This window comes from Amphibalanus amphitrite, unplaced genomic scaffold (assembly GCF_019059575.1).
Source record: "Amphibalanus amphitrite isolate SeventyFive unplaced genomic scaffold, NRLGWU_Aamphi_draft 001448F_arrow, whole genome shotgun sequence".
In the NCBI taxonomy this organism is placed as follows: Eukaryota; Metazoa; Arthropoda; class Thecostraca; order Balanomorpha; family Balanidae; genus Amphibalanus; species Amphibalanus amphitrite.
The window spans coordinates 25,772-167,087 of NW_024882941.1; the positions used below are offsets into that span (position 1 = coordinate 25,772).

The 141,316-nt window shown below is 49.0% G+C and overlaps 5 protein-coding genes and 1 long non-coding RNA gene across 18 annotated transcripts in view; 2 read left to right on the forward strand and 4 right to left on the reverse strand.

Annotated features, from left to right (window-relative positions):
- Positions 1–17,233, reverse strand: part of LOC122373129 (sorting nexin-32-like) — a 19,279-nt gene extending 2,046 nt beyond the window's left edge. The window contains exons 1-10 of one of the 8 annotated variants that reach the window (XM_043350920.1): positions 17,042–17,233; positions 14,565–14,646; positions 13,812–13,922; positions 13,445–13,555; positions 13,003–13,124; positions 12,538–12,661; positions 12,087–12,291; positions 11,606–11,721; positions 8,041–8,223; positions 344–407 (exon numbers count right to left, since the gene is read on the reverse strand). In XM_043350920.1, the coding sequence (XP_043206855.1) occupies positions 344–407; positions 8,041–8,223; positions 11,606–11,721; positions 12,087–12,291; positions 12,538–12,661; positions 13,003–13,124; positions 13,445–13,555; positions 13,812–13,922; positions 14,565–14,621 (1,093 nt within the window). In that variant the 5' untranslated portion in view covers positions 14,622–14,646; positions 17,042–17,233. Of the gene's footprint in view, positions 1–343; positions 408–8,040; positions 8,224–11,605; positions 11,722–12,086; positions 12,292–12,537; positions 12,662–13,002; positions 13,125–13,444; positions 13,556–13,811; positions 13,923–14,564; positions 14,647–16,476; positions 16,728–17,041 lie in introns of those variants that run through there. The other 7 variants (XM_043350925.1, XM_043350924.1, XM_043350922.1 and 4 more) reach the window with 7 other exon arrangements.
- A 44-nt stretch (positions 17,234–17,277) lies between these two features.
- On the forward strand, positions 17,278–19,442 carry LOC122373131. Its single transcript, XR_006254983.1, has 2 exons — positions 17,278–17,577; positions 18,503–19,442. It is a non-coding gene; the product is annotated as an uncharacterized LOC122373131 (long non-coding RNA).
- A 13,265-nt stretch (positions 19,443–32,707) lies between these two features.
- On the reverse strand, positions 32,708–75,596 carry LOC122373126 (protein amalgam-like). Of its 2 annotated transcripts, none has more exons than XM_043350913.1 (11): positions 75,291–75,596; positions 55,702–55,806; positions 53,961–54,161; positions 47,943–48,064; positions 47,549–47,699; positions 46,623–46,720; positions 45,536–45,722; positions 42,258–42,385; positions 37,480–37,693; positions 34,906–35,004; positions 32,708–34,184 (listed from the first exon to the last, which is right to left on the reverse strand). In XM_043350913.1, the coding sequence occupies exons 1-11, from the start codon at positions 75,409–75,411 to the stop codon at positions 34,168–34,170; spliced, it is 1,443 nt and encodes a 480-aa protein (XP_043206848.1). In that variant the 5' UTR covers positions 75,412–75,596; the 3' UTR covers positions 32,708–34,167. The 2 variants fall into 2 exon arrangements, with proteins under 2 accessions (XP_043206848.1, XP_043206847.1); XM_043350912.1 differs by having other exon boundaries at positions 37,480–37,696.
- Positions 75,597–81,734: 6,138 nt separating this feature from the next.
- On the forward strand, positions 81,735–105,536 carry LOC122373127 (proteasome activator complex subunit 4-like). Of its 4 annotated transcripts, none has more exons than XM_043350915.1 (35): positions 81,735–82,045; positions 87,223–87,532; positions 87,793–87,939; positions 88,196–88,309; positions 88,704–88,748; positions 89,337–89,550; positions 89,873–90,064; positions 90,475–90,623; positions 90,900–91,022; positions 91,311–91,394; positions 91,628–91,886; positions 92,171–92,488; positions 92,757–92,888; positions 93,178–93,393; positions 93,666–93,823; positions 94,180–94,272; positions 94,447–94,615; positions 94,959–95,098; positions 95,386–95,500; positions 97,755–97,880; positions 98,234–98,422; positions 98,721–98,911; positions 99,261–99,390; positions 99,742–100,218; positions 100,450–100,564; positions 100,861–101,003; positions 101,298–101,408; positions 101,736–101,848; positions 102,153–102,277; positions 102,528–102,614; positions 102,864–102,997; positions 103,353–103,535; positions 103,863–103,988; positions 104,211–104,423; positions 104,679–105,536. In XM_043350915.1, the coding sequence occupies exons 1-35, from the start codon at positions 82,024–82,026 to the stop codon at positions 104,811–104,813; spliced, it is 5,598 nt and encodes a 1,865-aa protein (XP_043206850.1). In that variant the 5' UTR covers positions 81,735–82,023; the 3' UTR covers positions 104,814–105,536. The 4 variants fall into 4 exon arrangements, with proteins under 4 accessions (XP_043206850.1, XP_043206852.1, XP_043206853.1 ...); XM_043350917.1 differs by having other exon boundaries at positions 82,000–82,191; XM_043350918.1 differs by lacking the exon at positions 81,735–82,045 and adding an exon at positions 82,293–82,461.
- A 70-nt stretch (positions 105,537–105,606) lies between these two features.
- LOC122373125 (ADP-dependent glucokinase-like) lies at positions 105,607–120,386 on the reverse strand. 2 transcript variants are annotated; one of them, XM_043350910.1, is made up of 8 exons: positions 119,999–120,386; positions 117,081–117,465; positions 116,382–116,663; positions 115,912–116,048; positions 110,755–111,025; positions 109,115–109,295; positions 108,518–108,643; positions 105,607–108,276 (listed from the first exon to the last, which is right to left on the reverse strand). In XM_043350910.1, the coding sequence occupies exons 2-8, from the start codon at positions 117,413–117,415 to the stop codon at positions 108,175–108,177; spliced, it is 1,434 nt and encodes a 477-aa protein (XP_043206845.1). In that variant the 5' UTR covers positions 117,416–117,465; positions 119,999–120,386; the 3' UTR covers positions 105,607–108,174. The 2 variants fall into 2 exon arrangements, with proteins under 2 accessions (XP_043206845.1, XP_043206846.1); XM_043350911.1 differs by having other exon boundaries at positions 117,081–117,462; positions 119,999–120,372.
- Positions 120,387–138,454: 18,068 nt separating this feature from the next.
- LOC122373132 lies at positions 138,455–139,958 on the reverse strand (the record flags this gene model as incomplete). Its single annotated transcript, XM_043350928.1, has 2 exons — positions 138,455–138,475; positions 138,609–139,958. Coding segments are annotated over 2 exons (1,371 nt in total), but the record flags the coding sequence as incomplete, so codon positions are not given.
- Between the last annotated feature and the right edge of the window lie 1,358 nt (positions 139,959–141,316).

Genomic DNA, 141,316 nt, shown 5'->3' on the forward strand with positions numbered 1-141,316 from the left:
TGATATAGCATCCTGTAATTATTCGTTGATTATTCATCGATAATAAGATTATCGAAAATTCCTAGATTTACGATATACGTCCCAGCGCTAACCATACCATAAGAAGTCGCAGCATATTCGTTTTAAGAATATGGTACATACATGATACATTTGTCCATAGAATCATGCTTGCTTCATTGCGTTCCCTTGCTGCTATTATGAGTTGCGAGAATACAGCAAGCCTCAGACATAAAAACACCAATGATATCGAGCAGTTATAACCTTTTGCGTGAAGACAGGCTTTTCAAGCTGATTGGTGCTGACATTGTTTCGAGAACAAATCATTTTAGATTAATGCACTTACCCTCCTTCGCCTTCGTGGAGATTTGCTCAAAGCGTTCACAGGCTGCCTGTTGTGCCAGTTCGGCCTGTGAAAAGTCGCGCACGTAGAATCGTGCGTACCGTCGAGTCAATATCAATACAGAGGGAGCTGCTCTCTATCGATAATCACTCTTTGAAGACTATCTTTTATTGAGAAACAAATCGCAAAATGACGTGTGTGGTGGATGACGCACGCTGAGCCAAATAAAGTCACAAGCAAAAACAAACCCCACGGTAATAAGATCAGCAAATTGTTTACCACAGCAGCCCGACTGGTGACTATAAATGTGGAACTGATGGCCCCAGGGAATGTTGAATGACGCCAATGTGGACACCAATCATGAAATACACGGGACATACCCCAACAGACTATATCTATGTACACTACATCAAACATAAGCGTTATTAATCTAATAAAATAGGCAGCTAACAGACAATGTCATTTGTCTAAATAATTGCAAATAATACAGAATAGTCGTATCCGGGTTTCCACAAATAGCATACAATCAGCGACCGCTCGCCGCCAAGCAATGCCAGTTCAAGTGACATTTCGGTCACGTCTGCTGTTGGATTCTGCACCTGAATGTTTACTCAAGAGAAGCGTTAATGTTAAAGCCTCTGGTCAATGAAACATACGTCAGGAGCCTTAACCCTCGCCGGCACAGGCCATTTTGAGTCCTTCGACGGCACAAGGGGGGGGGGGGTTGGTACGACCCCCCCCCTCGCGTTTGGCCCCTGATCGAGCTAGAGCTTCGCGGAAAAAACGAGCGTGTTGCCCGTCACGAGACAAAGCCGATGATACCTAATTTTAAGGTCCTAGGTCATCGGGTGACCTTCCAGGTCAGGTCAATGACCCGAAAACCGGGAAAATCGGGACCTGTTAGAAAGTCGTAAAGTGTGGCTGCTATGTGGTTTTCCGGGGTGCTGATCACGAATATCGTGTTAGTTTTGATCAGAGATGATGTCTTTAAGCATTTAGACCAGGTCGGGTCAGGTCAGGTCAGGTCAACCGGTAGGGGTTGTGACGGGTATTCGTAATACGTGTCAACCGCCTCGGACAGCTTCGTAACATGTTACGAAGGCACCAAAACTACTTCGTAAATGTTCAAATGGTTGCTAAATTCGAATTCAGCTCCAAAAACTAGCCTAGAAACATGTAAAACTCGAAAAAGTGAACCGAGGTCACCGAGATCACGGAGGCTGATCAGGTTGCCACCCCCCCCCCCCCCCCCCCCCCAGGTAGTCTTTCTGCTCTGCACTCAACATTGTCTGATTTTTGGTATAGCTGCTCCTTTATCCTTTCTTGATGCAATGTCCCAAAATTTGTCGATTTGGGTGGGAAACAACATCCAAATGATGACAATTTTCCACTCTCATTTCAAATCTTTGAGAGCGATTTTCCACTCCCAACATCAAAAACGAGGAGGGTAGTAAACATCATAATGATTCATGTAATATGCAAGCTACATTCTACCTCATGTGTGTGGTGATGTATGCTATCAATCCATCTCCCCTCCATGCTTACCACTCCCACCTGTTTTTAGCTATATCTGACCGGTAATTTTCCACTCTCATCTCCCTGGCAACTGAATAATTTACCCCTCTGACACCCAAACCAAAATATAATTCTGGAACACTGTCTTGATGTCCCCTGAAAATTTCAAGTTTCTGTGGTTTTTGGTTTCGGAGATATGACCTTATTTTTCAGGTCATGTCATGACCCGAATGACCAATTCTCAACATCTTGCGTTGGCTATGGGCCTTGTGAGCTTTTGACACCTTGATTTCGGCCTTTTTTGCCAGTCTTACCTCCCACCTGTCATGGAACATGTTGTTCGACGATGTACAGATGTCAAGGTCAGGGTCTAGGTCAACCCAGGTCATCTAAAGTAATTGCGTTTTAGGCAAGCGTAATTTACTTTTCGTGAAGTTTTTTGACTGCATTTTTGGTAAAAGCTTCTCAGGTCATGATTTCATGTAATATGGACACATAAACAATCGGTGCACACATCAGTATACACACAGACACACACAGACATACAAACACATATCATTGACCTTGACCTAACTTGACCTGGAATGACCTCAGCAGCAAAAATCTGGTCGGGTAATGTTACAAAGAGGTTCTAGCTGGCTTTGCGCCAGAAAACGGCATCGTCATCGGTATATGCTAAGCAGCGCACTTGATATCCAACGGTGACCCAAAACAGCAACATTTTTTTAGTTTGACCTGACCTGGAAGGTCAATGACTGACCTGAGAAGGTAAAACTGGGTATCATTGGATTCGTCTCTTCCAAAAGAATCTTTTTGGTCTTTACCGCGAAGCTCTATCTCTAACAGGAACGAAATGGCGCGCGGGGGGTGGCAACCCCCCCCCCCCCATGTGCGTTCTAGGATGGTAAAATGGCATGTGCGGGCGAGGGTTAATGCAGTTGTAAGAGAACTTCCAGCGAATCCCACAGAGCACTGGGCAAAAAGGAACCGCATATTAAGTTCGGGCTGCATGCTGATCAGAGCACAGAAATTAAAATCCGTAGCTTACAGACCTGAAGTTACCTAAATCGCTATCCTTCAATGAATGATATTAGAAATCCGAATTCAGGAGTGTGTAGTACCTAGCAGGGCTGCGGAGTCGGAGTCGGAGTCGGAGTCGGAGTCGGTCGGAGTCGACAGTTGTGACCGGAGTCGGAGTCGGAGTCGATTTTAGAAACCCGAGCCGGAGTCGGAGTCGGAGTCACCGAAAATCTGTCGACTCCGCAGCCCTGCTAGGTCTGCGGAGTCGGAGTCGGGAGTTGGAGTCGGTCGGAGTCGACAATTCTGCCCGGAGTCGGAGTCGGAGTCGGAGCTAGTTTTTGAAAGCCGGAGTCGGAGTCGGAGTCGGAGTCGCCGAAAATCCATCGACTCCGCAGCCCTGGTACCTAGTTACTCGTATTTTGCGGTTCATACATGCAGAGTGCAAAAAAAGTAAAAAATGTGGGGCATTTTCTTATAAAATAAAGCCAACCTCTGATGAGTACTAATATCTTCGCTATCAGCCAAGGCACATTTACCTAATTCCATCAGTACCTAAAGGTTATCCCGCGCCGGGCCGGTGCTCTGAGATTCCGCGCCGGGCCGGGGGGGGGGGGTGTCTGAACACCCCCCCCCTTCTAACTCGGCTCCTGGGCCACGTAGCGACACGCGGTAAGCGGCAATAGAAAGAACGTCCAAAATAAGGACGAAAACACTTCGGTCATTTTTTGGGTCAGGTCAAAGGTCAGGTCACCAGAGGTCACCAAAGGTCAAATGTCCACTATTTCAACATTTTGGAAACTGCCAACGGCTATCTCGGGAACCGATAGAGCTACAGCGCCGCGGAAAAGCGCATTCGATAGCCCTTTTACAGACCTTTCTGAGTAATGTTCTCAGATTTCACCTCAGGTCAACGGTTTAGCCTCCAGAGGGCAAAAACTCCAATAGCCGTTTTTACGAAAAACGTTTTTTCGGCAATATCTTTTGACTCAAAAGAGCCACGACATTACGTTTGCCACCATCGTGTTCCTCTCGTCGAGACGCGTCGAATGAACTATAATTTGACCTTGAAAGGTCAACTTGAAAATTTGACCTCAGGTCAAGGTCATGACCTGACCGGAAAAGGTCATGTTGCATATCAGTCGATCCGCAACGTCGAGCCGAACACATCTAAGGCTTTTTCAGCGCTCTAGCACGTCTCTATCAGAAGTTATTAGCGAAAAACTATTAGATTCTGTCCATGACCTGAGATGACCTCGGGGACATAACGAGGGGTCACAGTTGCCATTTTCCGGTTCAGTGTGTCCATTTTACCTACATCTCGATGTTTGAGAGTGTCTAGAATAGCGTTCGTGCAAAACAGACGCTTTTCAATTTTCTCCCATCCCATTTCATCCCATTGAATGGAGACGTCGCAAAATTAACCTGACCTTAGGTCACCGATATCAAAATTCCGAGATATACATTTTATAGATAATGTTGCTCTAATCAATCGCTGAAAGTTTCAAGGCAATCGATCAATCGGTGTAGCTATGACGAGCATTCTTATTTTTTTCTGAGGTGAGGTCACTTGGCGTGACCTGGTGACCTGACCTAAGGTGACATGGGTCTGAAATTTCTACAACATGTGCGGAAAAGATGCACGAACAGATGTGCCAAAAACGGCGGCGGGAGCGCGCCGCCGTTTTTGAGATATCTGCGAAAAACCGCAGGGGGGGGTGTTCAAACACCCCCCGGCCCGGCGCGGGTTATTGTTCAAAATCGTTACCCATATTTTACTATTTTACCCAAGACATTCCAATAACAAACGTTCTTAACTAGACATGATCGCCCCAAATCAATTTTAAATGATGTTTGGAAGCGTTTTTTTTTACAAATTATAACAAGAAAATGCAATAACAAGGCCGCAATCTCATAATACGGAATATAACAAAATAACACAAAAATAACGTCGATTCCGTTCGTTCATTGGGGTTTACGGGCATGCCGTTCTTTTAACATATTTATCACGTTAAAAGGCCAGGGTTTCATTCCTGTACCCGTGAACGCGCGTCGACTCTGCAATGACATTCTATACCGACAGCAACGCTCAATGGCTACAATAAACATCCACTACAATTAGGGCTTCAGTACAGGCTGCGGCCGCTGAGAAACGTAGCAATGCAGTTTAAATCAGAGGCGTGTCCGGGCAGGATCACTCGGATATAGCGCCACAGAATGGCCACATTGCTCGCAATTCCTTTATAGCCACGACGCCCCAACAGCATATATAGGTAATCGGTTTAACATGTTCGCTCCACATAAATCTGAGGACCATGATAGGAAGTGATGAATCTGAAAATGAATGAGTCTGAATCTGAATCTGGCGATCTAGGAATGATGAGAGGCTTCCTCGTGAAACACGATGGACGTATGCTCACGCATCACTTATTATAAAAGCCTTGTTTTCTATCCTCTCAGATATTGATAACCCGCAAGGTATGCACATCTTTTCAGGCCTTACCGCAAATGCAAAAGCATTAGCTAAATGAACTGATGGGGTTCGTCGCCCCAAGTGATCTATCATACAGTGGTTTCGCATATCAATTATGATAATCAATTACGATAAAAACCACATACTGCTAGCTAGAATACCAAAACGTGCCGCATGCATTAGAAAGTATACGTGGAACCTTACCTCTACAACTTCCACAGCCTAAGCAAGCAGTAACAGAGTCTGCGATGTAAATGTAGTACATAGTTTTCCACAAAAAGAACGATCGAGGTACACAGCTGATAGCATCATCATCCCATGAGCACAAGGATAAAGCAATCACCCACACCATCAGCATAGCAGAGATATATAATTTGTCGTTAGACATGTTCCTGAAAACGAGAAAGGGAGGGAGAGAGAGCGAGAGAGAGAGAGAGAGAGAGAGAGAGAGAGAGAGAGAGAGAGAGAGAGAGAGAGAGAGAGAGAGAGAGAGAGAGAGAGAGATAGAGAGAAAGAGAAAGAGAAAGAGAAAGAGAAAGAGAAAGAGAAAGAGAAAGAGAAAGAGAAAGAGAAAGAGAAAGAGAAAGAGAAAGAGAAAGAGAAAGAGAAAGAGAAAGAGAAAGAGAAAGAGAAAGAGAAAGAGAAAGAGAAAGAGAAAGAGAAAGAGAAAGAGAAAGAGAAAGAGAAAGAGAAAGAGAAAGAGAAAGAGAAAGAGAAAGAGAAAGAGAAAGAGAAAGAGAAAGAGAAAGAGAAAGAGAAAGAGAAAGAGAAAGAGAAAGAGAAAGAGAAAGAGAGAAGAGAGAGAGAGAGAGAGAGAGAGAGAGAGAGAGAGAGAGAGAGAGAGAGAGAGAGAGAGAGAGAGAAAGAGAGAAAGAGAGAAAGAGAGGGATGAAGGAGAGGAGGGGGAGGGACAGAGATAAAAAGAGACATCCTATCCTTTGTTGAGCAGCATTTTGTGTTGACTGTCCCAGTGCGGGCGGGTCAGCAGAGATGTCGGGTAATTATGAACAGGGGTGGGTGGCCGTTTAGGATACAGGTTTTCCGGAGGAGCATCCGGCATTGTCCCGCTATAAGTGAATGAGGTGTGGGGCGTCAGCTCAAAATATACACGACGTTACTGCGAGTCAGATTGACGCCGACACATAACACCGGGACTTTTGCAGTGTCCAATGCAAAACCTCGCCAAAAACTAGCGATGAGCTAAACTGGAAGATTCGACCCTGACGCAGGCTCACAAATGATTCATGATATAGAGCTTTTAGTCGTGAGGGCAAATGCCTGAGTTCCTCACTTAAATGACAAAGGTACTGGGGCGGATACACAAGTCCTCTAATGCCAATGAAGATCTGCAGTGATGGTGCCGTCGGTGAATTGTCAACGGTACTTTGCAGCTCAATCGACTGCTCAGTGGAGGGGACATTGAGCAAAGAACGCATAAAGCGACCATGTTCACAGTACATTGACAGCCTCGGCTGGCGGTGAGGCGGATGCGAGCTTTATTAAATTGACCAGATCATCATTTGGTCCTTTCCATTCGATGAAATAATTCAATCGGTATAAATGAATGATAGGAAAATGTAAGGATAACAATTCAGAAAGCTATGAGCCCTCAGAGTGGAGGTAGAAGCGTAAAGAGAAACACCTTGCGAAGTAACATTTCACCACTTTAAACAGCCCTACGCTGGTCTTCTACCAAACATCCCACCAAACAATCACCCACCCAAGCAAATAGGAAAAAATCACCCTCCCAAATACAAACAATCGCTGCCCAAACACAAACCATCACCTGACCGGACACAAACCACCCGGGCCAGTCGTCAGTCGGCACGCTGCACGCTGCAGGTCACACTCCACAAGTCACAGCAGTCAGCCGCACACATAACCGCCAAGCAAACGACCAAACTACACCTCACCGGCCGAGCACTCGGCAAATCACAACCCATTAGCGCCAGCACTCCATACACCGAACCAATCCAAGACTGAGCACACCACGAGGCACGACATAGCAGACGTCACCAGTCCAGCCCCATCAGCACACCACATGTCACCCATACAGATAGCTTATCACGGCTCAGCAGCCAAGCAGCCGGAAAATCACAAATCATAACTCGCTATCCCATCGAACCACGCCATGCCACAACCCCTGGACATCAGTTACGCCACACCATCACCAGACGCCCACACAGTCCCAGCCCGGTGCGGGCGCGCCCTCACGCGGCGTGTGACGGCGACTGGAGCGCGCCACCGTCGCCGCAGTGGCGCCACCCACTGGAGAAAGCAGCGCGAGCCGCCGTAACCGAGGCTGCGGAGCGGCCGCTGCAGCTGCCTCCGACACCGGCCAGCGTGGTTAGAGGCGGGATGGATGGGGTTCCAGACGCGAGTTATGGGTAGTGTGACGTGGTGCTGCCCAGAATTACAATTTACATGGACATCACATGGACTTTGACCGTTGACGGGATATTGTCGCGGCATGGTGGGCGGGCGGACAGATAGTTTACAACGTCCATGATATCCACCTAGTGATAAGTAACTCAGACATTTGTCAGAGGGGGCTACGTAAAACATGTTCCTTATCCACTCCCTCTCACATGAGGCCAGGTTAGTATGGCACTTAACGAACCACTAGTCTAGTACGACACCCCCGATCACTGCACGTCCGCTCCACCCCTCTGAGGTCCTCCCATCCCTCACTCACCGCGTGTACCTCTCGGTTGCGGGAGCGCGCCTTCTCCAGTGACTTGTTAGCCTGCTCGTAGTCGGAGAGCAGCCTCAGTCTGCGGTAGAGCAGCGCCTTAACGGCCGTGGCGTCCCGCTGGTAGTACCGCAGCAGGTCGGACAGCTTCAGGTCCTCGTCAGAGGCCACGCGGTTCTCGGCTTTCTGAGGGCGGAGACAGATTAAGGAGTGAGGATCTATGTAGTAGCAAGGCGAGACGCTAACGAGTCCATAGAGGTCACCATAATGATCGCCTTCATATTTAGGAACGTCTACGACTCTACATGCTTAATAGGGTGTGTCACTAATCGCAATGCAAGGTGCTCCATCGATTTTATTGTGCTCTACTCATGTGGAAAGGGCGTGGCATTGTTAATTTCCCGCAAATTTTAACCCCCAGGCGGCGCCGAGCGAGAGAAGTTTGCCTTATCTCACAACATAGGCGACCCTAGCGCCCCTGGCGGCTGTTTGCGAAACTAACAGGCCGTTGCCTGTATGGGCTTATCCCTGCTCTCTGTAAGCGCGTCTAGGGACAAATAATAGTATGGGCAGATTGCAGAGAGTGCAAGCTAATGACGAATACCTATAATGAATACAATATATTATCACAGGGGCCCAGGAACATTCTTCAAGTTGGGGTGCAAGCCCAAAATACCTGACATGACGCATATGAAATAGTAGCGTAGTCAGGGGGTCCCAGGAGGCACGTGCCATCTAGTCCCCCCCCCCCCTATCGCATTCAGAGGACCCCTCGGGTCGGAGGGGCTCTGTGGCACCGGTTTACCGCTCAGGGTCTATGCTGGCCATATTTCGATTCAGAAAGAATAGGGCTCGTAACAGCACCTCGTGAGTCCAAAGAAGCCTCACTAAATTGTCCATGAGGGTTACACGCCGGCTTCTGAAGGCTACTGGCGGCCTCTGAGGGCCCTTTACCGGCCTCTTATGGCCGCTAGCGTGCCTCTGAGAGTCCTTGCCGGCCCAAGAGGGGCCATATCTAGAGCCTTACGCCAACCTGTAATCAGTAATGGCCTCACACCAATGTCTCTGACGGCCCCATTACGACGATTGTGAGACTGAGGGCCCTCACTGGTGCTTCTGAGAGCCCACCCGGCCATAAAGACCCCTGAGGTACCAACTGACCTCTGAGGGTCCACGCTGACTATATTTCAGCTGAGAAAGACCTCACAGGTCTCGTAAGAGCACCTCATGAGCCCCTAAGTAGCCACACTAAGATCTCCGTCAGGGTCTACGCCGGCTTCTGAGGATCCCATAACGGAGACCGTGAGGGCCCTCAGCAGGGCCTCTGAGGGTTCACAACCAGCACCGTGGTTCTAAGGGCCCATAAGGACACCACTGAGGGTCCCCCAAGCCAGTGCCACACTATTTATACAACCCTATATTGGTGGCTCTGAGGTAACCACACCTGCGCCTGTGAGGGTTCGGCAAAAGCATATCTGACGGCCACCTACCTGCAACTCTGAGGGCCCTACACCAGAGACTGAGGGCCGCACTGGCGTCTCAGAGTACCTTGTCGGTATCTAAGGACCCCACAGCGCTTCTGAAAATGCCGCCGGCCTCTGTGGGCCCCTTGCCGGTCTGAGGTCCCCCTCCCCGGTCGTTGAGGGCCCCCTGCCGACTTTTAAAGGGTTCGCACCAGCAGCTCTAAGGGCCACACACCCACATGTAACGGACCCACACCAGTGTCTCTGAGGGTCCACAACGGCGTCTGTATTCTGTGAGGACCCTCACCGGCGCTTATGAGGGATTCACACTAGCACCTCTGAGGGGCCACACGGGCGTCTGTGAGGACCCCACACCAGTGCCTCTAAAGGCCCCTAATTGGAGGCTCTGAAGGCCCTGCATCGGTGATACTGAGGGTCCTACCAAAGGCACAACACAAGCCATTAGTCTCCTTCTGAGTCCCACACGCCGCCCTCCCACCATAAGCGGCGGAACGGGGAGGGCACCGGGGCACCGTGCCCCCTCTGATTTGGGCATTTTAACATTAGCCCTATGGGCGTTGCATGGAAAGAATGGGACCAAAAGTCGGCAGTGCCCCCCCCCCCCCCCTCCACTTAATTGAAGGTGTTCCGCCGCTACTGCCTCCCACCGGAGCGAGTAAACCTGTATCAATCAACGACTTTACCACCGTTGTACGTCATAATGTTCTCATCACGCCAAATCAAATACCATCTGGAACCAAAATGGTCCAGTATAAAATCTGGGGGTCTATGCAGTGAACGACGCTACAAAAAAAAAACGTGACACCTAATAGCAGGCACTATAAACATGCGCTCGTACGTATCCCGTCAGACCAGGACGGGGATCGGGGGTAGTACTATGCAATATACATTAACACAGAACTATTTCGTGCTTTAAGATGCATAACATCACATTTTCACCAACATTCTGAGTGCCAGACAAGCCAGCAGCAAGGCGTCATTTCGGTAAAATGCATTTAATGATGATCGTAAGCTCCCAAAGCATAGCGAGCGTGTTAGTTCAAAACATTGCCGCTAGGGGCGCTGAGGTCGCTAATGCTGAGAGATAGGCCAAAGTGTCGGCGGTCGGCGCCGCATGGGTGTTAATATTTGGGGGAAATAAAAAATGTCACACGGTTTCTACGTGTCTGGGGCACGATAAAATCAGTGGAGCACCATGTTTTGCGAAAAAAGTGCCCAAAATGACACACCCTAAGCTTAACATTACCATTATGCGTCTTATGCCAGTGATAATGATACTAAGAACTTAAGAGCGCTCGAACTCCATCGATGTTCGTCGCTCATGCATCATGTCAAGTTCAATATTACTCCAAAGATCTAAGTACGGCTACTCTGTTCGCCGTTCTATGGAAATCTCTTAGCTAGCACCAATCTTCCTCACTGAACGATTCCCGAGAGTACAGGAGCCCAGGTGTCGTTTACTAGTACGGTACAATGTCCCGACCGGGGGCTACAGCGTCGCACTGACAGCCAGATGGCTGGCGATTGGAATCGGGACCGAAGAGACCTCAACAGGTGGCGGTGCCCAGTTGCACGAATATCATTCCGTTCAGTCACGTCTAGTGTGCTGCGCAGAGGTGGGCGAGCAAAATCGTATCTGGAGAGATCTGTGCAGTGGAACGTGAAGCCGACAACAAATGATGAGGTTTTTAATATTAAGTCAAGGCAGCTTTAGTTTCAATTTAGATAATATGATTAATGTTATCTATGGTTTCAAATATCAAGATGTCCAGAGCAATGAGGCAAATTTCGTTATCTTCCAATTAAAACATGCAATCCTTTGTAAAAAGTAGCCGAAAACGCTCGTTGGTTCAGAAATAACTGGCATTTAATTCGACAGCTAGAACATTAGAGAAAGGATAACGACTAGTTGGAATTGTCACGAACTATACAACTGCCCACTCGCTGAACTGCTGTAACCACCACGGAATTGATTCACCCCTTCCACGACTCATTCTGACAATGAGGCCACAACTCACCGTGACTCTCTCAAACAGCTGGCCACGACTCACCCTGACTCTCTCGAACAGCTGGCCATGACTCACCCTGACTCGCTCGAACAGCTCTGCCACGCTGTGCAGGAACCGGTCCAGTCGCTGCGACTCGATGGTACCCAGCTGTGAGGCGGCATCCGATACTTTGATGTAAGAGTCGGCCACGCCTGTGATATAAAGGACATTCGGTGAGAACAGCCATCGGGATTGGCGGCGTGGGGATACAAAGGCATCCATGTTCCTAACAGTACCTACTGTCACTATTACACTGTAGTCATATCATGACAGGTTTACACTTTCTGCCATCGGTCAGAGCAGATAATGAAAGTAAGTAAGAAAAGGTTAAGAAAATAGGAGATATCTCATATGCTTGCAACAACTCAAGCTCAAGCTTCAACTGTAACTCGTTCCTAAAGCAGAATATCGCAGCCAAGTGGCATAATTCACATTTATCATTCCTAACACCAAACCTAGCCAGCCTATCACAACGCCCATATAAGGGAGCCTCAAAGTCTCTGAAGCGACTCCTCACTTTTTCTGGCGCGCGTCATGCGGTCGGCGCGGTGGGTGGCCTCTTTGATCTGCTCGTGGTATACGAGCACGAAACTCCTCTCGTGCTCGAAGAAGTCATCCACGTCGCGCTGGGTGGCCTGCAGCAACAGCTCGTCCGTGGTCTTGGAGAGCGACTTCATCAGACCCTCCAGACGCTCCTTACGGTTCTTACCGCGGACAGACAGCTGGAAAGGGCATGGCAATTATCGTTAATAAGTATAAAAAATCGTAGTTACTGAGCAACATACGCACAGTCATTCCAAACCTAGGTCTACGTTCAACTTCAGTCGTAGCTTCAAAAGTCAGCCAATGTAGTTCTAACGAAATAATATAAAAAAGGCGTCATCCCGACTTCCGCTGACATTGAACACCGCCATAAACTACACTTCCGATCCAACTGAGCCCTGATCGGCACAGGGCAGTGCACTCACGTCTTGGTCGTACTCCAGAAACACTCTGAAGTTGTGATCGTGGCGGAACACCGGGTGTGCAGCCAGCCGCGTCAAAAACGTCTCGTGCATCGCCACCGTCTTCTTGAATGTGGCCAAGTATTCCCTGGAAATGAAAGGAAAGTGTAAGGAACATCACGAAGTGTTAGTAGTATTAGTACTTAGTATGTAAGCTTGAAAGGATACACGAAGCAGTGTCTACATACCTACATCAATGCGAAACACCCATGAGTTCAGAAGAATGATAGCAGACTTAGAATGTTCGGTCTCGGGAAGTCAACATCGCACGATTTAGGGTAGGTATAGCAGTGAGCAGAGAGCAAGAATATTGTCTGCCGTATGAATACAGCAAACTGATGCAAATGATTAATTAGCACAGTAATAAGTATTTTAAGACCATTTTGAGCGTGTGAGCTGCGTGTGAGCATGCCATTACTGTAAACTGACTGTTCGAGTTCCTGCTTCATCTTGTTGAACTCCTCCTTGGTCATGTTGCCCTCGCTGTCGCCCAGTTTCTGCAGCTTCTCTCGGGAGGCGTCAAAGTCGGGCCGGGGCGGCGCAGGAGGAATCTGCACAGTGCACAAGGGACAAGTCAGTACATGCCGGTCACAGGCATAGCCAGTGACAGCGTGTATCAACGATAAATCGAGTGAAATAGCAACATTTATGGTTGAATACAAAGTATGCATACAATTTATCATCGACAAGTCTCGACAAATGCAAAATAAGTTGAAGCCATATTGCACAAAATAATGTGTCTAAGAGGAATAAAACGGAAAAGGCTAAGCCAGTGAGCCTCATTTCCGAAGGTGAGAGTGATTCTGAATAACTGATGCAGAAGTGCCGCTACACCAGTCAGGACTGGACCCGGTGGCGAGCCGGCACTCACGATAAAGCCGCAGTAGTCTGCGTTCTCCTCGAGTGCACTGTGCAGCCATCGGAACTCCTCGTGCTGTCGGACCACGGAAAACTCCGGCTTGGCGAAACACGTCAGCGTCGTCTGCGCGATACACGACACAGAAAACATACGTCATCGATGTCTAGTAAGGCACACTGGGATCTACCTGAATACAGTCATTATGAATGGTTTTCACAACGATGCCTCTAGTCAACTCGATCACCAAACAGCTTAAAAAACGATCCTGTTTGTTAGGGTTAATGGTGCGTTTACGGCGGAGTCATCACGTGCCCATAAAACTGCCGTCGTTACGACAAAACACTAGAGTAGACCCTAATGCGATACTTGGCTGACCTACCTTGGTGTGTACGGTGAATTTGACCTTCTCGCGTTCACTGAGGGCGTCCGAGATGTCGACCACCAGCTGACTGGCGGCCGCGTCCCCGTCCGGCTCCTCCGGCCTGCCCGGCTGCGGCAGAGGGGGACATGGTCACAGACTGCACGGTGGCACCAGACAGCACAGACACGCAGATCCAGCCCTTGTGTAAATTATTGCCCATAGGCCATAATGTAAATAATGTCAGGCAGGTCTTGGTCAGACATGTGCACTGAACATTTGATAATGACAATGCTAGGCATGCATAGCCTTTGAGCTTTACCATCCAATAACAAAAGCCATCATCAGTGGGAAATTGTCGAAGGCTGATAAAATGCAAAATTGAGCCCATAATTGTAGACAATTTTTATGATGTATTGAATTTGAGAGTAATCAGAACTTATTCTTGTCTGTCAAAACCAATAATATAAACACAAAATGAACAGATTTGTAAACAGCATTGCTGCATGAACTGCTCCACTGAAGTAAAATTGCTGCCCAGTGGCACAAAAATTTATTGAGAGGATATAAAATCCAAACACACGAAGAAAATGGATCACTAATTTTTGGGGAAAAATTGTCAAAGCATGTTGTGGTAGTAGGCAGTGGACTGATATTATACAACTCAAAAGCCTGTTACCATTTATAGGTACTGAATATCATAATAGGCACAAGAAAAAATGTAGGTAAGGTTATAACAGCACAAAATGTCCATTCTGCATGGAACATGGTTACCTTCAATGGAACCTCCTTCATTACATCAGGATCCTCAATGCCTGGTTCCTCCAACATCTTGACTCACAATACTTGACTTGTCCTGTGTAAAAAAAAGTAATAGAATAAAACACAATGTCAATACCAAGCAGCAATATGACTACACAACAGATCAGCTAATTGAACAGTGACTAGCAAGAAAAGGTAGGTACACAAAGCACGCAAAAGCTAGCAAGTAGCACTAGTCAGAGGCATGTCACTCATAATGTAAGGAACTTGATGTCAATCCAATCGGAATGCCTAACTCCGAAATGAAATGTCCCACTGCTTGTAATTTAGCATGGGTGTATTGCCTGTGCATAACATTTTAAAAAATTTCCATCTTGAAAATGTGTAGAGAAGGGCGTTCTCTTAGCACACAGAGCCAAACCATGATATCATTTTGTGGCCTCTCACTCAGCAAGCAACACATTGCTTAGCAAAAGTCCAGTTCAACAGCTGTCCCATGCCTTAGACCCTGAGGCTGAGCTCAATTTAAATATCCAAATTAAAAGTGAACTATGTTATAAATGAAATAAGCTTTCAAAAACATTTTATGACCTTATGAAAATACAGGGTGGGGCAGAAAGATTTACCTGTTTGTTTTTAGCCCATAACTCAAAAAGTTTTGGACGGATTTTAGTAAGATTTTGCATGCGGCTTCCCAACTGACTCGTGTATTATTGTTCTGATCGGTTTTAATTCTGTCGTGGTTGTTGATGAGCTACGGCGGAGTTTACAAAAAGAGCCCAAATTGCGGCGCCGATGCAGGCTGGCCACAGCGTCCGAAGCGTTCCAAAACAGCTCGGTGTTGCCATGAAAACTGTTAACAATCTAATGAAATGCCTTAAAAGGACAGGTACAGTGTCGACGAAGCCCATCCCAGGCAGAACAAGACATGTCCGCACCAAAAAGCTGGTTGATATCGTACACAAGATGGTGTCTCGAAATCCTTGGCGAAACATGCGCAAACTGGCAAAGGACCTCGATTTTTGGCCCAAAACGATCAAAAGAATCATAAACGACGTTTTGAGCCTTAGTCGTACACGATGCAACGTCGACACCTAATTTCGGCGGCATCCAAGGAGAGGCGGCTTCACAGGGCCCAAAAGATATTGGAGGAAATCAGAAGCGCCGGTAGCAAGGTCTTCCTCTGATCTGATAAAAAAGATTTCCACGGTTCAGCCCCAGATGAACTCTCAATGCGACATAATCTTGGTAGATGGTACATGCAGCATTAATCCTGCTATCCAGGCCAGTTTTGGTCACCACAACCCTGCTGGTGTCATGATTTGAGCTGCCGTCGCATCCGACGGCTCAAAAGGACCCTTGATCTTCATCGAGGCGGGTGTGAAAGTCAGTTCACACGTTTATGTCCATCTGCTAGAGGAACATGCTCTGCCTTGGATCGCTGTCGTTCCGAGACGGATACGTCGTCGTCCAGGACGTTGCGTCGTCTCATACTGATACGGCCAACTTCACTCAACAGTTGTGCAAGACCCAAATGCCTGGATTCTGGGACAAGGACATGTGGCCACCATCAAGTCCAGACCTGAACCCGATGGACTTCACCACCTGGGCCATCCTGGAGAGCGAGATGTGCGCAACACCACACAGCAGCATCGCCGCTCTGAAGCTGGCCCTCGCGACGGCATGGTCGAATTTCGACGAGGACATCGTGCGGCACTCGCGCCTCTCCGCAGGGGGAGGTTTCGGGGCAGGGGTGAAGACCAAAGGTGGCCATATTGGTTCATAGTGCCGTTGCTGAGATGTGTACATGCTACTGAATACGTGTACCAAAAATCATTTGAATATCTTAGTTCTGGATCGAAATATTTTCAAAAATCAAGAGGTAAATCTTTCTGCCCCACCCTGTAGAAGATAGATAACTAACTATAAACCTAGTGCAAGCAAGGCAGGTGCCCACAGGCCATTCCAGATGTCATCTCAAATCTGCCTGGTTATTTTAACGAAGGGAGATTTTAAGATAGTCTGAACTCTGAAACCACCTGTAGGCACCCGCTTTTACTGTCCAGTACACTTAGAAATATTGGATGCCAAAACATGGTGGGTGAATTATGATCAAACTTCAAGCAAATTGAATGGAATGGAATCTGTAAGAAACTTAAGGCCTGGCTACACTATGCATTTTCAGCTTGCGTGTTTTGCGGTTATGCGTGTTTTGCATAATATTGTTCTAGAAAAAGAAACGACATAATGTTTTTGTGATGTTTAACATTAAATTTTAGTTAATATAAGACTTTGATTAACTTTTGTATATAAATAATCCACAACTGATGCAAAAATTATATTATTTATAAATTTTCTCTAGAACGATATTACGCAAAAAACGCACGCGGAAAATGCATAGCGTAGCTAGGCCTTTAAGCTCTATATCTGACAGTGACCACGGCCATATAAGTTACAGTGACACAATAAGCAGCATACCTAGTACCTACTTTATATTGTACTAACTACTAAGAGAAGTGAGAACTGGTAAAAGGCATAAGGTGTATATCTGAAACTGGGTTACAGAAATGCATTCATGGCGCAGGTGCGCCAATACCAGTAAAAGCAGACTAGAATTAAAATGGTTTATTGGATTGAGTCACGGAACAAAAAACGAGGAATATGGCAAAAACGCGTGCTACACAACATATGCAATGCGAAAAAATAACAAATGACACGGGTGCGGTTATTTTTTCTCATCTTAGTTTGCTATTTTGGCGCGATTTTGACAATTTCTGGCGCATTCCACTTATTTACTTTAGCGGCCATAGGGCAATGGTTTACTAACGGGAGATGTGATAAATTGTAGCAGCAATACTTGAAATATAAGGAAGAAGTGAAGCAATTATGATACCTATTATTTTTTATAATGACAGAAGGAACGTGGAAGAAAAACATTTTGTGCAGCATGTGAAAACAAGGAAATAGAATGAAAGAAGGCTGCTACTTTTCATGCTCCCGAAACCAGCCATCTCATCATAGCATGGTAATGATAGTTAAAGTTTATGTTAAAAAAGAATAGAAGGAGCTGCTGCAAAGGTCTTTGTGATGCCTCAAATCTGTTAAGTCAAGTCAGGCATGCTCTTACAGACTGAACGTTCAAGTTACGAGACCCCATCATACTCCAGTGGCTGCATGGTGCTTGAGCTTGTCAAATACTTAAATGTTTTGCTCAGAAATTGTTTGCTTTATTGGTTTCTTGAGTTTCACCAGATAAAGATACAAGGTTGGCTGATTTGGTGTTAGTTATCCATATTAAAGTGCACTGTTTGTGACAAGATTATGGAAATTGTAACCTCAATAATGAAATTTCATGCTGATGCTGTCAAAGCTATGATATGTTGCCTTGTGTTTGAAATCAGGCAAACATGAATTGAAGCTGTTTTCTAAAAAAAAACTGCTTTTTAGTAACTTTCACCCCATAATTTGTATTTATTCAATCTCAGAATGGGAGCAAGGCTGAATGACAATTATCTTTTGGGAAATGCTCTACAAAACTGCATTGCTTTTGTTTCTGTGGCATAATTTTGTACCTAATTCAAAGACTTTCTCTGGTGTAGTTTGTAAGATTGTTTGAACTTCTACTTTCTGACCTGTTTGGTGCCAATAAATCCTGCAACCTATTTGGCTTATTTACCCATCTCTCTTGCCATTCCTACATATTTCATGTCAGTCTATTGCATAAATATTGTGTAGTTAACATACTTCATGATATACAAATGAATGGTACCTATAGAAGCTCGATGTGGGTAAATGAGAACCAATGAACCTATGTTTTTTTACAATGGCATAAAGTCCTCTTGTCACGGCCATAGATATCACAGAAGATTTTGCTGAACTGCGCAAGAGAATCCTGTGCAAGGAAATGTTTTGCATGATTTAGCTTAACAGCATAAATTTTATTTTCCCAGTTGCATTGGAGCTCTGCTGGAGTTTGCTGATGACAGGATGCTGAAGGGCTGAAGCTGGTAGCTCTGGCAGGAGTACAAGTGTCCACCAGCTCAAGATCCGACGCCGCCGCGTCGCCGCCGTTAGGCACTCCGCGGAGACGGGGACGGCAGTCATGGTTGAAGACACCGCATTTCCCGCCTGGACTGTCCGGTCGCAGACTGGTAATCCCTCCGGTGAGCCGCACACCGTGGAGCTACTGCACCGCGCGTGTCCACCCGCAGCGCAGTGCCAGCAACGGTGCCGTGAGTGCGACATCTGCGTGCATATGACGCAGTGCGACTGTCACGACTCGCGGCTCAGTGTTCTGTCTGTGACAGTGCGGCTCGCGCTCGTTTTAGCGTGGTGCTCTGTTGTATATAACCACCTTGATGGAGACCTATGTGCTGCCGCTTGAGTTTCAATGTACAGTTTTATGCATCAAGCTAGCGTAAGTAAATGGCTGTCAGAGGCCAATTTGAAGCGCAATTAGTACCCATAACCCAGCTGGGTTGAGCGAGTCATGTGACTAGTCCCGATGAACGTACTGTTTCGATGTCGTCAGTCGTAGACTTTTGTAAACCATTCGTTTCGGAGCTCTGTGTTGTGTTGTTCGGGACCAGTTGTTTGAGCAGTTTGCTTTATGCTTCGTGCGCTGACAGAACGCTGGTCGTACACAAGTCATGTGTTTCCTTTCGCCCCTAATGTGTTACTGCGGTACCTATGCAGTTGTAATGTGTCTCGAGACACTAACTGGTCACACTTGGTTGTGAAAATGACACTAGCTGGTCGCACTTGGTTTCAAACTGCGCTTGGAAATCGTGCAATTTACTGACGAATTGATGGGCCGCGTTTGTGTTCCTGTTAAGAAACGGATCTCAATATAAGGTGATTCAGAGGTAGGAACCTGAATGCATTCGTTCAGACTTTTCATTTTATAGGGATGCTGCTTCTTGAGCAAGAACGAGCTGGTTGAGCGAAGCGCAATCGATATTTGTTATCGTGGTTGTAGACTGTGGCCATTACATCACTATTCAACTCCACGCACCAGCATTACTTAAACTGCTTGAACCTATACTTCATTTCGCTAAATTTCGGGGTCGTCAACCTACGGTCGGTGGCCGCGTTACGTTTGGCCAATAACTAGATTTTATACATATTAACTGGTTCATATAATCACAGCATGATGCCCCGGACAATTTTTATTTGATTCACTGATAATAAATGTGTCCCATTACCGCACAAACTGAGACTGAAACTGGACAGCTCGCTTTTCGAGGTTCAAGTTCATTATCTTCAGATGTTATGGTATGGTAAGCATTTAATGATCGAAGAAAATGGTCAGCGTTAGCAGTGCTAATCGGATATTATGGGCTTTCAGTTATTTCAATATTTGTTTAGGCTATTATTCTTGTGGTATCTCCTGTCAATTTCACGTGGAACATATAGTATTATCTAATACAATCGCGGTAACTACATATTTTCTGTCGGTTACTGTTAGTGTTATTATCATTGATTCGTAATATTTCGCTACGAGCGTGGCTCGATTCACATTGTTATTATATTGGCATTCAAGATTTAAGAATAAAAATCTTTCAATGCATTCCAATTCCATCAAAATGATAATATGCAAAAAAAGGCACGGTGACTATAAATAAAAAAAGGTATAAAAATTGCAGCAGTTTTGTGAATCAAAAATAGCTGTAAAATAGGCCTGTATAACTTCAACAACAGTGCGCCAAGAAACGTCTAAAAACGCGTAAACAAAAACTAAGATGTAAAAAAATAACTGCACCCCGGTAACCCTGAATGACACGTATAACACGAGAAACTCGCGCCCCGCACCCGACATTACACCAGTCGTCAAGGTCTAATCGGTCTAATGTAAACACTAAAAACTAAAGCTCAGAATCTTAGGTGGCTAAAACCGCTAAAACAATGCCCTATTTCTTCGCAAAGATCCTGGAGATTTCAAAAGTAAATTTGAAAAATCATGTTGCAGCAATCTTGATTCATTTCGGTTTTGTATGACGATTAACACTTGCCGTCAAACCGTCAAGCTTTCATATACATTTGATCTGAGAAGGCAATTTAGGCATAGGTAAACAATTCGTCTCGATTTGCCTTGATCTGAATTGGTGCCGTATCAGGTAGCGATAGGCGTTATCACAAGTGTATTCGCGGCCATTGGGGCGACGTAAGAAAAGAAGAAAACAACTGGCCCCAAGAACTTTAAATTATCAGTTAGTATGCACCTTTTCCTTGATATGTAGAGAATTTACCATTAATTGTTAGAGAAAATTGCATTTAAAATCTTCCATTTATGCTTTTTTTCATCGTTTGCACAGTATGTTCTTTTACTAAGCTAGAAACACTAATTAGAAATAGTTCCCGCATCATCAAGAACAATAGGGAAGGCTTGAAGTGAATACAATAATCTAAACGGTTTTTTAATCCATGTGAAGACACTTCTAAAATTGCCTGTGGAAATATTAAAGGCAAAAGTTCAACTTTTTCACAAGACGGATGGCTATAAACCTATTCAACGTGTGACAACTCAGCCGGTATTTCGTCGCCTACAGCCCAGCTTTCCCTAGTGACCGATAGAGGCGCTGCTATCGATGTCCGCCCGTGCCGCCTAACGGGTAGGTATCAATATTTTGCTGCGATTGCTATCCTCAAAATAAACCATATTGCTACCCGGTTAGTGGTTCGCATGTTATTACGGCTGATAACGGTAAAGCACCTAAATTAGACGAGGCTCCTCCCAAAATAGCTTTAACTTACTGACACCTCGTAAAAAATTGACTAACCATATTTAGGTAGCATTAGATGTGCAGACGCCGAGTGCATCTCAAGAAGATACCAGAAACACATACCTACTCATACCTACCGTAGTATACACTGGCGCGTGTTGGCGTTCCAGTTCTGTGAGATCCGGCAGTGTCCCTCGATATTGCGCACCAATAAGGGATCGGAAGGCCATATGGGAAATCGGTCTGTCGGCCGCTGGGGTGTGCTGTCGGCCGGGGCAGAATTGTTGGTCCAGCCCGCCTCCCTGCGATAGCCGCCGTCTGGGTCCCATTTCACTCCGATAAATAGCGATGACCGACCTAATCTGTCGCTGTTTGTCTATTGAGCGCAGGCAATCGCCGAAACACGCCTTAAACGGCGAGGTAATACGCGTGGGACTGCTGGAGTGAGTGGTCAATGAAACCGTATAGAAATGGGGCGAGGTGTCCCGAGACTGAGAGTTGCTGATTAATTTGTCCGGGTTAGCCAGAATTTGACTTGCTGACTTAGATTATGACAATCACATTTTAGTCTCTCCGAAAGAGATAGAAATGCTAGAATGTGTTTTGGTAGAATGGCGTTCCAGATGCATTATTAATTTGTGGCCGTGCGCTCGCGCTCTGCTCTGAGTTCTGTTCTGGGCTCTACCCCGGTCTTGTTTAGTTCTGGTCTAAGCTCTGCCTTTGAGCTCTGCTCCGATGTCTGCTTTGAGTTATATTTAGTTCTTGAATCTGGTTTGAGCTCTGTTCTAAGCTCCGTTTATCTTTGCATCGTCTGATCTCTGTTCTGAGCTCTGTTTAGCTCTACTCTGAGGTCTGCTGCTCTGAGTCCCGTTCTGAGCGCTTTGCTCCAAGTTCCGTTCAGTTCCGCTCTAAGCTCTGCCGTCACTCTGACCCCGTTACGTTCGAGGCGGGGTGACAGAGACGTGACCGGCCGGCGTGAACCGACGCCACCGCTGTCACAGGGGCCGCTGCTCTGACGGGGCACCGACGGGACGTCGACGCGGGAGGCTGACGGGACGCTGGCAGGAGGCCGACGGGTCGCTGACGGGAGGCTGATGGGGCGCCGACGAGAGGTTGACGTTGTGTCACCGGACAGCGACAGATCTCTGACGGATATTCCGCTGCAGCGTCTCCGGGATGGTGACGGTGACCTGCTCACTAATCGGGGTAATTAATTGTTTTACATGCAAACGTTCCAGCAGGACCTTTTCGGACCCAACTGGAACAAATCCGCATCAAAAAGTCGCCGGAAAACCAGTCATGAGGTCGAGCTCCTTACATACCTAGTACCTACCCACTGCCTCAGAGATTTGAAACAGTGAAAAGTGGAACTTCTGCAGCCGCCGCCGGCCTGCTGGTCTTGTAACCTGGGAGGTAGGCTGTGCCGCCGCACACTAGTGTGATGCGGTACAGTCTACATAGTCACCCACGCAAATACAGACCCTTGAGTAGCTCGCAGAGAAATGCGAGCCAAAAGTAATTACCTAAACATTTTTAACCCCTCCGATACTTGGTCGTTAGCAGTTGAGATTGCTGCACACCGTTGACAGGCTCACTGTCTAATGGGACACCTCCATGCGGTTTAGTAAGCCTGGCGGGTTAAACGGACGGGAATGCATTGTTTTCTTCCGTTTGCAATGCACAATATCGTTATCTGCCCAGAGGCGGATCCAGCTCAGAGTTTGGGGAGGGAGCAAACCATAACAATTTATCGATTCTTTCCATGCCTCGTCCATAGGCGTAATGTTATAATTATGCCGTTTGGGAGGGGCAAATGCCCATTTTGCCCCCCCCCCCCTGGATCCGCCACTGTATCTGCCTGGTGTCGCTTTATTTTGTTTTCATCCGACGAAGTTTACTGTCGTGTCAATTTCCATTTGTTTCCAATATTGCATAGATTAAATCTTATTAAAACGTTTTATCTTTCTTCCTCATCTTCGCAATTTCACTGATTCCGTTCTCCCCATGCCTCAATATCATCTGTCATTAGGCTGCTATATTTGCCAAATACATCGCGCTAATGCAAAAACTCATCTCTAATACCGGCTATGACAGCCTCATCAGCTGTTTGTTTCTTCCAACCGGATCATGACAGTGCGGTTCGTTCGTATCGTTTGGGTCAGACTGCCCATGCAGTGCTGCTCGGTTTCGTGTTGTCTCGGCTACAGACAGCCCACGCCGCTGTCATCGGCTCCCATTAGCCGGCGCTCTGGTTCGAACGGCTTGCATTTGCCTTCCATGATGGGCCTTGCCGTCTCGTAAACTGGGCCGGCCCTGCTCATAAATTGATGCTGGGAAACCAATTTAGTTGTGACATATGGCGCTGTGGCCATTTCCCGAGTAATTTCCGGGCAGCGAGGGTCACTGCAGGCAGAGCCGGATCGACACACAACGAGAGCGGTCAGCCCGGATCAAAACACACTCCCCCACAGACACAAACATCCCACACACAGACACACACCGCCACGAGGCCTCTGGACAGTGGCGACACACCCCACCATGGTGGAGCTACGGCGGATGGATGTGGAACTGACCGAAATCGTGACATCATGGAATTACTGCATCGTGCAGTTTAATTTCTTTGTTAGCGATAGGTGGAATGGTAGGAATCGTTTTTTATTCTTAATTCACATATAGTACCATAACAATTTCGGAATAGGACCGTCTATGTTCGTTACAATGAAAATAAATTGAACTTAACAGTTCATGAGAGTCTCTCTGTTTCAACTGAATTTCTGCGGGTCAGCACGATTCGTATTGTTGCGCACTAGTTGGGACGTTGAAGATGTTGGGATTAAATCAGTGAATGGAACAGGCCGTTTCAAATCCTTCGACTAAATTCAGGTTTCAGCATTCGATTCTAAATCCTGCGAGCTTCTGGACTATAACATATAGACAGGGCTGGCTAGACCACTTAAATCGGGAATACACTCTTCTATGGCTCCTGCTATTCTCGTCACACATATTGATTCAGGCGTTATCAGTTTCGATTCTCAAATTTAGCTTTTCGTTATACATAGCGAAACAATGCATGGTTGAATTTGAAGGCAATTTGAAAGTTGAAACTCCGACGAGAAAACGGTCTATGCATGTTGATCATCTATTACAAGAAAGTGCGGCCTGCAAGCTAGCATATGTAGGTCGTTAGATGAAAAAATCGTCTCATTTTTAAGATGGAAGAATGACTCGTTAATGCCCTTAATGGATCTTACTATGGAGTTTCGGGATGATAATGGTCCGGCTTATCTCCTTTATTGCTCTAAAAATAGCAACCGATTTCTTATACCGCGGGAGGCTGCGGGAAAAGAATTTCATCAAAGGCCAAACAAAGCCGGCTGAAGTCTGTTGGTCATGAATGACTTATTCTAATTTTAGTTTATTTTTACCAACCCATAGAGATGGTTCATCAGAATATTGCTGTAGAAACAAAGCAAAGAATCATTTGCTATTCAAAAACATAACCCATTACTTGCACGAAAGCAGTCCAAAAATGCGTTTCGCGGTATGGAAATTTGGTCCTCAACCTTTTTTGTTGGCAAGGGCTTAGCCTGAAACTATTTTTAGTGCTATGAGATGAGAGAGACGGTCACGGACAGCAGCTGATGGGCTGCGCCGAACACCGAACACCGAGCAGTGCGCCGCAGTGGCCGAACCCATCCCGCTGGGACGGCAGCGTCCCGTCGGGACAGCCCAGGGACAGCCCACCCAGCTGCCCTGTCACCACGGAGGGTAACCCGTATTGGAGCGGGTCCTCCAGCTCGGCTGACCGTCTGCAGATGGGAACCCAAATAGCTGACCCTCCCCACACGAGGAAGTGGTCATGTCGCGACAATATTTATGCTTTTCCAGCATATTTGTCACATTGAAAACGACGCCCATAAATCCACCGAAAACTTAGCTGTTACTCCCGCTCAGTATTGGATACTGGCCGGTCTCGGCGGGCCCCATGATTTCCGTATCTCCGGCATTCGAACTCGGAGGGGCTTTAACCTCATTTTGTTGAGCCAGCCGCGGCCGTAGACGGGGCTGCTGCCTGAAAGACGGCGTCATTCGCTGCAGAACAATCCATACGTTCAGCCTCCCGGAATTCATGCTGGTGCTAGATTTGGTCGGAACTTACTGTGTGTAATCACACATTGTTGCAGCGTATGGACTATGGAGGACGGTCAAATAGAGGAGATCCGCCCTGCAGTGGAGCAGACACAAAGCATGGTCGTAAGAACAACAAATAATTGCCATAGTTTCAGAAAATAGCACGATGTGCATCTTCTTCGTTTCTTTTTTAGGTTTCTTGCCGTTGAAATTTCATATTGTTAATTGTAACGAATCCATGACAGATGTAAAATGACGATGATAACTCAAGTTTATTGTACAAGACAAAGCTTTCGATACATAAAGTATCTTGATCACTGTCAATGAGATGTAGAATATTTGAAAATTCACAAATAACAAAAACCGACGCAAGTCGTTGCATTTCTTTCTTGGTTCCTAACATGTGACATTCACCCTATGACACTTTCACTGCTAATTTTGCTGCTATGCTAGACCATGTAATAAACCCGTTTCTTGTGTTGAACGTATTTCTTGACATGATATGAGCCGCTTCGAGACATTTTCGTTTTCGTTTCTTCATATTTCGTTCCAATATTTTGGTATCGTCCCACTTCGGCAGGTGCTGGCATTCATCTATGTGTAGTACGATCGCATTGGAAGTCCGGTGAAATTTGACATCGCTCTTATGTTCCTGTAATCGCGTTTTTAATCCCCTTCCTGTCTCGCCTACGTAAGTCTTATAACACCCCGAACAAGGCACTTCGTAAACAATGCTCTTCTCGGAGCCTTCGTTTTTCTCTTTTCTTTCTAATATGTTCTTGATTTTCTGTCCTGAGTTCGTAGCAATCCGCACACCTATGCTCTCTAGTTGTTTTGAGATGGCATTCGCTTCTCTTGAATAGGGAATCGTTATCCATCTATCAGGCTTGTCTGTACGCTTCTTCATTTGTCCTCTCTTCTTTTTCTTGACGATTTCTTCTGCTTTTTTCCTCTGCTGTATCAGAAAACCCTTTGGGTACTTCAATCTTTCAAAGGTCTTGTATATGTGCTGAAGCTGATTGGAGAAAGAACAGGACGCCCAGCTGTCATTTTTAGACACTTCCATCTTGAGGACGGACAGCAACTTCAAATTTAAAGTTTTCAGAAAGCCTACCAATAAGGAAGATTACGTGCATTTTTATTCGGCTCATGCAGACAGGGTGAAAAGTGGTATAGTTATTGGCTTTTTTCTTAGAGCGTTTAGGATTTGTGATGATGACTACTTACAAGAAGAACTTCAGCACATATACAAGACCTTTGAAAGATTGAAGTACCCAAAGGGTTTTCTGATACAGCAGAGGAAAAAAGCAGAAGAAATCGTCAAGAAAAAGAAGAGAGGACAAATGAAGAAGCGTACAGACAAGCCTGATAGATGGATAACGATTCCCTATTCAAGAGAAGCGAATGCCATCTCAAAACAACTAGAGAGCATAGGTGTGCGGATTGCTACGAACTCAGGACAGAAAATCAAGAACATATTAGAAAGAAAAGAGAAAAACGAAGGCTCCGAGAAGAGCATTGTTTACGAAGTGCCTTGTTCGGGGTGTTATAAGACTTACGTAGGCGAGACAGGAAGGGGATTAAAAACGCGATTACAGGAACATAAGAGCGATGTCAAATTTCACCGGACTTCCAATGCGATCGTACTACACATAGATGAATGCCAGCACCTGCCGAAGTGGGACGATACCAAAATATTGGAACGAAATATGAAGAAACGAAACCGAAAATGTCTCGAAGCGGCTCATATCATGTCAAGAAATACGTTCAACACAAGAAACGGGTTTATTACATGGTCTAGCATAGCAGCAAAATTAGCAGTGAAAGTGTCATAGGGTGAATGTCACATGTTAGGAACCAAGAAAGAAATGCAACGACTTGCGTCGGTTTTTGTTATTTGTGAATTTTCAAATATTCTATATCTCATTGACAGTGATCAAGATACTTTATGTATCGAAAGCTTTGTCTTGTACAATAAACTTGAGTTATTATCGTCATCATATTGTTAACTTTGCACGCCCCACTTTTATTTTTACATCCAGACTTTTTCATTGAGGGATGCGCACTGACTGTAAAAAAAAACGTGGATTTCCTTGTCTATTATTCATGTTATGAGCATACCGTGTTTACATAAGTCGCTATCTAAAAAAAAAATCCGCAAGTCGTTCCTTTGATCTGGCGGTGCACAGCAACGACTGCCATGGTGATGGCTATTCTGGAACATTCCCTCGCACTATTGCTAATTGCCCATCCATATTCTTTATCCCATGCGAGTTGTTTGGCGAAATGAGATCCGCCCTGACCTCTTAATGGGATGACATGCCTTCATTTCGGCCCCACAAATTACAAAAAAAAAGACAGCGCCAGAGCTGCAAGAAGGGCAGAGCGCAGGGACCGAGACATGTTCGTTTCCTGTTGACAGAGGTGTGGACAGTCTGTATATGAAGACACACCGGCTGATGTGCGGCTGGCCGGTAGTCTCCCGCCGCGAACTGCCGTCCGGTGACCGAGTGAATGGGCCATCTGTTTGGGCGTCGCGGGGCGGACCCCGCCGGGGCGCGGGCCGCACGGCCGCGGAGCCAGCTATTCGGGGGTCCCCGTCCGCTCATCATGATGCATAGCCGTTCGATCGTCTGTCGCAGACCTGAGCCGCGGCTCAGCCGGCCACCCGGCTCGGACAGACGGAGCCGCCGCCGAAATATTGCCGACACAAGGCTGCCCGGCGCGGCCCAGGCAAGGCTGCGGCCGATGTATCGGAGCCAAGGCTGCCAGATAACACAGCCAAGGTCGCAATCCTACCTACTCACAGCTGAGAGACAAGGCTTCGGGATAGCTGAGCTGAATCCGAACGTGAGGTGAATCTGAAGCTCAAAGCTTGTGTTTACAGCCGAACCGAGACTGTAGCGAAGCCGAAGTATACAGTGCAATGGCACACAGAGCCAGGGTAAAATAATCGTTTATGATTATTTTACTTATAAGTTATAACTTATAAGTTATACGTGACTTTACGCCATATATGCAATTAGGCAGAAATCACAAAGGAGTACGGATTCTGTCGGCGCCAATAATGACAACAATTACGTATTAGCCCTTCCAGTCACGTATGTTATTCCGGCGGCAGTTTCCACAACTGACTCACCACGTGTGGCGTGTTCCGCGGCGCTTTGCCGGACAAACGACCAGGTGCCCGGGCTGCCGGAGCCGCGCCATAACCGTAACAATTAGACACGACCACGTCCCAAATAGCGTGTAAGTCAACATAACCGCTCCGGCTATGTGCCCGCTGTGAGGCATTAGTCAGCTCGGCCGGGAGATTGGCGCATGTCTGTGTGCCGTCGGCGCGGAAACGGCGTCCGACTGCTTCAAAACGACATCAGCAGGCGCCCAGGCGAAATGTCAATTACGTACGACCGTCAGACACGGTCGGTAGTTAGTCACGTGTTTGTGGAATCGGACAGAACTGTCCACAAAACGGCGACGGCTGTCAGAAGGAAAATGTTTATGTTCCGAGAAACGTCGATCTACATAATCTGCCCACCCTAGGCGCTTGCGAGGACGGCCACCCAGCCCCAGCGCAGATTGCTATACTGACTGAAGTTAATGTCCGTATCACGACAAGGTATGACTGGTGGTTTATGGTTGCTGTGCTACAGGTGCATGAAAAGCTGACGCGCTTAGCATTATACGTACAATATGTATTTATTATGATAGGTTTCTAAGGACTGCTAAACTGATAAACGCTCATCCGTGGTTAATTGCACTAGTATTGCATTATCTACATTGCATTATCTACATTGCATTATCTACATGTATTTGTGTATGACAAGATGTAAACGTGGTGTTATCCAGGGTTTGAACTTTGAATTAGCACTATTCATGCGAACCCCTTGGCGCATTCGGGTACTTGCGTTTTGTCTTCCAATACGCCATAACTAGACGGGTTCGCTCCTGGCCCTATGCCCACGTGTTCGTAGTAGGCATGTATCCATCCGAATCAGCTATCACTTATTCCAGTTAGCCCATAATCGTCCGTCACGCCCGGAGTCAGACACATTAGTCACACGACTCAATGACTCTGAGTACATTGTCGGCCAATCGACGGTCGTTCGTAGAAACGGGCGCATCAGGCCAAACAAACAAGGCGCCTCGTAGAATTGAGATGGGCGGTTTCCTAGCACTCCAACTCTATACCCAGCATAACGAGTACGAATTGATATCGGCTGGAACTTTGTAATTGGCTGGCCGAATTCGATTGAATAGGAATGCATAATGGTTGATTATGCTGCAGGTATTGCTGATCAAATCATTGCACATAGCTATCGGTTACCGACTGACGAATCCGTGGTAAAATCAAGCCGCGTTTAACACTCTGCTTACCGAAGTCTGAAATCCCATTGCTGCGATTGATCAAATTTATCAGGCCATTGGCGCCGACTAACATAGGCTGTTGCACACGACCTTTCGCCGATCACCCGATCGGGAAATTCCGGCTGGATGGCAAAATTTACTGGTTTAATTTTACACCGCCGGGTAATGGAACGAAGCTCTGCCGGCTGACAGATCTGGGCCGGTTCGGCGGACAGTCTCCCTCGGCCGTGCAGGCTATCCCGGCTGCACGAGTCACGAGAGGCGAGATAGCTCCGACCAGAGCCATCGCACCATCTGCGCGTCCGGCCGGAGCTCTCGCGGCGGAAATGTGCCGGGCGCCCACGGGGTGGCAACAGCGCCATGGAGAGAGGGTTCTCTGCTACACTCGTGATTTGTCCCCTAGCTCACGTCATACGTGAAGTGTTTATGCCTGAATATGTTTTAGTCACATCGAGCTCCATAAAAAGTGTTAGGTACGGACTGCACGGTCATCTCAGGCAATTAACGGTGCCATATTTGGAGAACTTGCATCGGAAAGCTTTTTCGATTCTGAGGCTTGCCAGCCCCATCTGAATATTAATGATGCTGATTTGTTTTTGTTGTTATCAATGTTTTATGCTTTGCCAATAATGTTAACTCATTTGCGTCTAATGGGCTTACCACGAATTTATAATATACGAATTATAATAATTTATTCCAAAATATTACGAGCATGTTATGCGCATACCACTATATAAGAAATAAAAGACTACCCAGAAAACCAAACAGAATTGAAAATATTTAGCTCACAGAACCTTTGCAGAGCCTTGTAGGTTACATCCAATGAAATGATATCAGCACCTGAATCTGACACGTCAATGAGTTTCATGACATACACGTCAGTTACAGCCAGTGATTACGTCGCCTTCCAGACAGGCATTGAAGTTATTAAATGCTGTGCACGGAAACGTGGTATGGCGGCTGATATGAAACGTGTAGGCAATGGTATGGCACACTTGTTTGATTGAAGCTATGTTCAGTCAAGAGCAGTGAAAAGCTAAGCATTGCCCAGAAGGGCCGAATGATATTCAGACGGTCATCCTCGGGAATAATGTTAGTTGCAAATATAAAATAAACTTTAGTGAAAGGCCATTGACTGTAACATAGCTTTGACTGTACGAGTGACTATGTACAGGTACTCGTACGCTTGAGAAGCGAGGATGTAAAATGGGCTTCATAGCTGATGACTTGTTTGGGCGTGGTCGATCTCTCGGGTGTACGGCAAAGCCCTTGCGATCTGCCATAATGTTAGGAGTTGTATGAGTCATAATAATCATCGATCAAATGTATCGAAAATAAATTGCTGCGTAGTGCTGCCTGCAGTGGATTTGCGTGAAAATTAGCTCATGCACATTGTACTAAAATTTCAAAACGCTTTCTTCCTTATCTCCCTCCCCAAACAGGATATTGAGCTGACTTTACCTGCATTCATTGGACTTAACACCTCTGACAGCGATAGATAGCGTTTAGTTTGTTCATTTTGCTGTAGCTACGTGAGCAACAGGTGCGGTCGGGTCCCTCCGGACGACAGTGGCCTGCAGTGTTGACATTCCACTCGGACACTGGCATCATATTTCATGTTGGATCGTTTCTCAGCGGGGGTTCGTTTTATGCTCCATAACGCCGCCGCCCTCCCACCACCTCCCCTGGGCTCTGATGTAATACCGTCTCGGCCGGATGGGCACTGTAGGCTGGGTCAGAGCTGCAGCTCTGCGGACCAGCATGGAGACGGGGGATGAGTTAGGTGGTGAGCTATACACCAGGACTCAGTCTTACCAAAGGGAGTATGCGCTGCTCTTTGCGCCATTTTGTGATATTTTTATGACACATTCATTTGTTGCATGACAACTGTTCATTCGTGTCATGTATAATCTGATTTTAGGCTACTGAATACTGATTTCTGACTGACTGCGTCAGGATAGCATACATGTAAATTTATGCGACTGTCCTAATTTCGTAAATTTGTCCTAAAATTGTGCATCCTAAATTCAGCCAGTGCTGCCAAATCTTACCGAGGTATCGACGCGGCGACACTACACACTGGTTAAGATGTAGCCCGTGTCAAGTGTCCTGGTCGCGAAGGCGCGGCGCCGCCAGGTCCGGCCAGGAGATCATTAGCTCCCACTGCGTGTCGCACGGGGTGGACAAACGCCACTCAAACTGTGGTCGCCGCCGCCCGCCCGAGCCACCTAATAGCTGGTTATGATGACATATTAATTCGAAATGCCGCGCTCCCGTGCATAGACGTGCTTTGCGCCACTGTTTGGAACCATTTGGCGTAATTAAAAGCGCTTAGCTGACGTTGGGTGTGATTTATTTGCCGGCAGCACGGCGCCGTGTCATCAGCGGGGCGTCGCGGTGCCGATCGCCCGTCATTGCTCGGTCATGCCCGGTCATTACGCGGGGTACCGGGCCCGGTTACTGCCGGTCGACAATAGGCGATGAACGGCACCCGGGGACGCAGCGCCGCTGCTAACGCCCCGGCTCAATCGACCGGAAAAACCAGTGGCCCTCGCGAGGCGACTTCACGGCGCCGAATAATATACGTTGTTTATTTGTGTCACTTAAATTTAATTCTTCGCAATGTATCAAAGTGCATTCTAGGCTCTTGATATGCTCTGGCAAAATGATATTCTTACTTATCTAGATAGAATAAGTCAGCTAAAAAACGAACTCTCTTTATGTAGGAATTTCCTCAATCAGTTTTTTTACAAGCAAAGGTTGAAAATGGGCTAGCCCCACAAGTCACACTGCGAGTTGATCGATGCGTCTAAGCTTCTTAATTGCACATAATGTTTAGCGCTCTATTGAATAGTCCTATCCGCGTGCTACTAATTCGTGTAAAAGTGTCTGTGTGGAAACTGGGTCACTTAAAGTACAATTGTACACATATCATTTCGAAACATTAGTATTGCTCAAATACAAGCAGCCAAGACATATAGTGCTTAACGTCATTTGGCTCAACTGAAGCCGCCCGAATGATGACAATGGAGACAGCACAGCCACGGCACAAGGTGCCTGGTTTGCACGCTCGACGGCTCACATTGACACACATAGCCGCAGTAAACAGTTCCGGCAGCGTTTAATGATGACACATTACTTAACATTTGTCAGCGGCCTCCGATTTATAGGTTTGCTCAAAGGCCATGATACCAAACTACATGTCATTGTCTGCAGCAATGGCTGGGGCCGTACGTATTCCTGCATGGCCAATCCGGTGAAGCACACCAAAACTAGCGAGCATAGCGTGACTGTCAGAGTAAAGTAATCGATAATATTTACTCGCGGACAGCCCCGGGCTGCCTTCCATAAATGTTCGTGAAAACAGAAGAGAAATAGCGGTTGGACACTGGACGATGAACTTGCGATTCACCGATCCCATATAAATCACTCTCTGGGTGGATAATTTTAGGTTCATCATTCACACACCGTCATATCGCACCAAACCACACGGTCACATAATATCGGGTGGACTCTAGAAACACTGTTCTATACAGACAATGCTCATGGGTTCTAGCGCACTCCGATCGCACTCACCGAAAAATGGATGTAAGAATGTCTTGAACAGTGCAGAATAAAAAATTATTGAACAAAAATTATCGCCTAAACTTTTTATGAAAGGGACTTTGTATAATATTATTTCCTCCACAAATATAAATGTATATGTAAAAATATCTTAGGAAAAAAGCTAAGAATTTATAACCGAAGTATGCGTTGTGCGTCCCTGCTCCATGCATCCACGTCAATATTCCTGTTCAGAGTCTAGACACTCGATCAAAGACAAATATGCAGTGCCCCCGTGAGACGTTCCAGCAGCGTCCTCAAGTGTCCTAGCTCGGGCAGAGGGTTTATGGCTCTCACTTTCCCGTCCTGCTGCGAAGTACGGCCTCGTCACGCAGCTGACGGGACGCTTATCAGGACGGTCACACCACTGCAGTTAAATCGCAGCGCCACGCGACACATTTCACGTGGCAGCCAGCTCCTCACGATGGCAAATATCTCGCACGCAGTGGCTCTGATCGTTTACTGCAATGCTAAGCTGAATGCGATTTAATGTTTGTCACATCACCGCAGCTCCGCGACTCAGTATTCAGTTTCTCTGCCAGTCACTGAAACGCCTGGTCTATCAATTTGTGAGGCTCGAAGCTGCGTCACCGCCGATAATCACGTAAGTGGCACATCTGCAATGTTTTGGGCAGTGCCGGCACTCGGCTGTGCGCCGTTCTGGCACATCCCACATCCCACTGCGAGCTGAGAGCAGCCACAGTTCTGGCAGCGTCAACGGCAGACGCCGGTCCCGCTTTTCAGCGACCTCATCACTGAATTGGTTCGCGGTAGACACCGTGAATCCTGAATCACACCCAGTTGAAAACTGAAAAACAAGAAAAGCACGAATGGTCATGTAATTATCATTTGCTTTCTAGCAAATAAAGCACTATGTTTAACGGCTTTCACGTAACGTTTTTTTCAGTTATATTCCAACCCCTAACATTACTGCTAGTTCAATACATGTACCTAGCTGTTGAAAGACGCTCTGACTTTCTAATAATGCTAAGAAAACAGAAAGTATACTTCTGTAAAATACAAACACCTCAAACTAAAATACAGACTTTTGAAAAATGTTTTCCGAGCTCGGTCAAAAACAAACAGACGTTCGTTCAAAGCAATCAACAAATTAGGCCTAGCAAAATTTTGATGTCATTTGGACAACTATATTACAATATTCTGTCGTTACCAGCGATGGTAATGATGGACCACATCTAGCATCGAACGAAAGACCACGAACTGATTTGTGACCCGGACCCAGACTCCGTCTGCCATCAAAGCTCCGACCGACGTCAGGTGGCAGGAACTCACCGCGCAAATCAACGAAACCAGGAACAATGCAGTGCTACCCAGAAGCGGAACGTGGAGGTCACCGAGGACAAAGTATTGCACCTTGCAGGTTGGAAACTAACAATAAGGTAGTTTGGGTCTGGAGGCATTATATAAGCACTAAGTAGCCTCTCCACGGCTTCCGTCAGGCGTCATAGCCAAGTGGCAGCGGTTGCCGGTTCCGACCTAAAGTGAGGGATGCAATTGCATATGCTTACCTTGGAATGCATTGGAAATCAGAAGTGCCACTGCCAAAATGGCGGGCGGCAAGCTAGACGACGAGCGACTCGCAGCATTGAACCTCCTGGACTCCAGAGCTGAAACACGCAAACACAAAATATGGCGTTGTTAAATCATATGCGTGTATAATGGAAGTAAGCGACATGTGTACGTATTCCAGCGTATAATGAAGCAATCCAGCACATGGCCGTTACACAAAGGTGCCGATTACCGTGCGCCATTCAGCAAACAATGGCGTTAGTTAATTGACCATTAAGGGCCAAGTGCGTGAAACACGCGCCCGCGTTACCTCAGCCCACAGGGGAGTGCATCCTGCCCTCCACCTCCCTTTGGTATGGTGTTAGATTGTTATGGATATAATCGACTCAATTATTGGGACGCAGATTAGGCCGGGGAAACCTTGTATGTAAAATAAATTTTGTCCATCCGTCCGTTAGGCTTAAATAGCAGTGTATGTGTTTGAAGCTTTAAATTCATTAAACCAGTATAGCGCCTTTTGGGGCGACTAATGGAGCGAGCGAGAGGGTGAGCCTTGCACGTGCGAAATTTCGACGGGGTACCTCCAGCTGACTTGTGCACGGCACCCTACTAACCGGTCTCTAGCGATGTGCCAAATTTGAGTACAATCGGCCCAGCCGTTCTCGAGATATGGAAGCGGCACCCTGCACGTGCGCACGTGCAAAATGGGTCCCAACTGACTTTTGCACGGCACCCTACTAACCGGTCCCTAACCATGTGCCAAATTTGAGCGCCATCGGTCCAGCCGTTCTCGAGATCTGGAATCGACCCCTGCACGTGCGCACGTGCAGCAACACCCCAACTCTGGCACACGGATATGCATTGCCTAGTGGGTGCCTACCCACATGCCAACTTTCAGCGCAATCGGCCAAGTGGTTACCGAGATATTGCAACAATTACAAAAGTGACACCTCTTCGTTTTGCACGTGGCACGTGCATAAGGGGTCACCCACATGCATCGGGAATAGTCCAATACTTGGTAGAAGGAATGAAGCTACCCTACAAAAATTACCGCGTGTAAATCGGTCAAGTGGTTGCTGAGATATAAGCGTCGTAGAATCGTGACCACGGCCGGCCGGCCGGCCGGCCGCTCATACTCAGAAATTTCCGTTAATCTAAGGAAAGACTACGCTCGCTTCGCTCGCTCCGTAATAACCAGTATAACGCCTTTTGGGGCGACTAACGGAGCGAGCGAGAGGGTGGGCCTTGCACGTGCGAAATTGCGAGGGGGTACCTCCAACTGACTTGTGCACGGCACCCTACTAACCGGTCTCTAGCGACGTGCCAAATTTGAGCACAATCGGCCCAGCCGTTCTCAAGATCTGGAAGCGGCACCCTGCACGTGCGCACGTGCAAAATGGGTCCCGACTGACTTTTGCACGGCACCCTACTAACCGGTCCCTAACTGTGTACCAAATTTGAGCGCAATCGATCGAGCCGTTCTCGAGAACTGGAAACGACCCCTGCACGTGCGCACGTGCAGCAGCACCCCAACTCTGGCACATGGATATGCAGTGCCTAGTGGGTGCCTACCTACATGCCAACTTTCAGCGCAATCGGCCAAGTAGTTACCGAGATATTGCAACAATTACAAAACTGACACCTCTTCGTTTTGCACGTGGCACGTGCATAAGGGGTCACCCACATGCATCGGGAATAGCCCAATACTTGGTAGAAGGAATGAAGCTACCCTACAAAATTTACCGCATGTAAATCGGTCAAGTGGTTGCTGAGATATAAGCCTCGCAAAAGCGTGACCACGGCCGGCCGGCCGGCCGGCCGCTCATACTCAGAAATTTCCGTTAATCTAAGGAAAGACTACGCTCGCTTCGCTCACTCCGTAATAATGATATGGCCGCCATTGGAGTTCCAGCATTTATCGTTTGTCCGTGAATTTAAAACAGTCTCGTGGTAGGTATATTGAAAAAAAATTCACGTAGGTAATTTATATTCCTGTTTGGACGATACGGCAGGATAAGGTCTGCATTTCATGTCGACCTGCTATGAGCTTACTGAAGAAAGCGTACGTAAATAGACCGACCATCGCGTTGGTCGGTCGCGATATGGTCGATCGCGATGGTCGCAATGCATCGCGAAGCGGCACGCACTGCTCAAGGATCGGGCAGGCTGGAGACAGAGCTGGAAGGTAGGCTGTGCCGCGGTACATACGTGTACGGCGGGTCAGCCTGCCTCTGCAGGCAGCTGATTCTCGTCCGTAGCTTCACCGCATTGATTGTGGCTAGGAAAGAAAGGACGTGGCTAGGGACGTTACAAAAGACGTTTGTTATGTAACCACTTTTAACTTGTGATACCGGCCTCATCGAAGCATTTGCTTTAATCACCCGAGGGTCAAGGAAATTAAGCATTTATTATCGCAAGCGATAGCTCTACGGAAAACCCAACGATTTGCCGCTGAAATGATCACACATGTCACATACCCTCCACCTCATCCCCCATCTCACCATCTTCCATCCTTAATCTCCCACTCCGATCCCATTCCCACCTAACCATCACCAGCTCCCCGCTCGACCCACCTTCTCCCTTGGCCAGTGTGGAGAAGTGCACCATGTCGGAGACGGCGCTCCAGCCGTGCCGGTTGCGCGCCTGCACGTGCACGTCATAGGTGGCCGCCGGCGCCAGCCCTGTCAGCGGGATCGACTGACGGTGCCAGTGGGCGTCGACCACATCTCCGCCGATGTGCGGCACGAGCACCTCGCGCCAGCCTCCCGAGGACGCCGAGGAGCTGTTCTGCTGTGGAGGGAGAGAGAGAGGGAGAGAGAGAGAGAGAGAGAGAGAGGGGGAGAGAGAGAGAGAGAGAGAGAGGGAGAGAGAGAGAGAGAGAGGGAGAGGGAGAGGGAGAGAGAGAGGGAGAGAGAGAGAGAGAGAGAGAGAGAGAGAGAGAGAGAGAGAGAGAGAGAGAGAGAGAGAGAGAGAGAGAGAGAGAGAGAGAGAGAGAGAGAGAGAGAGAGAGAGAGAGAGAATCAGTCACCTTCTCGCTGGTCAGCGTTAGTGATATTCTGCTACACTGTTGCTGATAACTTTTCATGGATTTATATGATTTATTTTAGAGGTTTATAAACATCCGTAAGAGAATGTTAAGCGACTCAGTACGGCAAATGCAGCCATATGCAGCTCCATTATAAGCTTGGAAATGCAACGATGTATGCAACGACACAACATAGTCCTAAATCGGTGGTTGATGCTTTGGATAGAAGGCGGGATGACTGGCTATTTCATCTGTTCGTAACTTCTGCGAGTCATCAGAACGAGAGCATCTTGGTCCACTTTTGAAGAATATTGGTTCCATTCCCGTCAAACTTGGAGACCTACTCGTATGGTCATTCCATCCACTGATAACTACCTCGTAGAAATTTGCGTGCTACGAGAACATCAGTCTTATCTGTCAAAGCATCCAGACCAGCATGGATGCCCCCATGCATCACGTCGACTAAAGTAGCCAAGGCCAGTCGTTTAAATCACCGGCCAAGTTCTGAAACCACTCGGCCGTGTCCCACCCCTATACACATGCTCATCCGAGCAAGGCGTCCTCGGACTTCGCACACAAAACTGAATGTTCATCTTCCATCATACCATATAACTATTACTGTCAGTGCGTTCTGCTAATGAGTCATTTTCTGAAATGCAAGATAAATAACAATTCAGTGGGATTTGATATCACTGGTGATATAAGAGTTTACTTTTCACCAGCGTCACGACAAATCCATATTTGCCTTAGCAGACTAGTCCGAGAGCTCCGCCGAATTCAGGCCTCATTTCAAATGCGTCATAAGTCTCGCGGCGAGCCCAAGTTAGCGTTACGGACTGCCGTGCCGCGCCTGTAGTTGGGTCACGTCAGGCGCGTGACGGCGCCCTGCCGAAATCCAGCACCGCCATTCATAAGCATTTGCCGGTCGGCCCCAGCTCGGCGGCGGCGACACGCGCTCCGTCTGCCGCCCCGGAGACGCCTACACGGTATAGCAGCCCATCGCCACTTGAGACCGCCGTCTAATCGCCCGGAAATGTCACCAAAACGGATCTATGGACACGCGACCATCAGTCACGGTGACGCATCAAATCCGCTCCGCTGGAGCGCTATATGACACCCTGGCGAGTCGGCGACGCAGGTGACGAAGGCGCCGCCGCTCCGACACCGTTCGTTTCTGAGCGCCATTATATGCTGTCAGACCGAGTCGCAGTGAACAATGACCGGGTGCCGGCGGCGGCGGCACACCGAGCCTGTCGATACGGGAGCGACGCCGACGAGTGGCCGGCCGGTGACTTTGGACGGCTGTGGCAGGAGGTCTGAGTATTGACTGAGAGACGAGGTTAGGGTTGTGAACGATGACGTGAAGACTGGTGTGCTGAGCAGTGCAGTGCAGCAACAGCAGCAGCAACAGCAAGAGCAATAGCAGCAAGTGGACCGACCGGATATGTCAGGAAATAAAGTGGCCAGGAAAAGCCAGCAACTCTTTCGGATAAAGACGGCACTGAAGATGTGCGGTGGCCTTAGAAAGTTGGCGGTTTTCACACTCAAATGCGGCTTCCTGGCTGAGGCGTCTGCTACGAACTGTTGATTTGCAGAGCCGCCCAGCAACTCAGCTACTATGCCCATAACTGTCCATGTATGCATGAATTACCATGGCTGTTGGCCACTGGGTAATAATTAGCCGAGATATGGCCGGCAACAGCAGTCACCAGGGACCGACAATTCAGCGAATGTCACCTCCAACTACAACAGACGCTGGCTTTTAGGTCAATCGCCTGCCGTAAACGGGCGCCGGCCGTTGGCTAGTGGTCAGGCACAGCGACTATTTAGACCGGACAGATACCATACACCTCGACCGCCTACCGCAGAAGCACGTGCCAGATACCCTACATCGAGACCGCTGACCGCACCGGTTGGTCAGACAACGCGACCGTCGACCGCAGCGGTTGGTCAGCGGTCAGACATCAGCCACCGCGACCACCTACCACCGCGGCCGGCCGTCAACAAATAAAGGCCCTCGATACGCTCCAACACAACCCACGCAGTGTCCAATCACCCAGCCCAGCAAGACGTCTACAAACCTATAAAACTTTAAAGACCAGTCCTAAAAACCTGATCACTAGTCCAGGCCACCCCGCGGTCTGGTCATTTCTCAGCGGGGCCGCGGGACGGGCGGTCGATGAGCAGCAGTCCACAGGTGTTGCCGCTCCGCACCGTCTCAATGACGGCGTCCCCCTCACAGCCCCATACCCCACCCCACCTGAGGCGCCGGTCCAGTAGAGTGTGAGGTGGTATACGGGGTAGACCGAACGGTGATGAACACCTTACTGGCCATCGGTGATCGTGTTCATGTACGATATGATTCATTGTATTTACAATAGGAAATGATTTCGTAGCTAGGGCACGGCTGGAGTTTACGATACTCGTAGAATATCGTCAGTGCTTTTAGGGTCCTGACATTTCTCTTTTATAAACTGCACGGCTAGGTCTAAGCATGCAACTTGCACTCATTTCCCATATTCCACTGATATACCTCTTCTCTGCACAACTCGCTAATGTCCATTCCACAGTCATATTCCGCTCTAGTGACATTTAACTTTACTGCCACATCCCACTAAGCGACACTCTACTTTACTGTCACATCCCACCGAATGACAGTCCATTCCCACGCCGCTGTCACATCACGCTGAGTGACACTCCGCTATCACATTCCGCTGAGTGACACTCCGCTGTCACATTCCACCGAGTGACACTCCACTCCCACTCCGCTGTCACATTCCGCTGAGCGACACTCCGCTGTCACATTCCGCTGAGTGACACTCCACTCCCGTCCCGTCGGACAGCTAACAAAGACGCAGCTCACCCTGGGGTCGCATGGTTCAGCATCAGCCCGGCCCGGGATGCCGACGGCATATAACGGTGTCTCGTTTGTCCGCAGTATTGCTGCTGAGAGAGCCGCTGGGCGCAGCGGGCCGCCGGGCCAGCCACTTGGACCGAGACCGAGCGCCGTCCTCAGATCCAGTGATATCAGCCTAAATAGGACGCCTGAAGGTATATGGTATTGTGTGGCATGCAATGTAACCAAGAGCGTACACTGCGTATATTGCATATGCCTGGTAGCTGACGCGAGCATCACATAAATAGAATGCATCGCTATCCCGACGCATAGATGTTCGCTTTTCTTTGGGGATAACAAGTTTCACAGTGTTGAGTGTAGATAAATAAACACAGTCGAGAAGATAATCCTTCATGTCCACTTAAGTCCCTACCTAAAGTATCACGTAAAGCTGACCCACTTTGTGGAGAAACCTTCAACGTTGCGTGTTCCTTAGAGGCTCCCCTTCGTTATTTTAGGAAAAGGGCCAAGCAAAGCCTATAGTCATACAAAGTTTGTGGCCATTAAGTGTCTGTCACATCTTTATATGTTAGGCAATCCTGGTTGACGCGCAATTTGCAGGGACGTAGATGTTAAATGAAACACAAATGATAAATGCTAGACTTTTAGAGCACATACGTTTTACAGCGTAGCTGTGTAACTAGTTATACTAAAAAAATCTCCTGATATGTGAATGGTTTCGAGATGTAATTGCATTGTTATCCTCAACCAAACCATTGAGTATCTATTAAATTCATTTTCCCTCAGCCGGAGAAACCTGCGGATCAGTACAGCCGCCGTTCTCGAAGATCACATTAACACCATAGCTGACATCGTTCAACATCAGTGGTCCCTTTGTTCCGTCGACCTTTGACACCACTACCTACGCTGTCCGAGGGTCTGATAGAGTTCACTAGATCAGTCGTAGCGGACAGCAGAACTTGTACACGCTGAGAAGTTGGATCTCGGTCCACACCGAAGCTATCGCGCGTCTGGCTCCTATCGTCGCCGGGCGGAAAAGTTGTTCGGTTGGGCCCGCGGAGACGACGGAAGAATTCCTGACCACCGCGCCGCGCTACTGACCAACGCAGTGACCCCGGACCGAGACGTCGCTGCCGCTTATCTCACTCTGACTTGGACTTTGTCGCTCTAGCCTCTGCCTAAGGCTCTCCTCGCTCTGCCTAACGCTTATCTCACGTTGCTAATGTTTAGCTTCTCGCTTGTTCTCTTATGGGATACCTCGTCTAATGGCTATCATTTTGTGGATAACCTGCTCCAAACACCTTCCATCTTACTCTACCTTCCTATTACCTCACCTTAATCGACCATTCACCCATGTTTCTCTCCCTTTCTCTCACCCTGCTGACTCGCAGCTCTCTACCCACGTTGATCCACTTGTTTACTCACCCTGAGTATTGTCTATAGTTCCCCTTGTTCTGCCCGTATCTCACCTTGCTCTGCCGGTAGGCCACCTTGTACTCGAGCACGGGGCTGAAGCTGCGTACCGTCCAGCTCAGCTGGTAGGAGTCCGGCGCGGCGCCCATCGCGCTGCTCGTCACCTGAGCGCGCTCCGGGGTGCCTGGGAACACACGGGGGCGAGTGAGGCGAGTGTCAGGCGCACTCTGGGCGCCAGGCACGCTCTGAGTGCCCGAGGACGCTCGGAGGCGAGTGAGCAAGTGCTAGACATGCTCGTGAGACGTGAGTGACTGCAGGTATACACGGAGCGCACCAGCTGGCGACATTGTCCGGCCTCCACTGGGTAGGGACACAGAGCCGACAAAGACCATGTTTAATGTCTCCCTGCGGCGCCGTAGAGCCGTGAGCGACGCTATTTTTGGTGAAGCTGTAGCGCTGATGTTAATCAGCAACAGCATTTGGGATGTTGGGGTGTTTTTAAAGAAGACCAAACAGATTCATGTAAGACACATTTTGCTGTGCACAAGGAATGGAATATCATCCCATATTACAAATTTATATTATATTTGGAAAGGTTGCAACATTCGCAACACATTAGCCGTTTGCGTTAGCCAGTTGGAACTCGTCTAAAATCGGCAAGAATATGTTATCTACCACTTACCAATCTAATGTTCTCGGCTGAGAGATGCGTCAAACCCTTAATCCTCTTGAGAGGTTTTGGGCACGAGATAAAATGACGCGATTCTCTTTCCTTACGTTTTTTTTTTTTGCGAGAAGTCTCATATACTTCAAAGCATCGGAGCTAGAGTGTACCCATGCATTTCCATGTAAGCATCGTTGTTGCTTGAATCGCTACGTTTCGTTCACGCAGCTCCAGCCTGCGGCAACCACTTACCAAATTGGAAATGGCGGATGAATTTGATGAGCAGTCTTCAATACGCACACGCAGACACACAAACATCTTTCCTTTACAAACTCAGGCAAACACGGACGCCTGGGCGGTGGCTGCCCTAACAGCACGCACTGGAGGCGCGGCACAACAATAGACCCGTTTCCCCATAATAGGCCCCGTCTGCCACGGGTACTCACAGCACCAGTAATTGGTGCAGGCGCACCAGCTGGTGAGAACGTGACTAGGGGAGCTGGTGCCCGATTACTGCGATGAAAAACATCGCAGTCACGGGTGTGCTCAAAGCTGCACCCAGTACCTCAAGCTGATAGCGTCTCGTCTCCAATATATTGACAACTTTGGTGCAATGCAATCAATGCTATGCACTGCATCAGACTGGTGTTTGGTTCACCCGTGATTGAATCGATTGGATTGAATCAAACAAAATTTGTTGAATCAAAAAGATTTGATTCATCGTCAGGATTGTTCGATGCACAAGCCATGATTGAATAAAACGTAACACTACCACCATGTGATGATAATTGCATGACAACAAAAAGAACGCAACAATTACCTACAATAATATCTATCCTAATATTTTTTGATATTTTAATTTTTTAATTGAATCGAAAAAAATCGTTCAATAACTTTTTGGCTGAATCAAACGTGAATCAATCCTTTTTTGTTTTTTGATTCTCTGAATCAAAAGGAATCGATTCTCCATATTTTTTAATTAAGGAATCGAGCGGCGATCGAATCAGAAAAATAAATAAATCAATGATTGAATCGATCCAAAAAAGGGGAATCAATAACCAGTCTGCACTGCATACATAACCCACAATTTAATACATTCAGTTCGATACCGGGCTCTATAAATATTTGTCTAAACACTACATATGCTGAAAATTATTTTGGCGACGGACTTGAGCTGGACTAGACTAGAACAGACCTATATTGCATTTACAAGTTTTGTTGCGATGTGAATAAGGGTTATGCAAATTCACTGGAACATCTATCTGAGAGTCATTGTTCCATTCAAAGGGCAGATGCAAACGGAGATTGCACAAAGCCGGAAGTAGCAGCGCATGGCGTTACGTGAAGATCCGGTCCTTCGGCCTGCTATACGACGTTAGTGGCGTCATAGGAAGGTCCATTCTGGGTACTGTTCTGCGTGTCATGTTTGCACAGCGTCTTATATAGCAATTCTATGTGCCACTTCATGTCAGGGATATGGTGTTGCTATGGTACCAACTGCATGCACAAACCACCGATTCACCACGTTCATGAACCACGTTCATGACGCGGTTAATCAGAAATCACTTAACAATGTAATGCACCCATATCCATTTTTATCCTAAATGAAATCTACACAAGTGTTCGCTGGCAATATGTACAATGTACGTACAATCATTCGTGAGTCACAATAAGTGCACAAGTACATAATCATTTTTTCTCTTAGATAGACCTCTTTCATGCCTGAATTGAAGTTCAGAAGCTTTTATGCTGTATAACGGCATAGAAGCATCGAGCGATGAATAATCTTCGTGAGATCGTTACAGAGGCGCCATAATGCCTTATGCCTATTAAAATGCATCTCTGGCTTTACGTTAACCCGTTATCGATGGTTTTTAAGACCCTTCCGTTCCCATTTCCGAAGCACAGGCTGCATTTTTAGTCGATGCGTGGCAGCAGTAGGAAGAGGTAAGAGCGGACCGATGAGGTCGCCAAGATTACCTATACCATGCCTATTCCTCTGGTCTCGATGTTGAGGATTATCAAATGACAGCTGTGACATATAAGTGCATGTTTGACCTGAACTTTTGAATTCATTTTAAAGGGGATAAAACGCAAAAAATTACCCAACGTTACTCGTATCTATTGTTTAGTCATGGCTCTTACCCACACCCATGACTAAGCAATAAGTGCGAAACGTTGGGTAATTTTTTGCGGCTTTATCCCTTTTAAAATGGATTCAAAAGTTTAGGCCATACATGCACAGTGCACTTATATGTCACCTCTGGTCTCGTAGACTGCAGACTGCATAAGTGCTGGCTTCAGGGGCTGTGAGATGATATGCCTGTTTCAGTGCCTGCTGTTTTAGTCGGAGCAGGCATAATTACTTATGCCGCATAAGTAAAGCATCTCCGCCCCCTCCTTCCCACTCCTATCTGTCACGATGTTATTATATGCGCGACTTGGCCGTTCCTGAGATTTGTAGCTGTCAACCTGCCTAATCTGCATCAGTCCTGAGATCTGCATCTGTCAGTTCCCTGAGATCCGGATCTGTCCACATACCTGAGATTTGGATAGATGTCCACATACCTGAGATCTGTATCTGTCCACCGTGCCTGAGATTCGGATCTGTCCACATACCTGGGATCTGCATCTCTCCACCGTACCTGAGATCCGGACCTGTTCACATACCTGAGATCTGTATCTGTCCACCGGCGGTGCCCAGGCTGTTGGTGGCGTGACACGAGTAGGTGCCGAAGTCGGCCAGCGTCACAGAGTCGATGGCGAGGGTGTAGCGGGTGCCGTCCTCGTCGCCGCCGCTGGACGAGCTGCGGTGGTGTGACGGGTCGAGCAGCGCGCCCTCCCGCTCCCACCGTACCTGACCGGGCGGCGGAGGGGCGAGAGAATCGTCAGAGCCAGCCCGTGCGCCAGAGAAATGGGAGGAATCTCAGACACGAAGGTTCTAGCGCTTTCTAGTCCTCGCCAAACACAGCTGATGTCTATTGAATTGTAGACATGTCATATGACGTTTTTTTGTGCGTGAAATGTCGATTAAAGAATCATCAAAAAGCTATAATGCTGTGTTTTAACATGGTCTTACCAGCCAATGGAAGCAATTCGAGCCAATACGTACTTCGAAACCAATTCTTGGAGTAAGGTTTCCTGTAATTACTATGCTACTTCAGAAAGGTGCGGTCCGACATTTTGATTTCGATCGGATAATACAATTACACAAGTTAGCTAGAAGTTATTGCAAAAGTTACAGCAAAACCTCTCATCGTAGACGATTTTATCCCGGTAGAAGTGAAACTGGAGTTTCCCTCGATGTCAAATAAGTTCTATCACCTCTGAGTGCATATTGCCGAGCTGATGAAACTCAGGACTGCAGTTCATACTGCAATCCCGAGTGCCATTTAGAAAAATGAGCTCCAGCCAGTCGAGGTGCTGAGAAGCCGCATGCATTTATACATTATGACAGAGCTATACATAGACCAGTTGCTGGGATTTATTACTCAGATCATGGCGTCCGGAGACGAACTACGCTGCCAGATATGGGCGGCGCGTGCTCGCTCTCGGGCTAGCATTCTGCTTGAATGTTAGTTGTCCATTGTTTTTATTGCCAAGCGGTATTTTCCCTGACGCTACAGCTCAAAAAGTTTTTGCTTCGCATGCATATTTTATTTATCATCGTCATATCAACAGTAGACCTTCGTCACATTCGCCGCGTCTTTGGTGGACATTATGCAAGCGACCCCCTCGTTAGGTCAGCGACACTTACCTCGGCCTCTGGCTGGGCGAAAACGACGCAGACCAGCTCGGCCCCGAAACCCTCTCCCGTGTAGACGACACTCTTGGCCACTTCCACCTCAGGAGGGTCTGTCAACAAAGGATCCGGGTCTGTCACCAAGGGATGTGAGCCTGTCAACTCCGGACACGCGAAACGATTCCGTCAAAAATGGCATTGATCTGTCAGTGAGGGGCACGGTCTGTCAACGGGGGACAACGGTCTTTTAATAAAGGAATGAGTTACATATACCTATATAAGCATTAACAATCAACATACATAGGACATGGGATATCTCAAACACATTTCAATGGACTGGAGCAGCTTCCTTGTTCACTTTACAGACATATAAACAAAAAAGAAGGTATACACGAAGAAGCTGTAGCTGTAAGAAGAAGCTGTACACAGAAACAAGTCAGTGTAACTTAAGCTGGATACTGATAAAGGACTCTAGGCATGTTAATCCGGCGCAAATGTTGGTCGATTGGTTACGTAAAACCAGCAGACATCACCATGAGACTCGCAGAACATTGAACGTTTGGCACAACTCCAGGGTAAAGTTATTCACCCGTGGGTCAAGGCAAATGCTAGTGAGATTCCGGGTCAAAACTTATGTCCAGCTCAAAATCAGATTTCCAATTATGCAGTTGCATGATAGCTCACCAGATCTCGACTCGTAAAGTTGAAAGGTCACCAGCAAACTTGTTGAGATCTTTGTGATCTTTGTTGGCAACAAGAAGCTTCCTCTTTTAGTACTCGGCGGAGGCGTGAGACATCTCACAGAGACTTTAGAATCAGCATTTCATGAACAACTAAGCAGGTGGTCGTTCCAGCCCTCTAATACACCTTTGCTGTCTGTCAGCCTTGTGGAGTGCTGCTCTGCGGTCAGAACCAGAGCCGGGTGGGTGTCGGTCACTCACACTGCACCTGTAGGCGGACGGAGGCCGTGCTCGGGTCGCCGACGCCGTTCTCTGCCACACACTGGTATACACCGGCCATCTGGCGCGTGGCACCCGTCACCGTGTACTGGCCGGCCTCGTGCTCCGCCTCGCCCGACGGCAACGTGCCACCCTGAAACACGGTCTCACGGTAAGATGGCACGAGACTGGCACATCATTGAATGGCTTGATTGACAGGATGAAAGACTTAGATGAAAGACAGGAAGACGTCAAATCTATTTTCATCTAGAAGAAATGAATGAATGATTAAGTCATTAAGGAAGAGAAAGCCAATTGTCCGTAGGTACTTTATTGAAATGCTTCATTCGTTAGCATGAACTACCATCCCTTCTGGGATGTCTCGTTCCCTACTCACTTGTTTCCTCCACGCTATCCGTGGCGGAGGATTACCGGATGCTTGACACGACATCCCAGCGGTTTCACCGAGCTTGACGACGAGAACGCCGCTGGACGGCTGGGCAGAAACCACCGGCCCGACTGGGGACAGGTCGGGTCACACAGAGGTCACAGGTCACAGCAGACGGGTCACAGAGGTCAGACAAGGTGGAAAGGATGGATACTTTTCAGAGAAAGGAAGAGGGAAAATTAAGTGTGTAACTAGTGTGCATATTCGCAGTGTGCGAGCTTGGGTTTACATGTATCCACTCTCTTGCGTGTATAGTGAATAGTGATTATATGTTTGTGGAAAAAATAATAATTAATAGTGATAAATGTTTGATGTGTCTCTGTGAAAAGATCTCTTATTTTGTAAGACAAACGGCAAGCATTGTGAGACAAGTGGAACGAATACTCTACTTACAAGTCTGATGGTAAAAATACAGCACATCTTATGAGCTAATGAATGAAATAGTACCCACCTCCAGTCCCTCCTCCTTGTAAAATTGGTCGGGCAAGATAACGACGAGGAAGGAGCTTAAACCCGCACATTTTCCATGTTGGCTGGATCCTCCGTGCCAGATATAGATAAGGTAAGCGTGAGATTGGACACATTACAGCCCAAATCGAGCATGACACGGTAATCTCATCTCCAAAGCCCATCACAGCATCATATTTTATTCGAAAATCTCCCATTTGCGGCAGACGAGCGCAGTGCAGGCTGCGCCAAGTTTGCCGCCGGGGGTTTCTTACTCATAAATTTGGCAGCCCACTTCCAACAACGACGGGAAGCCATCGGTTCGCTCACGGAAGCAGCTCTTGGCTGCGCCGACACTCGACCAATTTGGTTAAGGGATGTGGCAAACTTTGCTCACATATATCTGCCGAGTGGCCCAGGGCTGTGGGTCACGCTGTTTGGCGTAAACAGGACCTCCACTTTGTTGACGAGCTGCTCCAGCGCCGCAAAACTGCGTCACCAGACGCCGCAGTGGCTGGCGCAGTGTGTCGCAGAGTCGACGCATTAGTGCAAGATGAGTTGGAAGTTTGTTGTTCCAGGTTTTGTGATGCTGTCGATTGATGGTAGTATCAAGTGAATCAATACATGTGGTGCTATTAATCGAAATGGACTCAGGGGCGTCGCCACGGATTTTTGAGTGGGGGGTCGGGTTTCCGGTCTTCGTCTTGATGGGTAGGGGTGTTTTTAGCCACACTCCCGGTTTTTTGCCCGGAGAAAAACCTCGGCGCGCAGCGCCGCGAAAGCAGCGGTATATCGTATTGTACATCAGTTTTGCATCGTGCATAGAAATCAAGCAGAGGTCACCCGAGGTCAGGTAACAATGTCATGTCAAGTTCAGTTTTAATGCCTCCTAAAACTGCAATCTTGTCATTCCTATAGATTATCTCCTGACTCCTATAAGTCTGAAATTTGGTGTAATGAATGGGATTATAAGTGCCAACAGTTCATGAATCTGGGATTTTACATCTGAGAAGCGAAGTCAGGTCAAATAGGTGTGTGACCTCACCAATCATGATAAGATATGGGAAAAAGCACGATACCCTCTGCTTTGAAAGAATATGCTAAAAACGCTAGATACTTTTGTAGCCATGACACCTTGTTCATTTTAGAGATAAGGTGCAGCTAATGACCAGTGGTGACTGAAATGGTCAGTCATTAGGTCATCAAAGATCTCTAACACATTTTCGACAACAACTTTTGATGGAGACGTTGTAGAGCGATGACAGCACCTGGAGTGTGTTCAGCTCAGTAACACAGATCGATCCATATGCAGCAGGTTCTTTTCCGGTCAGGTCATGACCTTTACCTGATGTCAAGTTTTCTATTCAAGTTTTTAAGTTCAAATTGTAAGCCATGCGACGTGTTTCGACGAAACAAAAACGATGGTGATAACTGATAACATGAATATCATACACATTCACTGAATCATAGGTTGTTACAGAACAAATGTTTCGGCAAAATCCGTCCGTTTAGCTGTTTGGACTCTATGGTACACAAGCCTGAAGCCATAGACCCGAAGTCATATCTGAGGCGAGGTTGGCGAAAGAGCTTTAAAAAGCCATCGAATACGCTTTCTGTGTTGCTGTAGCTCTTATTCGTATTTTGCGGGTCGCTAAGGTAAAACGTTTACTAACGTAACGCATAAGGCATGCTTTCGGCCCCTGATCGAGGTAGAGTTTCGCGGAAGAGCGAAAATGCTGCCCGTGATGAGAGAAAGCCGATGATGCCCAATTTCAAGGTCTTGGCCGGGTCATCTTAGGTCAACGCCCAAAAGTAGGAAAAATCTGGCCGCCTGCTAGAACTTAGTGAGCCGTAGCTGTTATCGGGGTCCCGAGTACGAGTTCGATGTTAGACTTGAACAAAGATGATGACTCCATGCATTTTGGGTAGATCGGGTCGGGTCAGGTCAGGTCGACCAGCAGGCTTCCTGCCGGCCATCTAGAGTGGGTGACTGACAACCACCAACGATAGCTTCGTAACATGTTACATAACCATCATTTATCAAAACTACTTGAAACGGTTCAAACGGGCGCTAAACTCGAAATCAGCTCCAAAAACCACACTTGTAAGTGGAAGCAAATAAAACTCAAAAAAGTTAACCAAGGTCATCCATATTCGAATCAGGGCCATTTTTTTAGAATAGGTGTAAAATTCATTAACTCGAGGTCACTGGAAGTTTCGTTGCAATATACTCCTTTTTGCGCGTCTTATAAGGAAAGCCCCAGAGGGATCCACCATCTGACCCCATTTCCCCTATGCAGGCAGGTCCGAGGGTAGCAGGGCTGAGGCTAGCCAGGTAGGTACCTCGTAGTTACTGATACGTCATCCGACGAATCGACTGCAACCATTATTTTGACAATCAGACGAACGCTTGGGTCAGTTTTGACGCGCTCGCTCATTTGAGGGATAAAAAGGGACTAAAATCATATTGGCATGCTGATGTTCTAGCCCACAGCTTATTGACCTATAAGCAATAGGGACTAGGGAGCTCTTGAAGCGATTCTGAATCTGACGTTGTATTTGTTGATGTTGCTGACGCCAACTTCCCTGACATGATAGCTTACTCGAGGGCAGCGCTTTTCGAGGAGCGCTGTGGCCCGAAGGTTTGGACTTTGAATTGTGAAAAACGCCCGCCCGCCGGAAAACGCAAACACCGCAAAACGCGCAAAACGCACGCCCGAAACGCCAACGCAAACGTCGCAAAAAATAAACAAACGCCCGCCCGCCGCAAACCGCAAATAAAAAACGCAAAAACGCCGCAAAACAATAAAACCGCCCGCCAACCGCAAACAAATTTAACACCGCAAACGACGCAAAAAAAAAAGAAGAAAACCGCCCGCATCGCCCGCCCGCCCGCCCGCCCGCCCGCCGCCAAAGACAAACACCGCAAAAAACACAAAACGCCCGCCCGCCGCAAAACGTAAACACCGCAAAACGTGTAAAACGCACGCCCGAAAAGCCAACGCAAACGGCAAAAAATCACCCGACCGCCGCAAACCACACAGGAAAAAACGCCGAAACGCCGAAAAAAATAAAACCGCCCGCACCGCACCGACGCTAACTGCTAACCGAAAACGACTAAAAGTCGCCCGCCAGCCGCCAAACGCAAACACCGCAAATAAGCGCCCGGCCGCAGCAAGATAATAATTTATCAGCGGCTGGCATACCGCTAGGCTGGTCATTTTCACAAATCAAAAAGATATCTGCAAAAATCTCCTAGATGAAAGCGCCCGATTAAAAAACGGATGGCACGTGCGTGTTCCTCGCCCCCAACTTCCTTCAGGTCAATCGTCATTTGGGTCATCTAACGCATTGACGTATCTGCAAAAATCTCCTAGATGAAAGCGCCCGAGTAAAAAACGGATGGCACGTGCGTGTTCCTCGCCCCCAACTTCCTTCAGGTCAATCGTCATTTGGGTCATCTAACGCATTGACGACCGGCTGGGTGGAATGAACATTGCGCCAAGAAACGTAAGTATATTGTCAAAAAGAATCCCCAGAGTGGTGGATCCCAAAAGTTTGAAACTACCACTTTGGCCCACTGGACGACACCTTAAACAGTTGCCGACCGGATGACACCCATTGTTTGGTCACCCACGCCATAGTATGCATCATGGGTGCGCCGAAATGACCAAAAGTCCCAATTTCCGGTGTGCAGGGTCATTTTCAACGGCACGTGGCACGTGGTTCTGGACTTTTCCGGCCACTTTGCGACATACCCATGGGTAGTGCACCGAATGGTGGTTGATCTGCATGTAAGAAAATGGGGGGTCGTTTGGATCGTTTTCGAGCAATCTGCCGTGGAACGCATTTTTTCATTTTCCCCATTGGCTTAACACGGGAATTTTTAAAGTCACGTGGCACGTGCACCAGATGGTCCGCGGAGGGGAGACCCATACCAGAACGTAGATCACCTGGCCCACTAGAAATCCTGAAAAAATCAGAATATTTGGACCAGCCGTTTTCAAGAGCATCAAGTTGTACTGATCTCAGGCAGCTTTTGCCAAATTGTCAGGGAACTCAGATTTGTTTTTCAATAGAAAAACACAATTCTAAAGAATAGTGTTTTAACTATTGACAACAAACCTTCGGTTACCAGCATCTGCGATGCTGGGCTCCGCATCGCGGGACCGCAGGTTGTTTGAGCAAGCACCTCTGTAACGCCGCAAAAACGCCCGCCGCCAAACGAGAGGATGAGCCTTGCACGTGCAGACCGGAGTGGGTGTGCTACGAACTGACGTGCACTGCACTCTACTAACCGGTCTCTAGCGGTGTGCCAAATTTGAGTGCAATCGACCCGGCCGTTTTTGAGATCTGGAAGCGTCATCCTGCACGTGCGCACGTGCAAGCTGTGTCCAATTGACTTGTGCATGGGACCCTATTCGCCGGTCTCTAGCGGTGTACCAAATTTGAACGCAATAGGCCCAGTCAATATTGAGATCTGGGAGCGACTCCTGCACGTGCGCACGTGCAGTTGTAATCAAACCGTGACGCATGCAAATACATACTAACTGACTTGTGCACGGCACCCTTCTGATCGGTCTCTAGAAGTGTACCGAATTTGAGTGCAATCGGCCCGTCCGTTCTCGAGATCTGGAAGCGTCGTCCTGCACGTGCGCACGTGCAAAATGAGTCCCATCTGATTTGTGCACGGCACCCTACTCACCGATCTCTAACGATGTGCCAACTTTGATCACAATCGGCCCAGCCGTTCTCGAGATCTGGAAGCGTCACCCTGCCCGTGCGCACGTGCAGCTGCACCCCAACCGTGCCACATGGAAATGCATTGCACGGCGGATGCCTAAATCCATGCCAAGTATCAGCGCAATCGGTAAACTAACTACAGAGTTATTAGACTTGTTACCAAACTGACGCCTCTTCGTTTTTTACGTGGCACGTGCATTAGGGGTCACCCAAACGCATCGAGAATATCACACTACGTGTAAGAAAGGAAGAAGCTGCCCCACACAAAAGACCGCGAGTGAATCGGTCAAGCAGTTTTGGAGATATAAGCTTTGCATAGAAAAACACAATTCTAAAGAATAGTGTTTTAACTATTGACAACAAACCTTCGGTTAAAAAAAGCATACTCAGCATCGCCAAAAGTGGGGGGTCGACCCCCCCGGTTCTGACGAGTGGGGGGGTCGCGACCCCCCCGACCCCCCCGTCGGCGACGCCCCTGGAAATGGTTCCCACTTTTACCCTTGCGCAGCTGAGAATTCCAAACCTTTTATATTTCCACATTATTTACCACTCTTGAGCCGATCTCATCACTTGTGACACATTCCCATAAAGTCTCTACTAGGTATTGCTCACAAATAAAATTCCTCTTTCATCCGCCCGGCCCCTGGAAGTCCCGATCCCGTTGTCATTTACCATTCCTCCGCCACCCGTATCCTGTCATCTACCACTCCGCTTTCACCTGACACCTGTCATCTACCACTCCGACGTCAGCTGTCATTGTTCCGTGCGTCTACTCACAGAGCACCTCCAGCCGGTGTGTGAGCTCCGAGAGCGGCTCCGTGTCCAGCGCGCACGTGTAGGACGACTGGTCGGCCGGCTGGACGGCCGTGATCCTCAGATTGTAGCCGTCCACCAGACTGAAGCGGGCGTCCCGCACCACAACTGCCTCCCGCGCGCTCAGCACCCGTCGCTGCCGCTTCCAGACCACCACAAATGGACCTGCAGCCGGGCGGGGAGGGCGTGACACGCTACTGACCGGGTACAGAGTCTGGGTAACAAGTCACAGGTCACAGACGAACGGACCTGCCGCCGAGCAGGGGAGAGTGTGACAAGCTACTGACCGGCCACAGGTCATGGGTCACAGACGAACAGCCGAAAGGGGAGGGCGTGACACGTGCAGTTGCCGGGGATATATCGGACCAGGCAACGTAGCTAAAAATGCAAATTGAAAGGTTTGTTTACGTTGCAATACTAACAACGATACCCACTCAAGAGTCTTTTACGTCGACATAGCGCATTACCAAAGCCTTTGCAGATCCTCTTTATTGTGCAAGTTCCACGAAGGTAGGTTGATACACGGAGGTAAAGATTAACATACATTTGATTGTCCAGAAGATATATATTTTATAAAACCTCAGAATGGAATGCAATAAAGCTACAGTTACCGAGTTCTCTTAGCTGATATTGGTCTTCCCAAGAGACAAATGAAGTAGGTATTTTAACCCTATTAGTGGCAGGCTCCTGGCTACCCCATATTAGTGGCAGGGGGGGCTGTTTACGACCCCCCCCTTGATATCTCGAGATCTAACCGGCCGATTTTCAAAATTCAAACGGCATTCGATTCGGCTCAACGAGATCTACATTTCTAAAAAAAAAATGAAATTAAAAAATGTCAATAGGGGGGTAGAGGGGGGTAAAAACAGGCAAATTGTAGATACATTTTAGACTGTTTATCACGGCCAGGTTTCTGAACCAATCTTAACGCAACTTTTGCCGATCGATAGAGAATGAACCAGGAATTCACATGGATCCTCAAAATATGCATTTTCAAAAATCATAGGCGGATACAGATCATTGAGATTGGGGGTACACAAAAAGTATAGTAAATAAGGTTTTTGTTGGTACTGTTTCTAAAAAGGGTGGCAATGGTCTTGTTATGTTACAATTTTCTTATGAGAGAACAATTAAAATTGTATTGGTCATGCATAGGCGGTGTCAGGGCACCTATGTTGGGAGGTAAAACATAACCCCCCTTTTTGGACGCCTGGATCCGCCTATTATAGCAAAAACGTGTCAAAAGAGGATGCACAATAACTGTATATGTTATCACATGATACCTTTCATTCACTGTTCGTAAAACTGGTGCAGCATCGTGATCTTCGCCCAAATGACTCGCTTCACGAATAGGACCCCCCAATTCCCAGTGCTCTGGAGCCGCCCCTGGTAAAGTTATGAACTTGAAATTTTCAGGGAATGTGCCCAATTTAGTTTTAGGAAAAGTCAGAAAATTTCAGCATCGTAGCTTCAGCGGTTTCGGAGATATTCCCGAAAAACCTGAGGGGTGGATAAAAACAACCCCCCTGCCACTAATAGGGTTTTAAGAAAGATCAAATGGATCATGGAGGTAGGTTAGGTAAGCCCGACTACCCAAGCATGTTCGAGGTGCATTACACAAAAAGCACGATACCCCACATATGGCGACCGGCAGCAGCCATCTGATTGCGCCCCTTGCACCTAAGTGGCTGACTGGGCGACTTACCTAAATGACTGATTTCGCAGGGTAGCACCACGGTCTCTCCCTGTTTGGCACGGATAGTCTCCGGCTGTGAGATGAAACTGGGCTGCGGCGGCACCGTGCGGACACCTGTAACAGAAGGGCAGATATCAGAGGCGGAGTCCTCAGTCCGGTTCCGGCGGGACCGTGCGTACACCTGTAGCAGAAGGGAAGAGGTCAGGGCGACGTTTGAGTCTCATATCTGTGGCGGAAAGGGCCGGACTAAAGCGCAGTCAGTCGCCGGGTTCAAAATTTTCCCAGTTGGCCGGAGTGACCAAAGGCTTTGTGAGGATGAAAAGAACAGACTACTGATAATCTTAAGTCTTAACCCTCGCCGGCTTAAGGGGGGGGGGGCGGCACCTGCCCCCCCCCCCATATAACTTTTTCGCGATAGCTCCGAACACGCCGGGGATAGATAGCTGAAACTTGGCATACCTGACCTTTGATTTAAGCGATATCTTCTGACACCAGCCGCATTTTCGAGTCAGGTCAGGTCACTGACCTATGACGTCATAAGTGAACCTCTGCACGGTCTTCAGATGTCGCAACTTCGCAACGCCCTCACTGCCAGAGGAGCTTTCACAGGGAAATGAAACTTGCAGGACCTAGTATCCATTATGAGTTGCGCAACTTGTATAACTCGGATTTTCCTAAAGGTCTTATGAGGTCAGGTCATTTTTGTGACCTCACCATTATAGGTCAATGAGGAAAATGAAAACTGCTATTCTTGCGCCGGGAACGATCTCCAACTATCTCAAGCACCCAGAATCGTGATTTTATGCACTCCTTGCAAGGTTCGATGCGACACTTTTGCAATGTTGACCTTGCGTGATGTCATTTATGACGTCATTAGGGTCATATTAGTTTTTCGTTAATAACTACTGATTAAATTGAGCTAGCGAGTCGGGAAAGCCACCAATGGACTCAGGAACATCTGCCAAATCGAATGATAAACATGACCTCCTTCGACCGATTTCGTGACCTAGGGGCCCTGACCTGACCGTGACCCGAGGTCAACACCCTAAGTTGACCTCACCCAAACAAACAGTATATCATTCGACGCGCCTGAGCGAGGCGAACACGATGCTGCCAGACTCAAGGGTCTGCGGCCGTTTTATGTGAAGTTATTCACAAAAAACGGAACCGTACCTTGGGACACTTGACCTGACCTCAGAGGTCACCGGTTGACCTAGAACCTTAAAATTGGGTATCAATCTCTGCGTCTCGCAACGGCGCACACGCTCGTTTTATTCCACGACGCGCTAGCTCCACCAGGGCCGGGGCGAAACGGCGAGGGGAGTCGTACCCCCCCCCCCCCCCCTGTATGTATGTAGTAGCGAACATAGAAAACCAATAGGTCCGGCGAGTGTTTACTCTCTCGCTGTAACTCAAATTGAACGGGGACTTTGCGACACGTCAGCCGTGATATTTATCAATGACGTCATGATATCACACATCTGTATGACTAATGAAGTGCAAGAACACAGCTAATGTCTCACCAACGGGAGGTTAATATGCAACATAACCACTCAGTTTTTCGGTCCGGTCGTTTGTACAGTCTCCCAAATAGGCAGCTTACGTTGATATTGACTGACTATAGTGCCAGCGGAATGACTTTTGTGGTCTGACGTTTTATGGTACTGCCATTGTCGTTCCTAGAAGTCCGTTGAGCTCCTCTTTTCTAGAACAGCAGATGAACATGTTCTGTGGAATCGATCAACGAACGGCCATAAAGTAAACTTGTTACATTGGTATGCGCCTCAAGCGAGATTTGGCATAAACATTCAAATGTTTGGTTCTGAATGCTTACGCCTTTTTCACTAGCTAAGCCACTCCATATAAACCAGTGGATTATAGGGACAGAGCGGAACAGGAGTGTTTAAATACATCGTAAAGCTGAAAGCATTATTGCCACTGCATTAGCTACAGTGGACCTCAGTCACAATTCATACCTTTGACAAGATGGTTACATGATTGGACACAATTTGCTACACAGCGGAGGGATCACTATAGATAATGTGCTGCTAACTGTCACATAACCACCAGTGACAGCCTGCTAACGTTTACTGATTCTATTGTGATTGTATGTGACTATGCCACCAGTGACAGCCTGCTAACTTATACTGATTCTATTGTGATTGTACCAAATTACCTTATCGCTTGACAGAACTGTCTGCAGCTCAGCGCGGCGTCCGAGCCCCGTCAGACTGGCAATTTCCGCCACCAAACTCTGATGTTCAATTGCGAAATGGAGCCGACCAAGACCGTTCCGCTGTCACGCTCCATTGTGAAACGTCACCGCCAAACGTTAGTTCACACGTCATGACGTGATGACGAATATGCCAGCCAAAATGGCGCTGTCTCTGAAAGACGTTTCATTTCCATGGTCTGGCTGCACGCCAAACGATTTTTCTTTATATTCTTTTCAGTTTCATGCCACCTGCAGTCATTCCTTTAAAAGTACGTTTAATCAATGATCAAGGGGCACTTATCAACTTACACGATATCTACCGAAGTTCAGAAGGATCATGTGACAGAGTCACGGTCGGCCGACAAGTTATATTTGAGCAAACCGGCGGTGGTGTCCTCTCTTATCATTCCCATTAGCGTTTTTTTTTTTGTGATTAGACCACCTACAATAATTCTTCCAAAATAAGCTTGTAAGTCGTAACCAAGTGTGAAAATGCAGCAAGTAACCGACAGCGAACGACCAGTTATCCCCAAGAGCCACACAAGTCGCCGTTTCAGCGCGCCAACTTGTCGCCGTAATCGTCACTGCTCAGTGGGGCAGAACAGCTCGGCGTTCCCTGTAGCTGCCAGCCGGCCTGTCTTCCGCAGCGCGCTGTCACCGCGCCTGCACCGCTGCCTGCCTCTCTGGAGCTCCGTGGCGGCGCGTCCCGGGGGACCGGCCGCCGCTGCACTCCCCGCCCGGACAGTGAAGACGGACTCGGGTCGTTAGGAGACGTCCCCGCCGCGTCCGCGCGCCGCCCGCGTCACTCCGCCCCCCCCCCCCCCTCCCAACGGGACGGCAGGTGGGTATGGGGGTGGAACGGATGTCGTGGAGGATGTTTAGACAAAGGGTGTACTTGTAAGGCTAGGACGAGGCAGCTAGTGGCTGTTTTCGACTGTCGCTTCTTTTTTATCTTGTGTTTAACGAACCTCACTATTTCTGGTCTCAGGCCTTCTGTCACAATCCGAATTATTTTGGTTATGGTGATAAGATCCGTTTTGGAAAGTTCGCCCTCAGTACTAAAAAAAAATCAAGCAGACCAATTTTGTCTTAAAGTTACGTTTATAACTTCTTTATCAATGTGCATACTGGATGTTTTGATAGACAAGAAGCAAAGGTAAATATTTATTTTCTATTAATATGGTATATCAAATAGTGAAATTCAGGCAAAATGCATAAGTAAGTGAATTGAAACATGAGATTAATATACATAAGTTTAATCTATTAAGTCACTTTGAACATATCCGTCGTCAAACAGCTAAGCAAAACGCCAGTCATGTTAGAAGTTGCAGCATGAAAAAGTGGACGTAAATTATTAAAAACCCTAAGGATTTATCTTTCGGCCTTAGATCTTGTTGATTTCCAACAGCTACAGTCTACACGCTGTCATCTTTCTTGGTCGACTGCGGAGAGGAATCTCGTCGAAGGCAAGGAACGTCTGGAAGCACACGCCGTTTCATTTAATCATCGCGCTCCAGTGTCTTTACTTCAAAGGCGTTGAATGACGCCGTCCTCAGAATGGAAATGGTCAGCAAATAAATTACAAAATCGCTCGTTTAAAGACTGACCAAGTACACTGTATTCGAAGGTAGCATTTGCGGCAAAAAGTATGAATAGGCAGTACATTGGGTACTGTGGAATGTTTCAACAGGTAAGCATATATCAATTTTCGCTTATGTATTTACCTCTTATTTTTTAGTTCATTTACTTTCTGTGGCGGGTAGCAAGCTTCCTACGCAAATATGAAGTTCAGCACTTGAAATCCATATTTTAGACGGTATCTATTCTTTGCTGTGTACTTTGCTGTGACTTGCAACCAGCGTTTTTAAATTCGCACGCATATAAGGCTGCGCAGCTTCGTCACTTTGCTCTCCCGCTGGCGTTCAAATCGGTTCAAATATGAGTCAAGCTCGCTCGCACAGAAGATGGCTATTCCCTTGTGCTCCTTTGACTGCGGCTCTGGAGTAGTTCGACTGTTCGGTTATAGTGGCACATTTTGCGACGGCTCTCGCCGAGTTGCATGGTCCTTTGTAATCCTAATGTCCTTTTTCAGAGAACATTCGCCTGGGTTAAAGTCGTTCCCTTATTTGTCGGCTCCCTTTGACGATTTATATCGAACACTCTGCAACGCAGAAGAAATATGTTCTTTAAAGATCAACGATATTTAAGTTCCGCTTTCGACAAATTCTAGCACCATCGTTTATTTCCACAGTGGCGAGACGTGGACTGCCTCGTAGGTGGATCGAAATGCAGGTGGGTAGGTAAAGCTACCAAAGATATTAGGCCGCTTAGACTCAGCCCGGCTGATAGCGGTTATAATTTATTCGACTGCATGAATTGTACCGGGTAGATATATTTTTGAATCTGCGATTCATTGGAGTAAATAAATAGATTAGATATAAAGAACGTAATTCATGTGCGTTTCTCCAAGTTTTCACTGAAAGAGCGATTGAATATGCTCCTTTTCAAGTAACGACACATGTGAACTAGACCAGTCATGGGTCACGCCACCTGTTGAACTCCTAACTCCTACGCATAACACACAGCACAGAATACCAGTGCTCAAACTTCATCTGAGTTGGTTGAAACTTACTGCACCATTTGGCGCACAGCCTTCCATAAATCTCTGACCGTCGGACCTGGTCTAACTTCGCGGCCGCCTCCCTCTCTCTAGCCGCTGACGCCCGTATGAACAATGAATATGACGGAGCCCCGGCTCGATCTGTCCCGGGGGAGTCGGCGCCGCCCGACCGTTCACGGGGCCGCCGCCGAATCGCCACGCGCTCGTTGTCTTTTGATGAGGCCATTTCGGCGTGCTGTCAGACGCACAACAGATGCGTCACAATTGGCGACGGCGCGCCGCCGACATGGGTGTCATTTGTGCGTGGTGGCGGACGGCGCGAGCTGCGCTCGCCCATGAATAGGTGATGGGCGGCGGGTATCATTCACACGGCGCCGACACCGGCTAAATTGCCGCCGCAGAACAGACTCAAGGGGTGCCCGGATGGAGGCGGACAGGCCCGTGATTGAGTGTCCCATGATTGCACCAAAGCGCGCCGGCGATGGCTGCTCGGGTGCCGCGCGGGGACCGGCTTCTGTTCCACGGAATTAATGTCATTTTCTACCGCATTTGAGCAGCAATGCACCCCCTGGCCCCGATTCGTGTTAAAAATAAGTACCGGAGAACGTAGACAGAAGCGGAGTCGTTGGAGCGGGGCCCTCTCTCCTATTCAGTTTCAGAGATATCGGTGCAGAAACAGATTCTTTCAGACACCATCGTATCAGTTGCAGTGACTGAATCGCCATTTTCGTGGAAATATCAGTCAATGCTATCAAATACCAGGAACTTGAGCACTTATCCGGACGAATGGACGTCAAGGAAGCTTAAGTTCTGAAACCACATAATGACAAGATATTGTGCCATGGCCTGGCACGACATAGATACCAGGGCTCATTATCGCGCTGCATGTAAACTCATTTTCAACTGTCTAAATGTCCGATTAGGCCGCCTAGACGATGCAAGAAGTCCGAGTTGAGCTCATAGTGGCGCTTCAGTGGCTGTCTTCCGCTGTCAATTGCCAGCATTATTTCATATTCTTGCCTTATCATATGCGTAAATAGCAGCAGCTAGGCATGCATTGCATAGGTGTATTGTGCATTGTGTAGTTCCAAAAAAAAGATTGCCATCACAGTATAAATGCTGTACAATGATTCTTAGGAACTATAGGTTGATCTGCCCTGTTTCAATCTGTATCGACCGGAAAATGTATACCTACACTGCATCTGCTCAAACATGCCAAGGGGAGTTGGACGCAAGATGTAACTGCATAGTTATTGTTGATGCTTCCATTTACAGCCCACACACATGCTGACACTTCGACGGTACATTTTCATTTCATTCGCCTTCGACGGTGCATTATCGTCCTGCCTCGACGTAGTCATGAGTTTACTGTGCTGGTGAGTTTACTCCTCTGAATTACCAATGTGCCAGGTGGCGCCCATATACCCTCGACTGGCTTGCGACATTCTCATTCTGTCTTCGGGGCAAGGAGATAACTTCTAGAGCGAGAAGTTTGCATGACTTGCCTTCAGTGCATCCTGTTTTGATCTAAACCTCAAAGCCAACGGGGGCGTCTCCTAGTTCTGCCCACCACGCCTGATGTAAGAACTGGACAGGCGAACCTAGTCTGTAGGCTCGCAATCGTCAGCGATTGCTCAAATCTACCTCTAATTATAAGTCCAACTTCACTCCAGTCTTTTCCTAAGCACAGACTTCATGCCCCGCCTCCTTAGAAAGTTAGAAGTGTTGAACTCTAGAGAAAACGCCTGTGGCGCCATGCCTCGTGGGTGGAGGCTGCGTCGTGGGTGGATGTCCGGAAAGCACGGGAGATGACCACTAATCTTAGTATCTCTCCGACCGGTGAAGTTACCAACGGGACTTCCCGGGACTGAAACCAACGGCAATCATGTCGAGAACACTCGTGCCGTGCCTGACAGGAACGAAAGCCACTGGTTATTTATATTTTCGAAGTGTCGTAATTTGTAAGCTATGTTTCAACTACATAGTTCAGTCGAAACGTATTGCAGAATACATACAATTAAACAAAAGCGGTACAACCAAACATCATTTTGGCTACAGACTACAGATTGAATTGGCCGGCGCCTGCAGCAGTCGCTCATTGCTTCAGTATCAATGGTTCAAAAGTTCATGCACATTCAAGATTGCAGATACCAGTCCGTTTTGGGGAATGTATACTGTAGCAGAAAAGATTCACATAACATGCAGACAAATGAATCATCTACGTATATAAGTAACCAAAGTCATGGCGTGAAACACCCTAAAACAATATCCTCTCCGCGGGGTCCGCCCATCCGTCGGTCGATCAGAGCGAGTATTTCGGCTCCGCCGGCTGCTGCCGCTCGGGGGATCGCCGCCGAACGGCGTCATATCGGCTTTACCGCCCGTGACATTTGCCAGCGCCGGCCCGAATATCCACTGCGACATCCGGCCGCCGGACGGGCGGCACATGCCCGCCATCGGCCGCCGCTCGACGTTATGACCTCTCCGGCCGGCCGAATCCGCGCCGCCGACGGCCAGTGCACGCCGGCCTGAGCACGGCCGCCGCGGCGCCGACAGATTTCGGCCGAACTCAATAAGCGGCGGTGCGCACATGACTGCCATTCTCGTGTCAGACCAGCCGGCGTGCCACCCCAGACGGCCGCGGTCGACCGTCGATGCCTCGCCGCGCCCGTCGCCGCCGCCAGTGACCCGTCGCGCGCCGGCAACTCAGCGTCGTTTTCGACGATGGTCAGCAGCGGCGGCGGCTCGTCTGGCCCGTTTCGTTCCGCGCCGCGACTGTGGACGGACGTGCTATGACCAGCAGGCTGCTCAGGGTCAGAAAAATTCGCCGAAACTTGATCCCCAGCCTAGCAAACTTTCGGATTTCATCCAGCGAAAACAGTACGTGCAAAATACTGTAATCCGTCACTCGACCGCGGACGCACATTTCCAGAACTCTAGTAAATACTTCTTCCCGGTTGTTTCAGCTGATTGATTCAAAACTTTCTGTAATCGAGCAGCAAGTTTGTCTGATTTTTCCTCTCGGCGCGGCGGTCGGCCGGCGGTCCGTCTCTGCCGCCGCCGCCGGGTTAGCGGCGTCGGCTGCGGCCGTGGGCCGGCCTGCTGTTCCGGAGCGAGATTAAACGGCCTGCTGTGGCCAGACGCGGGCCCAATACATGGGCGGCGCACCAGGCGCGCCTCGCTGCAGAACGGGCGAACCGACCGAGAACCGCGGTGGAGGCGGGAGCGGGGACCGGACATGGTGGCAGACACCGGACAACTATTCCTGGCCAACGGTGTTCAGCTGCCGCAGAATATGGGCAACCACTTCGCCTGACCACGGCCTTTCTCATAATATATGGACGGCCAGAGGATGGGGATGGGTGGGGGGGGGGCGGATTAAACCCCCACAAGGAGTTTCTCAACAACACTACTCGTGGATCGAGCGTTCCCTATTAGATCCGAGCCATTGGGATAGATTTCGCATTTCGCATTCCTAAAACGTTGTCCACTTTGCCAAAATTGTACGTATAGGGATTACATAACATAACCCTGCCCTGTTGCTTTGGGACCAGAGTTTCTGGTCAACAAAGGGCGCAAACACGAAGCCCTGTGAACGGCCTCGCTATTTCTTTTAGAATCTGTTGGTATTGGGCAACAAATCCACTCTGCCGCAGGCTACCTCCGTAACACTTAATTATTTACCAACAAATATCGCAGCGCATTACGGGAGAATGGACTTCCATCTGCGCGAAAGAAGAAATTGCACCATCCAAACAAAATTATATTTCGAAGTTCAATACTTCTTGTCATCAGCTGGCGTCCCAGGCAAATGCAGTTATGTATACTTAATACAGGGTAAATTACTTATAACAAAAAACAGATGCATTTCAACCGCCGCTCCGGATTATTCAATTTACAACACAATTTACGATAGCCATTACACTGAGCCGATAGGTAGGTAGGGATAGGAGGCAATAAGTTATAACATGGTAATAAGTTACAAGTTATAACTTATGTATACGACACATATAACATACATAATGCCACGATCTGGTATGCTTACCGAGGCTAGCAGGAGCTTCCCTGTAAAATTATCCGTGTAGCTCAGTCAATTTTGTTCGCTATAAATATACATTGATCACACAGCCGCATACAACATTTATAACACAAGCCTCCGAGCAGACCTCTGAGCTGTTGCCGGCAATTGATGGCACATCGTCGTGGCTAATCGCCATAAAGACGTGATTTACGTTCGTCATTTAATCACGCTCTTAGGATGTGAGCGACTGGACGTTCGATTTTCGTCCGGCGAGATGATTCACAGCAACTTCCGATGTTACGATCCATTGGTTGCATTCAAAGCTGCGCAATGACGGAAACGAGAGGGGCTGGGCGGAGCCACGGTAGCTGGCAAAAGACATGCCATATTTCTTCCGAATATTTGCTCTCAATGCCTATTTTATCTGAAGAATATTTCATGCACATCGTCTGAAATCGACCGGCATGTAGCATTACACGCCAAGGCAAATCAATAACAAATAACCAAGACATGCCTACATTGTTTCATATCATGGGTTGCATGGCCAATATGTGAGTTCAATTAAATAAAGGTGTTACTTCTTCCAACAAATAAAATTTAACTATTCTTAATCCCATTTATATCATAACTATTTCTATCAAACAACATCCTCGAGCAATATCCTTCTAAAGGATGGTGCTTGACTCAGTACAGTTAACCGGCGACCTGTTGGGGGGTGGCTATTTTTTGCCCCCCTCCAGACTTTTCGATATATCTCCAGAACCGCTGCGCCGATCGTCACCAAACTTTCAAGACCCTCCCGGACATCAATTTTACACATGGTGACCAAATTTTTTTCCAAAGGCTATGATAGGTTGGCCGGAAATGACGTCAGAGTGACGTCATGTTCTGCCGTTTTCGACCCAAAAAAGGGTTTCGCGGGAAGAGCTGTCAGGCCTATAGCTTTGCAAATACAGAAAAATGATAAATACATAAAAGCTGTAGAATTGACAGGGCTACAAAACTGCTGTCTCGGGTTTTTGAAATTTTTGGATTTTGACCCCCAAAAATCAAAAAATATTTTTTTGGATATAATGATCGAAAAATCCAAAAAGTTTTTTGAATTTCGCAAAAACCGGAAAATATGTAATAGTCCTTACCGCCTTCCATCCACATACCAAATTTGAGATTGATATCTCTTTTTTTTGGCGAAGTTATAGCGAAAAAACTGTTCAAAATTGATGACGTCAAATTTTCAAACTCAATTTTTAGCAATTCTAGACCCCGTAGCGCAAAACAAAGACCACCATTAGACTCCCCGTGACGAGCTGCATCGAATCAATACCCATTTTATGCAAAACTATCAACTTTAAAATTTGACTTTTTTTGGCCTGACCTTGACCTGACCTTGACCTGAACTTCACCAGAAAGTGACCTAAGCCGGACCTGATAGTCTTATAACCAACACCATTGAGTTGGAAATGAGAAATTGGCCATAAAACATGCATCACACAACCTTAGTAAAGTTGGGCTCATGTGACTTGACCTGTGACCCTTGGTGACCTGACCTGTGACGTGACCTGGTATTGTCAGTGACCTCTAACAGCAACATATCTACTAGGCAACTGACGCCCTATCGCTGATTCTCGACAAAATGCGTTTTCCTCGGTGTTATAGCGCATTCCCTAGAAGACCCGTGAACGGTGAAACATTTCATCTTTGACCTGACCTGTGACGTTATCGGTGACCCCGAGGTCAATGAAATTTGGTTCTCTTCGACAAATTTGACAGGCCTTTCGAACGCCGTTTGAATTTTGCGGATCCGTCCAGTAGTTTCGGAAATACGGGGGGGGGGGGCAAAAAATAGCCCCCCCCCCCCACCAGGGCCTCGTTTCATAAAACTCTGCCGTAACTTACACCTTTCCGTAATTCACACCCTTTCAAACTACGGAGCGCAAATAAATCCGTTTCACAAAGCCACAACTGGAATTGTTTACACCTCCGTAACTAAGCACATTTGCGTAGTTACCGTAATTTATCAAGCGTCCTACAAATTACAATTTCATGTCAACGCTTATTTTTTACGAGAATTTATAAAAACAATTATGTTGAATTTAAATCTTAAAAATTATGTATGAAAAAACAAAATTTATATTGATGACCATCCTTTATTAAAACAATATATTAAAAACAGCAGAAAGCCAGCTAAGCAGAAGTGCCTAACTACGAAAGTGGCGCGGCGCGGCGAATAAACAAAATTCCGATAGTGGCCACAAAAAGCGACTGGTACAGAAGATTTGCAGTTTCTTTTTCTCATTTTGGCTGTTCTTTCTTCCTCACTGGGCTGAACATTATAAAATATATTAAAAATTAGCTTCGAATCTTCACATTAATTCAAAATCACGCAACATTTTTGTGCGTAGTTTACGCCACTGATATCAAGAGCTTGATAAAATATTTGGCGTTAAAGGGACCATCCCACCTTAACATTAGTTTTGAGTTGAGATAGCCAAGTTTGCGGCCAGGCTCAGAAACCACCATTTATCCTGGTCGCAACCCCCGCAGCTTTATGGTGTTCAAGAAATTTCTTCCCTTTACTTGCAGGGTGGGACCAGCTTAGTCCCTATCTCTTAACCATTAGCGGTTTGTTGATGACGTCAGCAGTCATTGCAACGCCCGCCATTCCTTGAACCCGAGTTTTGCTGACCTTGAGCTCCCTTTTTTATCAACGTGAAATCCGTCGTTGGCGCTGAGAAAGCCAGCCCTGATCGGCGGCCGGCTAGTACTCTTGCCCGCGCTCACATACGTGCACGTTACCCCGGCAACGGGCTATTGACCAATGAGAAGCGAGAAAAGTGTTACGTCACTGCGATTTTTCATATACCTGTGCCCCCCGGACGTGACGTAGTGTGCTCGCGCGCGTGCAGGGTCTCTGCGATCGAAAAAGAGCGCTAGCAGCGCGCCACTCGACGCCGCAATTGTCAAAAGCGGCGTGTTAGTATGCTTTATTATGAATGATGTGTGTAAAAGTGAGTTTTTATGTTGTTTATTTGGAGGAAATGGTTGGAATAAATTAAGTTATTTTTATTTCTGTTGGTTGGAGTTTTTATTCAAAAGATTTCGGTCTATACCATTGATATTTGCGGAAAATACCTTCGCTTGAATAAATTGCCGATATTTGGCAACTGAAGTGTTAGGTAAGCCTAAATGATATGGAAAAAGGTAAGAGACACCCTGATTATCATTTGAGAAACGAAAATATATGAATTTTCCTTATAAGACTCTCTCAATATGCTACTCCGCGGTTTATGCCCCGAGGGTGTCCGAGGGTTCCCGTTAGTTTGTCGTTGGCGCTCGGCTCGCGCGCGAGCCGACGTCACCGCCTGTGACGTCGGCTCGCGAAATACGTCATACCCTGCACACAAAATAGCCGGCTGCCGAACAGCGCCCTATTGCTTTTCATTTTAATTTGAATATTAGAAGATACCCACCACTGGAACTTGGACTGATATTATACCAAGGCCGAAGATGATCAAGCTGCCTGCTATATCTGGAGCTTGGTGTTCAACTTCAACATGGAATAAAAAACAAAATATCAAAGCAAACTGGATATGGTACTGCAAGTTAAAGTCCAAAGAAATTTGAAGAGCTGACAATTGACATTAATTCTTTTCCTGCAAGGTTTCCATATGGAGATCACAGTCACACCATGAAGAAATATTTTTGATGTTAACAGTTGAAAGGGGATTTATCTTCCAGTTTTGACGAAAGACGCTGCTGACTGTCTTTGGAAAAGGATGTCGGCATGAGGTGCAATTGTGCTTGTGAAGTGGTTATAACTGGTCTTTTCACAGTATTAAATTAAATGTGCCATTGCAGCCAAGTGTGTTATCATGTAAGGTAAAATCAAAACTACAATGTTGGTTTTACGAGCATTGAGAAGGCTGGTAGGTAACACCTGCCTGTGCTCGTAAATCATGCTGCCAGAGTATTCTAAATTAATTTTATCATACACTTTTGTTGTCCAGAATGGTTGCACCATTGCTTGGTATCATATTATACCATGTAAATATGGTAGTGTAAAGTCCGACCAACATGTTACCAGATTTGAAGCTGTTACGTTACCTAAGTACCTGTTTTTTACTGGCGTGGTGAATGTCACCTGACCTGGATTTTGTTTTGAGGTGCAGACCTAGTAACTCTGACTACATGGGTTTGAAGCTATTATCTATTCTGTTTTTACTGGCCTGGTGAATGGCGACTGATGTTGTCCGTGTATGGCACTGAAACAAATTTTGAGTGTTTTGTACAGTGTTTTAATACAATGCTGAGGGCTGAAAGTTGTCTTGTTTAGAGTGATGAAAGTTCAGGATATGCCAGCCACCATGGTGGGTCAGAGTTAAATGTGTTGCAGTCAGTTCGGCTTCGGCAAGCACACGGATGGGCATACGCATCAAGACCTGCTCTGCCATACTTTCAGCCAATTTTACCTAGGTAAGTCTTTTCTTTTTCTGCCAAAAGCTATGACATTGTGAATTTCAGCACTGTGGCCTGTGTGTAGCTTTCAGGAAAGCAATTCTAAATAAAGCTATGATAAAGTGCAAAATCAGCAATGCAGCCCTCTATTACATTTTCTACAACATCTTACTTGTTCCTTGCATGGAGAGAAAAATGCAATGTTATGAATTCGTTTATTCACATAATTTGACAAGCATGCAGTTACCTGCTACTATCACTGCACAAAACAGAGCAGATATCATCAGTTAATCAAACACAAGACATAACAGAAGTTTACAACATAGGGCCGCCGAACCTGCTTCCTCCCACCACAGTTGATGCCATTTCCTAGCCTGGCTTGATGTGAGCACTGAATAGCTGCTTTGTCTAATTACAGCTCACTACCATTCAACTTAAACTACTCTCTTTAAAGTAAGAGTGAGAGCGTTCAGTGTTCATAGCAGCTCGACAGACAACAGACAACAAACATCTTGACAAACCAACCAGTATTTGATTTGGCTAATGATTTATGTGCTTGTTGTATCATGGCCAAACTACTTTAACAGCAATAATCCCTGTTTCATCTTGATCTTGCTTTTATTTCCATTTGAACTCAGATCTTGAAACAATCATCTGAAGTGATATCAGATACTGGCTTCTGTTTCTCTTGAAAGCAAGTTAAAACAACAATGATAAACTAAGGCAGGAGATGTGAGTTGTGGCAGTAGATTTTTGATTCAACATATGTCAACATTATATTGCTTGAGACCTCTGTGACAGACAAACAAATATTTATAGTTTTTTGATAGTTTGGATTCTTGGCTTGATTTAGCAGATCAGCTGTGAACCTTGACTTTGAAATCACATAAATGTCATGGTACCCGAACGAATCCTCGCATGACATTTCTTCGTAGCACAATTTTTCGTCCGCATTTCTTCGTCTACAAATCTTCGTCGGTGCATTTAGTTGTCCCTCAATGCTTACTCTTGCATATATTTGCGTTGAAGAAGAAATGCGAGCCGATTTTCATATACCCTGGTGCGAGACAAAGTAATGCGATAGGTACGAATAAATGCCCTGACGAAGATTTGCAGACGAAGAATTGCGATACGAAGAAATGCCATAAGAATTGTCCTGGAATCCTTTATTGGCCATCATATATTGACCTTGATAAGATAAACGCATCATTCGCGCAATATTTGTCGCACTTTGATACCAAACTATTGCTTCCAAATGCCGACGTAAAGAAAACCTTTATGTGACGTCATAGAAACAGCGGATTTCCCAAAAAGTAAACAAAAATAAAAGTCTTATATCTCGAAAACGGGTGAATATTTTCCGGTAAAATTTGGTAGATGTTCATTTTCGCTCTTTGTGATTCACGCTACATCAATTTTATGCCAATTCATTAACTTTTTTGAAGGTGGGAGGCAGACTTGTGATCAGCTCAGTTGAGCCGGCTCAAAAATCAGCTCAGCTCATGAGCCGGCTCAACATTTTGCCAAATTGTTGAGCTGTGAGCTGAGCCGGCTCAGTAATGCATTGAGCTGAGCTGCTGTCTGAGCTGAGCTGAATGAGCTTGAGCTGAGCTGAGCTGAATGAGCTTGAGCTGAGCTGAGCTGAGCTGAGCTGAGCTGAGCTGAGCGAGCTGAGCTGAGCTGATTGAGCTGAGCGAGCTGAGCTGAGCTGATTGAGCTGAGCTGAGCTGATTGAGCTGAGCTGAGCTGATTGAGCTGAGCTGAGCTGAGCTGAGCGAGCTGAGCTGAGCTGAGCTGATTGAGCTGAGCTGATTTAGCTGAGCTCAGCTGATCCAGTTCTAATTCTTTTCAGTTCATGCTTGGAAATTAACTCAGGATTTCATGCTTCAGCTATGAGCTAGCTATGGAGTGAGCAATTACACTGCCTTCGTGATCGCACTTAAAAATATCAAAACTCTAAAGAAATCAATATTAATCACTAATCAAGCTTAATTTATTTCATCCATATTGCATGGAAATTGGAAGACCAGGGTCTTGGCCAATTTACAGGCTAATACAGCCAGTCTCAAGTTTCAAGTCTGACTGCAAGATGAATAGGTACCTACTGTCAGGCTTTGATGCTTCGCCTTGACACTCTGCTCCGCAATGTACAATTCAGCATTATTCACTTTGTTATTTAAGCAGTTATTTAAATTAATTTTATCGATAAGGGTTCTTACCTCTGCATAAAATATTAACAATTAGGAATTAGCAAATAATGTTCCTCTTCGTTGGTTGAATGTGGGCTAAGCAACCATATCCTATTGAAAGTGGGGTGGGGCAGAGGCGCTAACTGGAACTCTCACCTTCTGATGTCCATAATATGGGAAAAGCTCCCTTATTCACACGCCGACTATGAATTCTAATTGTGTTGACATTGCCTTGGTTGAGATCAGGGTGGTGTTTGGTTTCACTCAAGGTTTCACTGATAACAGCACGCTGCTATCACACGTGTCAAATGGGGTTTCCATGGAGATATAAACAAACTCTTATCTCCAAGTTCCAACACTACCCCAAAATGTAACGTCAGCTCCTGGCAGGGTGCCAAGAGCGGATGGCGGCGTGGGCGTGCTGCTCTCGGCCGTGAAACACCCCCTAGTTGAGATGATTCCATGGCGTTTTTTTCGTCCAGCAGATTTTCGTCCGACTTTTCTTCGTCTGGCATTTTTTCGTCTGTACATTTTTTTCGTCTGTAAACTTTTTCGTCCAGACTTTTTTCGTTCGTATATTTTGAACTTATATGTTATGTTAACATCGCGGGTGCACACTCTGATAACATGTGATAACACTGCCAAGAACAGTCCATTTCATGTAACTATATGTAGTCTGAGTCCAAGTAGACGCACGACTCGCAGAGTCTCAAGGTCTTAATGAGCTTATCTCTTTTGCCCATTGTGTAAGTTGCCTCGCTCCTTGTTAGAGGAGACTTACTTATGCGCCAAGAGTTGGTCTGTTTTAACCCTCGCCCGTATTGGTGTTTTTCCAGCCGCGAACGTATAAGGGGGCGGGGGTCCGTTGGACCCCCCCCCCCCTTGCCGTTTCGTCCCTGATCGAGCTAGAGCTTCGCGGAAAAATCGAGCGTGCTGCCCGCGACGAGAGGAAGCCGATGATACCCAATTTTAAGGTCCTAGGTTATCGGTTGACCTTCCAGGTCAGGTCAATGACCCAAAAGTCGGGAAAATCGGGACCTGTTAGAACGTCGTAAAACGTGGCTGTTATGGGGTTTTTCGGGGTGCTGATCACGAATATCATGTTAGTTATGATCACTGATGATGTCTTTATGCATTGAGGCCAGGTCGGGTCAGGCCAGGTCAACCAGTAAGGATTTTGCCGGGTATTCGTAGTAGCCTCTGACAGCTTCGTAACATGTTACGAAGGCACCAAAACTGCTTCGTAAATGTTCAAATGGTTGCTAAATTCGAATTCAGCTCCAAAAACTAGCCTAGAAACATGTAAAACTCGAAAAAGTGAACCGAGGTCATCAAAGGTCAATGACCTGACCTGACCTTCCGGTGACCTTGACACCCACCCTAATGCATGGGAGCAACATCATATCCCATGTTTGAACACTTGAAACCACAAAGACTGCTAACGCACGGCTAATGCGAGCCGACATACGCCGAATCGCGATTCCGGCCAAACATGGTCTCGAAAAGTAGGTCACAGGTCAAAGGTCATTAGGGTCAGGTTCATGAAATTTTCAGGATAGGTGTAAAATTGATTATCGCGAGGGTACTGAAAGTTTCGTCGCGATCGGCCGCTTTTTACGCGAGTTATTCGCGAAAAACAGAGGGGGGTCCGTTCGACCCTATAGGGGGGACCCTATAGGGGGGTCCCTATACGGGCGAGGGTTAAGCATGTCCGATTTAAAAAGAACGACTGAACGATCTAAGCGTGAATTTAACTGAGCGGAAACTGAGCTAAGCTGAATTGAGCGGAAACTGAGCTGAGCTGAACGGGAACTGAGCTGAGCTGAGCTGAGCGGAAACTGAGCTGAGCTGAGCGGAAACTGAACTGAGCTGAGCGGAAACTGAGCTGAGCGGAAACTGAGCTGAGCTGAGCTGAGCGGAAACTGAGCTGAGCTGAGCTGAGCGGAAGCTGAGCTGAGCGGAAACTGAGCTGAGCTGAGCTGAGCGGAAACTGAGCTGAGCTGAGCTGAGCGTGAGCGGAGCACAGCCGGTTTGAGCGGAGCGTGAGCTGAGCTGAGCCGTGTTAAACTGAGCGGGAGCTGAGCGGGAGCGGATAAAACGGAGTTGAGCTGAGCGAGCTCACTTTTTTCTTGAGCTGTCACAAGTCTGGTGGGAGGGTCCCTTTAATTACGTCGTTTTATGAAACCCAAATGGCATCAATTGGTCCGGAATCGAGCATTTGCCGTAAATGAAGCTCCGTACTTTCGATGGCGTGAATTACTCCGGTCTCCGGCTTTATGAAACCGAATTGGCATCAAATACGCCAAATCTGGCATAATTGACGGAACGCCGTAAGTAATTCCTTTTATGAAACGAGGCCCAGGTCGCGATATAAACAGACCCCACCAGGGCGCGGGTTAATTCAGCAATAGTTGTCGAAACAACAATAATAATGACTAAAATCATACCTTAGCTACTCATTTTCTATCAGCACTGCGCATAGAATCCCAACTACCGCTGATGGTTAGCTGCGTTTATTGTTGTTTCCAAGAGTCATTGGTTGTCTAAGCTGCATGAGATCGTCACAGGTCTCCCTACAGACATTTCGTATCCATGCCTCAGTTAGCACAACTGCGCAGTGGTGCAACGGTATAAAGTATAGCTATACCGTTATACTGCAACGCCAGTATTGCAATACCTCGAGATCCATCACGGCGCGTCGGCACATCCGAGCTGCAAAACAAGGCTACCCCATACAAAGTGGCTTAAAACAGCACGTAAGCAGAATACGGCTCACTTCATCACAGAAACGAGCCGCGAAATGAGCCCACCCTCGGCCTCGAGCAGACAGGCCCAGGGTCTCGTCAACAATGGACAAGGGGATGCGAGTGCTATAACGTTCTGTTTTGGGGTTTGGACGCAAATGTTTGGAGAATTAGCCGTCATGCAGCTCTCGTGAACGGCTGGTGGACGGTCGTGGAGATAAACCTTTGAGGACTTTTAACTGAACTTAATGCATCCCAAATATGTGACAGCCTTGCAGACACTGAGGCCAAACAGCGGTGCTTGGGAAAGTTGGGATTATGTTCACATTCACTACACATTTGTGGTCAAGATAAGTAGTGGCCGCACATGGTAAAATGGTGACGGCAAACAGGAAAGAGCTACAAAAATAATTAAACCATTGGAGGGACCGAAATACATTAGCGACAAATTATAGTCGGAGTAGACATGTCGACACACGAAATATGACTTGCGTTGCTTTAGGTGATATGTCATCATTAAGTCGAAAATCTACGAAGGTCATTTGTAACTCTATTAATTCAGTTCCTTCCCCAACTGTATATAGTTTGTGCCCACTGGCCACCTACAGCAGCACCTCCTCCTTCATATCCCCTCCCCTCACGTCAAACTCCATGGACTCCTTGTGTCGAGTGCCTTTGAGCCGCTGATGTCCTCTTCCATAGAGTGGTAAAATTTTACATTGGAAGTTATAACAATGAGACTACACCAGGGCTCCCATGCTGCAAACCGTATATCCAATTGCCAGCACTGCTCCTCAACTGGCTTCGGCACGGACTTTGGTTGATGGTCAATAGTCTTTTGACTGACAAGTGACTGACAGATAATCAGAGACCTTTAGCTTTATAGACTCCCTTTGGTATCGAGCACAAAACGAAAGCGGTCGAGGAAGTCCACCGAGGGACTTTTATGTGATGTCAATTCTGCCGTGGTTTGCAATGAAATCCGCCGCGACGCGACTCACGACGTCGGCTATATAACCAACTTATCTACTGGGATGAATCCGAAGTTCCTGTTACAGATCGAGTCGTGTAGTGCGCGGCTTACGGAACGTCTACTTTGAGCAATCACGAGCTATGCAGATCTCGTTTGTTGGACAATGTACGCCTGCGTACTTTGTTACCGACAGGCCTCAGTAAAAGGGAATCCAGAGTCGAAAAAGAAAAGAATGCCAAAAGTTTTCTCACCTAATTCTGCTCACATAGACACGAGTCGCGTGGGTTATACGAATACTCTTACAAAGACATGCGTTAGGCAATAGGCAATAGGGATGCCTTTTACAACGTCCATGCCTCGTTTCAGTTTATGACCACTCACCAGTAGTTGCGTTGGACAATAAACTCAGAACCACGGCCACTCTGACGGCTGTTACGGCGAGAGCCGCCACTACCATCACCAGTGGGTCCAGTCTGAGAGCTCCCACTCTCGGCCGCACCATCGCGACCCGGTCACCAGCACAGGTCACTACAGGTCACCACTACGCGGCCACCCGTCACCACCGCGCCGACAATCACCCGCTGTCACTGGTTCGTGTCAGGTCACGTTCGGTAGCATGGCAGGTGTTTCCCGTCACCGCAGTGCCGCCCGCCGTCCTCCCCGTCCGCCCACCGCCGGCCGACTGCCGACGGCGGCTCTCTGCCCCCGGGCGACTCTGCCTGGACACCCCCTCCCCTGCCCTTCGACGGGGAGAGGTCTGCTGGCTGTGACGGCGTGTGTTGACCACGGTATTCGTGTGCTTGTGTGTGGGAGGGGCTGGGTCCCATTGTTTTACTCCAGAGGCCTCTTGCACCAAAATCCTCTTGCACCAATGCTTGGATTATTTTGCATCGTATACCCAGTCCAAGTCTCAAATGTAACAATTTGCATGCAAAATTTAGCAAGCACATGTAGGATTATGTATTGGGCTATTGCAAACAAATTTACCACCATTAGATTAGCTTACTCTGAAACCGGTTTTTCGATTTTACCTAGCTAGGTAGTTTGGTGCAAGAGGCCTCAGATGTGAAATTGATGGAAAAAATGTAGGTAATAGCCGTTTTCACGACGGGCTATCCGGCAAATACACCTAATTTGACCAAATCTGCACCTAATCTCTTTTACAGCAAATATCTTCATTTTATGAATTTATTTCAGTGTTTAATCAATGATGCTCTCCTCTCTGATAATATGACAAAGCAGGCATATAAGCAATTAGTGCAACCCTAGCTGATAGCTACTAAGAGAAACACTGAATCAAATTTGACCAAATCTACACCTAATCTGCACCAGATGTGCACCAAATGTGTAACAGATGGCCGTCGTGAAAACGGCTAATGGAAGTCTGGCGCTTCAATCCCTAAGCGCTCGGGAGCTATCGCAAATATTCGTCCGGCGAGGAGGTAGTTAGGTAAATATTTTCCCCGGGCCCGCGCGGGGTAAGGTGAAAGAAAAACGAAAATTAAGTATTTTGAGTTACGACTGTGTAAGTACATACCTAAACACAAAATTGTGACTGAAACGCTTCCCGCGTCGGCTATCCCCTGCTTCGTCCGGAAGACATCTTAACTCTCTCTCTCTCTCTCTCTCTCTCAGTAACTCTTAACAGTCTTACAGTCTTAACTCTACTTAACCTCTCAGCTGAGCTCCAATGGCAATTAGGTATTATGGCTGGATTAACTAGAAATTCTCAGTAGATCCTCAAAAAATGTATGTATATGTGCCGTCGTATAGTGAAAGAAATAAGAAATCGGCCGGTAACTGTTTGAGGTATGGGCTGTAAACTCAAAATATACTGGCTAATTTGACCCCGTTTGACCTCATTTGACCTTGAAGATATTGAGTATTGACCTAGTATCATGGAATAAACACATAATAGAGTTCCCCACCACCTCCACCCACCCTCCAAATTCCGTCTTTTTGGCTTCCATAGGAGCTGAGATCTTAGGAGGGGGAGGGGGGCGACATTCGTCCCCTTTCCACTGGGCGTAGTTCTCGGAAGCCTTCCTGTGCGTGTAAACCCACGTCCCGTACGGGGGGGGGGGCCAAACGGCCCCCTCTTCTTTTCTGTCGATATCTCCTCCTCCTGAAGTATTGCAGATGCCTCAACAAATTTTCAGCCCCTCCGGGCACCAATTTTACACCATAGGTCATTTTTTCAAAAGGTTTTGATAGGTTGGTCACAAAGGACATCAGAATGGCGTCATGTTCTGCCATTTTTGACTCCAAAAAAGGTTTTGCGGTAAGAGTTGTCAGTTGTCATGCCTACAGTTTTGAGGGAAGAGAAAAATGATAAGCACGGAAAAGTGTATAATGAACAGGGTCATGAAACATCTATATCCCGGATTAAAAGAAATAATTGGATTTTGCCCCTCAAAAATAAAAAAAAGTTTTTATTATAAAATACCTACATCAAAATAACAAAAATGAGATAAACGGAAGGCACGTTACAGATTAGTCGTCCATCGACCTACCAAATTTGGCAGGGCCTCGTCTAACATGTTAACTGGGGGTGGGTGGGGGGGTGGGGGGGGGGCCAAACCCCCGCAGTCACCGGCCTTGCCCCCCACAGTCAGGGTTTCAAATGGTTTCTAAATTCGAATTCAGCTAAAAAAAAAACTAGCCTAGAAACATGTAAAACTCGAAAAAGTGAACCGAGGTCACCAAAGGTCAGTGACCTGACCTGACCTTCAGGTAACCTTGACATCCACCCTATTGCATGGGAGCAACAACACCAAATCATATGTTTGAACGTTTAAAACCACGAAAAGCTTGCAAACGCGCTGCTAATGCGAGCCGACATAGGCGCCGAATCGCGATTCCGGCCAAACGTGGTCTCGAGAAATAGGTCACAGGTCAAAGGTCACTTGGGTCAGGGTCATGACATTTTCAGAGTAGGTGTAAAATTGGTCAAATCGAGGGTACTGAAAGCTTCGTCGCGATCGGCCGCTTTTTGCGCGAGCTATTCGCGAAAAATCATGGGGGGGGGTCCATCCGACCCTCCTACACATGCGAGGGCTTAAGTCACGAATGGTAGGTATCTAACAGTTTTTCGCTAATAATTGCTGATAGAGGCATGCTAGAGCAATGAAAACGCCTTGAACATGTTCAGCTCGACAATACGGATCGACTGATATGTAACATGACCTTTTCCTGTCAGGTTATGACCTTGACCTGAGGTCAAATTTTCAAGTTGACCTTTCAAGGTCAAATCATAGGTCATCAAATCATTTGATGCGCCTTGACAAGGGGAGCACAATGGAATGACGATGGAGCTAAAAGCAAGCTCGTGCAATGTGTGAATAAAAAGTTATTGCAGAAAAATTTACCGCAAAAATCATCCATTTTGGCAGTTGAGATCTGAGATCTTGCGTAATAAGCTGGTCTGAAGATTTGACGAGTCTACCAGGTGTATAGTCGACACAGAATGATGCTCCACTTTTCACAGGCATTTATTTGCCTGAAGTGGTAGGCTGTGCCGCATCACACGGACTGAGTTCACAAATTATAGCTTTGTCCCAATGCTCACAATCGACACGCTTAATTGCGTGATAAACGGCACGACTTAGCGCTCCGGTCAACTGATAGCTTCTGAGGAGTGGAACATCATTCTGTAGTCGACTATACTCGTGCGACCGAGAATTTGGACTATTGAATCTGCCTCGTGTAAGAACCGAGCTCGCCCGCCGTGGCTTCCTTTTTCGTGCTAGTAAGGAATGGAATGGTGTTTAGTGGTTTTTAGTGTGCTTGTACTTTTGCTATGTGGTTTTATCTAGATATTTTATATTTTTATTTCGCATTATATAGACGTGGAAGCCACAAAACCCATTTATGGAGGCTCCGAATAAACATCTGTCTGTCTGTCTGTCTGTCTGTCTGTCTGTCTGTCAGTTTTTGCCCCCTGCTCCTGCAAGCAAAACCGTTGACATTAGCCAAATCTGGGAGAACTACTCAGAAAGAGCGTTAATAGGGCTATCAAATGCACTTTCCTGGGGCGCTGTAGCACTACTAGTTTCCGAATTAGGGCCGGGGAAGCCGGGGGAAGCCCGGCATAGTAAGCTCTTTTTCATTTTTATTACATACCTTGCTTGCTGTATAAAATGTTGATATCTTGTTAGCTAGATATTAGATAAGTTAATTGGCCGTGTTTTCTCAAAAACTCGGTTTTGTGGAATTAGTAAAAGTTGCGTATAAATTAGAATTTTAAAAAGTGTTAATTTTTCTGGGGTAAGCCCGACATAGTGGTAACGCCAGCCACCTCTCTAGCGCTTAACAACGAGTTGGTGAAACCTTTATGTGTCCTCCAAATATTGACGGAAAGTGAAATATTAAGGTACTGTTTAGCTCTGGACATCTTGGAGTTTATGACACTTCAGGTATTTTAGCCAGCGTCTACCACATATAGGGCACAGGTAGATGAAAAATAAAATCGTGATGCAAAATAGACAAAAATGTGTATTTTAAATTCGTTAAAATTATTATTTTTTCGTTTACTTAAATGCATCATATAACATATCATTCGACTCGGCTGATGAAGAAGAATACAAAAACGTAGTTTGACCCTTATAGCTGACCTCAAGTGACATGACCGTTCTTGTATCATACCTACAAACCAAACATAAACTTAGTCACACTTCTTGATATAAAGTGATAGTATAACCCAAAACTGTTAAAATGGAGCAGATCTCTCCCATATTTTTACAGTAAAAACCAGGCAAGCAATCGCCCCTCATCCATCACTGAAAGGTATGGGCACTGGAATAGAGCGACAAGCTAAAGAGACTTTGTCTATGTTACTAACACGTTTATTTTCAAAATTTTTAGGTATTTGGGCCAGGTGTAAACCAAACCTACTACTCAGTACCTATTATCTCATGGAAAACAGCGATTTAGTGGCATTGCTCTCGGTTGGGGGTAAGCTCGCCCACTCGCATGGGGTTATTCCAATGTGTTAATTTTATTTTAGAACAGCGATGTTCGAAACAAAATGTCGTACTTAAGCCAGCCTGCCTCGTTACCCCTCACTACAAACACTTAGACGGTCCTTTCATAACATCTGTAGGTATAAATATCAGGGCTGTATGGTATAATAATAACAGTGCATCATATCTCAGTTTTTAGCTAAATACCCTTAAAATATAGGTAATTTTTGCTCTATAACTAAACAATATGCAATTTTTGTTAGCTTTACCTTTTGCACTGGCGTTACCTCAGCTGCCACGCTGAAAGGACAAACAGTTGAGCATTTTATTGTGAATAATTTAGCCGGAAACGGGGTGGCCGGGCATCCCCCGCGCCCGGGCTTCCCCGGCTTCCCCTATGTGTAGGTTTGTTGAAAATTGTCGACATTCGACCTGAAAATCGGCGAAATTTGGCCTTCAACGACCTCTGGTGACCTAGCTTTTGACCAGACCAAAAAAGTGACCGAAGTAATATCGGATCATTATTTTTGACGTCCTTTCGAACGCCGCCTTTCCTGTATCGCTACGTGGCCCAGGAGCCGAGTTAGAGGGAGGGGGCGTTCACTGTTCACCCCCCCCCCCCCCCCAGCGCAGGGCGTGGCAAACCAGGACTGCCGGGCCCCAGCGGGGCGCGGGCGGATACCAGTCGCTGCGCTGCGTCCTGTAACGGCGCACACATGCTCGTTTTTTATCCAGGCTCCTCTACCTCAATAGAGTCGCGAAACAGGGAGAGAGCTGAGAGTGGCCACCTCCCCCTTGGCCAGTAGCGGCGGAACACTTTTAATTAAGGGGGGGGGGGGGCACTGCCGACTTTTGGTCCCATTCTTTCCATGCAACCCCCATAGGGCTGATGTTTAAATGCCAAAATCAAAGGGGGGGGGGGGGGCACGGTACCCGGTGCCCTCCCCGTTCCGCCGCCTATGCCCTTGGCCGCAGCGGCCGCAGCCTTATATAAAAAACGACAGGCCCGACGATCTGTGGCCAAAATACTTCCCTCAGTCTACTAAGTCCCTAGCCCCCTCCCCCTCCCCCGGGTGAATGCTAAGTTACGTGTCGAAGATCCAAGACACGGTGCCATGGTAACAACGGTTATGTAGCCTTGGCAACAACTGAAACCTAAAACGCGTTGGCGGGGCTTGGCAACTGGCCAAGGTGAGATGCCTTCAGCCGCCCTCTCCCCTCCCCGCTCCACCGCCTAACCAACGCCTAACCTGCCACGGGGCAGCCGCCTATGATCACGCCTAAGACGCGTGATTTTGTATCACGCGACTAGAAGAGGGCGGAGTCAAAGCCCAATGGCATGCTGTGATTGGTGCTGGCAAAAGATGCTGACTCACAGCGGACTGGCCTAAACTACGCCAGGCAGGCACGTCGATAGTCATGCCCAAGCTCACCCATTGCCTTCAATACGTCACACTTGCCTATTCCATATGGTGACGTCATACCTCAATATCCTATGCTTTTATGACAATGAATGTTACACTTTCGAAAGGGCTCTGACAGAAAAAAACGACTGTCGGGTCAGTGACTATCAGGGTTTTAAGGGCGCACCTGGATGCACACACTGATTGAAAATTTCCTTATGCCCTTGTGAAAAAGAGCCGAATATCCGGTCGCAATACAGGCTATTATCCAGTATTTTACTATCCTATTGGCAAGATTAACACTTTCTTTTAAGGAAAAGTGACATATTTTGTGCATAACGCTTCGTAAGGGAGAAAAAAAGGGGTAATTCTCGACCTTTCATCGCGACATGACAAGCAGAAGCAGCAATCGAATTGCCATCGTGACGTCATAAGAAGGTGGGAACGAGCGCCGAGCGTCCAACGCGCAAAGGCTGGATACCACCCAGTGTCATAAAGGGCCTACGTACCAGACGCCATTTTCTCTTCCTTTTTCAAGCTTGTGAATGACACGGAATGGTGCTACCCTTCTTATTTCCAATTTGATTCGCTCATTTGAACTATCTAAGTACGTCTGTTACTTTGTGGTGCAAAGGTGCTGGTGATACGTCTTTAGTGGAAGTGGGCGTCGTAAAATACGGAACGTAAAATACGGAACGTATTTATGAAATCTGGCCGAGGCAGAAACGGCGCTGAGAAGACATTCAAGATATGCGCGTAATAAATACATCAAGTAAGATAATACTGACAGCTGAGCTTTCCCTTTCTCCGTTGACACCATTGTTTTGTTTAGCTAGAATTACTGTATTTCTTTTCTCTCGTTGCCTCTGTTGCCGATTCGTCGGTTTGCTGGGGAAGGTGAAAAATTCACAAGTGAAGGTGAGTGTCTGAGTTGAAGCTGATTTATTTTCAAGGGGCGGGTGGCAAGCCATAGTGTGCTTACAGGCCTACAATTTGGTGCTCATTCTCCAGACTGAACTTAGTTCTTGAAGATAAAATTAATAAAAAACAAGTTGAGACAACCCTTCCTACAGACTTCATGCTGGGGTGCTTATTGTTATGTAATCAAATCAAGACTCAAAATCCCAGTCCATAATGGGCATTGGGCATTGGAATATGCAGCTCATGGGCATTGGAATGATTGAATAGGTAGGTACCTAGTGCCTAGCTACTATGCATTGTGAGTTTCTGGTTTGCCATGAGATGATGCATGATGAAGTTCAAGTTCAGGTATTTCTCTCCCAGACTGCTAATATGGCATGATAAAGATGATGAACTATTAGAGTACCTATAGATAATCAGCGCACTGCTGCACCAGCCACCCTGCTATTAAAAAGAGTGTTTAGGTGGGTAGCTCATCATGCAGAAGCTTCTCTGATTATAATATTACTTATGTAGATACCTACCTACCCCAGATCAACATTGGTGATATCCTAGGATACAACAGTGTAGTGTAAGTTGGATTAACTATGCTTAGCTTTGGTCATGTTTACATACCTACTAGAGCCTTAAAGCTGGCCTGATCTTTATTTGTACTAATGATCCCAAAATTTAATGGCTAATCACGTAGGATGTGGCTTATTCTTGCTTTGATTTGTGTCTTGAAGAGCAGATGTAGAAAGAATAGGAGCAAAACATTTTTGATGAAACATGCAGAGTGCCTGCATTGTATCATAGACCCCCAACAAATTGAAATGTCGAGGTGATTTTGCACAACCCTGTGAGCATCTACCTGTTGCCCTTTGCTTGTATCATAGGTAGTGCATACTTTGTGTTTACAGAACTATAGGTAATAGACACGTTTTTTCGGAGCACATAACAAAGAAAACATAACATAACAAAGTCTCAGGTCAACTGGTAACCCCTGAGGTCAGGTCAGTGCCCTAAGGTATAGATTATAGACAATGGCTTTGCCAAAAATGGTTGCGGAGCTGCGATCTTGGTACCATTGTGCCAATCATGCTCAGTTGCATCTAATGAGCTACTCTTTATTTGGTTGAATTCAACTTTGGGTGCTGACCTCCATTCAAGGTCAGGTCAAAGCCTCTCAGGTCACGAAGCTGGTCAAAGGAGGTCATATCACATATCATTTGATCTGGCAGGTCTTCATGAGTTCATTGGTGGCTTTTCCAACTCGCTGACTTAATTTGATTGGGAATTATTGATGAAAAACTGATGATGTACTCTATTTAGTGATGTCATATTTGATGTCACACTTGATTTCATAGGTACTTGATGTGACACTAGGTCAACAAATCAAAAGTTAAACATCTGACCTTGCAAGGTGTGTATAAAATTGCAAGTCCATGTGCTTGAGGTAGTCTTAGATTATTTCTGGCATGAGAAAATAGTTTCCCTATTTCCCCAATTGACTTATAATGGTGAGGCTATGTGACCTACCTGACCTCAAGTGACCCTTTTGACAAATCCACTTATTATGTCATAGCTCAGTGACCTAACCTGACCTGAAAGTGCACTTGATATCAAAAGATCCAGCTTGAATCAAGGGTCAAGTGTGCCAACTTTCAGTTCAAACCATCGCGAAAAATCCATCAGGAAAGGGGCGACAGCCGCCCCCTTCCCCTTCCCGCCAACGGCAATAGTTAAGCGTTGGTCGTATTTTCGTCAGGTTGAAAATAAGAACTCTCCCTTTTTCATTTTGTTCTCTTCAATTTTCATATATGATCCTTACTCCTTAGTCCTGACTCCTGTCCCGTAACTCGTTGGTAGAACATTGTACTCTGGTTCCGTGCGTAGATTCCAGTCGCTCCGGCGCTTGACAGGTCTACTCTGACTACGAGACTCTGTCTTTGATATATGGATGATATATGGATGAATATTGACTAAGATATCAATTTTCTAAACAAGTGGCACGGTACAATTCAGGAATTAGGGCATCCACATGATTACCTTCGGTGGGCGCCAACTCTGGTCTGGTCAATCCATCCATTCATGACTTACAACACCAGAAATATTAACTTTAACCACGGTTTAACTAACTGCTCTGACTCTCATAGTTTGGGTGTATGGGCGTGCAAATGCGTGTTTCGAACTGCTTTTATTATTCGTCCAGCGTTGTGGTCTGCTCATGGGTGGAAGTTTGTGCCGAGCTGGAGGTGCTCGGACGCAACAAATCCGCCACCTCCCTAGCGGTGAGTGGTGACCTTGACCTCCACCGTCTGTTGCGGCTCCAAAGCCAAGTCGGTGTGGAATTGGGAGAGCTCGGGCACCCCCAGCTCGGCACAAAGCTCCATCTGTGTTTGTAATTTACGTGCTTACTCTGTTAGTGTGTTTCCGATTTGTGTCGCGCTACCACCGCGGCAACTCACCTTGTATTCGTCTGTACCACACCTGGTCACCTGGCCGGCGACTGCACAGAGTAAATAAATATCCAGCGGCACGGATCGCACGCGCACAGGCCATGGGTTCCTTCACACTGCACCGCAGGGCGCAGGTGCCGTGCGGGTCAGTCTACCTGCTCGGCGGCCGTGGGCTGGCGCAAACCAGCGGCAAACGAAGTGCCTAATAACTGGGTGGCCAGGCGCGGCGGCCAAGATGCCGTGTTGGGGCGCTATAATAAACACGGCTACGACAGCAGCCGTCCAGGCAGCCTTCCAGCCTCGTCTGGCGGGGCCGGGCGCGTGCTGACTAATGTTGTCGAGTTTGGGCGGTATAATAACAGCCAACTCTCACCGTACATTTAATTGTTCTTCACTCGTCCTGGCTTTGTGGGAAGGGTGAGTGGTGAGGGTGTGTGTCCTCCATTTCGCCCCGGAACAAAAACGTCTGTGCTGTGCGCCAGACGTAGCGAGTGGAAGACATCCAATTTTAAGGTTTCGGGTCAACCGGTGACATTTGAGGTCAGGTCAATGCTCCAGGCGGGGATGGTGAAAGCTTCGCAAAAATGGCAGCAGAACTGCAGTTTTTGCACCGTCGTGTTTGTCATGCGCCGAGTGACACTTTTGCCCGGGATAGGACTTAGGTGTTGACCTCAAATCGAGATCAACTCATTGCTGCTTAGTTCACAAAACTGGCTCAAAGAAGTCATATGATATATCATTTGATTTGGTAGGTCTTTCTGGGTCCATTGGTGGCTTTCCCGCCTGGCTAGCTAAGCTTGATCGAGAGCTATCGACGACAAACTGATTGCCTTCGTGACGTCATATATGACGTCATGCAATCTCAGCAATTCACAAGTTAAGCATCGCGATATGAGATCGCGATACTATGTTCTTGAGATAGTATTAGATCATTTCTTACGCCAAAATATTAGTTTCCATATCCATAGATGGATAATTGTGCTGTACTGTTGGTGCTCGAGCGCTCCCATTCCGCGCCGGCTTGGCTTTGGAGCCGCGACAGATGGCGCGGGTCAAGGTCACCGGACACCGCTAGTGCGGCGGCGGATTGGTTTTGTCTGAGCACCCATAACTCGGCACATTTCTCCACCTATGTCCACACCTTTATGAAAAGATCACCTGAAAATATCACTTTGGTATTATCATCGATGAAAAACATAGAGCAATTATGTATGATGTTGGGAGCTGTCACCATCGCTCGTTGTTGATTGTCTTTTGACACGTCTCCCGTTTACCGTATTTCGTAGCAGTTTATTTGTGAGTGTTTTGGACGTGTATTATACAGTTCTAGTAAAGATACAACATCGTGGTGAAGACCGCCTTCACCCGTTAAGTGTACGACAATTCTAATAAAACGATTCTCGTTCAGGGCCAAATCATCCATGAAGCGGCTAAATTCTTCAGTAATGGACATGACTTGCGCCAGCCCGTCTTTCCTCTGGCCTTCCTTTTCGTCCTTATGTCATCCTCTACGGCTAAAATGAGACAAGGAACTAACCCAGGTGAGCCGAGCAGAGGAACTGGGAACTAAATTCTAATCTATGTAGGCTACATTAGGCAGATACTCCCGCTTGCTTTATATTGGTTTGGGGACACTGAAACAAAGCAGGAATAATTCATTCCAGTAGGTATTATGGTATCGACTGGGAACACTTGCAATCTTCAAAAGTCTTGGTCAGCCCGTTCCAGTCGGGCGCGTCTGTTTTCCTTTGTTGGAAGTGGCAGATTAAAGAAAAACTGAGCCTGAGACACCTAAGCTTGAAATTCTGCTACCTTGTCCGATGGGTGTTGATTCAGTCGAGGTAGGTACCTACTTCTCAAATTGTCCCTCTATGTAACCGAGGGAAAATGATTTTAGGTGCTTTTACCTTTGGCTTAAAAGGCCATTTTTCGTCCTCGTGTCATTTCTGATGCCAAAGGAAACCATGGGACATGGGTGAAATATACCGGTATCTTTTTCTCTTTGAGATAGTGCAAGTGCTTTTTTTTTTGCTTAGCATTGTCGACAATCGACAATTCTTTACGACAATTATTTAACCTTTGGTAACCTTCGTGACCTATTTCCACCGAACCGAAGCATATCCGAGGCGCTTTCGCAATCTAGTTTTTCCAGCCATTGACCGTTTTTGATCACGTTGCAATTGAGAATGTGCGTTGGGCAGTAATAAATCTGCTCCCGCAGTGCGTGGCGAGCCAGGACACCCATCTGCGGCGCACGAACTGTAGTTTGATGCGAATTGCTGACCTTAAGTTATGAGGGATATTATGTGCTCTACCTTATATACACAGTGGATACCATTACATTAATAGGTAACAGCGATTAACAAAAGGAGCGATGGCATCGCTGATTTGCATGTTACGCAATATAAAAAATAGGAGAGGGGAGGGATGGCGGGGCGATGATATCCGCCCGCCGTCAATCGGTCCGTGTGCGCTGTGCCATGTCAGTATCACCGTTCTACCCCATTAGTCTGACCCCTCCCTCCCCTCCCCGCGTGTCGACAGACCCGGTCCCGCCTGACCCCTCGCTCCCCTCCCCGCGTGCCGGCAGACCCCGCGCCGTGTGCCGACTGCAGCTGGTGCGCCTCCGCCATGGACATGGAGGACAGCGACCAGGAGGAGCTCGAGGGGCCCGAGAAGGACTGCGACAGCCAGGATGAGCTCTCGGCCGAGCTGGCCCTCGAGCGGCGGCTCGGCTTCCGGCCGCAGAAGCGTCTCTCGTCGCTGAACCACCTGCCGTACAGCGGCGGACTCGACCAGGAGGCGGCCGACAACCTGGCCAAGATCAAACTGAACCTGGCCACGGCGGTTACTGAGAACGACCGACGCGGCTTTCAGCTCTACACACGACGACTGGAGATGTAAGAGATGCAGGGGAGAAGGGAGGGGAGGTGCACGCGTGTTCGATGGGTCAGACATGTTACGGTGCGTGAAATTCGTTTCTATCTTTTTGCAGCATCTTTTTTAATATTCTCGTTGTTGTCATTGTTTCCAGGATCCGGGATTTATGAAACCTCTCATACAATGTGTGCTGAAAGTACATTGAAACAGAAAAGCATTGGCTCAGTTCCTGACTCTTGTAATATTGTGAACGCTAACTTTGATTTATTTGCGTTTCCAGATTTTTAAACAACTACCTCCTGTTCATGTCGAAGGAGGACCACGTTTTATTTGTGAAGCTGTATTTGGCCATGATGCAGCGGTCACCAACTGACTACAGGAACATTGGCAACTGCAGCAAACTAGTGCGGCGGCTGCTGAAGAGGGCGTGAGTATTGTCAGCCGCTTCAAGATGTTTTTGCAAGTTGATTTTGCACTTATGTAAACGCTTAAACGATAGTCATCGCTGTGATAGTGTCCGAAGGGGCTTGTTCCTAGCGGAAACTTGCTTACATGATCGATTTAATGTCGGTTTATTTCACCTGTCGTTTTTTTTTGCATGTGTACGCCATACGCCAACTCGTGTGTCTTTTCAGCTTCGACCGGATGATTTGCTCAGCTGGATGGTTTTTTTTTCTCCACAGAAAACGACACTTGTCGAGGGACGACCTTGTAATTGAGTGGCGTCCGATCTATGACCTGTACAAGAGCTTCTCAAAGCACCCTTTCAAAACCATGCGACTCAACTTCCATCTCGAGTAAGAGGGTAAAAGCACCATGGGTCTCTGACGCCCATTGTGGTGGGTCATGCGTCGAATGCAGTGATGTAGACTGATTATCAGCAGAAATACTACGGTTAGGCTGGAGCCCCGTGGACTCTGCGCCTAAGCGGAACCTATGCTTCGTTTTTCGAACTGCCAATATTTTTGCATAAAGCAAGCTTCAAAAAGAAAATGCATTATTTCATTTCATTCTTTACCTACGTTTTTTTTAACACTGGTGCGTGAAGATACACACCAAAATACGTGTAGCGTGATCTTGATTCAAGCCATCGTGAACTTAAACTAGACTATCTGGAACACTTATGGAGCTAAACTCTGCGGCTCCAACCATGTCGGCCTGTGTGTTAACGGTGTTCCGTTTCGTTCGCAGCTCTACTCCAAGGAGTGTGAAGTCGGTGGCTCGTGTTTGTAGGAGGTAAGCGAGACTAAGGTCACCAGATTTATTTCATCCCGTACTTCATTCACTTGTGTAATTGTCTGGCATCTTACGATTACGATAACGTCTACCGTCTAAGGACGATGTTGCGTTTTTATGCACAGGTTCTGCTGTTCGTGCGGCTAAAATATTCTAGATTTACGTCAGTTCGGTTGCCACCATCGCTCCAACAGCTAGATGCCGTTGTCCTTTGTTTCATTCGAACTTGTTACTGCACAATCTTATCCGTCGTCAACAGCTGTCCTTATCGTCCTTGGCATGCCTTATCTGGTCAGTCGTTCCCGGACAATTACACATCTGTGATAATGCAATGTCCTATTCGAGTGTCGATGACTCGTGGATTCTCGATAGAACCACCATTTAGCTGCCCCTCCCCATCACCCAACCCCTCTGGCCTCTCCTTTACCTCATGACCTGACCTACGCCCATAGTAGATTCGGCCCCACTAACTAAATGATAGTCCCACCCCACTGTTCAACCCCTCCCCCTAGAAACTCCCATCCACTACCCGACTCCCCTTTAATGGCTCTTCATCGCTGAGACTTACCCCTCCCCTTTCCCCCATAGTTTCTTCCCAGTGGAGGCCACAGAGGAGATCCTGGCTGAACTGCTGCCGGGTCTGTGTCCGTTCGACACCAACGCCACCTGGGTGCTGGAGTGTCTGGAGGCGTTCCTGCCGACGGACCTGCCGCCCGAGCTGTACGAGCACGGCTGGCGCCTGTGGCTGCCGCAGCTGACCAACCTACTGCAGATCATGGAGAACAGCGGCGCCTGGGATCAGGTGGGTGGGGCACTGAGAGGAGAGGGTGTCGGGAAGGGTGGGGAGTTGAGCTGGAGTGGTCAGCTGAGAGTGCCTTCGAATTAGGCGGCCTTGGATGAGTGCATACTGCCTTAGTTCGCACTTCGCAATCCATATGGCTCGGTAAAGCTGAGAAAATAATTTGATGACCGTTGGAGCTTAGGTACTAGTATCTAGACCACACAATTAATGCAGCTACTCTTATGATTAGATTCATTCCGCTTAAATACCGAACCGTTCGTGCTTATGTTCGTCTGCTTTACACGTCCTATTAACATATTTGCGTCCGTTCTTCCTCTCCCAGTCTCTGTGCACGCTGATGGCGCGGCTGGCGTACGAGAACCCCGGCCAGATCGACTGGTCTACTCTCCGTCCGGAGGTATTCGCTCGCCTCCTGCGCTCGTTCGGGCTGCCCATCTCGTACAAGAAGGTGGCGCAGCCGCGCTCGGACGTGGATGCCATCCCCGGCCTCACCTCCTGGGTCGTCGGCATGCTGGTGAGGGACGGCCAGACGCGGCGGGAGAGGATAGTTGTTTTGGTAAATTAAACTGCTTTGGTCGGCCATCAAGCTCACATGAAAGGCAGATTACTTACTAAAACAACTCGCTGTGACCTTTTTGTTCTTGTGCAGTTATCCTGTTGTCATTGATAAGTCTTATGGCTGCCCTTTTTGATTAGTCTTTTGGCTGCCCCTTCAATCACTTACCAAGCACCCCAATCACAGGCAAGCCGTCACCCCGGCGTGACAGCTTGCTTGCTCGTTGAACTTCGATAACTCCATGATCACATCACTTATTGGCCACGGCTACTCCTTATTGCGGTCGCTCCGTGTTGAGACTTACCTGCCCAGTCTGTCCCGTCTTCCCCCACTGACAGTCCACCTCTGCGTCCCTTCCTCCCGCTCAGGGCGGCGGCACGGAGACCCAGGTGTACCTGGACCGTCTGCTGGAGGCCGTCGAGTCTTACTACTACGCGTCCAACGCGGGCAGCTGGCAGGACCCGCTCAGCCGCTTCCTCAGCCACCTCTGCTCCGTGTTTGTCCGCCGTCTCAACAGGTCAGTGGCCCTGGCAGTAACCGCCTCTTGGACTGTATTTCTGAGGGGATGGGGGACGCCGTGCTATAATTTCTTTCTTCATGTGTTGTGTCCCTGGACAGTTTTTGCTATTAATATTCGGAGTTCGGTGTTTCGCTTCTATCTTGTTGAATCGTCGGAGTAGCTGTTTAGGGCTAGAGCGTCCCCCATGCCGAGCCCCTCTAACCCATCTAACTAGACCTCTTCGGCTTTGTATTAACTCATCCTTTAGCTAAACTCTCCCTTGTGTACCGTCAGAGAGCGTCACAAGAAGGCCTCCTGGTTCCACTACACGGCGCCGGGACACGAGCTTTCCGATGACGATGTCACCCGCTTCGTCAAGAGCGTGCTGCCCTGCGCCCTGCTAGGCATCTACTCATGGTAAGGCTCGCTCGGGGCTGCTGTGGGAATGGGAAAGTTTTAAAGGGAAGAGGTAGGGCTGTTTAGCTGGGGATGAAATGATTTTGCACGCCAGACTTATCATGGTGCGACAGCCATTGATATGCTATATGCGCGGCACAATATCGATTACAACGTGCCTCACTGCGTGCAATGCGTCTTTATTTTTACATTTTCTAAGATAGCTGCTTCATTTTGACGATGCTCGCTCAATCCAAGCTTTTACGCCTGTTCACTGAACGTCTGCACATCTTCGTGTCTTGACAACAGGGGCCACAGCCACCGTGCGACCAAGTGTCTGCGCGCGCTGGCCCAGCTGCGTCCAGATCTGGTCATCACACCCATCATTGAGAGGTACAGACGGCGCTCGAGACTTCTGGGCTGTGTAGTGTGTACGAGTGGCTGGTAATGGTGGCACAGTCTGAAAATGATAGGTAGACGCATGGCAGGTGGTAGCAATAGCTTTTGTTTTTGTTCACCATTCTTTGCGACGTGTGCATAATTGCTTGTATCGTTTGTGACGTGCGTACCGTTACCTCAGTTTCCACCAGTGTCTGGAACCGTGACGTTTCTGTTGTGTCCCCCAGTTTCCACCAGTCTCTGGAGTCGGTCACGGAGCCACATCGCCTCACCTCCACAATGAACGCCGTGAGCGCTGTTCTCCGCACCATGACCGAGTCAGGCCCGCGGCCAGAGGTGGTGCCGCTGCTGCAGCTCGTGCTGCCCGGCATCGATCCCAACGACAAGCTGAAGACCATGTGCACGTTCGTGCTGATCGACCGGCTGGCCGATATGATCACGTTTGTGGACTGCTCGAGCGAGGCCGACAACCCGGAGCTGACTGAGGTAGGTCGTTGAGGAGATTGGGGAGAGGAAAGAGAAAAGCAGCCTGTGGTGTGAGTTCGAGCTCAGTGGTGGTTGGGGTGATAACGGATTTGCTGGAAGGGGACCGTGGCCGCTGCCAGTGTACAGCTAGTTGATCTTCGGCTTTTGTCCTTTTTGCGTGTTTTTTTTTAGTTATTCCATCTTTTTTTTAAAGACCGGTCTTTTAGCCCATGTTTGCTCGTCTGTGCCCCTGGATCCATGTACGACTCTAACCTCCCTCACCTCCCCTCTCTGCCTCTCCCCAGCTGGAGCAGCAGGCCTGTCTGCAGACGGCCGGCATGGAGGACGTGGTCCTCCAGCTGCTGTCGCGCTTCCTGGCCCTCCTGGAGCCCAACAGCCAGGAGGGCAACTCGCGGCCCGACCAGCAGCACAAGCGCGGCTCGCAGGAGGAGACCGTGCTGCCCACTGTGCTCCGCACAGCCTGTTTTAGCATCCTGAACAAGGCGTCGCCGGAGATCCAGCGGTGCGCGGTGCTGAAACTCCGCGACTGCATGGCTGGGAGGATTTTGGAGACGAGACTTTCGGGAAAGCTGGCGGCCGTCATCTGCTGTGGAGCCATCATGGTTAGTTTACGGGTGGCTACCATGGCTGTTTTGCTAGCTATTTGACATGGATGCTGTCAATTTTCCTTTTAAAAACTTAAAAGGAGAAACCACAGACCGGTTTTCCACCAATATTGTCTGAGAAAGGTTCATTTAGAAAATATGTTAATGTCTCATTTTGAAGATTTTGCTCGGGCCATGATGCGTGTCGCAGTTACAGTCTTTATGTGACATTTTATGTGCTCACACTACCTCGGTCGGTCCTCACCCGATGACTTGCTCTTCTCAGGCGAACCCGGAGCTGGGTCTGCGCACGCTGATCCCGCCGGTAGTGCAGACCATCCTGGATCTGTCTGAGGACGTTCAGCACGAGGAGAAGCTGGACCAGGAGCTGCTCTTCAACCTGCTGCTGCTCAAGGAGGTGAGGATGGAAGGGTCGCCGGGCCTGACGGAGTCTAAGGAAAGGAGTTCACCGGCCTTCAGAGCGTGCTATCGGAGGTAAGATAGCTAATGTGATGATCGATGGCCAGAAAACTGAGCTGAGCTAGAGGTAATTCCTGTCGTCATTCCCCGGTGTCCGTTGACCACAGTATGTCGCGGCCACGACCCTTCAAAGGCCTCTACCAGTGCCCCAGTCTAGTTAGCTACTATCCAACGCGTCGTCCTTCGCCCAGCCACTGACAGTTATACCCTCCCCTCTGCTTGCGCAGATGGTGTGCTCGTGCGGTCAGTACCTGCTGCCGTACCGCCCGCTCCTAGAGCAGGTACTGGAGCGCGGCCGCCACCTGGCCTGTCCGGAGGGCGCCGAGCTGACCTCGGAGCTGTTGCTCAGCGTGCTGACCGCCCTGCTGGCCGTCTACATCACGGACCATGGAGGGCTGAAGGGCCGGCTGGCCGACCCTCAGCAGAGACACCTCATCGTCAGGGTCAGTGACGGCTACCCCCGCGTAGGAGGGGTTGAGTTATTGTGGGACCTGCTGCTGCTATTGTTTTGCGAAGGCGATTCTGCCTTAAGGCGTGGTGAGTATGGACTGTTGTCTCAGACAGAATTTTCTGGAGGAGCCGTATATGCTACCTGTCTTGGATAAAGGGTGCCGAGGACCTGAAGTCGGGGTGCCTCAAAATAAAAATTACCCCACATGAACAATATCTTGGGTAAGTATGATTGCATTCCAACCCCCGCTCAACCTACCGACAGGAATGGGGCAAGTGCACGGATATGCGCTCTCTGGAGATCTCTTGGCACGTGCCCACTGAGGAGGAGGTGCTCTGGGCTGACTCGCTGGTTCACCAGTTCGTCGAGCCGGAACTGGACGAGTTGGAGCTGTTCATGGAGGACGTCAGCAGACTCAACAAGTGAGTGACGACAGGGGCGGGAGTGGTGGCTGAGGAGAGCCGCGACAGTGTGGGTGTGGGCTGGTTAGTGTGGGGTGGCCAGGGGCTCAAATGTCTCGTTGGGAGTAGGAGCTGCTCTTTGGTCCCCTATGGCCGCCTGGTTATAGGGTAACGTCCCTACCTGCATCGGTCAGGGGAAGTGACCGCTGTTCAATCTGTGTTCACCGGTTATTACTCGTGTTTATGTAGGCAACTCTTCGCCCCTACTGTCCGCCTCCAGCATACGTAAAACATCCTTTTCGCACGCCGTCTTTTCCAACTTCACTGCCGGTCGCCGTCGGTGTTATAACGATTGCACCCTCTTCGCGTGTCGCCAGTGAGCAGCTGCTGTGCCGTCTGAAACTCCTCCACCACGGTCTGAAGGGCGCCTCGTACGCGCTGCCGGCCGTACGAGATCTGCCCATCGACCTGTAAGTAGCGCCCGCTCGGTAATCTCGAGACTTGAGAGGAGCCGGTAACTTAAAGGAATTACATAATTGCTTTGGAATTTAACCTTGGGATGGTTAGGCGTCGTGCTGCAGCTTTTGTAATGAAGGTTCTGTTTGTGTCTGCTGTATTATTTACTTTGGTTGTGTGTCCGTCAGCCTGAATATCGCGGTGGACATGAGCCCCCTGACCCTGGACACGGGAGCCGCCCAGCTGCCCAGCTGCGCCGGCCTGCGGGCGCGTATTCTGAGCGTCATGCACCGGCTGACGGACACGCTGACCACCCAGAGGCCCGACGATACCAAGTCGCTCGGCAAACTGTGCACGGTGAGTTCGGGCTCGGTTAGAATGGGCAGTGGGTAGTGGCTAGTAGTGGGTAACCAGTTGATGGGTAGTACAGTATTACAGCTGTACGCTGGACGGTGCGAATTTTCTCTTGCCCGTCAATCACTGATGAATTTCTGTTGATGTAACCCGGCCGGTGTTGTGAACATTTCCTGCAGGGTCTCCCAAATGATGGGGGTTCCCGATTCTCGTCCGCTTCATCTGCCACTCAGTCTTTGATAGGACCCTTTCAGTTGTTTGTGTGCTTCAGATAGTTTGCTTCTCCGCCTGAGCTCAGTTGTCAAACCCATCTCTCGGCTAACACAACCTCTTCTCTACCCCTCAGATTATGGAGACGGCCCTGTTCCACTTTGGTGTGAAGCGGAGTGAGAACGAGAACGAGATCAAGGTGATGCACACCACTCATTCGTCTCAGGGAAAGGACTTCGGGCCGAAAAAGTACTCCAGTCGCACCCTGGCAGCCTGGTGAGTGGAGCGCCGGCGCAAAGAGACTGCGTGGGGACTGATTGGATCGTGGTAGGTTTTTGTAGGAGTCGGGATTTAGTTACTGTAGATATTGGGACAGTTTTATAGTCGAGAATGCTGAGAATGCTGTGAATGATGAGATTTGGTGTGGAGCAGGCTTAGTGTTGGTATAAGTCCGAGTTTTGCGCGCGAAACAGTAATTCGGGGGTAGGTATACGATGTCCTAACCCAGGGCACTCAAATACTCGCCTGACCCACCCACTAATCCCGCCCATCCCACCTCTCAGGGTGCAGCTGCAGCACAACCAGCGGGTCGTCTACGGCAACACTGTGCCTTTCTGCGAAACCTTCCGCATGGTCATCCACGACGTCTTCAAGCTCGCCATCAATCACTACAGCTACGTGAGTGAAGCCGGCGACCGACCGTTGGTGTGTTTGGTCTAGAGCGACGTGACGGTGGAAGTGTCAAAAACAGTCGATGAGACGCGTTAGAGGGCTGGTACTGAAGCCTGGCGGTGCAGTGAATAGAAGAGGGACGATTTACTGATTTGAAACTTTTTCTGATAGGTTCCGAATTGGTATTTTATTTTCCCGCCAAACAAGAGTTTCGAGCAGCATCACTGCTCAGACTGTGACTGCATGGGCGTAAAATGACCTCAGTAGTCGGTGCGCCCTAAAGCCCCAATTAACAAACAAATACAAACAGACTGTGACTGCATTGCAGCCTACGTGCGGAGGGTATTGCAAGATGAGTAGATATGTCCCACCGTGGAGACAAGTCCCGCCAAAGGTGGACCTTTCCCTCACCGATGTGAGAAAAGGCGACATCCCTCCAGCTGTTCTAAAGGCTCGTGCGCTGGAACATATTTCAAGGTACTCTGACTACATAGCCTGTTATACTGACGGCTCAAAGACTGATGACCAGGGATGCGGAGCCGGAGCCGGAGTCGGAGCCGGAGCCGCCGGAGCCGGCATATTTTGCCCGGAGCCGGAGCCGGAGCCGGAGCCGGAGCCGTGAAACAATATAGCCCGGAGCCGGAGCCGGAGCCGGAGCCGCCAAAAAAGGGGGCGACTCCGGCTCCTTTTTATTTTTTGAAGAGGAAAAAAATAATTGACCTAGTTCGGTTTGACAGTACAAGGCAGTTAACAACATATGGTAAGTAGGTACGTCATGGGCCATCAAGTGAATGAAAAAGCCGAATATCCCCAGTATCCCACAGTACGCAATCAACTTCCTGTCTGCTCCTCCCCTTCCCCCCCCCCCCCACGTCTACTGCATCCCCAGAACATGAGGACCGGTCATCAGGTGACGGCCATTGTTTTGAAGCCAGTGCAGTGGATTGCGACTCCCAGCACCGTCTCTTCCCCCCTCCCCCCCCCAATGCAGCCGAGACGGGTGTCAGCTTACGATGGTTCAGTGAACTCCGATTCGCGGCGACTGCGTTTCCAATGCCATCGCTTCCTAGTCCTTTGTTCTGCCAGTTCTCTCCGAGGTGCGTTTGCGCGGGGACGCGATGAGCCGGTCATGGCAAAGAGTAACGCGTATAACCCATCCAATTTTTATTCCACCCGTATTTAATTGATTGCATAGGGGATGTACTGAGTCGGAGCCGGAGCCGGAGCCGGAGCCGCCATAACATTTCACCCGGAGCCGGAGCCGGAGCCGAAGCCGATTTTTTCTCCGGAGCCGGAGCCGGAGCCGGAGCCGTCTGAAATTTCCACGGCTCCGCATCCCTGCTGATGACGGTGCCGGGTGTGCTTTCGTCTGCGGCGACGCTGTGCGGTGTTTTACCTTACCTAAACATGCATCCGTTTTTTCCTGCGAATTGGTCGCTATCCTCAAACTCCTGTGTTTTATCGAGATTAATCCCGCTCGGTCATATGTTATTCTTTCTGACTCATTGAGTGGTCTCCAGTCCTTGTCACAATTCTATCCTTCTGACCCCCTCGCACAGGAGATTCTTCTTCGTGTGACAGCCCTCGACCGAGAGGGTACGTCGGTGTCTTTTTGCTGGATCCCTAGCCACGTCGGTATTCACGGCAACGAACGGGAGGACCGAGCTGCGAACCATGCTGCGCAGTATCCGTGCTCCCGCCGATTCCCTCTACCCGCCAGGGACTTTGTACCGGCGGTGGGCTCTTTCCTCCTCGGAAAGTGGCAGGAGGCCTGGAGCCAATCCCACGGTAACAAACTTTTACGTATCAAGCCAGGTTTAGCTACCTGGTTGTCGGCCTCACGCAGATCGCGACGCGAGGAGGTGGTCCTCTGCCGGCTTCGTACCGGGCACACTTATGGCACCCATGGGTTCCTTATCGGCGTTGGCTCCAGGCCTATTTGCACCAGATGTGGTGACCGACTTTCGGTCCGACACGTCTTGGTCGAGTGCCCGAGACTGGACGCTGAGCGATTGCGGTTTTTTGGATTGCGTGGCCCCCAGCTCTCTTTGAGAACACTTCTCCGCGACGACTCCCCTTTTCTCGATTCCTTTCGCCTCTTTTCGTTCATCACGGCCTCCGGGCTTCAGGTGATTTTTAACCCCCGACTTTGAGGAAGATTGGTTAGATATGGGCGTGATATAGCCTCGTTGCTGGTGCGCCCTAAAACACCAAATCATCATCAAGATGAGTAGATAAACCCCATATGTCCGTATCACAGGTGCGTCAGGTGGCGCAGAGCGTGCTGTTCCGCTGTGTCAGCCACTGCCAGCAGGCGCTGCTCGTGCTGTGGCCACTGCTGGTCGAGATGCTCGGGAAGCCAGACATCACTCACGAACAACTCAAGGTGAGGATTGGCGATGCGACAATAAGGGTACCTACCTGTGAAGTGTGCTGAATAGGAGTTGGGGTCATGTCAGAGGCTGAATAAGCATCTATGTGGTCATTTGCGATTATGGTCAGTGGCGCTCAGAGGCGCTCTTCAACCTGAAATTGACATCAGTGTATAACGAAAAAGCGTGATGCCTTTTTAACGCACGACCATTTTTATGCGTCTGGCATCCATACAGGACTTACAGGCATCCACACTGGCACCGAACGACTTAGCTGTCACTTGTCAGATGACTAATGAATGCTCGCTACGCTAGCCTTAAGGATACCCTCCATCTGACCTTCCCTGTCGCCACCGTTTCTCCGCAGGGTCTGCTGTACGTGGTGATCGGGCCCGGCATGCAGTCTCTGCTCTCCGTCCAGGAGTGGGACATGGCCGAGGCCCTGTGGCCTGCCCTGGTCACCTGCGCGAGCTCGGAGAAGGACTCGATTGTGGTGCTCATCGAAAAGCTGCGCAAGGGAACGGATCTGTACGAGGCGACCCCGCTGGAGCTTCAGGTCAGAACGAGGGTCACTGTCGGAGGGAGCGGAAGTTGGGATTGTAAGGTGTGGGTGGGTAGATGGGAGTCGGGTTATTGGGTGCTATGTGTGTGCGGCAGTATTGTTGTCACAGGGCGGTGTGACAAAGCAAGAGACGAGGTATATATGTTTTAAAATTTAAAACTTGACATAGAAGGATATTTCGTTAGCTTGGACGTCTCTGGACAGTCGTCATGGTCAGGTCTATATTTGATGCGACCTTTTTTTTGCTGAAGGCTTTGCAATTTATGAACTATTTGTCCTTCTGTCCGTACAGATGTCTGAAGAGTGTGTGAAGCTGGTGCCGCTGCTCTGGGCCAGCCCCCCGATCGTGAAGCCGCCCATCACCCAGTCGGCCTCCATCACCGCGGAGGGGGCCGAGCGCCTGGCCGCGCTGAGCCGACAGAACCGCGCCTCCTACGACAACCTGCTGGATAGCCTGCTGACGCTCATGGAGTCGGGCACGCTGTGAGTGATTGGTGTAGTTCCTGAGGTCTGCCCAATAATGTGGGCTAGTATGACAGTCCGTGTCCTGACTCGCTAAGGATTGGCACATTAGTCGCGAGGTCGGTTCACTGCCTGTTGATACAGTCTTGGACCGATTTGCTGTGGGATTAGGGTCCCGCGGCCGACGCATTCTGATTTCCGTCCGCTTCACCACATCCGACTCGAAGCTACCGGTAGGCTCCCAAAACGGTATCCGTCATCAAGGACATCCAGTTTCCCTGGTATCGTTTTTTTTCAATTCGTAGTCTATTTTGGACATCCGCAGCGAATGGCGGGGCGGCTCCGTCTGACCGACTGTCCCTTCCGACAGACACTGGCGGCGCTACGAGATGTGTCTGGAGTTCGTGTGTCTGCTGGTGCGTCCCGACGTGCCGGCGCCGGCCAGACTGGTGCGGTTCTTCCTGCAGGGCCTGCTACACACGTCCATCTTCGTCAGGAAGGTGGGTGGTCCGGTGGCAGCCGGTTGGGTGAATGATACAGAGGGAGGGCGGTGGAAGTGTTATGTTTGGCCAGGGAGGTAATTTGGTGGCTGGTGTCGATTTATGGATTTTTTTAAACATTAGTGATGGAGAAGGATTATTTGTATTGTCGATATATGACTGATATTTAGCCTCAGCAATTTTAATGTTGGACCGGCTAAAAGGAGATGTGATGTTGACTGTTGAGATTCAGATAATTTTTTTTTTTGCCATTGAGCTTTATTCAGTTGTTGTTCATCACCGAAGTGCCAGTGATATCTACAAGAAATGCAAATCCATAACGCCCCTGCCCGCCCTGTGCGCGCCCCGCAGACGTCTGTCCTGGCGCTGGGCGCCATCCTGAAGCAGCAGAAGGGCCGCCACGAGACGGTGGTCGTCGAGCCGTCGATGGTGGCCGCCCTGCACCGTCCCATGTACGCGCACCGGCCGCTCAGCGCGCCCGACGGCGACTGGCGCACCTGGTCTCAGTTCGGAGACCGCGCCAACAACCTCTGGATGCAGTACGACAGCGCCACGGCGCCGCGCGACGCCCGGGAGTGGGAGCACGCGCGCTACGTGCACAAGATGAAGTGGGGCTACGCGCGCTGGCCGGCTCAGATGCGCGTGTACAAGCAGCGCGCGGACGGCGAGACGGTAGCGCCGCCGCCGGCCGGAACAGAGGAGGCGGTGGAGGCCGTCAGGGCGTTCGTCGCCTCCCCTGAGTCGGTCAGAGATCTGGTGAACTTCCTCAGCCTGGAGGAGCACAAGGGACGCGACGTGTTCGCTCAGGCGCCCTTCATCCTCTTCAAGGTGAGATATGGCTGGGTGTGTCAGTGAGGTAGATGTATGCGAGCGAGAGATTGGTCAGAGGTGATTGAGGCAGTGATGAGGTATCCACTAGACGCTCCTCAAAATATGTGGGCTAGTATAACTGACGAACCGCCCGAGATATACGCCCTGCTGTGTTCAAGCATCTTGACGACAGCATTGGACCGACGGTAGTTTGACTATTGTAACAGTACCGCCCTGCGCCTTCCTCAGGGTCTGTTCAGGAACCACGGCGACCAGGTACTGGATGCGCTCAAACCTCACATGGACCGGCTCAGCGAGGACATGACCGAGAGTGCGCAAAAGTGCCTCTGCGAGATCATAGCAGGTGAGGGTCTCAGATATTTTGGCGGCCGAGATGGCGATGGTCATTGGAATGGGTGGTGGACGGTTGTACAGCGAGATGGTTGATGAATGATGATGATGGTTCAGGTTGACTTGACACTGCTGACAGGTCACAAGTACTTAGGTCTTACTTCAATCGAGACATGAGCAATAATCCTTTAAGCAAATTCGTGTCTCCGATTAAATCCTTGTGTCAACGGGCAGCAATTATATTTAAATGGTTCTCGAAATAAATGTTCTAATTATGTTCTTTCCTGTTGACGTCTCTCTTCCCTCCAGGCCTGGTGCGCGGCAGCAAGCACTGGCCGTTCGCAACCATCGAGCGGATGTGGCAGTATCTGCTGCCTCTGATCCGCCGCGGCCTGGGCAGAATCCACCAGGAGTCGGCCCAGAACTGGGGCGAGTGTGTCAGCCACTGCGTGGTGAGTGCTGAACCGAACTGAACTGCAACGAACCGCTGAACACTCAACTCAGAGTGGTTGCTAGACCATTAGGGAATTAGACTGTTCTACTGTTCTCCATGATTAATTGAATGGAGACATTTCCCACCGTAATAATTAATATTTATATTAAATATTTTTATTTGCTTAATATTTGAATGTAACACGACTTTCTTTTTATTCACTGTATCATGCTCAAGCTCCAATTCAGTGGCACAGGCTGCAGCGTACGCCATGGAACCGCCCTAATTTGTTCGTCGCGTCTTCCCCACGCAGGCGGACCGTGACCCGAACCGTCACCACTGGCTGCTAGAGGAGATGATGCAGCCCGCCTTCGAGAGGGACGAGTCCATGTTCCTCATCGGAATCAGACTCTTCCTGCTGCAGGTCAGCACAGGAAGAGGAAGGGATGGGCTGCCCGGGTAGGCCCAGGAAGGGCAGGCTAATGGTTGGGTGAATGGTTGGTACTTCAAAGAGTGAGATTTATGTTTGAAATGAGGACTCGCGAAGAGAGTGAATCCTAGACTTCGAACGAGGGCGCTTGACTTGAGAGAGTGAAGGTTATGTCGAGAATCTCTGTCCAACAGGAATCTCTGTCATACTGGGCTTTGGGAATCTCTGAATCCTACCCCGTACTGTGGTATGTATTCCAGGACCCCGTTCTCTCGAGTGTGTTTCTGTATCGTCACCCTTACCCCCGTTTCCCCCTGGCAGAACGTGGTGGGTGAGATGGAGTGGCGCGGCGCCGAGCTGCTGCACAGGGTCAAGGACATGGTGATGCCGCAGCTGGACCACCCCTACCAGAACATCCGCAGCAGGGTCGGAGGGTGAGTACTGGGACAGTGGCACTGTTACCCCGACTTATTCTCACCCAGACTTGTTATCGTCAACTTGTACAGACGAATACACAATGCACACTCCCGGTACTTACGCTTTCGGGTGTGATAAGAGTTATCATTCATTATCAGTAAACTACTCTGTTAGTCGGACAAGTAACTGCTCTCAGCTATAACTGAGGGTACGGCGGAAAAGGCGCCCAGTCCTGCTCAAAGGGTCTCATGACGCTTATTTATTTATGACTGAGACTGTGTCTGTGCGTTGTGACTATGACTAAGACTGTGTCTATGACAGGTTGCTGACCAAGGTGTACCATCTGGACGTGTACGGCGGTCCGGAGACCCTCAGTCCCCGCTCAGACAGTCTGGTGGAAGAGGTTCTGCCGCGACTCGACATCCTGCTCAACACAGACAGCAGCGGTCAGTTTCACATTCGAGGAGTGTGTGGATAGAATGGCGGTAGAATAACTCATCTGTTTCAATGACTTGTATAGACTAATCGTTTTCTTTAAAGTACCAATGGTTTGCTAAATTTTCGTTCATTGAACTAGTGGATTCTGTTCATTTTGTGACGCACTTGGAAGTATCGAAGCGATCCTTTCAGGCAGGTCTCTTGCACTCCACAATACAGCAATTATCGGTCTGACAGTGTCCGTGCTCTGTGCCACAGCGAATGGGGCGGCGGCCGACCCGGCCGGTAACGGCAGCTCCCCCGTCAGCGAGGAGAAACAGAGCGCCATGAGAGTCCTGAAAACCGGTAAGACGGCGAGATTGTCGTAAGGGGACGGCGAAAGTCGACACACCGTTTAAATGCCAAGCGCGATGTGGCTGCGGGTTGATTCTAGCGTGTATCACTGGTCGCGTTCACATTTCACTTTGTCTTCATCGTTTATACTTTTGGAAACTCCCCTCGGCATGTTAGTGCGTCACTGCCATGACTGCCCTCTCGAACCGTGTGCGCTGGTCGTTTCTAACACCATCCGTATGTCTCTGCTGCCCTCCGCAGTGTGCCAGTATCTGCTGACGTGCGCTCACACCATGCTCAAGTTCATCACGCCCAAGATGATGGAGCTGCTGCCACACCTGTGCGCCATGGAGTCGTACGACATCGATCGCGACCTGCAGGCGCACTGTGTCAGGGTGAGTTTAGAACTGCCTGCAGGAGTACTCAGGGACCTGCAGACACTATGTCAGTCTCTATGTGTAGAAGCTGTACAGGCGCACTGTGCCAGGGTGAGCTACGGGGCTGGGTTTACTTATTCAGGAGTCGAGACTTGTGGGTTGCCGTCCTTAATTCTCGACCAAGACTTCAGCAACTCTTAGCTTGAATGGAGAGTCGGAGACGCATTTTGTCTTGAAGGTTTTCTATTTCTGCTAGGGCTTTTTCTTCTTTCTCCTGGAAGGTTTTCTAATTCTTGTGTTATCAAAATAATTCCGATATCGCGGGGCATTTTTAGCGTACGCCAGACTGACATCTCCTTCCGCGCTCCCTCAGACGCTTCACGCCATGGCGGTGCCCCGTCACGACGCGGCCACGATGCGCGCCCTGCTGCGCGCAGTCGGCGTGGTGATGGACCACCCGTACTGGCGTGCGCGCGTGGCCGGCCTGGCGTTCCTGCAGGCGGCAGCGTTCCACAACATGTTCCTGCTGCTCGGCCAGGAGGACGAGGCGCAAACGGTACGACGGGTGACGGGCGATGGATTGGGTGGGACGGCCGGGGTGTATGGGTGTGTTTGCTGAGCAATTGCTGGTCGAAGATTTATCGGAGAGTGGCGATTGCTGGTTAGGTTTCTTTTTTTTTTTGGGGGGGGGGGGTAAACGAGACACTCTTTGTTGCTTCTTCCCTCACCCGGCCGAGTGTGCGATTTGTTTCCTCAAGACGTGTGGCAGTGTGTGACTTAGCTGTTTCCCCACGACGTGAAGGAGTGTCAGGTGGTTTGGCGCCTGACCCATGCGAGAGTGTGGTATTGGCCCCCTAACTGACATTATGCCCCGTTCCTGCAGGTGACCGAGTGTGTGGTGCGCGGACTGCACGACGCGCGTGTCGAGGTCCGCGAGATGGCCGTCCAGGTGTTCAGCGGACTGCTGCACTGCGGCTTTATCGACAGCGCGCGACAGCAGGAGCTCCGGGTAATTAGCTCACGATATTCGCAGTCGATAGAAATTAGTGGTACCATGTTGTTTGCTTAAACTTGTGTCTAACTTGCTTTTCTTCCCCAGAGGTTGATATGATCTGTTCATCCTTTCCCAATGGCACTCTCATCTTCAGATGATTGACCCACCCTCCCTTCTTTCTCTCCAACGGCGGCAGCACCCCTCCTCCGAGACTGACTTCTCTCCTCCCTCCTACAGTCGGAGTTTGAGCAGATGGCGTGCACGCGTCTGAGCCGGCGCGGCCGCGGCTCGGCACCCTCCCCCGACCACGTGGCCCAGCTCCGGCAGCGACACACGGGCGTGCTAGGCCTTTGCGCGTTCGTGAACGCGGCGCCGTACGACGTGCCGGAGCACCTGCCGCAGACGCTGATGACGCTGGGAGATCACGTCAACGACCCCCCGCCCATCCAGGTACGCGCTGAGGATGGAAGGATGGAAGGGAGGGGATCGTAGTCACAGGGTTAGAAAGCTGTACGACGACGGCCTTGCAGTCGGAACGCCCTCAAACTGAAATTGTCATCTTTATTGAACTTTAAAGGAGGGCAAAACTGGATTCTTGGGCAGGTATGTGATTAAGGAGCTTCTTTAGGACGTGATCTTATCATGCCATCACGTCATCTCTTATTGTTCCTCGTTTTGACTCGTCCACCGTGCCCTTGCCAACAGACCACCATCCGCAAGACGATGACCAACTTCAAGCGGACGCACCACGAGAACTGGCGCCTGCACCGGCAGAAGTTTACAGATGATCAATTGACGGTGCTGACGGATCTGCTGGTGTCACCGTCTTACTATGCGTGATACCTCCTCCCATCCCGCCGCCGCCGCGCAGCTAGGAACGCAGGGCCGGCCTCGGGCGGCCCAGGGACGGTCCACAAGATGTGGCGTCACGGCAGGCACCGCCGGTTATTCGGCGCCCCCGGGGGCTCGCCGAGGGGCGGTGTGCCCCTGCGCTGGGGTTCGGGCGGCTGGTCGGTGCCGGTCGCCGTTCCGATGGTGTTGTGCCGTGCGGTGGACGCAGAGCGCTGTGTGTCGAGGTCTGCGCGGCGTGGCTAGCCGAGGGACGGTTCCCAGCGAGTGATCCGGTGACGCGGTGGTCCGGTGAGTCGCTGACCGCTGTCGGTCTGTACAGAAGCCTGGTGAGAGGGTACTAAGAGGAGGGGGGGGGGGGGGGTCGGGGCGTGACAGGGGGATGGTGGGGAGGGCACCGCGTGTGTGGGACAAACTGATTGACCTTATGGTAGCGACCTCGGCAGGATCAGGACGCGCCTCAGAGCCGCGTGTGACCTGGCCTGACCTCCGTGAGGTGGGACTGTGACCTGGCGTGCGATCTGACCCGGGACGGCAGGCGTCGCGCGGCGAGAATGTTTTAGCCTTTGTTTTAGTCGGTGGCGGTGAACGCACTGCCACATTGCAGGGCTCGCGACGCGTGCCATTTCCCTCATTATCGTGCAGTTTTGCAAATTGTTTGATATCTTTATCCGTGAGGGTTGATGAAGACGAATATAGACACCCGATTCCGAACGATGTTTTAGTGTCAGTGACACTCGGGTCATTCCGAAAGCACGACACGAAACGACAGACAGTTCACTCGTTCATTTCAATCCGATGTATTGTTTCTGGGTCATACAGGCCAGTGGAATGACACGCACGGTAATCGGGCTCACATCACACCGCCGCCAATAACACATCACACATACACTGGACAAAGTCATCGCGTAGTGGCAAGACCGCACACCCAACTGGCAACGCCAGACTCCCGCGACTGATTGCTCCGTTTTGCACATCATCGGACTATTCGGACGGCCTGATACACGCCGGTGTTTGATTGATAGATTGTACCAGCCGTTGGGTGTTCGATCTACGAAGCTGCGGGATGTTCGCAGAATTGAGCCTTTTAAAGTGGAAAGAGGAATGGAAGGGCCGGGAATCAAAATGGTCACCCCAGCATGGCACAACAAAACTGGCGCACTGGTAAAACACTTCCAATTACCACACAGTCGGTCATCCCGCGATAACTAACAGCGGGTCCCCTACTTACAGGTGTTCTATGCTCGCCCTCTGTTCCAAACCTACACTGTCATTATTACCCCCTCGATAGCATACGCTAATTTAACGGTCCCTATTCAAGATATGGTCTCTGCTTGGTGAATAATCTGGTAAAATGGATATGGGAACCAATATCATGCAGGCAATTCAATATCAAATTGGTCTAAAACTATACGCAAAAAAAAAAACGAGCGGTAAACATTCATGAAAATATGCGCCTCACCAAATGTCGGAATGGGGTCTATCACAAACAATCGGTCTTTGACAAAAACGCTTCCAGCGAAGAATGCTTGTGGGAATGGGAGCAAACGTTAGCCACGAACGCGAACAATTATTGGAAATGGTGACCACAATTAAAAACTGGGCAGGACGGCGGGACGATGTACTGAGTGTCGTGTATAATTATTTTAGGCCAACTGAAAACTCACTGAACTCGTCGAATAATCTTTGCTCAAGAATAATGAAAACCCATGCTATAGAGAGCACCGTCTATACAATGCACCCCGACTAGAGACGCGAGTGTCGCACAGTTCTTTTATCGCCCACAATACCAGCCGCACTGTAATCTCAGCCCGGCCTGCCTATACCAGCCGCGTGTGTCGCCCTGTGAGCGACCTCCCGACAGGCATAGCAAGCGGACCTTTCCCGTTTTGATATCATGCCAGACTAGTTAAAAATTCCTGCATAGACCTGCAAAAATAACACCAACGGACTTCCAAGTACCATGCCCATCGTTTCAAATGAACTTATAAACCTCCACGCCTTTCGTTTCGTTTCTAAAAGAACGCATAAAGAGTCGAACGTTTCTCCTTGGCAACGGTAAAATTGATTTCCTCATCGAACAGTTATCCGCCAGTCAACAGACACGCCGCCATTGCCTTACGAGGCATCCGCTGCCCATCCTGCCCGCCCGCCGGCACGTCGGACTCCGGTCCAACCGGTCTGGGGGCATACCGACCGCCCGGCCCGCCAGTCAGCCGGTCCATCTGTCCACCAGTCGGCCACATTGCTAGACGAGCGACGACGATCAGTATCCGCCAAACCACCGAGCGGCGGCTGGTCGGGTTGGAATTAACATCGGGTGCACAAGCTGGTTGTGGATTGAACACTGTCCTGTGGACCAAGTGCTAGCCGGAACCCTCACGCTGTTCCATCTAAGCGGCCAGACAGAGACGGCGCTGCGCGAGCTGACCGGAAGAAAAGCCCGAGTGGGCTGCTTGACTGGGGGCAAAGATTGACCCCTGAACCAGACTTCTCCGTCTGCAGAGAAGTCGACAGACGATGATGAAGCTTCTGTTTTAGGTAAAACACCATGTTTAACGGCAGGTTAAAAGGCGGCTATCAACGTCCTGCCAAATTATCATATCAATTTTCCATGTGCAATGCGAAAGAAAAAACACTTACACCTGTTGTTTTGCCAGAAATAAAGCCTGTCCGTTGATCCTATTTTTACAAGTCTGCACCGCGGTTTGGACTCCCCGCCGAACTCCGACTCTAGCTGTTCAAAATATCGTTACCATTCACTGACCTGCCAGCTCATCGCCCTTTGTCCCAACGAGAATGATTACCATCCAGTCTCCTAAACAGACTGTCTTTCATCTTTTTCCTTCCATACGAGACAGCCTAACTGTATCACCATCCAATCATCACAACCATGATTCTGTCCATGGAAACACGTCACTATACATTTCCTCGCCAAAAAATCGGCACTCTGCCGCATCGCAAAATTTACTTTTCTGTCTCCCTTTTATACTGTTCAGGTGATCGTTTTGCCGTAAGGATTTCTCACGTGCTTAGCGTACTTAAATCGTAATAGATCGTGCGCAGTAAAGGCATGTGACATCCTGCATTGTAGACACATTACCGAGCACTTTCAAAGAGAAGCAACATTCAGTACACCAGCTTCCTGGCGCTCGCTCGTAACCAGCTTCCCGAATTAAGATTCAAAGGCGCCATCAATGTCGTCGTTCCACGCCCCTCATTCAGACCCCGACACATTACAAGTATCTTACAGCGTCCCGTTGATAAGTACGAGGATATTCGGGCGCCGGCTGCGGCGGCTGCGGCGGGCGGGGACGGTACCGATTGGAGCAGCAGCTGGTCCGTGGAGCGGCTATCCGAGGATCTGGGGCACCAGACCGGCGGACGAAATGTTGTCCCCGCCGCCGGCCGTCTGATATACCTCTGTGCAGACCAGCACCGGGGCCACGCACATCTGAAACGCGAGGCACGGAGCTAAAGCACTGACATTCGGCAATCAGGCACACTAATCCTCTCAGCACAAGATCAAAACTATTGATGGTTCATCGCTCTGCTCCACGCTGTACTCGATCCTAATCGAACATCCACAAAAACTATCCCATCCCAGAATGCATAACGTCTCAATCAAGCCACACCACAACACTACGTTACCGCGTTTCATCCCACCCGCATTCCGATCCTCGCCCGTACCGTACCTCGTACTGGCCCTCATTCCAGCAGCTGACGGGTCGACTGGGGTCGAACGGCACCCGCCGGCTGCCCGGCTCACTCGACACGGAGAAACTGTCGTCCATGATCAGACGAGCCTTCCGCGTGTCCACCTGACGGCAGGTGGGAATGCCTCAGACGATACACCTCAGTCAGATGTCACAGACAGGTTATGACAGAGGAGAAACCGATGTCAGATGCAGGCAGGTCAGAGGAAAGAAGTATGTCAGAGGCGAGTGTCAGAGTCGCGGAAGAATACTGTCAGAGGTTTGGCAGTGTGTCACAGGCGCAGTAGATACGTCAGATGCGGATGATTAACATCAGAGCGGCAGCATAGTGTCACGGCTACGGGACGATACTTCAACACATAAGTTTGCCAGAAATATGCGCCAGCATGCCAGACAACTGCAAGCATGTGGGCAGTACACCAACAAGCGTACGCTCATGTGACGTGACATATAAGTTATAACTGCTGCTGGCACGCTGCATACCCCGGACACAGTAAAACCCCCGGGACTGTCCCTCGCGGCCCGGCCGCTCATGTCAGCAGGTACCGTGTCGCCGTCCCGGAGCGCGGTCCGCACCTGTTTGGTCCCACAGATGTGCCGGTGTGCGGTGAGCGACGCCCGCGCCGCTGCCGACATGGAGTTCTTCCAAATCGAGTCGCGCCGCGTCATGATAGCTTGGAACGCCAGCGTGTGCACGTGCAGCCGCGTCAGGGGCCGGCGGCCCGACCCGGCGTCTGGCACCACATCACCTAGTGCCCTGGGGAGGGGTAACGGGTCACGGGTCAGTGCAGCTTACTGGGAACGGGGAGGGTTTAGATGGAAGTACAAGTCAGCCAGGGAGCGACCGTGCCTAACCCAGCGCCCTGAAGACGGTCGTAGCCCATTTGACACGCAAGGACAGGGTGGAAATTGGGATGACCCAAAATATCCCGAGAGCGAATCATGTATCACCAAATATTACAGGGAGAAAGCCCAGAGCCATGGAATGAGGAGCAATTCACAAGGTATGCAGTCTATGCATTTCACCATAACACACAAATAGATTCCTCCTCAGCTGCATAATTCAACACAAAACGTCACCGGTATCAGAATAATGGTTGGCAGAATGTGCCGCGTCCCTAACAACGCGTGTTGGCGGCTGTCTGTTTCCGATAAGTGGATAGCGCCGGCGGAAAACTGGACTTGCAGCAGCCAGCCGCGATAAAAGTTGCAGCGAGGACTGCCCATTTTTCCGGGTTAACTAGTGAAGACGGCAGACATCACCGGACTCCGGAGTACAAACAAGAGATTACCAGACCGGTTTTCGAGCAGCGCTCCAGCCATTGCCGACCGGCAGGCATCACCAGTTAGCAGGCATGTAATGCAGTCTGCCTAAAAATGGTACGTAGCCAGAGCAAAGTCCTTTGAATTTTTTCTCTGCCGGGATGCTTACACTGGGCAATGTTTTGCTCATGAATCTGAAAAAAACCCAAACCGACAAAGTTCACCATTCAACCAATGTGTTGAAAGGCGAAAAAGTCCCTTCTGTATAAAGCTGCCAGTTCGCTGAAAGCCGCGGCGTATCCGAGCTACAGTGAACAGCAGGGACTCGAGGGGAGCTCCAATCACCACGCCGGCTCATGCCTCTGCCGGCCGACACCACGCCCGTATCGGCCCGTAGCCCTTGGCACCGACCCGTTTCCACCACATATAAGGCGATCGATAAACGGCACAATATCGAGGCTGTACAGTAGGCGGCAGTCGAGACTGTACGGCAGACGGCCCGGCAGAAGTGTGATTATAAGCGCCCGGAAAACGATGATTATGCACGGATCTTAGCTCACATTGCGCACAAACGTTAATGTTTTGCGTCTTTGTGGACCCGAGGTAACGACCGTCTTCAAGGTCTGATGTGGACAACACATAAATCTTATCAATGTACGTCGGAACGAGGGTTTGACCGCTGATGGCACAAAATCCTTTGCGACCAAGGCCAAATAAGAATGGGGAATAATCTAAGGGACCTTCAAATTTACGCATTAAAACCAATATATGGTATCCATTTATTATGCCTTTGGGATCAGTCTAATTTTAAGACCCAAGCCTTATTTTTCAATACTAACAATCTTTTGGCCCATACTTTACAGGTGACCAGCACCAGCGTATGCTCTAATTGACGATAATAAGCGCCATTAGGAATAACGAGTGCACAGTGTAAGTACAGCTCCTACACCCACCTCATGACGTCTCTCATCTGATCGAGCACGCCGGCCACGCGCGGGTTGGCGTCCGACACTAGGCTGACGTTGCCGTACAGCAGCATACTCTGCAGGTTCGGCAGCTCCTGCTCGTTCATGCCCATCGAGTCGACGTAGGGCGTCACCAGCTCCAGCATCTCGGTCAGCAGCTGCGTGTCGGTGAAGCTGGCCATCTCGAAGTGGATCTTGGTGCGGCTCTGCTGGGAGACGAGCTGCTGCCGCAGCAGCTCCAGCCGCTGCCGGCGCGCGCCTGACGCAGAACGAGAGAGCGGTATGTGTCACTGATCGGCTAACTTGAGCGTCATTACAGCGCAACAACAGCTGCGCACCTTACTCTTATAGAAACTACAGCGCCACTTACAACAGCGTGCAGCCGTGTGTAAAAGCTGGAGGATAGTCGACAATTTATTTTATTATTATTATTATTATTATTATTATTATTTCATTTATTTTCACCAACCACAGAAACGTGGGCGTTACGGTGAAAATAGGCACGAGGTAGGTACATACATACAGTTCACCAGGTACACAACACTTTACATGATCCACGTATGAACATACCTATTACCTATGCATGTTACCTACAGGCTACATGCACGTTACATGAACAGACTCAAACTGCCACCATATCAATATTCTCCTGATACAAAGAAGTAGTCCTCAAACGTAAAGTGCAGTGACTGGCGAGTGACATCAAATGAAACACTGGCAATTGCACACGTTGAAACGATACATTGTATAAGTACGAGCATATGACCGATAATCATGGCTTGTCAATGTCTGCCTTAGTTAGAATGTACTTTATTACTTCATTCTTTGAGGCGTTCCTCACTTGAGGGGGCAAGCTGTTCCAAAGCTTAGAGCCTTGGTAAGAAAGAGAATTTTTCATGAATTCCGTTCTTGGGGCAACAAGATCAAGGTTCTCTGATTGTCTTGTGTTACGTTCAGATTGTCGTGTCATAAAAAGCGTCGAAACGAGAGGCGTTGTACTTTCAGGAAAAAGCAGACATTGGCGGACAATATTAAGAGCAGCAATTTTATATTCCGTGGCAAGATCAACACGCCATGCCACACTTTTGCCTTCGCGACCCGCGATTCGCCTGGCAAATTTAACAATCTTAGCTATTCTTTTTGCTTGAGTCATACTGCAGTTTCCCCACACTGAAACACAGAAACGCATATGCGGCAAAACTAACGAGTTTATCAGTAGGACAATAGTTTTTAAAGGCATCATGTGGCGCAGCTGACTCAAACGGATTAGCATGCCGATACATTTGCCCGTAATTGTGTCAATGTGGTTGCTCCATGTGAGACAGCTGTCAAGTGTCACACCCAAACTGATCACGGACCGTTTGATAGGCACGACGGTATCAAATATTTGTATGCTCTTCAGGTCGATCCGTTTCAAGATAACCTTGGAGCCAAAAACAATAACCTGTGATTTAGCAACATTCAGTGATAGGTGATTTTGTGAGAACCAAGTCCTTAACTTTTTAAGCAAAACCTGAAGACGATCGACCATATCAACCAGGTCGTGAGGTGATCCAGACACTAGCACCTGGGTGTCATCAGCATATTGAATCATGGAACCTGGCTCAGGAGCGACAGTAGGCAAATCGTTCACATATATGTTAAACAGTAAAGGACCCAGGACACTTCCTTGTGGAACACCCGATGAGACAAGGCCTGTAACATCACTACAGCCTCGTACATATTGGCATCTATCTGTTAGGTAGGCTTTGAACCAGGGGTGGTCAATACCGTACTGGGAGAGTTTATCTAGCAGCATATGATGGTTTACAGAGTCAAATGCCTTGCTCAAATCAAGGCACACCAAAATGCATACATTACCCCTATCAATAGAGGACCTGATGGACTCTGTTAAAGCAATGAGAGCGTGCTCTACGGAATGACGCGGTCGAAATCCAAACTGCTCGTCCGACAACACACAAGAGTCGCTCAAATACTCCTTAAGCTGAAGAGCGACGAGTCTCTCCATAATTTTAGAAGCAATGCACAACAGCGAAATCGGCCTGTAATTGGACGCATTTTTAATATCACCTTTACCTTTATGAACAGGCACCACTTCAGCTGTCTTCCAGCACGATGGTAAGGTACCGCTGGTAATGGAAGAGTTGAATATCCGCAGGAGTGGCATGAGTAACCTGCTAGAAAAAGACTTAAATAGAAAAGCAGGGAGTCCATCGGGTCCTGAGGACGAATTTACCTTTAAGGATCGCACTACTGACCGCAGTTCAGCCAAGGTAGCTGGACGAAGATCGAACTTAGTAGATAAGACTCTTGGCGGTCCGTAAGCGATGTCATCAGTTAATGAACTGGCTGGCACATTAGCGGAAATATTTTGCCCGACCGAGCAGAAAAAGTTGTTGAATGCCCATGCCGTGTTTTTGTCCAGATGCTGACTCTGTTTGACCTTACCCAACGTCACGTTTATTAGATCCCAGGTATCTCTGCTGGACGTATTCTTTTTTATACTGTGCTCAAATTTCATTCGTCGTTCTAAAATAATAGCACGTTTTACTTGCCAACGCATATGCTTATAGACAGCAATGTCTGACGGAGCGTTAGAACGCCGAGCAATTCGCAACTGAGCCGTCGTAGAACGGATGAGGTGTCTGGTGGCAGAGGAAACACCAAATCCAGATTTATGTTTGAATGAAACAGTAACGAACGGAGCATAGCGATCAATAATGGGGACGACTGTGTCCGTCCAGTTCTGCCAGGCCTCATCGGGATTTGAAGCACTAGCCACTGTGGGCCAGGGAATCGCATGCAGCTCATTAGTGAACGTCTGCAAATCAATATTTTTCCATCTTCGGAAAGTGATTGATTTGGGTTTCACTCTAGTCCTTTTCACTTTCATTTTGACAATTACTAGGTTGTGATCAGATACGATGCAATCCTCAGAGTAACATCCTGTCACAATGGAGCAATCACTTACAAGAACAATGTCAATAAGAGTGGACGAAGAACTTGTAACACGGGTCGGATGGTGGACACACTGATGCAGCCCAGTATTGTTGATGAGGTCAAGCAGTGGTCGAACATGGGGTAGATTCGGGCGCAGGAGATCACAATTTAGGTCGCCGCACAAAACCACCTGTTTGCCCTCTGACAAGAACTTTTGGACTGATAGCTCTAGGGCCTCAAGATCCTGTTTAATACCGTCATATGTGGGAGGTCTATACACGCAGCCGATCACCAATGACCGGTTATGTCCACACTGCACGTTCACCCAAGTTAACTCAAGGCGGCTTGAGCTAGGCATGGTAGGACAGGTCAGCCTAACGTGAGTCAAATCACTTCGACAGTAAATGGCTACACCCCCGCCCTTGCGTTTCCTATCAACTCTACTGGCTAATGTTAAATTGGCAATAGGGACATTCGGCACACCCCTCCTTAGCCACGTCTCAGTGAAGCACACTACATCGAGGTCGTGACGTTTGACATAATCAGATATAAGATCTGCCGATGGCGCTAACGACCTCACATTCAAGTTGCCAATCGATAGTCCATATTTTGATTTACATTCTTGGTTGGACAGGACATTGGCTCTAGCTTCAGCAGTCCCTTCAGCAACAAAAGCAGAACAATCTCTGCTGACGGGCGTTAGTCTAAAAAACCAGTCACCTCGCTCGCCAGCATCTGCCAAGCATTTCTGCACCCTGCCCTGTTCAAGTTCAATCTGGACCTGTCTAAGCCATGAAAGTTGCACTCATTTAGCCGTGGTCGTAGATCAAGAAAGTGAATGCCTTCACTCAGGCACAGTCGCTCGATCTCATCGTTCAGGTCTGCACGTTTCATGGTTGGATAGTTCATTGGTGTGGATGGATCCTGAGGGACTGAGCATATTATGATGTCTCTTACCTTGCTTACTTGCTTAGCAGCTTTGACTACTTCGGCTATGCAGTCCAGAGTATAGTCCACACTTTGCCGAGCCAAGTCGTTACCTCCGAGATGAAGGACAAGATCAGCGCTGACCGCCCTGCAGCCAGCCACGGCACCGTGAAGGGCTCCCAGGACGCCGCGTACGGTTCCTCCCCTGATGCTCTTGAAGACAACTTGTCCACCGAGGAGAAACTCGTCTCTAGCTGCCACAGCGATACGGCGCACGTTCTGGCAGCCGAGCATGACCGCCCCAACGCTCGGCAACGAACTTGCTCTGGCACTCCTGCTCCCTCTCTGCCGGATGACTGTCGGCGACTCAGCGCCAGTTATGGGTGGTGATGGCGAGCTAGAATTGATCGGCGACTTTGTTTCATTTGTTGCGCTGGGCTCAGGACTCATATTATGAGGTGGGTCACATGGAGTCGTCTGGGTCGGACGAGAGGCCGAGGAGCTGCCCATAGTGGCATCCGTCGGTGGTGGTATTGGTAGCGCATGCCTATCATCATTAGATGTCTTTCTTACTGCCGCCATCAAAGCGTCGACTTGCCTTGAGAGCTGATCAATCTGCAGCTGACTGATACGAATGGCTTCCATGACATCCATCAAGGTCACGTCGGAGAATGAAGGGCCAGGAAGAGGATCATCAGTGTAGTCGGGACCGGGATTCTGCTCCACGCCTCCGATCACAAGTAGTGTGAGGATCAGGGCGATCCCCAAAGCGAGCGAATCATGCTGAAATAATTCATCTGATTTATCTGATTTCAATTTTCTTCTCATTCGGATACAGAACATTCCAATTCTTAGACGGTAAGCTTGAGGATCGATCATTGTATTTGCTTAGTTTCAGTCGCTTCAAAAGATGAGTCTAGAAAGTGGAGACTGGAGGATCACTGCGTTGGGCGTCACGAATGCCGCGCGAAAAAATCAAATCATCTTCCTAGGAAAACTGAAGCCAGCTAAAAGTGAAAATTGCCAAAATCTTAAATTTTAAGATCTTCAAAAACTTTTCATCTGCTACAGTTCAAAAGTTCCCCAGCTGGCCTGTAGGTAATTGATGAATCCTCTTTCCAGCAAATATAATTTCAACACCAAACTACGCTAAATACCGCAATATTTCGGCACTGAACAGAGCCCCGAGAGCACCAGCCGTCGACAACCGACGAATCTGTCGACGGCTGGTGTTGAATTTTGAATGCATATACTGAGAAGCGATCTATTCCGACCTACCTTCCTTGAAGGGGAAGTTGTCCATCATCTGGAGCCCCGAAACGACCAGCATGTCCGGGTCAAACTTCTTCAGGGCCTGTCCAAAGTCCTCCAGAGCTGACAGCGTGGGGTTGGCCACGTCGCTGTGGATGATGAACCTGCCACGCAGACCGCAGTCTCATGTTAGATCCAAAATCTGCGGCATCGATACGGTATTGACATCCTGTGCTGACCAAGCTAGCACAGTCTATCGCTAAACTGAACTGACGCCACCAGTCACCGGAACTAATAGACACGAATAACAATTTTAGCTGTAAGTATACAATTTTTGCTGAATTAATGCGCTTCCGGCTTCCTATGGTGGTCTGATAATTGTAGCCTGACCCGACTAATTATCCTCTGATCGGACTAGACCATTTTTCATCATGGCCGACTCATCCCGTCCCCGACCGGACCCCTCCCACCCTGACCCGTCCCGTCTCGCCACTGACCTGTTGGCCCTGGTGGTGGCCTGACGGCACCACTGTGTGTTAGCGGCATACTCGAGGATCAGGTGAATGTCCGGCTGCGGGGTCTGCGGTCCGACCACCTCCACTCGTTCCGGCACGTGCTGTCCGGCGTACCGTCCGCTCCCCAGCAGCACGGAGCAGCCCTCGCGCGCGAACCGGGCCGCCATGACGGGCGCGTTACCGCCCACCTCGTACCGGGCGTCGGGCGCCTTCCGAGCCAGGGCCACCAGCTCGGCGAACAGGGAGCCGTCGGAGATGTACCGCCTGTCCACACACAGATAGACAGTGATGACAGGCAGCTCAGCAAACAGGGAGCAGTCTCAGTTATACCGCCTGTCAGCAGACACAGAGACACGGCCCACAGTGAGGAAGGCAGCGGCCAAAGAAAACAGCCGTACTGGCAAGCAGCCTGGGAGCATGCCGCTGGGTGTAATCACCCTGACATACGTATTACGTAATGCCATCTGTCATGGGTAATTGTTACGACGGTTGCGATATCCTTGGAAATTGAGTAAGATTCTTTGGTAAGACAAATATACCACAATTCTAAGCAAAGGATCTTTTCTCCCTGAACGACAGCCCCTCACGTCGAACTCCATCCCCGGCTCCTGCCTACCCCAAAGTTGAGTCCCCCAATCCCCCCCCCCTTCCCCTCCCGACCAGCTGCGGTCCATCACTCACTCTGCGGCGGCCCCGTGCTGGAAGAAGTAGAGGAACGTCTGCTGCAGCTGCCGGCGGTCCTTCAGGAAGCCGTGGTGGGCCGGCCGCACCTGACACTGGCCGTCGTCGAGCACGGACAGCGCGCGCGCAAACAGGTCCATGCAGCCGCCGTATCCGACGGCGACGCGCGGCGCCGGCCGGTCAGCGGTGACCTCCGGGGCGGCGGTGAGCCGCTCGGCGCGCAGCAGGCTCTCCAGCACGGCGTCCAGCCGGTCGGCCGGCTGCCGGTACCACACGGCCAGCAGCACGACCGCCACCGAGACGGCCGCCCACTGCAGCCGGCCCCCGGAGCCCATGGCGAGACTGACGATCGGTTCGCGGAGTTCGTCAACGAATTTCACGTCTGCTGGAAGAGGAGAACAGACGAGTCATATTACACCGCATCATAAGCTGATGTATTGTATCATAAGCATTCACGTAATAAGCATACATAACATCAAAAGCCCATATCAATATTCAATATGCTATACAAGACCCAAGAAAAGTTACATAGCCGACGCGATATATGCAAATGTGTTTGTCTATTACCGTGTTTCGGTACATACAATTACGGCCAATTCTGGCTAAATGTTTATTCATTCGGAAGAATCTTTGTCCTACTAACTCAACATTGGCATAACACATCGAACTTCAGTCGGGTACCAAGTGCACCACAGCGCCATGAAAAGGGACGCGAGTTCTAACAGCGCTGCCCCGTTGTTCTGACGTGATCACCCGGCCGACGGTGCACCCCGGTTCACCGGAAGTGGCTGACAGTGAAGGAGTCCGTCCCGCGCGCCCAGCATACCGGGTCACGGTCTGCAGCCGCCCTCTGACGTCACCGCTGGCTGACGGCGGCGGCGCGCCAAGACCGCAGCAGGCCGGCCGGCAGGGCCGGGCTTCACCAGCCTGCGGTCTCATGATATTCTGCTCTTCGCATCTCTGTTTTTCACTTAATTGGAATAACCTTATATCTTTTTGTCAGTGTTCGCTCCAAAAGTGAGCTCGATGCGATGAACACAGCGTTCACTGGAATCTTAAGTGAATAAGTACCTGCGCTCAATTTCGCCCTTTGACCTGAACTTGACCTGTCGTGTATCGTGACCTTAAAATCAAACTTCAGGATTGCGCTTCAACTTCAAAAAGCAAAAAAAAAAGCAAAGAGGCTACGATAACCACTTCTCTCATCCCATCACGACGTTTAGGTTCATCATCACGCAACATCTAGTTTCGTTCACTGCCCTGAACCGGAAACTAAAAAAATAATGTACAAGTTCTGGACTTGGAAGATGGCGTCGTCACAGAGCACCTCCCCAGTGTCCTGTGCTAGAAGAAGCGCTCTCAAGTAGGAACGTCGTGTGACGTCATTGTCGGATTGCCCGAATGGCGCAGGTGTCGTCACAGACAGAGTCCGGACGGTGCAAAGTCGATCACCGATAGGCATGGCTGGTCCCGGTACAGGGTGCCAACTAACATAAATATCACATGGCTCAATTGATTCCACACAGGATTAGCAACTTCTAACGATGTGTCTTCAAATTACTGGTACCTGACAACTCCACGACGCGCATTGCACCTACCTACTCGCTACACTGACACTCTGCACCTAAGCCGTGTAATGCAATAACGCCCTTGTAACATCACCCCGCACAAAAAAAAACGTCCGTTGAGTTCCCAGCCCCGGACCTGCGGCCGCGGTCTGGGCCATGCGTCCGCGTCGGCCTTGCGTGCGTCCATGGCACAGCATCTGTGATGCCAGTAATTCATTCGGAGCAGATAAAAGCCCATGACCTCTACAGTTTGGGCGAGTCTAAAACCAAACCCATCGTCATCGGACGGTGCAGGGTGCCCGGTGCCTGGTGATCCTCCGACTGGTTCTCTGTTGCACTGGACTTTGACCGACTCTCCCAGGTGTTGCCCGTCCTGTAGCTCAGCCGGTAGAGCATCGGACTTAGACTACGACTACGCGTGGTGACAGCACGCGACCCGGTTATAATAGTCCGGGTTGGAAGCAGACAGGCGCTCAATGTTTATGAGCCTCCTGACAGGTATGGTTGTAGTTGATAGCAGCTGCTGTATCCAGGCAGTCAGTGAGGGGACTGCCCATGCTGGCTATGTGCATATGTTAAACTTCAGACTCCGAATCCTGCCATAGATAAGGCATTTTGCAATTGGAGGGTAGAGGGCAGGGCCAACACAAGATCAGCTTTCAGGGGCTCTGTCCTTGTGAATCCCTCCTTTCCACAGATTTGAACTAGGTTAAAAAAGAGATGGCAGAAAATAGTGCAATGCGAGGGCCCGAGCCCTTTCATGCACAAAGGATCTATAAGACAAAATAAAATTATCTTCATTATGAACTTTAATTCATTAACATAATATGGATTTTAAGAGAAACATCCTGAATGTCGTGGCACAGATGACACTTCCATTGACCTTGGAGAAGAGCTGGACTCAGAATCAGAGTCAATTTTGAAGCTGGAGTCAGTCAGTCACCTGAAAACCATCGACTCTGTCACCCTGCATCACAGATTGTGGCGTTTGAGGCATAAATTCATTGATGGCTCCATGGAAACCCAATTTGACACATGTGTTGACTGTTGGCAGAGTGCTGGCAGCGGTTATGAAATAGGGCCCTGGCGCCAAGGACTCCTTAATCCAATTTAATTGTGAATCACAATTGACAATTCATGAGCTTCATGAAAGCTTACAAAGTAAAAGGTTGTCACTCAGGGCATCTGCCCCTGATACATTACCCATTCTCAGAGTTGTATTAGCATCATATCATTGCCTGCTCAGTTGTAGATAAAACAAAAATTATTGCTAAGTTTTGGCCCAAACCAGTAAGTCAGTTCAAGTTAAGAACGAACAGAATCTCCGACTCATAACACTCAAAAGCTCACCTGACAAATATTCCAATCAGTTGAGGTAAATATTTTCTTATTTGTGAGTCACTGTGGCAATCTCAAGTTGACTTGGAGTTTGGACTCCTGTGATCCTCTCGGTTGATCGAGGGCGGGCGAACTTCCAAGGCCGAATGGGGACCGCCCGCTGACCGACCGGCACGGATGACACTTTCGTTGACCTTGGAGAAGAGCAATCTAATTACATTTGTTGTTTACCAAACAGCTGTTCAACAGTACGGCAGCAAGCAGCAGTTAGTGACTTCCTCTTGGTTGACGTCATGTCTTCCTCTGAAGTTTCGACGTCATAGCTAACAAAATGAGGAATTTCTGCAACTTCTTATTGGACACTTATATACTTGTATACGTCATCATCAGCTTCAATGTTAGTAGAAGCTGAAGTTACCATGGAAACTTGAAGCTAGTTCGAATGACCATTCTAAGATAGAACACGGCTAAACACGAGTTTTTTGTCTCTCGAGCACCTTTTATGCCGCATTTGTGAGCTTCCATATGTAGGGAAATACAGGGGAATCCTTCGCGGGAGGCCATGATTGTTCGTGGAGAAGGCGGGCTGTCAGCCAAATGGTCACCCCCGAAAATTTTGCATGATATATCTGTGATTTAAGTTTGTCGTCGATATTCAGTTCTGGAATAATAGTTCAGAATAGTTCAGATAGAATTCCAAGTGGGACACTGACTAAGGTAAGGAACATACGCCCGGTCGGCGCAGAGTTCGGCGGTTGTTGGGCGGTTGAGTCTTCACGTTATGCGCCAAACTCCATATAGAAGCGGACATTGGGGTTCAGATTGTTATTATGAGTAAAATATAAGTCATTTTCTTCATTAAACGGTTGTTTCTCTATGCGGCGATCATTTATGAAGCACGCCACACTTAGTTACCAACGAGCGATATCATAATAGCTCCATTTTTGGCAGTATACTGGCTGCGGCCGAGTGCGACGGTGGCGCCGACTATCGGCTACTCGTGCAACTAGGCCTCGCGGGGGCTCCGGCGGCCAAACTTCAGATAAAAACGTCCCTGTGTGGAGACTTAACGATAAACTGAAAAATGCGATATAATGCAATTAAATTCAGTAATATGCGTTTACCCATGGGCGGCGCCACCGGGGGGGACGGGGGGGACAGGTCCCCCGCTATCGAAAGTTAGGGGGGTACAGTACCCCCCTATCGGCGAGGCCCGTTCAGTTGTTGATAATAATGCATTGTAGAGTTATCCGTCGCATTTAATGCATCGTTGGTTAATCAAGGCAGGTTCTGAATAAGCCATTGCTGTTGGGATGTATCGCAGGGGGTCCTGGCCATCTGCAAAAGGTGTGGAGCTGTGATGCCTGTAGTTATAAGGTAATCGGCAGGGCCTCGGGGATCGTGCCCCCCCCCCCTTTTGTGGCGCCAGGCAGGGTTATTACCTCCCCACCCCACTGCCAGACCCCATTGCCGACAAAATCAAGTTCACTGAAATTCCATAGATTTCCGTTACTATATGGATATTTTCCATTCCTAATAAGTCAAATTCAAGCATGGCAGTTCTACCACAGGAACCATTTGAAATCTATGCCATTCAACCCCAGCACTTGTGGGGAGAAGTGTTCGGATAGATCAGAGGCAGGACCAAAAAAGCACGCAGTAGCACAAGACCATATAATTGGATAGCATCGGCTCCCTCTCGTCAAGGGATTCGATAGCACTCGTTTTTTCTGCAAAACTAAGTTCGGTCGGCGGCCGACCGAACGGCTAGGGGTCTAATCGAGCCCCCCACCCCTCCCCTTCTTACGTCAGCGGCTGTGAAAATGCCATTACCAGCTGTTGAAACATGGCAGTTGCTTTTGCATGAGTGCACGAAAGGGTTTTAGGTACGTGAGACGTGAAAGGTTCTACATGAAAATTGAGATAACCCAGCTTATCAAATTGTGCTCACTGTGGTGCGCTCGGTTTTACCTTGACTGGTCTTTGAATTCTGGGGTGAAACAGACCAGTCAAGAAACCTGTTCCATAAGGAGAGCCACTAATGCTAAAGAGATGAGGGATGAGGTTTCCAGAGACCTTCATTACCTCCCAAAGGGTGTACCCCGCCATTTGCCAATCCCTGCTGTAGGTAGTTGTTACGATTGGAGAGTTAATATGAGAACGATACAGGTCGCGCCAGCTCGATCATGACGAACACAATGGTGCCGACATCACAGCTCTACTGCCATTTTTGACGAAGTTAATCAACAAGGACCGGAATCCTACCCTGGGGCATTTCACCTGCAGAGGTCGCCGGACCTGAGACCCTTTCACTCATTGTTTTTCAACGGTGCATGCGCTCGTTTTTCCCGCGAAGCTCTTGGCAAGTAAAATCCATCAGAAAGTGTGATCAAATAACGGCTGGTGACCTTCCATGACCTAGCATGACCTTTTGAGTGCCCACCGATGACATGACCACTGGGCACTGACGGCTAGCCATTAGCTGCACCCTGCCCGTTGCATGTGGATCAGGTGGTGATGTCATGATTCTGAAATTATATTGCAGTTTTGGCGCACTTGTCAGAGCAGAAGACATTCCCACTTTTCCTCCATGACTATATAATGGTGAAGCCCTGAAGCTGACCAAACGTAAGATCGAAAATTTGAAAGTACGAAACGTAAGAATAGTTGGCACTGCTACTCATACCTGAGCAATTCGCAGCTTGTAGGAAACCAGCTTTGAGTTGGCAAGACTGCAAATTTTGATTTAGAGGCAAGGATGCTTGAAAAGGTGATCGATCTTAGGTGTCCTAGGATAAGTTTGGAAACAGGATGCACGATTCGATGTGTTTTGGGCTTTGCCAAGTTTCGCGGCGTTACGTGCCTCGTTTTTTTTTTTGCATACACGATCAGTATCTACCTACTTTTGGGATTTTCGAGTTTCGGTCCCCGTCCCCCCCTATCGAAAACCCGTGGCGCCGCCCCTGCGTTTACCCTGACATATTTTTTACCAATATTCGGGGAGAATTGGCACCGGGATTTGGCAGGAGAAGATAAAATGTTTATGAACATTCCAAATTGTATTATACCTACATTGCATTGTCAAAATATGTCTCAATATATGCGAGACGTCATGCTGTTTGCCGTAGTATAGCGAAATTGTTTCATGAAAGACTCAATACAAATATAACGGGAGTGATGTATCTTAATTTCATTTGGTGGTGCAAATATTTTTTTCTTCCATGTCCCGATCCCGGGTCGAATTTTTCTCTCCTATGGATAAAAAGTGCAGAGATGTGTTGCTCAGTTAGTGAGCTACAGCGTAGTATAGCGACATTTTTATGTAAGCTGCCTATTTTTTCATACTGTGCTAGTTTCCACGAAAATCCGTGCATACACTGACCAATATTTTTTTCTTCCATGGCCAGATCCCAGGTCCAATTTTTATCCGCTATGGATAAAAAATGCATAAATATGTTGCTCAGATGGTAATCTACAGCGTAGTATAGCGACATCTTTATGTAACTACCCTATTTTTTCATACTGTGCTCATTTCCACGAAAATCCGTGCTTACGCTGACCAACATTTTTCTCTTCCATGGCCAGATCCCGGGTCCAATTTTTATCCACCATGGATAACAAATACATAGATATGTTGCTCAGATAGCGAACTACAACGTAGTATAGCGACATTTTTATGTAACTTCCCTATTTTCTCACACTCTGCTCATTTCCACGAAAATCCGTGCTTACGCTGACCAACATTTTTCTCTTCCATGGCCAGATCCCGGGTCCAATTTTTATCCGCCATGGATAAAAATACATAAATATGTCGCTCAGATGGTGAACTATACCGTAGTATAGCGACATTTTCATGTAACTTTCCTATTTTTTCACACTGCGCTATCACCCATCAAAATCCGTGCTCTCACCGACCTTAGTTCTCTGGCGTTGCCGATAGGCGGCGCTGGCGTCGCGTCCCGCGCTATGGCCGCGCCTGGCGCATAACGAGTGCATAAGGGTCGTCTCAAATTTGAAATTAAAGTATAAAACATCCCTGAAGACTGAAGTGGAAAGGCTGAAAATATTCTGAATCTGGTTGCTTCTGTGGAATGTAGGCATGCATCCTGTGCTCCGTGGATGGTATCATTGCCCAATGCCCATTAGTTGGTTGATCATATTCATGCATCACATATATCAGATGCAGACAAACTGAACCGACTCAAAAGTCAAAATCAGGGCGATCAGGGCTGCGGAGTCGGAGTCGGAGTCGGAGTCGGTCGGAGTCGACAGTTGTGACCGGAGTCGGAGTCGGAGTCGGAGTCAATTTTAGAAACCTGAGCCGGAGTCGGAGTCGGAGTCACCGAAAAGACTCCGCAGCCCTGCTAGGTCTGCGGAGTCGGAGTCGGGAGTTGGAGTCGGTCGGAGTCGACAATTCTGCCCGGAGTCGGAGTCGGAGTCGGAGCTGGTTTTTGAAAGCCGGAGTCGGAGTCGGAGTCGGAGTCGCCGAAAATCCATCGACTCCGCAGCCCGGGTCAAAAATGACTCACCGGTCAGGTAATGCATACTGTATCTGGCATCGGTATTCTAGATGGGATACAACCTACCCCATAATTTTGCTGGGAATGATGCGTCCTTATCCTCGTTCTACTTATACCACCAACGCGCGATTCAGTGGGCGTGGAACCGTGACTCAATGTGCCTGACACTCATCCGTTCACTGTGGATGTTTCAGCTCAATTGTCGGCTGATCTGGCGCCGTGTTTTAGGGCCTTGGGCGCCGTGGTCCATAACATCGCTGACGATGTTGGGTGCCGCCTGTCGCCACTGCGCTGAATACCGGTCCGCCCCAGGCAACATGACGTCATTCCAGCATGACGTCATCACGGCCGACGACGTCTTCTGACTCTATGATCATCAACCCGTGGACTTGACCACTCTCCTCTTGGTAAGAAATCTACAAATTCGTACTATCACTCACATCGCTCCTAAGAATGATGTCCCTTTTCACATTCATTTCACAAATAGCCCTCTCTGGCCGATGCCGGCCGGCCGGCCGGCGCTCCCCGAGGCTCCGCCCACCGCCTCCCCGACGGCAGCGGCGCGGCGGCCGCGGCCAGCCGCTGCGGGGCGTTGCTCGCCGCGGCGGTAGCACAGTCGACCGTGGTTGTGCTGGTCGGTCGTGTAGTGGTGTCAGAGCCAGACGTGTAGTGATACGGTGGAAGCTGTGAGACAGGCGCCGTGGAGACGAGGAGTGGAAGGAACTTGACACTGACGACCCCAGGACAGGTAAGGACTGGTAGGAGTCAGGGGGGAGGTGTGAGGTGAAGGGCCGAGCGCCGGCCGCCACGCCCACGACCGTCGCTCAGTGGTGATAAGGTGGAAAGAGCTGGAGGGAAGGGACGGTGGAAGCGGCTGAAAGGGCCAGACGCGGGGGTTCGTTCTACTGAGTTTTGTGGTAGTTATTGAGATTGTATATGGGTCGTTATAAGCCGGGTTGATGAACGGGTAGCGTGTTGTGGTCCAACTTTCAGGTCCTGTCGACAGCGCCCTCCACCTGGTATGGGTATTCAGTGCAGCGGACTCGGCCGCCCAGCTGGGATTCAGTGGCGCGGCACGTGCGAACAACACCGGACCGGCTTCTGTGGCGACCTGTCTGGCAACATTTTCCGCTCTGCTGATTATTCCCATAATTCCCCAGCCAGGACCTCTAGCTGTTGGCTCACCCCGCCTGACCTTCAGCTATGCGCGGGCATGACCGTCCCGTGACATGACCGACCTTGGAGGATCGATTGGAGGACCGCCCCGACGGACGCCCTCCGCGGCTCTGCGCAGACCGCGTGTCTCTCGTGGTTTCCGTGTTCAGATTTTTTGCGGGCTTTCGGATAGCGCACGAAGTCTGGCTTGACTTTGGATTGATCACGGAGAACCTTTTGCACTGCCACTGATTTTTTGTTTTAACATCTTCCCGGTAAACCTATTCATTCAAATCGAGCGTCATTGATCATTCGGTGGGTGCCATCACAAAACATCGCATAGTTGTGCGATGACGTGGCTCACCCGGGTCCCTCAGTGGCCCCATCATCATACCGCCCAGCGCGTCGCGGCGCAGCTCGGGACCAGAAACCGATGCTCTCGCGAGCGGGGGCGGGGGCGGGGGCGGACCGCCCACACGCGGACCGGCCGTCAGTATGTGACCTCGACCGTCCGGGGGGGGGAGATGAGGGGGGGGGGGGGTGCATGGACCATCCCGGCCGTGATAGACTGCCCTGACGTCAGTGTTTGTAGTCAGCGCGTACCATGCTGCATTGCAGACTCGCGGGTCGTGTGGTGGCCAATTGAATGCCTCTGTGTGGCGCTAAGAGGCCCACGGCTCGTCTAGACTCCACCCGTCTCCCTCCACACCGGCATATCTATGTGGTGTCCCGCTGCGCCCGGCCGCCGCTGGTGCCACTCCCACACTCAAACCTACGCTGCTCCACGCCGCGCCCTGCCCAGCACAACGCGACGCAGCAGCTCCCTTGAACCACCCGGCACCACTCTGAGTCACCGGGCCACCAGTCACCACCCTGGGCCAGCGAGCATCATACCTGTCTCTGAGCACTACTGCGGCCCGCACACCCGAGCATCACTCAAAGCCACCGGGCCCACCATCCCGCGCTGTCCCGAGCCGTCGCCATGCAGGGGCTCTCATCAGGCCTTGACCCTGACGAGCGCGCGGTCCACGCGGGCCGGGGAGGGGGGGGGGGGGCTGGTATCCCGTCCTTGCGCCGAGTCAGGACCGTGGTCCGAAGTGGACCGGTTCCGGCGGCGCTGCTGCGGGGCGGGGGGAATTGCAGACCGGGAGGCCGCCGGGCCGTAAACCAGGACTGCAGGCGGTCTGGTGGACTTCAGACATGCGGGTGAACCGTCTCGGAGACTGATGTGTATCGTTCTGCAATCTGCCGAGCTGCTATTGGGGATCTATGAGAGGGCATGGGCTTCTACATAAAAAGTCAAAATTGAAGATACTGAGATGCACGGGCTCCTCCACGGTCTCAGGATTGGGGGCCCAACCCAAAAAAATCACACCTCTATGGACACAAATAAGCCGGCCTTACTATGGCTCAACGTCCAATGAAAAGACAAATGGCTCGTAAAGGGAACCTTGAGCATGTGCATAATGCATGTACACAGTGTAGTCCACATTCCACAAGGCATGCACACTGCACGGTCTGGAACGACGACTGTGCTGTTTTTATTATTATTGTGCGCAATTTTATTTTATTGTGCGCGTCGGACCGTGTTCTGACGTGCACACCGCTCTCGTGTCATGTGCTCTGCTCTACCGACCGTCTCCTAGGGCTTAGTCAGGCTTTCTTACCTGCAGCATGTTGTATTTACCTCATGTTCGGTATACGGGGCTCGACACTCTCAACTATTTAGCCCAATCAGTCACTCGGGTGCGGCCTGCGGGCCGCTGGCGGGGGTGGGGTGCTCAGCTCAGCCCATGTCAGAAAGACGAACTGTGAGCACGATGACTGCGGATATTTCAATTGCATTTTTTGCTTACTTGCATTGATTTGTGACGCCCTTACGTCGATAGCTGCTGCCAGGTGTCAGTCCCCGACAGGTGTTAGAAATCGACCAGTCATTCACAAAGCAGACTCACCCAACCCCGATATGCAGACCACCTCCACCCGAGGCTGGCACGGTGAGCTGGAACGTTACAATGAACCGCCTCTCTGTCTGGGGGCCTGTCAAGGCCGGAGCCAGGAGAACGCACCACCCGCCCTCCCACATGGACCAACGCCACTTGACGCTCCTTTAGAGACCTGCCGCCGTCTGTTCCTTACTTGGTGTGCCGGGTGTCGAAATTTCGGATGTCAGTGTATGGCCTAACTTTGGTATGGACGTCTTTCAGATTGTGGCAGTTCTGCTAACTTTTACTTCATGCGGAAAGTGCAACACCTTTTTTGTGATTTTTGTTGCACTTTGTCGTGAACCGTCAACTGTTTGCTTTCATTCAGGTTTTCCGGTAGCATGCTTGGTGCAACCTTTCCTTCCCTGACCGGCTCCCCACTTCACGGCTCACGCCCGCTATCGTGGTAGATTTGCAGCCCCACCCAGTGCCCAAGCTGTTGTAATTCCGTCGAGCCCCTCCCAGGCTCCCACTCCCCCCCCCCCCCCTCCTCGCTCATCCGGCACCGCTGCGCCCGAGGGGAAGTGGAACCGTCGCCGGCGGCCGGCGGCGAGCCGCGCTGCCTCGTCGGCTGGAGGGAGGGGGGGGGGGGGGGGGGGTAGCGGCGGCCGGCGGCGGCGGTCGGTGTGCCAGTGACGGCGGCCGGCACTGGGCGGTAGCCTACCGAGCGGCGTGGTGGCAGTGTCGGGCCGGTCGGAGTGTGGTGTGCTACGCGCTGAGTCGCTGAGGATCAGACGCTGACTTGCGCACTGTTCCAGGATCGCTGACGACTCGGCGGACGGCGCTGGACGGGTGACATGTCGTTCCTCTTTGGCGGCGGGTGAGTAGCTGGATTTCCGGAGATCGATTTGGTGGAGGGGTGTGCTGCAGAGGGCAGGCAGCTGGGCGGCTGCACGTCCTCTGCGGCCTTGGAGGTCAGATGATGCTGACACTCGTGTAATAGTTCAAATGCCTACTTGTGATTGTTGTGATTGTGTACGTAGTTATTGTCTCGATGACTGTATCTCTGGTTGTTGAACGGTCCTCGACTTCTGTTCGTGCCTTGTGTGACCTGTTTTTGAACGATGCGATCCGCGATGCTTACGTAGATAAGCTATCGGTCTTTCTGTTGCGATCTTTCCCAGTTCTTAATCTAATGATAAATCTATAACGCATGCGAAACTGTTTCCAAAGCGCGTCCCTGTGCCTGTCACATGTCTTTCAGTACCGTGTCCACATGTTCAGACCCCGCGGCGGTGGGAGATCAGGGTCCGGTAGTATGAGAGGAGTCCATTTGCCAGACCAGTACCTCCACAGGACCATGTATGACCGCCATCTATCAGCGGAATGTCGGACTGCCGACACTGATCCCAACAGCCTGCGTGTGTCAGTCACAGTCAAAGCGAGCGTGGGCAGCCGCCAAACCAGTTGGCAGCACTGATCACAGCGCTCTGATGACGTCAGCGGCCACCAGCCGTTTTCCTCTGAAATGTCAGCTGAAAAATCGAAATCCGGCTATTATCAGTTATCTATCAGTCTCGAGGCTGACGATACCAAATGCAGCTCATAGAGCTTATTCGTCTTTTTCAGAAATGACTCACCTTCAATCACTAATGTGACCATTTTGCTTGCTCGGTGAATGGTTTGAACAGATTCACTGCTGAACTACAGGATCCAAATATCCCCTCCCCCCTTTATGCTGCAAGCAGGGTTGTATACCAATCAAGTCGATTGAATTGATTGATTTGTTTCAACGCGTATTTTGAGTTGATTGGATTGAGTCGATTGACTTTTCGAGATGACTGGTTGACTGACTCGTTTGACTTTAGCGACTGGTTGACTGATTTGATTCCTGAAAATTAGAGTGACTCGTATGATTGAGTCGATTGAAAGGAGAGTTCAAATAACTTTTAGTTGACGAAAAATAATGACACCAATTGATGACATCAAAGATCACAAAACTACACTGAAAACTGCTTGTCATCACAACTGCAATATGGGGTAGATGGCCAAATAAAGAACAGGGCCTAAACATGAACAGCCAACTTTGACTTTCAACTGCAATAACTGCACCAATCCTGGTGATAGAACCTGAGGGCTGTTCACGGGCCCTGTGTGCGGTCGGACCGCACACAGCCTCGAAGCTCCGCCCACTTCGTCCCTACGTCAGCCTTCCGTCACCGCACACAGCGATCGCTGTGGCCGGTCGGGACTGGCCACAGCGGACCGTCCACCGCACGCAGCCGTGACGTCAGAACCGCCTACCCATCCCCTACCCCCACGCCTGCTGGACGCACCGCACACACCGCACGCAGCAGTGTGCGGTGCCCGTGAACACCCCTCTGGCGATGCACCTACCTACCTTTCTGCACTCAGCAGGAAACGTTTTTTCTAATCCAGATGATAAAGTGCAAGGCCCTATATACTAATAAAGTGTGATTAATTAATAATTCACATCTCCACATCTCCTCAGAAACAACCCACTGAACTCCATAAATATCTGAAACCCCTACAAAAATAACTGAAACAAAAGCGCCGTTTTCGTCTCGCTATTTACGTTTACGTGCCTAATTAATAGCTAATTTGCTGCATTGTTTAATTTGCAGCAGAACGTTTGTTGATCCTTTTCTCCTGAGAGCCTAAGCATAACATATTTAATATATATCATTTTCCTTGAAATATTTTACCGAATATTATTAAGTGGTTTTATTTCAAATAAAATAATAACTAAAACGAAATTGGTGTTGTATAACCGATTTATTTTATGATGATCTACCATACTACATGATAATCAATGACGTCATCTTACCAAAAAATCAAAAGACGTAGAATAAGGATTTATAAAAGCTTAGCATACTTATTGGCAAAACGTTTTCATGCAGTCGCACCGTGCCGTTTTCGCGTTTTAATTTTCCTCGTTCCCACTTCCTTTGTCCTTAACTTATACTGTGGTTCCAGAGTTCCTGTCCTCTCCATTTCCTTTTAAATATATTTTTTAACCCTCATCCCTATCCCCCAGTCCTAACAGTTTCAAATTGTATTGCAATAAAATTCAAACACAAATGTTTTGAATTCTTCACATAGGTACCTAACATTGACATGCCACGTCCAGAGTCGTGGACCGCTAAATACTTCAAATCTCTTCCTTCCCAATCTGACAACATCCCACGTCTCAAATGCACATTGTGTGGAAAGATTTTTCAGGCTGCCCGTCAGTCTCTGTCTAACCAAAACCGTCACATACAGGTAAGATATTTATTTCTATTTCCCTATGGTTAATATGTTATTGATGCATATAATCCATTGAAATAGACATGGTGTAGGGTAAATGGCCAAATCACGAACACTGCCAAAATCCGAGCAGTCAACTTTCAACTGCAATATCTGATATTTAGTGTAAATGGAGTTGGAATATGGCCAAAATTAAATTGACAACTTTTAGGTGAAAGGTGGTGATTTGGGTTAAGGGGCAAGTCAACTACTGGGTTATTTTGCACCCATTAAATGAAACTTCTGCTCCAATTCTACCCATTGAACCTCAATATCATGATCCACCTGTCCATCACTAGGTATCCTTCCTTATTACATAGAAACTTTGAATGGCATGGCAATTTATAATTTTAAATGACAATATTATTATGTTTCTTCTGTAGGTAGGTAGGTAGGTAGGTAGGTACACCAGACTGCTATGGACACTTTTCCAAGTTGGTGGGCAAAAAACCTAATGTATGTCTTGGTTTGAGTCGTTTGATTGAGTTGATTGATTCCTTTCATTGTCGCGTTTGAGTCGATTGAATCAATTCCCGAAAACTGCTCTGACTTGATTGATTTGATTGGTTTCCCAAATTTGTCGTGATTGAATTGATTGCTATTGACTGAGTCGTATACAACCCTGGCTGCAAGATGTTACAATGAGGCTTCATGTACAGAACTAAGTACTTCATTATTTCGAGTGCAGTGATCCGCTCCGTGCGTGTCTACGATCCGTTCCATAAATATGGATCGGGCGGGCCCGGTCGATATACCCCATTTCAGAGTGGAAACACGGCAAGGGCGGCTTTAACCGAGGCCTATCGACTATTGGGCGTGGTCTTCGCCCTTGACCGACTGGGTCAGTTTGTTGAGGCGGATGGTGGGCCATGCAGTCAGGGAACGTTGGTGGTGGGTCATGCAGTCAGGGAACGTTGGCGGGTCGATTGTTACAGACGGATCTCGGCTAAAACGGATTCTGGCTAAACAAACTTTGTTTTGTTTTGAGTTTTGACTTTATTACGGTGCTGGTTTTCAACGGGACGTGGACTTTTTTACGCCCTCATTAGAGATCTCTGCCGAGTGTTCCGTCTTCCATTAGGGATCCCGACCGAGTGATCCGTCTTCCATTAGGGATCCCGACCGAGTGTTCCGTCATCCATTAGGGATCCCGACCAAGTGTTCCGTCTTCCATTAGGGATCCCGACTGAGTGTTCCGTCTTCCATTAGGGATCCCGACCGAGTGTTCTGTCTTCCATTATGGATCCCGATCGAGTGTTCCGTCTTCCATTAGGGATCCCGACCAAGTGTTCCGTGCCGTGTTCTGCCTTCAACCGTCCTCGACGGCTTCTCAGACAGAGGCGGATCGATCGGACAAAATGACCCGTGTCTGGAACAGAGGGACGCTCCCGACGGATGGTCCACTGTGACCTCGGGACAGTGATGGGGCTAGAATCAAGGTCGTTCACTCCTTCGCATTAGATACTGTGTTGGAATTTTTCCATTCAAGTAATTCTAATTTTTCTAAGTAGGTATTCATCTATCAAATGCATATTGTAAAAAAATATTCAGTATGCATGTATGCATGTAGGTAGGTAGGTAAGCGTCATGTTCAGGATCTTTATTTATTAAATCATCATAATGATTTGGCGCTTATGGTTGCAATCGCTAAACGGCCTTCAATGGTTGACGCAAGGCTCCTCTATCAGTCATCGTCTTGTTCGCTTCGTCAATATCCCGTGTGCATGCCTACGGTTCGTTATCTTTTGAAGGCGGTAGTACATACAGTTATTATGCACACACAGGCAGTGTGAGAACATTCCAGGGATGCTCTGCTTTAAATCGCACCGTGACCCTTTGTACACAGACGACGAGCTGCTCAGTGCACATATGCACTTACCTGCTGTGTACTTACAGCGTCACCGCAATGCACACAGAGCTATCTCATGTTTGTATTTACACACCATTGGTGTGTACACTGCTGAAACACTCCAGCTTTGGTTGCAAACGATACACGGGTAACTTCCCGGATGACCTTTTAATTTGTTCCGTAACAGCATCAGCTCATGTAAACCTACATACCAGGTCCTCAATCGTCTCCATAGCCTGCTCTAATTCAGAATCTGCAAATGGTTACGGTAACAGTCCGAACAGGTCAATGTCGTGTCCTGCTCCTAGACCACACATCTGCAATGTAGCGCAGCGCTGCAGGCCAGGTGTAGCCCTGTTGGTGCGCCACTATAGCTGTCTGCGGAGTACGGGGCAGGTGCCGGCCGCCACGGCGGGCGACAGCCATGTTCCACGCGGCCGGCGGTCCGTGGGAGTGCCCCCGCCCGCCGCCTGCCGCCCGCCCCGCCGCCGCGCCTGTGGCCTTGGCCTGGCCATGCTGCACGCACCGGGGCTAAACCAATGGCTAATGTCTCCCCCGAGCATGGTGCTGGCAACTTATACTGCCCCAGAATGGTAGGTGATAGGCATAATGTGAAAAAGGGCGGGGCCGCTCCAACTGTAAAGCCGCGGACTAGCCAGTCAGAACTCTGAACTTTGTGGTGTCATGGATGGGTCCTTCAAGGGCAAACGAGGATTGGGATGTCTTTTATACTGCTTCACTGTAGAAGCACCACACACTTAACTGTGGGATTTCTGCAGCTTAGGTATATTATGCTTTGCAAAGCATGCGTGGTGTGGAGGTGCGTACCCAGACATTTCGGTATTTAGACGTATTCATGCTTAGGTTTTGTTTTGTCGTATTTAATGTAAGAATAAATCCACCTGCAAATAAATGTGGCTGTAACAGGTAGCATACTGAAAGACGAGGCCCGGCATAACTTCATGATTCATTTGTAAAACTTATCTGCCGTGTTTTTCGGCCGTCCTCCGGTCATGAAAACTCCGCCCTCGTATAATGCGCTGGGAAGAGTTATCTTTTCTCTCAGTGCATACATACATTGATGGTGTACGTACCTATCAGTCGGGTGTCATCAAAATATGTAAATGTGCGCCGACACGCCTAATGTATGTCCATTACATACGGGGGAGCCGCACTTTCGTCCCATTGGCCATTCGCCGATCGGTGATGACATCACACTGCTGTTCGGGTGACGTCACCCTCAAGGATGGGCTGAAAGGATTCGTGCAGAGCCGCGTGACTGAAGCACGAGTCACCTGCCCAGGGGGGCGCTACAGAGGGAGGATGGGTGGCCGTGAGCCACACGCGAGCCGCACCCACCGGCGCGGTGTACGGGTGACGTCACCTCCGGCTGTGTGACGTCACCAGGTGATGACGCTGATGGGCGATGGCTTGTGCACTGTGCACTTGGGGAGGCTCGCCAACTACAGATCTCACGATGCCAACTATACCTACTTTGCCACGCTGCCTTGGTGGGGAGTGTCGGACTGGCGACCCCGGCTGGCACGCTTGGGCGGGCAGGGGGCTGTTTGTCGATTTCGTTGGTTGGTGAAGAGTGAAAAGTAGGGACTGGGGATTACTGGAATCAGCTAGCACGCTCAGTATTTCCGCTGCAATCTTGCCTGGACATGAGAAGTTATAAACTTCTAACATATTTTGGTTCACTCATAACTTTCTTTTATTTGAATGTTGCTATATGTATTTGGGAAACGTACCTAAATCTTATTTTTTACATGGAGAATAAAAGTTCTCATCTAATAGCCTATTAGATCTCGTAGTTTTTGGTCCATCCTTTCGATATCTAATTCCCCTGTGGCCCATGGCTCTGTGGCGGACCGTCATACTGTACCGTTTATAATTTTCCTGCCGGCTGTTTTGCCGCTCCAGCCGCCCGTCTGATGGACCGCCGGTCATGGCTCGTTATTGCTGCCGCTGGGCCGTGTGTTGATCCGACTCAACTAAATAAACACACCCCCTCCGTCCCTATCCCACACACCGCGCGGCACGGGCAGCCTCGACAGGACACGCCGCCACTGCACTCGTGCGCGTTAGGCGAGCGCTAATGCAATGGTGCAGTTTTGTTGGATTGTGCCATGACAAAGTTGCTTGTTGACCGGCCCAATCAGGTGCGATCAATCATAAATAAAGAACTGTCTTTGTTATCATAAAGCTCGTCAGGTCAACCGGTGTCAAATGATTCCCTTTCGAACACTTAAATATACGTTAATAGCCATTGTCTCCTTGGTCTCGCTCTAATTTCTGTCATGACCGCTAGATGACACCAGTGACAAACGCCTGAAGTTATACTGTACCGCATAGCCCGTAGCCCACGCCGCGTCATTCCAAAGCGATTTTCGTGAAATGCACGAGCATTGTGTTCTAAAACGACCTGTTTGGGTATCTTATATGATGACTGACGGTGCTCGCTGAATGTTTTTGTAAACTCACTGACTGTTCAGTACGCACCCTCATTCCAATGTGCAGTTCTGGTAATATGCCGACGGAACTGGTTTCAGTGTTTCGACTAGGCGCGTGTCTGACCTGCTCTTTGGGTCCGTTCCATGTCGATGTTGGTCGAGCTTCTTGTCCGGTCTGTTTTTGAACAGCTGCATGTCTGACTGCATTTTGTTCTTTGCCGATATATCTCTCAGAGATCCGTATCTTACCGCGTCGTACCTATCTCTTCGTCTCAGGGATGACCGCCGCGGCGGAGGCGGCGGCGGCTTCCTCGGTAACCTGGTGGGCGCCGTGGCCAACGAGGTGATGGACAACATGCAGGACGATGATGACGGACGGGAGAGGCGCCGACAGGGCCACCAGGTCAGTGGCGGTCACTGCGGTGACTTCGTGAGATTTACGGATTTAGCGTGGAACACGCTTGCTAGTTGCTGATGATGTTATTTGTTCATCAGGATGCGATGTAGGTACCCTAATGAGAGTTTTGATGTTATTACGCCCACCAAACATGATAAGGTGCAAAACATGCATGTTCATGTTGCCTCCTATCTCTCTCTCTCTCTCTCACTCTCTCTCTCTCTCTCTCTCTCTCTCTCTCTCTCTCTCTCTCTCTCTCTCTCTCTCTCTCTCTCTCTCTCTCTCTCTCTCTCTCTCCTCTCTCTCTCTCTCTCGCCTCTCGCCTCTCGCCTCTCTCTCTCCTCACCTCTCTCTCATCACCTCTCTCTCTCTCTCTCTCTCTCTCTCTCTCTCTCTCTCTCTCTCCTTTCCTTTCTCCCATGTTATTTCTCTCCCTCTCTGGCCTCTTTCTGAACTGCCATCTGTCGATTCGCGTCAGTCCTGTCCGTTCTGTCTCACTGGTGATATATCACAAATCACTCAGTTTGCCTTACCTATCCCCATTAGTTATTATATCTCACAAATCACCAGTAGCTTGTCTCACCAGTCTCCGCCGTTCTGTGGTTCACAGGTGGAGGCCGGAGGCACCATCGATTTAGGAGACATCATCGGCGCCGGCGTCAAGCACTTCGGTGGCGGCGGCGGCGGCGGCGGCGGCGGCGGCGGCGGCGGACTGGACGATATCTACGGAGCCATGTCCAACAAGACTCGCGACGACCGCACGGACGAGGAGCGCAACAGGTACTCGGGCTCAGTCGGTGGAGGAGGTGGTGGGGTGTACCCTCAGCTGCCCGACCAGGAGCACTCACGTAACCCAAACGCGCCCAGTTGGCAGGGCCAGGGTGGCGGCGGAGGAGGGTTCGATCCGACTCAGATGATTGGCCAACTCATTGGTGGAGGGTGAGTCGAGAGACGGGGATACTGAGCTTGAATAATCGGCAGAATTCGCTTCGAATGCATGACAGTTGGTTAGTCAGGAGCTTGCAAGAAGTGCTGATGAAACGCAGCACTCCAGTTGGCTGGTTGTTTTCTTTCGCCATTTCGTTCGTTTTTGGGAGTAGGTTAGGGCTTAGTGGTTAGGTTGTCGTTAGTCAGTCGCATAGCTTGTGGATATTGTTGATATTTGCTGCGTTTATTTCCACGCGTTTCATACACATGCTTGTGTAAGGTTGTGTTGGTTTCGTTTGTAGCCTCCCAAGGAGCTTGCATGTGAGGCTTTCGGGCTCCTGAATACTTTTTGATTGATGTGCGAAAACGGCGAAAATAGCTGCACGCTGCACACTGCACATTGCCGCTGCAGTGGAATTGTGTTCTGCGCGCTCACAGTTGGTTGAGCTGGGTATGGCTGCTGCGTTAGCCGCAGTGCTAGGCTATTTTCTAGTGCGTGTCGTCTTTTCCAAGATTTTGCTGCTGTCTTTCATTTATATTTATAATCTATGCAAAGCTACCCTTCATTGACAAAATATTGCTGTAGTTTGACCAGAGTACTCCTAGGCCTCACACAGCCCACTTATTATATGAATTTCGCAGCCTCATTTTAGGTGATTGAGACTCTTTTGAAGCCGGGTGATCCAACAAACGTGTAGGATTGTAAGCTCTCTTGTTGCTTTTTCATACACTGTGGCTTTTTCATGCTATCCTGAACAGCGCCTGAATCTAATGGAAGAATGGAGAAAGCAGCAGTTGTTTCGGTCGAATGATGCCTAAATATTGATTGAGTTGATCCCGCAAGGCTACAAGCATTGAGTGACGGTTCGGAAACAGCAGTGACTACTGACTACGATGCTGTTTTTGATCCCGTTAGAATTGTTACCGGCGCTAACTTCCGGCAGTATCTGCGATGTTCCTATGAGCCATTGCCTCGCACCTGGTACAGATACAGATACAGATACAGATAATATATTCATGACAAATCCATGGTGCATGGTTTTTCATTGGCACACGTCAAACATTTACAACACAAGTAAAAGACCAGGCATAAAAAGCAGCACTCAACCACTCGACCTGAGCTAACCATGCGCCTCACACTGTTCTTTCAATAGATGCTTTTTGAGCTGGCGCCGAAAGTTTCGCACGGTGACGTCAAACGGCAGAGAGTCGTACTCACGCACTGCGCTATAACAGAGCCGCCGGCGACCGGCTTCCGTGCGGATTCTCGGCAGCGCGTGGTCGGCAGCTCTGCGCGTCTCGTACGAGTGACGCAGGGTGTCACCGATGGTTTGTGCGATCGCTTCCGGCTTTCCAGTCGTAGTGACCCTGTGCACCAAACTGATGCGATGGTACTTAGCAAGGTTAGGGGCATTCAACCACTCCAAGTCGCACAGAACGTCACTGATGTGGTCGTATTTACGACGGCCGCTAATAACTCGAGCACCGAAGTTCAGCAGTTTCTGCACACGATGAATCTGAGTAGCGGTGCACGTACCGTATAGCGAGAAGCAATATCTGATAACGGAGTTCACGAGCGCTTCTACTACCACAGGCAGAGAGGCCTTCGGTATAACGTGCTTGGCGTGCATCAGACCGATTAGGACACCAGTACACTTAGCTGTCACATAATCGATGTGCGACCTGAAGCTGAGGGGATTGTCCATGACCACTCCGAGATTTTTGACAACTCTAGAGTCCGGAATAACAGCACCCATGGCAGTCAGTGTGACAGGCGGCAGTCCTCGCAGCATAGCGGGGGTTCCTAGTACAAGGACCTGCGTCTTAGCGGTGTTTAGCTTCATAGTGTTTGCGCAGAACCACTGGAAGAGACACTCTAGCGCCTGCTCCATGCGTTGGATGACCTGTGCCAAGTCACGCTTTTTACCGCTCACAAGAAGTTGAGTATCGTCTGCAAATTGCACGATTGTGACACCGTCAGGCAGGTACAGACACATTTCGTTTGCAAACACCGAATACAACATACAACTTAACGATCCGCCTTGGAACACGCCAATTGTGTTTGACTTGACACTCGACCGCACGTATCCACCGTCACCACTGGCCATCTGCACCTGCTGAGTGTGTCCGCTTAGGTAGTTGCCGAACCACTCGGTATCTACCCCATACAGTGCGAGCTTATCCAGCAGTCTCCCGTGCGGCACAACGTCAAAACATTTGGAGAGGTCCAACAGCACCAGGATCGACACCTCTCCAGCGTCCATCGCCTCCAGCGCACGGTCGGTGATGACGCTGAGTGCCGTCTCGGTGCTGCGGCCGCTGCGGTAGCTATGTTGGGTGGTTGACAGGAGCTGGTTGGCCTCCAAGTACTGCACCAGCTGGCGCTGGACGACCCGCTCAACAACCTTCATTATCGCCGGCAGGATGGAGATCGGGCGAGTGTTTGCTGGCTCCGATGGTCCTTGTCCTTTTGGGATTGGCGTTACCATTGCATGTTTCCAGGGGCCGGGCACGTTGCTGGTCGTCAGGCTGGAGTTGACTATGTCCAACAGGACGTGACCCATGCCCCAAAAGAAGGTGCGGAACATGCTGACGCTGATCCCGTCGTTGCCTGTTGATGTTGACGGCTTCATGTGTAGCAGGAGCAGGCCGAGCGTGTCCATGTCGATCGGTTGCGGTCTGAACCGGCTCGTCGTGACACGCGGCAGTCTGACCGGCACTGGTACCGTGGGCGGGGGGACGCTGGCAGCTGTGATTGGCCCTATGCTCACATAATAGTCGTTTAGCGCGTCGGGCGTGGCGCTGGGAACCGCCGCCTCTTTCTTGCTGCCGATGATGGGCCGTAGTACCCGCCAGACTTTGCTAGGCCCTGCTTTGGCCAGTTCCCGGTTGATGTGGGCCTGCTGGTCTTTCCGGACAGCCGCGCGGCACAGACGGTTCAGCTCATTATAGTTCTCTCGGTCGCCACCAGGGCGCAGGGCCTGTCTCCGTCGCGCCATCAGGTCTCTGGTAGGTGCCGAGACCAACAGGCTCCCAGGAGGTCGCTGCTGCACCCTCGTAACGGGTGCCACTGTGTCCAGCTGCCCGAGGAAGATGTCGCAGAACGACTCCCACTTGCTGGCTGTCAGCTGTGTCCGGAACACTGGGCTCCAGTCGATGTTGTTCAGCTGCCGGTTGAAGCTGTCGGCGTCGATCCGGCCGAGTCGCCGGCGCTGTGTGACCGGGCCGGCCACCCTGGTCCTGCCGGTGCACTGCAGCACAGCTCGGGTGTAATCGTGCGGGGTGCCATAGTGGCAGCGCGTGACGCCAGCGCGCAGCAGGTAGTCAGGGCGGCTGACAGCCACGATATCCAGCAGCGAGCCGGCCGGTCGGTAGGTCGGGTGCCGGTTGTTGCTGATTGTCAGTCCGTATGTTGTCAGAAGTTGGCGGAGTCGCTGCCCAGGAGAGTCGGCTGCACACTTGAGCTGACAGCAGTTCAAATCACCAGCGCACCAGTGTAGCACCAGCGTGGGTGGCTAGCGTACCCAGGAAGGTGGCTGGGTCGAGCTGGCCCGCTGGCAGGCGGCCCGTCCCGCTTCACGCCCCAGCGAGAGAAACCGCTGCCAACTGGGGCCCGCGGGGGAGAGACGCACTGGGGGGGGGGGGGCAGAGCTCGACCACCGACGTCCCACCAGCGGCTCAGGACTCGACAGAAATAGACCCCATTCGCTGGGTCATGGCTAACTAGGGGCGCGAAGGAATGGACGCTTGGGTGTGGAGTTTAGTGCACGGGTTCGTGTTTTATGGGTGGCGTTTGCAATAGTTGGATGCCACCCGGCCTTAGCCATTGCAGATTTTATGTGTTTATGGATGGGGTAGGGTCAAAACCCTGTTGAGATGCTAGGTTGGGGTGTTTGGTTTGTTGAGTTTTTCTGCGACAACCATGCGCTTTAACTTAGCGTATGCTATGAATGAACACATACAAATGTCAGCTGGATAGATGCACTTTGCTTGTGGTTTTCGATTCATCTGCAGTTCATTGTTTTTTTTTTTTGCACTTCCTAAGTTTGTTTACTTGTAACTTGTAATGGATCCGCATGTGCCATGCTGGTCATTATCCCTAAAGGCTTACCCAGTCTCCAGCTTACTGAATGTCAGTGAGCTTTAGATTTGTCTCCTGTAGTTTTATTGTGTGAATCAACTACAGTCTCGTTTCCCAATCATCCTAACTTCTTTCTTTCATTGGAAGCGAAATTTGTCTGATGTGAGCTGTTATTCACTATAGTGTTTGATTGTGTCCTCTCAATTTAGAATGTTGAATGTGACTAAACCGATCGAGTTTCTAACTTCAATTAAACAATTATCTACAATCAAGTAGTTTGTCATAAACGAGTTATCTACTAACCTAACTAATCCAAGTGTGTCTCCATCAGAACCCTGACTGTGGCCAAGAACCAGCGACCCTAGTATGTCCCACCATCTGCAGTGTGTTGTGACCTCTGTGTCCGTGTTCCTCAGCGGAGGCGGCGGCGGCGGCGGGTATGGTGGCGGCGGCGGCGGCGGCGGAGCCCAGGACATCCTCGGAGGTATCAGGGATGATCGGCGGCGGAGGTGGCGGCGGCGGTGGCGCCCCTCAGGTCTCCATGAAGCACGGCGGCAAGGGGGCCGCCGGCGTCGATATGGGCTCTCTCATCCAGTCAGCGTTCGGCAGTGCTCTGGGCGGCGGGCGGAGGCGGGGGCGGCGGCGGCGGCGGCGGCCGGCGGCCTGCTGCAGGGCCTCATCTCGAACGCGATCGGCGGCGCCGGTGGCGGC

What these genes read in the sequence shown, in the direction of transcription:
- LOC122373126 (XM_043350912.1), bottom strand. Translation starts at nt 75,411, where the DNA reads ATGGTGCGGCCGAGAGTGGGAGCTCTCAGACTGGACCCACTGGTGATG. An exon ending in ACACCGGCTGGAGGTGCTCT is followed by an intron (nt 48,065 to 53,960) that starts GTGAGTAGACGC and finishes ACCTGTCCCCAG; the next exon opens with TCGGGCCGGTGGTTTCTGCC. An exon ending in CACACTGGCCAAGGGAGAAG is followed by an intron (nt 35,005 to 37,479) that starts GTGGGTCGAGCG and finishes TGCGTGTTTCAG; the next exon opens with CTCTGGAGTCCAGGAGGTTC.
- LOC122373127 (XM_043350914.1), top strand. Translation starts at nt 86,131, where the DNA reads ATGTCATCCTCTACGGCTAAAATGAGACAAGGAACTAACCCAG. An exon ending in ACAACCCGGAGCTGACTGAG is followed by an intron (nt 91,887 to 92,170) that starts GTAGGTCGTTGA and finishes GCCTCTCCCCAG; the next exon opens with CTGGAGCAGCAGGCCTGTCT. An exon ending in CGTCCATCTTCGTCAGGAAG is followed by an intron (nt 99,391 to 99,741) that starts GTGGGTGGTCCG and finishes CGCGCCCCGCAG; the next exon opens with ACGTCTGTCCTGGCGCTGGG.
- LOC122373125 (XM_043350910.1), bottom strand. Translation starts at nt 117,415, where the DNA reads ATGGGCTCCGGGGGCCGGCTGCAGTGGGCGGCCGTCTCGGTGGCGGTC. An exon ending in CAGCACGGGGCCGCCGCAGA is followed by an intron (nt 116,664 to 117,080) that starts GTGAGTGATGGA and finishes GTGTGTGGACAG; the next exon opens with GCGGTACATCTCCGACGGCT. An exon ending in GGAATGAGGGCCAGTACGAG is followed by an intron (nt 108,277 to 108,517) that starts GTACGGTACGGG and finishes CTCGCGTTTCAG; the next exon opens with ATGTGCGTGGCCCCGGTGCT.